The sequence below is a fragment of the Canis lupus genome, chromosome X (assembly GCF_048164855.1).
Source record: "Canis lupus baileyi chromosome X, mCanLup2.hap1, whole genome shotgun sequence".
In the NCBI taxonomy this organism is placed as follows: Eukaryota; Metazoa; Chordata; class Mammalia; order Carnivora; family Canidae; genus Canis; species Canis lupus.
Window position 1 is genome coordinate 112065741 of NC_132876.1, and position 110743 is coordinate 112176483.

Sequence of the window (110743 nt, forward strand, 5' to 3'; positions counted from 1 at the left end):
CTCCTACTTTCAGCTCTCCTTCCCGACTGCTGGTCTCGATGATCTATAGCGATTTCGGTTGGACCACAGACACAGCGCAGCAGCCCACACAGCCTTGTCCACTGGCTTCCACAGCTGCCAAAGATCTGAGCCTATAATGAGTCCGTTACTATATATCACCCATGGCAGTTCTGCTTCCTCCACGAACCCTGACTGATGCACTTCCCATCATGCTTGGTGGCACTGGAGTGGCCACAGGCTTTGGAGGCCCAGCTAAGGGGAAGTTGAGTTGGAGACACATTTTGGTAGGATTCAGAGAGATGTACTTACATGGTTTACAATTGCTTCCATGAATGGTTAGATCATTGATAACCACCCCACATGGGAATGGCTCCCAAGAATACTCCCATGGCCTACGGCGGAGGGTCCAGAGGGCATATGGCAATATGACCATGTGTACAGTACCCAGTGGGCAGGGAGGGTAGTGGATAAGAAACAAGATTTATTTTTTTTAAAGATTGTATTTATTTGTTCATGAGAGACATAAAGAGACAGAGAGAGAGAGAGAGAGAGAGAGAGAGAGAGGCAGAGACACAAGGCAGAGGGAGAAGCAGGCTCCATGAAGGGAGCCCGACGTGGGACTTGATCTGGGTCTCCAGGATCAGGCCCTGGGCCGAAGACAGGCACCAAACCGCTGAGCCACCCAGGGATCCCCAAGAAACAAGAGTCCAAGAAATAAGAAAAAAGATCCAGAGCTGGGTGCCTCTGGCTGGGTCAGTCTGTAGAGCATGTGACTCTTGATGTCAGGATTGTGAGTTCAAGCCACACACTGGATGTGGAGCCTACTTAAAAAAAAAAAAAAAAAAAAAAAGATAAAATGTCCAGAGCCAGAAGCATGTCAGTGGAAAGTTCTTCCAATCATATCATGTGATTCTTTTTTCATATTTTGTGGTGTTTCTGGTCTTTGTCAGCTTTTTAACATTTGTAATTTGCTATATGATTTCTTTTCTCATTCCAAATAATTAATTGCTTTTGTGCCTAATATTATACTATTAAATTTGTTATTGTTCTTGAATTGTTCTTGGGCCTCCAAACTGCATAATCTTCAGGACCCGCAAGACCTGAATCCTCTCTTGTTCTTAAATATCAAGCTGGAGTAGTCAGTTAGCTTTTATCCTGGAGGCAATCAGGAACCATCACAGGATTGTGGCAGATGAAGGGAATAATCAGATCTATACCAAGCACTGGTATGCTGGGGCAGGGTCATATTGACTCATGAGAGGGAACTGTTAAGTTTTCAGAATTTTTACAAAATGGTTGATGTCATATCAGTATCTTAAAATCAGCAGCAGCAGTCATCGTAGGGGTATTTATCCACAGAAATTGGCAAATGCTACAAATCAGGCCCTCCTCCACTCCCACCCCCAGAGAGCTGGTTGTTAAACATGGTACCAAGCGATTTCCTTGGTCATAAATCCTTATGAGAAAATATACCTATAATTTATTGACTCTCAAGTGTAATTGGTAGAGATGGGGGTTGAGGCAGAAGAAAGGGAAGAAGGCATCACAGAGGATAAGTACTTAAGAGCTTTGAGTACCTGAAGAAGAGAAAGAAAGGAAAAGAATGGGAAACCCTTAAAACAAAACCGCACCCACTCCCAACTTTGCCCAAGATGAATCCTGCTGATCTTCAATTCTATGGGGTGTGAGTCATAACTGCACTGGAGATTTTTGAGTTTGCGTGTTGCATGCCATGTCTTAGTCACTTGGAGGAGCACTGATTATGACATGCAGTTTAATATTCTAAACTGTACTTAGAATCACTGTAGAATGTCATTGTCTTTGCCTCGGGGGGATTTAAAAATGTATATTAAAATAAATGTAAAGATAAATATTTTTACTGATATTCTAAAATCACACAGAACATATTTCATCTAGTCTAATGTGTCACGATTATAAGATATACCATTATTTTGTATAAGAAAAATTGCTGCCAACTGTATTGTGAAGTGCCATCGATCATTAGATAAAATCTGGTGAAAATAATGTGAGTTTCAGAATCAATGAAATGCAAAATAGCCCTTGGAGATCTCCTAGGCTAACAGTGTTGTTTGGGAAATGAGGAAATTCTAACCCTGGAAGGGCAAACTATCTACTTAAGGTCATAGGCCTAGTTAGTGACAGATTTGAAAATGGAAAACCCAGTTAGCCCTTGACCTAGGTCAGAGCTCATAGTGATAGTTTCATACACCAGAGATAGTGCTAACGGTTAGTCTGGAAGTTTCTTCCAACTCTGAGAACATGATATGCAAAAATATACAAGTGATTCTCCGATAAATCAGGAAATATTATATAGCATTTACTGAAAAGGCCCCCATAGCAAACATTGGTTCTTATTGCAGATTTCTAGTGTCTACGATAGTGCCTAGCTGATTTATTTATTGACACACTGTAGGCACTCAGAAAATATTAGATGGATATATCTGGCAAGCCTCTCACTTTGGACCATTTACTCTAACTCTCTGGACTCTGTTTCTTCATTCATCAAATGGACATAATAGCCATCTCTTAGGTGCATAGTAAGTCAAGCAAGGTAGGTGTGCAAGTATACCTGGCACATTAGCTGGCCAATGACTAGAACATCAATGTGAGTTTCCTCTATGCCTCAAGTTAGTGTTGTTAGATCCAAAATTACTTAAATGTCAACACATAAAGCCAGTCAGAAAAACCAACATTCCTATGGAGTCTAGTGCTGTAGACTTGCGTGGTCCAATATGGTAGCCACTAGTCACATGTGACTATTTAAATTTATAATTAAAATAAAAATTCATTTCCTCAGTCACATTAGCCACATTTCGAGGGTTCAGTATCCACATGTGGCTAGTGGCTGATGGACTGGACAGCACAGATACAGAACACTTCCATCACCGCAGAAAGTTCTGTCGGGCTGCGTGGCTCTACACTAACAAGTGTGCCATGCTCTGCATGGGTTTTTTTCTCAACCGGAGGTAGTATTGTCCCAAATTTTTTAGACCGAACTTCACTTGATTAATGTATTTGTGCGCCCTCCTGTGGCTAGAGATGAAAACTAGTCTGTGTTTGAGGTGGAGCTGCACATTTCTAAGAGGGATTGTTCAGAAAGCTTTAGTAATCTGAGTGCTAGAAAGAAAAATAACATAAAACAGCACACGCATTTTGACATCTCTAGAGACTACTAAAGAAAATCTGGTTGAGAAGGTCTGATCGCCTAATGATATTATTCTCAAATCTCAGTATTTTGTGAACCCTTGTGAGAGAGACACTCCCTGCCCAAACAAAGGCCAGTACACTATAACTGTTTAAAAGTGAGGAGAGACAAGCAGGAATATTCGATGAATGATCCCAAGAACTCTCTACAGGGCAGCTGGCAACAAACTGGAACCTAAGGCTCCTCCTGTGTGGATGGGGGGGAGGCGCACTGGACGAGGGGGCTGGGGGTACGAAACCCAGACTCACTTCCCACTGGATGGAGGGGACTTCTGTTTCTGGGAGCCAGCCAGGTGGCCCTTCCCCACACTCCCTTACACAGCTGGCACCTAGGCTCAGCCTGCTTAGTGTCTGATCCCAAAAGTTTAGTCTCCACCTCTTCGGATTCTCCATGCCAGACTGTTCTCACGCTTACACAATGAAAAGTGAGAACTGTGGCAGCGGGGTGGGGCCTCCCCTGGAACAGTGGGTGCCAGAGTTCAGCAGCCCCACCCAAGCACCCTCTCTGCAGGATACGCAGAATGGTGGTGGTGGGGGGGTTGCTGAGCAGCCACTGACTCCTCTGCCCAGGGTTACAGCCTCACTAGCAAATCTCCTGATGTGGAAAAAAAACTAAACTCTTTGTAAAGGTTTATTTCTTCTTTTCTTTTTTTTTTTCAAAGATTTTTTTAAAGATATTTGTTTACTCATGAGAGACACAGAGAGAGAGAGAGGCAGAAACACAGGCAGAGGGAGAAGCAGGCTCCATGCAGGGAGCCCGACGTAGGACTCGATCCCAGGTCTCCAGGATCACGCCCTGGGCCGAAGGCAGCACTAAACCACTGAGCCACCAGGGCTGCCCTTTCAAAAATCTTTTTAAGTGTAATATCTAAACCCAACATGGGACTCGAATTCACAAACCCAAGATCAAGAGTCGCAGGCTCTACTGACTGACCCAGCGGGCGCCCCAAGGCTTGTTTTTTCTGAAGAGCATTAATATATCATTTCCACCGAAAAACAAAAAAATCAGAGAGCTTCTGGGTTGGTGAACAGGAGGAAGTGCTGTGAGGGTTGCCCACTGGAAACCCCACATCCCTTTCCCCCATATTTTGCCTTATGCACATCTTCTATCTGGTTGTTCCTGAGTTATATCCTCTTATAATAAAGCACCAATCTATAACGTATTCTTTTTTAAGATTTAATTTATTTATTCATGAGAGACACAGAGAGAGAGAGAGGCAGAGACACAGGCAGAGGGAGAAGCAGGCGCCACGCAGGGAGCCCCACGCGGGACTCGATCCTGGCACTCCGGGATCATACCCTGGGCCGAAGGCAGGCGCTAAACCGCTGAGCCACCCGGGGATCTCCTAAATAAAGTCTTAAAAAAAAAAAAGAATCTGGGCAGCCCGGGTGGTTCAGCGGTTTAGCGCCTGCCTTCGGCCCAGGGTATGATCCTGAAGTGCCAGGATCGAGTCCCGCGTGGGGCTCCCTGCGTGGCGCCTGCTTCTCCCTCTGCCTGTGTCTCTTCCTCCCCCCCTCCGTGTCTCTCATGAATCAATAAAATCTTTAAAAAATATATTTTATTTCTATAACAGATTCTTTCTATACTCAACCAACAGTTCCAGGTTATAGAGAAGCATGGAAAACTCTCTAATTCATTGTATGAGAACGCTACAAACCCTGAAACCCAATCTTGAAGAATGTAGTGGGGAAAAAGAAAACAGAAGGCGCTGGATGAAAAACTATAAATAAAATAATAGCAAATGAAATTCAATCAGACATTAACAGACTCACCATGACCACGTAGGCTTTAGCCAAGGAATGCAAAGACTTTTGTTTTTCAACTCATTTTATGAAAAAAATAAGTAAAATCTTATAGATTAAAAAAAAATCAGAAAGTGCAGAGAAGTATACAGAAATTCAGGATCATCTGGAATTTGGACACCCAAAGTGAATCACTCACTAGTACAGCTAAATACACGATTGCACTACACTTTGTGGTATTTCTCCCCACACGCTAGTATACAGAGCTTTACCAGACACGCAGCAAGCGATGCACGTGCCAAAGAGCAGCTGCCTCCTGGGCCGGGGCCACGCAGCTCCAGCGGCTTCCCGGTCGCCCCAGACACTGAGCATGCTCAGCGGGGAGCGTTCCGTTGAACCAGCCGCCCAGCGCTTGGGCTCAGGGCAGCCAGCCCTGCGATTGAGCAGCTACGTGCACACTCTGCGTGGTGCACTGTCTCCGAGAGTAAGTGCCAAGTCACATCCCTCCTAGTGCAGCTGCAACTCATCAATCAGGGTGTTCACAAACAAACGTTTTTGAAAACCAGGTACAAGCTGACCCGCTAGCATTCCACATTTATCTTAGCAAGCTACTTGCTAGGGAGCAAATACACGTTGTGTTGCTTTTGCTTTTCTTTTTCAAAAATAGCTTTATGGAGATATAATTAACACACTGTGGGAGTCATTTAAAATGAACAACTGACTGGGCTTTAATATATCTAAAGGTTAAAAAAATATAGAGATATATATATACTTACAGGTTGGTGTCATTATCGCTACAGTCTTGTTTGTTTATTTTAAAAAAGATTTTATTTATTTATTAGAGACACACACAGAGAGAGAGAGGCAGAGGGAGAAGCAGGCTCCATGTAAGGAGCCCGACACCGGACTCGATCCCGGGACTCCAGGATCACACCCTGGGCTGAAGGCGGCCCTAAACCGCCGAGCCACCCGGGCTGCCCTGTTTATTTATTTTTAAAGACTTTTTTTTTTTTTAAGTAATCTGTACACCCAACCTGGGGCTCAAACTTAACAACCCGGAGATCAAGAGTCTCATGCTCTGCCCACTGAGCCAAACAGGTGCCCCTTCAATCTAATTTTAGAACATCTTTATACTCCATAAAAATCTTTCCCATTTCCCCCCAAACCTTCCAAATTTAGGCCATCAATAACCTACTTTGTGTGTCTAATGGATTTGCCTAATCTGGACTTTTCATATAAGCAGAATCCTACAATAGGTGGCTTTTTATGCTTGGTTTCTTATACTTAGCATAATGTTTTCAGGGTTCATCCATGGTGTAAGATACAGAGATACTTCATTTGGTTTTATTGCCAAATAATATACTATTGCATAGATATATCATATTTAATGTATCCATTCATCAACTGATGGACATTTGGGTTGTTTCCATGTTTTTGGCTAGTATGAACAAGGCTGCTATGAATATTTGTGTACAACTTTTTGTGTAAATATGTTTTCTTTCCTCTCCCAGACATATCTAGGAGTGGAACTGCTGGGTCATATAGTAACTATGTTTAATTTTCGGAGAAACTGGGCAGCCCAGGTGGCTCAGCGGTTTATTTAGCTCTGCTTACAGTCCAGGGCGTGATCCTGAGGACCCGAGATCGACTCTCACGTCTGGCTCCCTGCATGGAGCCTGCTTCTCCCTCTGCTTGTGTCTCTGCCTCCCTCTCTCTCTCTGTGTGTGTCTCTCATAACTAAATAAATAAAATCTTAAAAAAAATTTTCTGATAAACTGCCAAACTTTTCCAAAGCAGCTGCACCAACAATGTATATACATTCTAGTTTCTCTATGTCCTTACCAACACTTGTTACTACCCCTCTTTTTTATTACAGCCATTCTTGTGGGTGTGGAGTAGCATCTCATTGTGGTTTTATTTCTATTTTCCTCTTCATGTACTTGTTGGTGAGGGGGCTCAGAACATGCCACCTCCGTTTACTTATTCATATCCTTTTTGCCTTATCACGTTTTCCCAGGATTGTCCATTCTTCATCAAACCGAGCATAAAAGCATTTTGCTTTAACCACTTCATCAGGTCTTCATTTCCTTATGCAAGCATTCGTGTGACATAAAACTTGTATTAGATAAATTTGTATGTTTTTTCTTGTTAATCTGTCTTTTGTTACAGAGGCCCTGATAGAAAATCTAGAAAGGCAGACGGACAATTTTTCTCTTCTCCTACATCAGCTATTTGTACACTTTTTAAAAATTATTTGTTTGTTTGTTTATAGAGAAGGGGAGGGATAGAGGAATAGGGAGACGAAGAAAGAATCTCAAGCACACTCCCCACTGAGCACGGACCTCCACATGGGGCTCCATTCCAGGACCCTGAGATCTTGACCTGAGCTGACGTCAAATTCTTAACCACTGAGCCACCCAGGTACTTCTCTTTTGCCCGTTTTTAAGTTGGATTTTCTTTTATTATTGAGTTGTAAGGGTTAGGGTTAGGATACATGATTTCCAAAATTTTTTTTTCGCATTCTGTGGGTTGTCTTTTGGCTGTCTTTGTGATATCATTAGTAGCACAGAAGTTTATTTAAGATTTTATTTATCTATTCATGAGAGATACAGAGAGAGAGAGAGAGCCAGAGACACAGGCAGAGGGAGAAGCAGGCTCCCCGCAAGGAGCCCGATGCGGGACTTGATCCCGGATCCCAGGATCACTCCCTGGGCCAAAGGCAGACACTCAAATGCTGAGCCACCTAGGCATCCCATCAGCACAGAAGTTTTGATTTTAATGAAGCCCAGTTAATCTTTTGTCACTTTTTTTTTTTTTTTGGTATCATATCCAAGAAATTGCCTAACTCAAGGTCACAAAGATTTAGTCCTAGAATTTATTCTGAGAGTTCTGTAGTGTGAGTCCTCCAACTTTGTTCAGGATTGTTTTGGCTTTTGCATGTCCCTTGACCTTCCTTCTGAATTAGAGGGTTAGCTTACCAATTTCTGCAAAGAAGTTAGCTGAGATTGGGATAGGAATTGCACTGAATCTGGAGATTCAAAACCTGTTTTTTTCCCCAGTTAAATATATTGAGAGCATCTTTCTATTTCAATAATTACAGAATGGCATATTTTTTCTTATGCAATAATTCAACAGATGTTTATTAAACAATTACACGACACAAAGTGGTCTGGTTGCTGGTTATACTGAGATGAATCAGACACTTATCCCATCTGTGAAAAGGAGTTTTCTACCTAGAAAATAAGACATGAACATAAATAACTCTATTCCAAGTATGAGAGTGAGAGAGAGAGAGAGAGAAAGCTTCAAAAAAAAGTTATTTACAGATATGAGGAGGGAGGTAAAGCTTTCACGTAGATATAGTCATTTGGTTAGACTAGGGTCTCTCAACCTTAGCACTATTGATATTTGGGGATTATTCTTTGTTGGGGGGGGCTGTCTTGTACATTGTAGGATGTGCAGCAGCAGCCCTGGCCTGTACCCACCACATGTCAGTAGCACTCCCTTCCCCCAGTTGTGACAATGCAAAAGGTCTCTGGACATTGCCAAATGTCCCTTGGGAGGCAAAATCACCCCCAGTTGAGAACCACTGAGCTAGAACTTACATAATCATTTTTCATGGTGGTGTAGCACATCCATGGACTATCTATAATGTATGCAACTAATACCCTATGATTATACATTCTTGTTGTGTTCAACTTCCTATTACTTTTTATTTTTATTTTTTTAAAGAATTTTTTGTTTATTAATGAGAGATGGAGAGAAAGGAAGAAGCAAAGGGACATGCAGGCTCCCTTCAGGACTCAATCCCAGGACACTGGGATTACAACCTGAGCTCAAGGCAGTTGCTTAACCGACTGAACCATCTGGGTGCCCCCACTATTTTTTTTAAAAAAACATAACTTTTAGGATCTATTACATAAGCCCCTTAGGATAAATAGGTACATCATGCTAGGGTTTGGGGGTTTTTTTACTATGAAAGTTATACATGTTAAAATTATTTTTTCAGGGGCAGCCTGGATGGCTCAGCGGTTTACCGCCAACTTCAGCCCAGGGCATGATCCTGGAGACCGAGATCGAGTCCCACGTCGGGCTCCCTGCATGGAGCCTGCTTCTCCCTCTGCCTGTGTCTCTGCCTCTCTCTCTCTGTATCTCTCATGAATAAATACATAAAATCTTTTTAAAAAATTATTTTTCAAAAAATTTATTTTTTCAAACAATTGGCAGATAAAAGGTGTTTTCTCTCTCTCAGTCCCACTCCCCAGAAATATAGTCTGTGGCATATCAATTTTAAATTTTTATATTTATTCAGAAGTGAAGTGGTAAAAACCTCTTTTTAAAAAAAGATTTTATTTATTTATTTGATAGAGTAAGTGCAGGCGTGCAGGGGGGCGGGGGCAGAGGGAGGAGGAGAAGCAGGCTCTGCTGGGAGGCTGCTGTGGGGCTCCATCTCAGGACTCTGGAATCCTGACCTGAGCGGGAGGTAGATGCTTAGCCGATTGAGCCACCCAGACGCCCCTAAAAGCCTCTTTCAATGCATTTTTATCATTATATATGATATTTGGTCTATTCGTTATACATTTCTCTGGAGCTTTTTAAGCTATGTTTTTGAAACTGTGTGTCTTGGTCCATTAGTGAAATCAAATTAGAGTCATGATGGGTATTTTTTTTAATGAAATAGAACAGAATAGAATAGATCAGAGTATTACCACACAGTAAGGGTAGGTACTACTTTGTGAGAAATTCGTTTCAGTATCATGGAAAGACACATAGATGATAGGTAAATGTAAAATGTATATGTTACTGTGAGTTGCAGCCAAGAAAAAATTTAAAGCCACTGCTTTAAAGCAATCTAAATATATATTCAACATTCCTTTCTATAATGAGAGTGAAGTGGTGAATGTGGGAAGCCTGTTTTTTCTTGACTAAAAGAGAACAATTAATATAACATAAGCAAAAATGCTTACTCCCCAGAACAGTAACAATGCTAATTCCCATACTAAATATTGGTTTTAATGTAAATTTAAAGTCAACTCAAGTTTCCTTAGGAATTAAATTATTCAGTAAGAGTCATCTACAATGCTTTTACCATTTTTTTTAAGATTCTATTTTTAAGTAATCTCCACACCCAACATGGGGCTCAAACTCACAACCACAAGATCAAGAGCTGTGCTCTACCAACTGAGCCAGGCTGGTGCCCTTATAATACTATTATATGTTTGCAATTTAAACTGCATTGTTGTATATATTAAGAGTGTTGCTGATGGGGCGCCTGGGTGGCTCAGTAGGTTAAGAGTCTGCCTTGGCTCAGGTCATGATCTCAGGGTCCTGGGGCTCCCTGCTCACCGGGGAGCCCGCTTCTCTCTTCCACTCCCTCTCCTCCTGCTTGTGCTCTCTCTCTCTCAAATAAATAAATAAAATTTTTATTTAAAAAAGAGGGTTGTTGACATTTTTCAGTCTAGGTCTCTGGTACCTCTTTCTTCATTCAGTTGAATCATTAAACATCATTATTGAATATTTATAACTACCTGTAGGGAACATGGGATGCAGTGGCTTATATACATGTTGTAACTCCCTTCTGCTTGAGTGGTGGTTTGTATGGCCTGGATGCTCTTGAATGCCTTTCTTTCTTTCTTTCTTTCTTTCTTTCTTTCTTTCTTTCTTTTCTTTCTTTCTTTCTTTCTTCTTTCTTTCTTTCTTTTTCTTTCTTTCTTTCTTTCTTTCTTTCTTTCTTTCTTTCTTTCTTCTTTTTTTTTGAATGCCTTTATTTCATACTAGGATAGCACAGTAAAGTCCATGTGACCAATTGATTCTACATTATCATATAAATTTTTGTGTTAAGACTGAACTACTAAAAAAAAAAAAAAGACTGAACTACTGTAGGGGCATCTGGGTGGCTCAGTACTTGAGCGTCTGCCTTTGGCTTGGGTCATGGTCCTGGGGTCCTGGGGTCTAGTTCTGCATCAGGCTCCCTGCAGGGAGCCTGCTTCTCCCTCTGCCTGTGTCTTTGCCTCTCTGTGTGTGTGTGTCTCTCATCAATAAATAAATAAAATCTTAAAAAAAAAAAGGCTGAACTACTGTGGTATTTAGCTACAAGGCATGGTTAACAAAGGATTTCACTGAATTTTTAATATAACTAAGATTTCCCCCCAAAGCTAGAATATTTACCCTAACTTGAAATGATCATATTTTCAAGGTCGCTGAAGCCAAAATTGTAGCTGAAAACACAAAATGGCTTTCAAAGAAACATGGAGAGGAAACATTTAATAAACATAGAAATAAATTTTCCCTAAAGTTCTGTTTAAAATATCACCAAAAAAACCTGATAAAGAAAACTTTCCTGTGTGAGTCTATTCTTTGCCAGAACACGCACAGCCAAGTGATGCCAGCTCTGTTGATCTATCAATGAAATCACTGAAAGCTACATGGTGGGGATAGATAACAATCATAAACACTTGGAAATGCAAGGAGGGATAATTCATCTCTACTTCTAAGGACAAAATTTCACTCTAAAATCTAAAATCTAGTCCAACTCCTCACTTCTGAGATAAGGAAACCCAGGCTTGCAGAGGATAAGACTTTAATTAATAGATTTTTTTATTTATTTATTTTTTTTTTATTTATTTATGATAGTCACACACAGGGAGAGAGAGAGAGAGGCAGAGACACAGGCGGAGGGAGAAGCAGGCTCCATGCACCAGGAGCCCGACGTGGGATTCAATCCCGGGTCTCCAGGATCACGCCCTGGGCCAAAGGCAGGCACCAAACCGCTGCGCCACCCAGGGATCCCCTAATTAATAGATTTTTTAAAAAGATTTTTATTTTTATTTATGAGAGAGAGAGAGAGAGAGAGGCAGAGAGAGAAGCAGGCTGCATGCAGGGAGCCCGATGTGGGACTCGATCCCAGGTCTCCAGGATCACGCCCTGGGCTGAAGGCAGCGCTAAACAGCTGAGCCACCCGGGCTGCCCAATAGATTATTTTTTTAAAACAGTTTTAGGCTTACAGAACAATTGAGTGGCAAGTAGAGTTCCCATACAGATCCTCCTCCCACCAGTCCACAGTTTCCCGAGTTAGTCACACATGATAATCCTTATTGATTCAATTTCACACATTAATCTTACATTAGTGTGGTACATTTGTTATAATTGAAAAGCCAACATAGGTACGTTATTGCCATTAACTAAAATCCATCTTTTTTTTTTTTTAATCCATCGTTTACATTAGGGTTCACTCTCTGGGTTGTACATTCTTTGACTTTTGTCAAACGCAGGGCAAGATGCATTTACCATTATGGAATCATACAAATTAGTTTTGCTCCCCTCATGCACCCCAATGTTTATAGCAGCAATGTCCACAGTAGCCAAAATATGGAAAAAGCCCAGCTGTCCATCAACAGATGAAGGGATAAAGAAGATACGGCATACATATACAATGGAAAGTTACTCGGCCAATCAGAAAGGGTGAAATCTTGCCATTTGTGTTGACCTGGATGTAACTAGAGGGCATTATGCTAAGTGAAATCAGTCAGTTAGAAAAGAACAAATACCATACGATTTCACTCATATGGAATTTAAGAAATGAAACAGATGAACATAGGGAAAGGGAAGGTAACATAAATAAGATAAAAACAGAGAGGGAGGCAAACCATAAAAGGCTCTTAACTCCGGGAAACAAACTGAGGGTTGCTGGAGGGGAGGGGGTGGGGGAAAGGGGTAACTGGGGAGTGGGCATGAAGGGGTCACGTGATACAATGAGCCCTGGGTGTTATATGCCACTGGTGAATCACTAAATTCTAACCCCAAAACTAATATATACTATATGTTAACTAACTTGAATTTAAATTAAAAAAAAAAACAGTTTTGCTGCCCTAAAAATTCCATCTGTTCATCCCTTCCTCCCTCCCTCCTCCTGAACCCCTGGTATCCTTTTAGCTGTCTCCATAGTTTTTTTTTTTCTCCATAGTTTTTAGCCATTCTAGTAGGTGTGTAGTAACATCCCATTGTTTTAATTTGCAATTCTGTAATGATATATGGTATCGAGCATCTTTTCATGAGCTTACTTGCCATCCGGTGTATCTTTTTGGTGAGATGTCTATTCAGATTCTTTGCTCATTTTAAAATTGGGTTGTTTTCTTACTTTTGAATTTTAAGAGGTCTTTGTATATTGGATACCAGTCTTTAGTTCGATAAGTATTTTGCAAATATTTTCTCCAAGTTTGTGGCTTGTCTTTTCATTCTCTTAACAGAACAGTCATTTTTAATTTTAATGAAGTCCAAATCACCAGTTTTTTTCTTTCATGGATCATGCTTCTGGTATCACATCCAAGAAGTAATCACCAAATCCAAAATCACCTAGATTTTCTCAATGTTATCTTCTAGGAGGATTTTTTTTTCCAGCATTTTCCCCCAAACTTTATTGAGGCATAATTGATAAAATTGTAAGACATTTAAAGGGTCCCAGGGCACCTGGGTGGCTCAGTTGGTTAAGTGTCCAACTCTTGATTTTGGCTCACTTTATGATGTCAGGGTTTTGAGGCTCAGAGATTGAGCCTCCCTCCACCCCTTCCCCGGGCTCTGCACTCAGTGCAGACTCGGCTTGGGATTCTCTTGCTCCTTCTCCTGCTGCCCTCTCCCTGCTCTCACACATGTGCTCTCTCTTTCTAAAATAAATAAATAAATAAATCTTTAAAAAAATTAAAGTGTACAATGTGGTGATTTGATATATACTGCAAAAGGATTCCCCTCACCAAGTTAACACATCCATCAGATACTTACCTTTTTAATTTTTCTGGTAAGAACATTTAAATTCTACTCTTTTAGCAAATTTCAAATAAACAATATAGTATTTTTAACTATAGTGACCATGTTGTACATTAGATCCTCAGACCTTATTCATCTCATATCTGAAAGTTTGTGCCCTTTGACCAACTTCTTCCTGTTACTCCCACTCCCAGTTCACTGCAACTACTTTTCTACTCTGTTTCTATGGGGTCAACTTTTTTTTTTTTATTTCTTTTTTTAGAAAAGAAAAGATAGAAGAGATGCCATGAGATATTTGTCTTTCTCTAGCATAATGACTTCCAGGTTCATCCATGTTGTTCTAAATGAGGGATTTCCTTTTCTAAGGCTGAAAAACATTCCATTGTACATACATTCCACAACTTCTTTATCCATTCACCTGTCAACTGACTCTTACATTGTTCCCATACTTTAGCTATTGTGAATAATGCTGCAATGAACATGGAAGTGCAAATATCTCTTTAAGGTAATGAATGATTCAGTAAAAAAAAGAAAAAAAAAAAGAAAAAGGTAACAATTTGGTTTCCTTTGGATATATACCCAGAAGTGGAATGGTTGGATCATATGATACTTCTATTGATTTTTTTTTTGAGGAAGCTCCATGCTGTTTTCCATAATGGCTATAGCAGTTTGCATTCCCACCAACGGTGCACAAGGGTTCCCTTTTCTCCAGCGTTTATCTCTCATCTTTTTGACAACAGGCATCCTGACAGGTGTGAAGTGATAGCTCATTGTGGTTTTAATTTGCATTTCTCCAATGATGAGTGATGTTGAGCACCTTTTTGTGTATCTGTTGGCCATCTGGATGTCTTCTTTGGGAAAATGTCTGTTTAGGTCCTCTGCCCATTTTTAAATTCTTCTAGGAGTTTTATAGTTTCACAGTTACTTCTATTCTGAGGTAATTGTTGTAAAAGGTGTAAGGTCTGTGTCTAGATTCCATTTTTTGCACAGAGATGTCCTGTTGTTCCAGCACCATTTGTTGAACAGACTATCCTCTATCCATTGAATTGCCTTTGCTCCTTTGACCAAAAAACAGGTAAGACTTTTGAGCAACACATCCAGGTGTTCGTCTCATGTCGGTTCTTCTGGCTGATAAACTGACTACAGCTGTGTTTAAGGGAATTGCTCTAGAGTCAAAGACGTCGTTTTGTAATCTAGGCTCCTTCAGTTACAAGTTGTGAGACCATGGGTAAGTAACCTCTCTGTGCCTCAGTCTCTTCAATGTATGAGTTTGATAATAACAGGATTGATAATAACATAAGGTTATCATGAGACAAATTAGATAATATATGTAAAATATCTGGCATATACTAAGTGCTCAATAAATGTTAGCTGTTATTATTATTGTATTCTAAGTTTAACTTGCTTTCTGCCACAGGGGCTCACCATCAAAATATACAAAAGAAGAATATGCATATATTTTTCTTTATTCTCTACATTCCCTTCTAATGTTTATAAAATCACATACCATTTATGTTGCTGCTGTTTTCAAAACCACATTCTCTGTAAACTAGTTTTAGTGACAAAAAGCAGATCAGTGGTTGCTTTGTGGCCATAGATGGAGGAAGGGGCACAAGGAAACTCTGGGGCATGATTGAAATGTTCTGTTCTTTTTTTTTTTTTATTGTAGTGTTGTTTTCATAGGTGTTTACATCTATCAAAACTTACTGAATTGTATACTTTAAATAGGTGCTGTTTATTGTACATGAATTATACCTCATCAAAGCTAAAGCATACACCTTTATTAAGAGACAAGCTAGTAAATATAAATGTTTCCTGGATTTTGAAGGGATTGTTAGGTTTTTTTTGTACGTGTAAATGTATTATTTTGAACTTTTTAAAAAAGGAACTTGGGGTGCCTGGCTGCCCAGCTGGCTCAGTCAGTAGAGCATATGATTCTTGATCTCGAGTTTGTGAATTTGAGCCCCACATTGGGTGAAGAAGCTGTGGTCTATGTATACAATGGAATATTACTCAGCCATTAGAAAGGACGAATACCCACCATTTGCTTCAACGTGGATGGAACTGGAGGGTATTATGCTGAGTGAAGTAAGTCAGTTGGAGAAGGACAATCATTATATGGTTTCACTCATATGGGGAATATAAAAAATAGTGAAAGGGATTATAGGGGAAAGGAGAGAAAATGAGTGGGAAAAATCAGAGAGGGTGACAAAACAAGAGAGACTCCTAACTCTGGGAAACGAACAAGGGTTAGTGGAAGGGGAGGTGGGCAGGATGGGGTGACGGGCACTGAGGAGGACACTTGACGGGATGAGCACTGGGTGTTGGAAAATCTAACTTCAATTAAAATATATTTAAAAAAATAAAAAATAAAAACTCGGGATCCCTGGGTGGCACAGCGGTTTGGTGCCTGCCTTTGGCCCAGGGCGCGATCCTGGAGACACGGGATCGAATCCCACATCGGGCTCCCGGTGCATGGAGCCTGCTTCTCCCTCTGCCTACATCTCTGCCCCCCCCCCCGTGTGACTATCATAAATAAATAAAAATTAATAAAATAAAATAAAAACTCTAACCCCCCCAATAACATCTTCAATAAAAAAATTAAAAATATTCTTCAGAGAGTTAGAACAAATTATTTTAAGATTTGTGTGGAATCAGAAAAGACCCCGAATAGCCAGGGGAATTTTAAAAAAGAAAACCATATCTGGGGGCATCACAATGCCAGATTTCAGGTTGTACTACAAAGCTGTGGTCATCAAGACAGTGTGGTAGTGGCACAAAAACAGACGCATAGATCAGTGGAACAGAATAGAGAACCCAGAAGTGGACCCTGAACTTTATGGTCAACTAATATTCGATAAAGGAGGAAAGACTATCCATTGGAAGAAAGACAGTCTCTTCAATAAATGGTGCTGGGAAAATTGGACATCCACATGCAGAAGAATGAAACTAGACCACTCTCTTTCACCAGACACAAAGATAAACTCAAAATGGATGAAAGATCTAAATGTGAGACAAGATTCCATCAAAATCCTAGAGAAGAACACAGGCAACACCCTTTTTGAACTCGGCCATAGTAACTTCTTGCAAGATACATCCACGAAGGCAAAAGAAACAAAAGCAAAAATGAACTATTGGGACTTCATCAAGATAAGAAGCTTTTGCACAGCAAAGGATACAGTCAACAAAACTAAAAGACAACCTACAGAATGGGAGAAGATATTTGCAATGACATATCAGATAAAGGGCTAGTTTCCAAGATCTATAAAGAACTTATTAAACTCAACACCAAAGAAACAAACAATCCAATCATGAAATGGGAAAAAGACATGAACAGAAATCTCACAGGGGAAGACATAGACATGGCCAACACGCACATGAGAAAATGCTCTGCATCACTTGCCATCAGGGAAATACAAATCAAAACCACAATGAGATACCACCTCACACCAGTGAGAATGGGGCAAATTAACAAGGCAGGAAACAACAAATGTTGGAGAGGATGCGGAGAAAAGGGAACCCTCTTACACTGTTGGTGGGAATGTGAACTGGTGCAGCCACTCTGGAAAACTGTGTGGAGGTCCCTCAAAGAGTTAAAAATAGATCTGCCCTACGACCCAGCAATAGCACTGTTGGGGATTTACCCCAAAGATACAAATGCAATGAAACGCCGGGACACTTGCACCCCGATGTTTATAGCAGCAATGGCCACGATAGCCAAACTGTGGAAGGAGCCTCGGTGTCCAATGAAAGATGAATGGATAAAGAAGATGTGGTTTATGGATACAATGGAATATTACTCAGCTATTAGAAATGACAAATACCCACCATTTGCTTCAACGTGGATGGAACTGGAGGGTATTATGCTGAGTGAAGTAAGTCAATCGGAGAAGGACAAACATTATATGTTCTCATTCATTTGGGGAATATAAATAATAGTGAAAGGGAATATAAGGGAAGGGAGAAGAAATGTGTGGGAAATATCAGAAAGGGAGACAGAACGTGAAGACTGCTAACTCTGGGAAACGAACTAGGGGTGGTGGAAGGGGAGAAGGGCGGGGGGTGGGAGTGATTGGGTGACGGGCACTGGGGGTTATTCTGTATGTTAGTAAATTGAACACCAATAAAAAATAAATTAAAAAAATTAAAAATAAAAAAAGAGATATCTCATGTTTTAAAGATGCATCTAGAAATTTTTACAGATAGAGGCACCTAGGTAACTCAGTGGTTGAGCGTCTGCCTTTATCTGGGGTCGTGGTCCCAGGGTCGTGAGATCGAATCCCGCATCGGGCTCCCCATAGGGAGCCTGCTTCCCCCTCTGCCTGTGTCTCTGCCTCTGTCTCTCTATGTCTCTCATGAATAAATAAATAAAATCTTTTTTAAAAAAGAGAAATATTTACAGATAACATAAGATGTGAAATATGCATCAAAATAATAATGAGGGATGGCAGGATGGATAGGGGCATAGATGAAACATACTTGACGATGAGCTGATAATTATCTAACCTGGGTGGTGTGTACATGGGGGTTCATCCCACTACTCTCTTTTCTTTTGTATTTGTTCGAAATTGTCCATAATTAAAAAAAATTAAAAAAAACACCCACATATGTTGTGGGGGGGCGCCTGGGTGGTGCAGGCTGTTAAGCATCCAACTCTTGATTTTGGCTCAGGTTGTTAGTTATCTCAGGGTCCTAAGATCCAGCCCTTCCCTGTTCGGACCTGAGTGGCTCAGTTGGTTAAGCATCTGGCTTCAGCTCAGGTCATGATTCCCAGGTCCTAGGATCCCTACATTGGGCTCCCTGCTCAGTGGGGAGCTTGCTTCTCCCTCTCCCTCTGCCTGCTGCTCCCTGTCCCCCGCGCTTGTGCTCTCAATCTTTCTCTCTCTGTCAAATAAATTTTAAAAATCTTTCAAAAATAAATCTTAAAAAAAAAATCACACATGGGGTTACCTGGGTGGCTTGGTCAGTTAACCATCTGCCTTTGGCTCAGGTCATGATCTCTGGGTCCTGGGATGGAGTCCTGACCCGCACAGTGGGGAACCTGCCTCTTCCTCTGCCCCTCCCCTCCACTCATACTCCCTCTCTCACTCTCTCAAACAAATAAAATCTTTTTAAGAAAACCACACATGTAGGAACTATTTTTACTTCAGTTAACAAATGAAACAAGACTGAAAGCATTGCTAAGGGTTTTTTTTATTGTTACTGCACACCACTTTTAATTTTAATTTTTGACTAAATTTTTTTTTAATTTTTTTTTAATTTTTATTTATTTATGATAGTCACAGAGAGACAGAGAGAGAGAGGCAGAGACATAGGCAGAGGGAGAAGCAGGCTCCATGCACCGGGAGCCTGACGTGGGATTCGATCCCGGGTCTCCAGGATCGCGCCCTGGGCCAAAGGCAGGCGCCAAACCGCTGCGCCACCCAGGGATCCCCTTGACTAAATTTTTTGAGGTAATTGTAGATTCATCCTGCATATACTTTGCCCAATTTCCCCCAAAGGTAACGTCTTGCAAAACTAAAGTATAATATTACAACCAGGATACTGACATTGACACAATGCACTAATCTTACATTTCCCCAGTTTGACTTGTACTCACTTGTGTGTGTTTGTGTATTAAGTGCTACACAATTTTATGGCCTATGTAGGTTTGTATATCCACCACCCCTATCAAGATACCAGAAAGTTCCAGTACCACAAGCATAAGGATTCCTCACTTTGTCCTTTTATAACCACATTTCACATTCCTGAACCCCTACCCCCAATCCCTGACCCCCAGCAACTAGTAATCTCTTCTTAATTTCTAAAATTTTGTCACTTCAAAAATGCTATATGAATGGAATCATAAAGTATGTAATCTTTTGGGATTGGTTTTTTTCACTCAATATAACTCCCTAGAGATTCATCCAAGCCTTGTATACCAATAGTTTCTTTCCTTTTATTGCTGATTAGAATTCTGTGGTATGGATCTACCATAGTTTAACTATTTACCCACTGAGGAACATCTAGGTTGATTTCAGTTTTTGGTTATTACAAATAAAGTTGCCACGCACATTCATGGACTCATTTTCCATCTAACATTTTGTTTTGCTACTAGTATAATAATTTCCCCCTCTATTCATTAATTGTAGTAGACTAGTAATTTTGCACACTTTCAAAATAAAATCTGTTGGTTTAATCAGTCTATACTTTTGAAGCATGTGTAATTTCCCTTAAGTGAGATTATGAAGTATTTTCTCAACGATATAATGAATTTTTCTGGCTTTTCTCCTAGTGTATTTTGAAAAGCAAATCTCAATAGGAATTCGTAAATGACCTTACAAATACAAACCTTTTGATGACTAAGATAGGTCTACATCAAAGCTGGTTTCCTATTTGTAATAATCAAAGGGAACAATCTTGCCGCACCTCCTTGCACCTTATAAATATGTATTAGGAGACAAAATTTCCAACTGATACATCCATATGCCATCACTAAGGGCCAGAGAACATGTTACAGGTTTGAAATTTGAGCCCTTGGGTCTTTCAGCATAAAGAACAATGATGCAATTTATACTTAGCCACAGATAATACTGAAAATTTCCAACTTACTTGGGAATTCTATTTTCAAAAACCACTACTGATCCTTTTAAAAGCAAAACATGCTTTTTGTCGTGGTTATTTACTTGCCACTGTCTCTTAGCTCTAAGCTAACCCTTTTTTACTCTGCTCTGATGCCAGGGCTGGGACTCTGCGAACTCCCATGCCCACTGCCTCCCTTTTAGATTCTGTCAATGGAAGGTTCTGATGGGAGACTGAAAGAAAGAAGGGACCTCTGGATGCCAGCTTCTATCAACAGCCTCCCCCACCATGGTTCCAGTCTCCAGCTTCTTTCAACCTTCCCAGCATACAACACCAGATCCCAATAGATGCACCAACACTCACTGGCCATACCTTCCTTGGTGGTCTGCCCTTGCTGAGTAGTACAGCCTCAGACAACTGAGCAGGGGTGCGTGGGGAGGGCCTCCGCAGAGGTCCAAGAGCCAGCCAGCTCGAGACCTCTCCTTCACGCTCCCAGGTTCTGGGAACCCCACTTCTTTCCTTGTGTTCTCCCAGCCCTAAGCATGGTGACTGCTTGCAATTACTAATATTAGCCCTAGGGGCACAGGAAGCAGTGATAAATATCTGAGTTACCTTGTTGTCATGTGCATCCATGTACTCAATTCTCCGTATTTGAATCCGCTCTATTAGAAATGCATGGCTGTTTTCCTGTAGCAAACAAAATGTTGTCATTCCCCCCCCCCCCGGCTTTTTAGTATATTTTCTATTTCCTTTCCAACTACAAGGGTCATGTTCCTTCTTCAGGAGAATCTGTGGTTGAATTAAGACTTGGAGCTGCAAGGGGACAGGGTTAGATGACTATCAAATTCTGTTGTACTCAACAAATGAACTCAGGAAGGGAATCTATGGAAAGATATGAGCAACTCACAGAATCAAAGGAGCCAATTTGTAAAGGGTGGGAACCAGAGCCATTCCAGAGATGTAGGAAGTGGGAACCAATGGAAGGCATCTTGGGGTGCTTTACCAGCATGAGCCTATGGAATCCACATTCCGAGAAGGGTGTGGCTTACTGGCCCCACTGGGGTTAAGTGCCTATCCTGTGGCTGGTAGAAGGTGGGGTATCTTTTGTTATTTTATTTTACTTTATTTTATTATTTTATTTTATTTGTTTAAAGATTTTTATTTTTTTTATTTTTTTTATTTTTTTAAAATTTTATTTATTTATGATAGTCACAGAGAGAGAGAGAGAGAGAGGCAGAGACACAGGCAGAGGGAGAAGCAGGCTCTATGCACCGGGAGCCTGATGTGGGATTTGATGCCAGGTCTCCAGGATCGCGCCCTGGGCCAAAGGCAGGCGCCAAACCACTGCGCCACCCAGGGATCCCCTGTTTAAAGATTTTTAAAGTACTCTCTATAGCCAAAGTGGGGCTTAAACCTACAACCTCGACATCAAGAGTCACACACTCCACTGACTGAGCCAGCCAGGTGCCCTGAGGGTGGTGTATCTTGATGGACAATCCAACCAACCTATAAGAAGTTCAAAGAAGGAGGGCAGCCCGGGTGGCTCAGCGGTTTAGTGCTGCCTTCAGCCCAGGGCCTGGTTCTGGAGACCTTGGATCGAGTCCCGCCTCGGGCTCCCTGCAGGGAGCCTGCTTCTCCCTCTGCCTGTGTCTCTGCCCCCTCTTTCTCTCTCTCTCTTTGTGTCTCTCATGAATAAATAAAAATAAAACAGTCTTTAAAAAAAAAAGAAGCTTTAAGAAGGAAGAGGAGCTCAACCAAAATAAATTTAGCATGATGTTTCCTGGAGAAGGAAGAATGGATGATAGCCAGCAATTAACAAATTTTCACTATATTGAACTTCAGAAGTGATCTTTTGTTGTAAATTACAATGCATTGTGTACTAAAACTTTGAATAAAAGAACACTGATCCTGCGGTGCTCAGAGCAATTTTTCCAAAATAAGGTTCTACATGTGAAGCCTTGTTATCACTACTTATGGATTGGGACAGACCAGGAGGAGTTTCCTACTTAATATTTTTCGTTTGACAAATATTTATTTACTCTGCCCCAGTGATTCTAAGTCTAAGCCCCAGGGATTCTGGTCTAGGTTATTTCCTTCATTCACTGTCACCAATACAGAGCTCATGTTGCTTAACATTAACAGTAAGCACAACGGGATAAGTTGGTCTTTCAGAAATCCAGAGGGACGCCCACAAAGGTTAAATATTAACACACATATAAGGGTAAAACAATGACTTCACTCTACCTAATATCACAATAGTAAATGAAAACAAAGTACAAGTTCAAACAAGTACAGTATTTTCTACTTTACAATAATTTTCCTACAACTCCGTCTTTCACAAGTGCATTAAACAATATTTTAAGAGAAATGACTTAGAATTCTATCGCACCTGGGCACCTGGGTGGCTCAGTGGTTGAGGTCTGCCTTTGGCTCAGGTTGTGATCCCGGACTCCCAGGATCTGGTCCCACATCAGGCTCCCTGCAGGGAGCCTGCTTCTCCCTCTGCCTGTGTCTCTGCCTCTGTCTCTCATGAATAAATAAATAAAATCTTTAAAAAAAAAAAGAATTCTATCACACCAAGACAATTCATTTGGGTGCATTACTCTTCTACCATACTTTATACTTTTTTCTAAAGTATGTGGGGGTTTTTTCTGCTTAGAAGAGTAATGTCTGTCCACCGGAGTATTTTTTAAAATAGAGCAATGTATGAATAAAAAGATGACCATCATTCTTAATACCAGTAACCAAGAGACAACAGCTATTAATGTTTTCTGTAGCTTCCTCCACTCCTAACAATTTGGATGAAAATAATTTGGTCAGAAACAAAATTGGTATTCTTTATGCTCCTTTCTGTTTCTGTAATTTTCAGATTTTTCTGCGATGAGCTCTGCTTTTAATAAGAAAATAAAAAATAAAAGAACGTATAAAATGGAAGGAATGTATGTACAGACAATAAAGGAATGTACAGAGTTGGGGCCCTATATGTCTTGTTCATTCCAGGTATCTTGAGTTCCCGGAACAATGCATGGCACAGAGTAGGTACTCTAAAATTTTTTTGAACATCTAAGATTTTCACCAAAAACGAGTAAGGGCTGCTTGCAAATACAGAATGTCTGTGTATTATTTCCCTCTCTCATTTCTTTTGGTAAACAGTTCAATCTATCACACAGGTCACTTTTGCTGTCTTAATATAAGACTGATCGAATTCAAATTCCAAGTCTAACACTCACTAGCTATGTGACCTTGGCAAGAAACCACCATTCTTTGCCTGAGCTTCCTCATGTGGTAAGCACTGGTCCAGGAACTGGGGATATAACAGAACAAAAATCCTGTAACTTCCATTTTAGTGTAGGGAGAAAAGCTTATGAACAAGCATTTGTCAGGTGGTGAAAAGCACTATGAGAAAAAAGAAAATGGGAGTAAAGGGGATAGAATGCAATTAGCTGTGGGGGAGGAGAGATGAGGGCATGTTGCTACTTTTTAAAAGATTTTATGTATTCACTTGAGAGAGAGATGGGTGAGGGAGCATGAGCACCAGGAAGGACAGAAGGATAAGCAGTCTCCTCCCTCAGTGGTGAGGCTCCAACCCAGGATCCCAGATCGTGGCTGGAGCTGAAGTCAGGGGCTTGATCCCAGGACTCAAGATTGTGCTGGAGCTGAAACCAGGCACTTACCTGATTGAGCCACACAGGCGCCCCGTTATGTTGCTATTCTGTAAAAGATAGTCAGGGACTGGCCAGCTGCTTCAAAAATAACCTAGCTGTCTGTGTTTTCCAAACTTTAAGCTGTAACTAAGTGTGATTGCAAAAATGCAATGTACAGGGTAATCTGCATATTTTTTAAATGAAATAAAATACCAGACTGTGTCACACATATTAAAGGTCAGCAGAGTTCAGTGTAACTTGTTTCAGTTTTTTTTAATTTTTTTTAATTTTTTAAAGATTTTACTTATTTATTCATGAGACACAGAAAGAGAGAGGCAGAGACACAGGCAGAGAGAGACGCAGGCTCCCCACAGGCAGCCTGATGCGGACTCCATCCCAGGACCCTGGGATCACACCCTGAGCCAAAGGCAGATGCTCACCACTAAGCCACCCAGGTGTCCCTCTTTCGGTTTATAATACAAGTATACTAGCCTGTAAAACACAGTCCCATGGACAAAGTGGTGGGTAATAATATAGTAACTTTGATGTAAACAGTCTTAGAGAAAGGTACCTAAACAGGACTCTTTATGCATGCACCTGCTGGTGTCTTACTCATTTAGCAGACCTACCCGAGTGCAAGAGAGACAAAAACACAGAGAAAGTGGGAGAAAAGATTGGGACCAGAGCTAAATCGTTGGGGTGAACAACAAAAGTAAAATCGAAAAGTTTAGCAATTTGAAGGAAAATGTATTACCTTCTGGAGGCAAAAAAGTACCTGATTAGAAAAAAAAAAAAAAAAAAAAAAGACCAAAAAAATTAGAGAAAAGGATCGGCAGATTCTACCTAAAAGCTAATAAAATATGTTGTAATGATACTTTTGGATGAAGTATATGACAGTGCCTGCATATTTTCAGAAACTCCCAAAACATCTGCTTCACACTTCCACCTCTGACCCTCAGTGAGGTGGACAATATAAAGATTATAAAGCCATAATGTCTGGGAAGATTTCTTTCAACCCTTTACACATGTAATAGGTTTTGGAAATCATGCATACCCATCAAATATAAATAAAATGAATTAAAGGGAGCCTCAAACCTGTCTGCCAAGCCTTCTCTTGCCATGCACATGAGGATGTTCCCGCTGAAGCAAAGCCATTAAGGCAATTATTCTAGAACAAGGTGGTCAAACTAGAGTCCTCTGGGTATATAATCACCACCAGTTTTTGTATGACCCACGAGATAAAAATGTTTTTTCTATTTTAAAGTAGTTGAAAAACAAATCAGATTATTTTGTGGCACGTGAAATTTATATGAAAATTCAGTGAAAATTATTTATATGAAATTTCAGTGTCTATTATAAAGTTTTATTGTAGTACAGCCAGGCTCATCCATATTGTCTGAGGTTGCTTTCTCACTGTAAGGTGGCAAAGCTGAGTAGTTGTTCCCATCACCTAAAATATTTACTCTCTGGCCCCCATCAGAAAAACGTTTGCCACCCAGTGTTCTAGAATATGAGAGCTGTGCTATTTAAACACCCTTCCAACCCTCCTTCCTCTGCAGCCGAGACCCCCACTGCCCTGCCCCGCCACAGCTTTAGTCCCTAACAAGATTCCTGGGCCTAACATGAAGGCAGAGCGTTACAATAATGAACTGTAACCTACTGTAAAGCAGACACATCAGACAGTAAATTTCTATATAAGGTAATATTACTGGTTTTGCCACCAAGTAGAGTAAGGGCTGAGTTTGTTTTCTGATCGGAAAAGTGGGCATCACAGCGGCAACTGAACAATTTCGTTTGAGGATCACCATGGTCACTCTTGTGAAAGCACTTGGAAAATATCAAGGTACCAAATGTTCTCGGGTGCTTTTGCAGAGGGAGCCTCTCTCCTAATCTGGATGTACACTGAGGTTCTCTTTGTGCGTAGGCATCTCGGCCACGTCCTCCCACCCGGTACCCTCTGGCCCTCACAGCCCTCCTGGCCTTGCAGCTCACTTTCTCCTCACCCCCACGCACTCCTCAGGGGCTACCAAGTTTCAAGGCAAGCAGGGCTCAAGCAAGCCATCCCGGGTCCGCATAGGGCAGCTGTCCCCAGCTAAGCCATCGCGGAGTGGGGTCGCCCTGGGACCCCCACGGGTGACGAGAATGACTCAGCAGGGGCCAGCACGGAGACAAGAACGTAGGGACAAAATTCTCTGCAGTTCGAGAGGCCGCAAATCATTTTAAGGACCCAAATGTGCAAACAAACAGTGTAATTCAAGTCAGCTTCGGGCCGTCGGAGGCCTTGTGCCAGTAACAGGCCGCAAGTTTAGCCTAACAGGGAGGCCCCTCGGCTTTAGCAGTCAAAAAACGCCCGCGGCCTCTGTAAAAGGTTTCCTCAGCCTGCAACGAACCCCACCTCAGCTCGACCGGACCCCGGGAAAAGCCAGTCGACTAGAGGGAAGCCTTTCAGGGTACACAGAATTGCATGCCCGTGATTATCCGGGAGACGTTGAGGGCACAGTAATCTCTCGAGACTAGAAACCATTTTCCTCTCTCGCTCTGAGATTTTGCTTGGCTAAGCCGCGTCAACCTCCCTGCCCCCCTCCCACCCCACCGCCACGGCCGCTGCAAGCAGCCACGCCCCGCGGCCCCGGGGCTCACAGCCCCCGCGCAGCCCGCACGCCGCGCCCCCATCCGCCCCACCCCCGCGCGCCCCCATCCGCCCCCGCGCCCGGCCCTGGGAGCGCTGGGCGAGCCCTCGCGCCTGCGCCTCGCCAACTTCCTGCCGCGGAACGCCCCGCCCACCCCCAGAAGCCCGCCCACAAATGCCGCGTGAAACCTGCGTGCCGCACCTCATTGGTTGAAACAACCGAGCCGTTGGCTCCCAGGCCCGCCTCTCCACCGCCTCTCACTTTTCCCAGGGCGGATGCGCCTGCGCTCAGCTGCCTGGGCGGGCTGGGAGGCGCGGGTTGAAAAGTCTCGTTCCAAGTTTGGAGAGAGAGAGAAGAGCGCCTCAGACCTCGGTACCCGCGAGCGGGGAGGAGGCAGGAGAGAAGGACGCAGCGTTTGGGGAGCACCCAGGCCGTAAGACGGAGCTCACGCTTCGAGAGCTAGAAGTGTGTGACGCGCCTGGGCGAGGCAGGAACGCCTGCGGTTGGGCTGCTGTTGGCTAGCGAGGGGAGTCCGAGGCGGCGGCGAGGGGCGAACGACCCGACGCAAGATGGCGAGTAAAGAGAGTAAGAGGCCCTGCGGGGCGGCGCGCGCCGGGACCGCGGGGGGCGGCGGGCGCGCGAGGCCGCGGCACGCGCCGGCGAAAGGCGCGAATTGGCGTGAGGAGCAGGGGGCGGGGCCGGGCGCGAGGCTAGGCGCGCGCCTCGAGGGGCCTACAGCGGGACGGGACCGCGGCGCGGAGGGCTCCGAGCACTTCCGGAGCCGGGCGCGGGGCCGCGGGTTGGGCCCCCTTCCCCCTCTGCCCCCCCCCCCGCTCCCCTCCCCCCCCTCTGGCGGCGGCGCTCCCTCCGGCGCCCTTGGCTCTCGGGCGGAGGCGGCCTCCGCCACCGGAAAGCGGACACGGCTGCTCCTTCCACGCGCGCGCGTCGACCGCTTCGGGGTCGCGGCCCTTGTCCGGGGGATTCTGGCACACGCCGGCCTATGGCTGCTGACGCGGGCTTCGTGGGAGCGGAGGCCGCTCCTGGTGGGGGATGGAGGGAGCGGGCCGAGGGGTTTCTGCTACACGTGGATTCGTCTCCCGGGGTGGGTCGTGGAGCCCCTGCACAGATGGGTCGTCATCTTAGAACAGGTGCGAACAGCTGTAACTGCTGAAACAAAATCGTCGTCTGTGTAATTGCCCAATTCTGTATACGCAAGCAGTATCGATTTCTAAGTGCAAAAAATAAGCTTCCTGGTGTTAATATTCTCCTCACGTTCTGGAAGAGCAGTTAGTTCGTGTCCAAATTAAACGTAAAGCTGAGGAGTAGATTAGGTGTGGCCATCTCGAGGTGACCTCCACTATCTGTGTACAGATTCTAACTCGATTTCTCTCAGCCACTTAATTGTGTGGGATTTCTCCAAATTTCAGTGTTTGAAGATACTGTGGAGGAGCGTGTCATCAATGAAGAATATAAAATCTGGAAGAAGAATACACCGTTTCTGTATGACCTGGTTATGACCCATGCTCTTCAGTGGCCGAGTCTTACCGTTCAGTGGCTTCCTGAAGTGACTAAGTAAGGGTTTTTGGCAACTTTTACTTTGCATAAATTTGACTATTATCCCGAAATTCCTAGTTTTGGCATTTTACACATAGAACATGAGCGTGTAATCAATTTAGCCCTTGCATGAGGTGGCAGGTGATTTTTATTTTCAAAACAAGTGATTTATGGGATGGTTTTTGATATGTAAGCGTGGGGACAAAGTGCGATTAATGATATTTGTGGGGAGCATCTAACGTATTTAACAGTTCTTGGGATTAAATATAGAGCAGCATTTTGGGGACCCAGACTAATGGATTTCTTTAAAACTTTATTGAAAAAGAGCACACGTACAGAAAAATGCACAAATCATAAGCATATGGCTGGATGGATTTTTACGAAGGGAGCACATCCATGTAACCAGCCACCACTATATGAATAGGTTTTAATTGACAAAGGGAAAAAAGAATTTAGCAGTAGTTCACTGAAGAAAAGACGTTACTAGTTGATAGTGTGGAATACACTTGGAGGTTGCTGTTGGTTCTTTTCAGCCGTTTCTAAAATTTCTCTGGTAATAATTGCTGGTATTATTGAACACTTAAAATAGGGCCTGGCACATTTCAACAGTTTTGTGTCCAGTTTAATATTCAGAATTATACTATGAAAAAGTATACTATGATTATTCTTTATCATCTTTGTCTTACTGTTGTGGAAACTGGGGTGGGGGTGTTAAAATACCCAGGATCATCCAGCAAGTGGTGGAGTGGGATTTTGAACCCAAACCGGGTACCCCAGAGTTGAGGCAACTCCTGTATTATTAGACTTTCTTAAGCGCTTGCACTTTTTCTAGTAGGAACTTGGCTGTGTACTTTAAAAGTATTTAATTTGGGTATTGTGAATATATATTTTTAATGAGGATTAACAAAACTAACGTAGGAAGGGGATTTTGAGACAATTTCTGAAAATAAGAGCAAGTTAATTTTCTATGAGGTTACTCCTTTAATGGCCGAATTCTCCATATGCAGACATTGTCTTCCATATAGGTAGAGGCTTTTATTAGGATTCCCCAAAATCAGTGTAAATACACAGATGTGATAAGAATAGCCAAGAAATAAAAAACAGACTTCAAAACACTGACATAACAATTTTGAACATCAAATACTTAAGGGTATTCAGGTTCTCCTTTGAGCACCATGTACTTTTGATTCTTTGTGCACTCCTGTTAAGTAAATTAAAACCTTTAACAGCTTAATTTACATTATTTTGGATCTTTTTGATCTACCTTACCAGCAGAACACAGCGGAGGTGTTTAGGACTCTAAGGTTAGAAACCTGAGTTTGAATCCTGCCGCCTGCTTCTTAATAGCTAAATTAGGGCACATTGGTCAGTCTCTATTCCCAAGCTGTCTGATCTGTAAGTGGAGGTGCTGGTGCTTCTGACTGCCTACTTTTGAGGAAATGAAATAAGATCATGCACTTTTAAAGTGCTGGCACAGAAGAAGTCCGCAATAAGTGGTGACTGATGCTGATTTTCTCCCCCTTTGTATTCAGAAATAATTAGACTGTAGTAACTGTGTTTCTCCATTTGGATTCCAGTGAAAACTGCTTATTCAAGTCTTCTGAAAATGTTATCTGTGTTTTGTGTAACAATTTTAAGGATGTTAAATGTGTATGTTCTTAGCCCGGATACTGCTTTTGAAAAGATTTTTATTTTTAAGTAATCTCTACACCCAACGTGGAGCTCAGATTTACAGCCCTGAGATCAAGAGTCACATGTTCCACCTACTGAGCCCGCCAGCCCCCCGCCAATACTGCTTTTATGTTAACACTTAAGAACTTAACAAAAAATACTTTAAATGATGTATTCCGTGGTGTTCTTTGCATACAAAGAAGTGGGATCTGGTTGTGGGATGTGCAGTTGCTCTGGGAATGCAAGAAAATGCCAGCCAGCCTGCATTCTTGGATGTTGAGGATGGCTGTGTGGTACTTTTGCAGGATTCTACTTGGAGTATGAAGGGACTGTGATTGTGTTTTGTTACTATACGGAACACTGGAGATGTTGGCTACTCTTATTCCCAGGGTCTTTGAGGAATGTGATGCTAGTCAACCTCATGAGGCTTTTACCTACATACTACATAGAGCATACCTCCCAATAATTACTTGCACTTTCTGAACTGTTGTCCTTAAACTAAATTAGGTAATTGTCCACATGGTGGATTTGCCTTGTAAAAATTTTTATTTAGGGGGGATCCCTGGGTGGCTTGGCGGTTTAATGCCTGCCTCTGGCCCAGGGTGCCATCCTGGAGTCCCGGGATCGAGTCCCGCGTCGGGCTCCTGGCATGGAGCCTGTTTCTCCCTCTGCTTGTGTCTCTGCCTCTCTCTCTCTCTCTCTCTCTCTTTCTCTATCATGAATAAATAAAATCTTAAAAATTTTTTATTTAGGTATTTCTAATCTGTAATTCCATTATTCCATATTTTTTATTAAATAATTTCTTAAACATCTTGAGACTAACTTATTCTGTACTTAGAAACCTTTGTAATCCTTCAAATTCAGATGGTACAAAGTACATAGAGAAAATAATAAGTCTCCCTTCCATGTTCCCTGTTCTCCTGGTTTATTACCCAGAGTTGAGTCATTTTTGGCTGGCTTTTTTAACTGATCCTGCCAGAAATAAGTGTATATACACATTACACACACCTACCCTCCATCTCTCTCTCTCTCTCTTCCCCCCTCCCCCCCTTTGGGTGAACTGGTTGTGCATGAGCAGGGGGAGGGGCAGAGGGCAAGGGAGAGAGAGAAACTTAAGCAGATTCCCTGCTGAGTGCAGAGCTTGACACAGGGCTTGATCTCAGGACCATGAGATCATGACCTGAGCGGAAACCAAGAATTAAACACTTAACTGACTGAGCCACCTAGGCACCCCTCCCCTAAATCTTTTTTTAATGATAGCAAGTTACTCACTTGACTTTACAGTTTGTAGTTTATGTTGGAGACTTCCTATCAGCATGCTTAGATATGCTCTTTTGCTTTAAGGGCTCCATAGAATTCCCTTTATGAATATACTATTATGTATATCACCAGTTCTTTTTAAAATTTTTTAGAGATTTTTTAAAAAGATTTTATTTATTCGTGAGAGAGGCAGAGACCTAGGCAGAGGGACAAGCATACTCCATGCAGGGAACCCGATGTGGGACTCGATCCCGGGACTCCAGGATCACACCCTGAGCCAAAGGTGGACACTCAACCGCTGAGCCACCCAGGTGTCCCACCAGTTCTTTATTAATAGATATTTAAAGGTTGTCATCAGTCTTTTTCCACTAAGACAATGCTACTGAGAATAATCTTGTGATAATCTGTGATTGTTAGGTGACTTTCTTAGCCGTGGAGTCTTAAGTGATTGATCAAAGGATGCTGGCACTGAAAAATGGACAAGGTCTTTTAACATTAGTGCTCCTGCAGCTTTAGGTGCATTCAGCATTGGAGGAAAATACTGTAATATTGTTGGTTCAGGAAAATAAGTTTGTATTTTAATGATGGACTTGAAAGGATTGCCAGTAAAAAAGAAAAAAAAATCCTTACATGATTATTGTGACGGGGGATACCTGAATTGAATTTTAGAGTCAAGGAATTTTTCAGATCCTCCATCCATGTTGGGACCGGGCTTCTTAGAAAGGTCCTATTTTTTTCTGTTTAACCCCCTAATAAAATACTTCTTCCTTTTATGTTAGCCTTAACCTTGCTTTGTGGTGCTTCCTTTCTCTCAAGCATTCCTTTTTCTTTTTTTTTTTTTTTTTAAGATTCTATTTATTTATGAGACAGAGAGGCAGAGACACAGGCAGAGGGAGAAGCAGGCTCCATGCAGGGAGCCTGACGTGGGACTCGACCCCTAGTCTCCAGGATCAGGCCCTGGACTGAAGGTGGCGCTAAACCCCTGAGCCACCCGGGCTGCCCCCTTTTCAAGTGGTTTTTTTTTTTTTTTTTTAATTTTCAAATGGTTCTAATGAGATGTGTTTAAGTTCCCTTTCATTTTGAGCTACAAAGATTTCATTTTGTCTAAGTCCTCCTCAGTTACATTGCTTAGAGCCTAATTTTCTGTTATTTTTCCATTTAAAAATAAGTTGGGATCCCTGGGTTTAGTGTCTGCTATTGGCTCGGTGTGATCCTGGAGTCCCGGGATCAAGTCCCGTGTCAGGCTCCCTGCAGGGAGCCTGCTTCTCCCTCTGCCTGTGTCTCTGCGCCTCTCTCTCTCTCTCTCTCTCTCTCTCTCTCTCATTAATAAATAAATAAAATAAATAAAAATAAGTGGGTGAGTACTCACATGCATTGCCTCCCTCTCTCTCATCTAAGATGGAATTAACTGTTTAGGTAGCCATATCCTGTTCTTGACCACTGAACATACATTGACTAAGACTCCTGTATTTTTTTTTTAAATAAGCTATTGCTTAGACACGGGTGCCTTATTCTGTTCTTGGAGTTGTATACATATTTATTCTTTTTTACATTAAGCCTAATTTTGGCAAAATTTCATCTTGTATTTTTTTTTCAGTTACTACTAAATTATATTCGTAGAAGCAACCCTCAAGCCTTTTTTAAAAACCACTGAATCCTTTGTACAACCAAACTTTAGAAACTGGGCAGTCCCGGTGGCCCAGCGGTTTAGCGCTGCCTTCAGCCCAGGATGTGATCCTGGAGTCAGGGGATCGAGTCCCACGTCAGGCTTCCTGCATGGAGCCTGCTTCTCCCTCTGCCTGTGTTTCTGCCAATCTCTCTCTCTGTCTGTCATAAATAAAATCTTAAAAAAAAAAAAAGAAAAGAGAAATTTGTAAAACAAACTTTAGAAACAGATAAATAGCCTAACTTGTCTGATGTTGGGGCTCAGAGCCCTACATCTTGGCCCTCACTGAGGTGGGACCATACAGCACAGGTGGAAATTGCTATTCTAAATAATACAAATGGGAAAATGTCGTTAAAAGATAAGAGGCAAGGGATACCTGGGTGGCTCATCGGTTGAGCGTCTGCCTTCAGCTCAGGGAGTGATCCCAGGTCCGGGATTGAGTTCCGCATCCGGCTCCTGCAGGGAGCCTGCTTCTCCCTCTGCCTTTCTCTCTGTGTCTCTCATGAATAAATAAATTTTACAGATCTTTTTAAAAAAAATAGATGAGGCAAAACCAGGGTGTCAAGAAGCATCAGTGGGTTCTTTAGCCTCAAAATTAGGTCCATAGAAAAAGGTAACAACAAAGACCCCTCTCCCCCGATAAAAATGAGAATCTCCATTTCATAAACTTTAAGCACTATGAACATCAATAGAAAGTTTTCACAGGCTATTTGCACACATAACCTGTTTTTTAGGTGAAGAAACTAGGCCCCACAGGAAATTGTGTTTTAAGGAATTGCATATTTTGGGACACCCTGGGTGGCTCAAAGGTTTAGCTCCTCCCTTTGGCCCAGGGTGTGATCCTAGAGTCCCTGGGATTGGGCTCCATGCCTGGAGCCTGTTTCTCTCTCTGCCTGTATCTCTGCCTCTCTGTCTCTCATGAATAAGTAAATAAAATCTTAAAAAAAAAAAAGGGAATTGCATATTGTTAATTTTAGTTTGAGCCAGGATTTGAACCCAGTTTTTCTGGCTCAGTGCTTAAACTTGTTGCCTCTTACTGGGAAATTAGAAATGTCTAGTGTAAAAAAAAAAAAAGAAATGTCTAGTGTATTACAATGGAAGATATTTTTTAGGTGAGAAGTCGTGATTTTGAGTATGGAGATTGGTGATGAATTTGTTAGCAACTGATTTCTTGTAGGGTTAGTGTGACTTATTTTCTTTCCTAAACAGACCGGAAGGAAAGGATTATGCCCTTCATTGGCTAGTGCTGGGGACTCACACGTCTGATGAGCAGAATCATCTCGTGGTTGCTCGAGTCCATATTCCGAACGATGATGCACAGTTTGATGCTTCCCACTGTGACAGTGAGAAGGGTGGTAGGTATACCATATGTTCCAGTATTGATGTGTAAGAGAGTGTGGATTTTTTCTAATATGTTATTACAACTTACTAATATCTTTTGGCCCAGCAGTTTAGCTTTTAGGACTTTATCTTCTAGAACTCTAGAACTACTTGCTTACATGTGCATAAGGATTTCACAATAGCATTATTTGCAGGATTGAAAAATTAAGATCAACCTAACAACCCAGATGTTAGTTTAATAGGAAATTGGCGAAACACATTATGTTTGAAATACTGTGCAACAATTCCTAAGAATGCAATAAACCTGAAATTTTACACAAACTCACAATGAGGCAGATCTGTACGCCCTAGTACAGAAAAACGTCTAAGGTAAATTAACTTCTTTGTGTGTTATAGTACCCATTTTTGTAAAAGTAATGTGTGTTGGGTGTGCATGGGAAAAAGTCAGAAGGCGTATTATGCCAAACAGTTAATAGTGGCTTTTAATGGAAGCTGTTAACTCCCTGCCCCCCCCCCTTCTGTCAAAGGTACATTTCCCTGATTTGGTATTCCCACCATCACCCAAGTTTGGACATCGTGCTAGAAGGACTCACAAGACTCAGCAAATTATACTCATGGCTAAAGTTTGTTACAGTAAAGAATACAGAACAAAAGCAGTAAGGAAAAGATACACATCAGGGAGTCTAGGGAGGTCTGGCACAAGTCTTGTCCAAGGCCGCACACGATGTGCTTTCTTTCTGGCAGCAAACGACAGGGACATGTGCAGAATCTCTCTCTCCTGCCCAGGGAAACCCAGTTGAGTGTCAGGATCTGAGGCTTTTGTGGAGGGGTTGTTTTCACAGGCATATCCTGCTGGCAACCAGTTAAGACAATTGAAACTCAGGACCCCAGTAATGAAACCAGGTGCATGTCGTCAATCTTTATTTGTGCAAAGCAACCCTGACAAACTGGTACAGCACGGTCCATTGCTCCAGGTGTACACCACAAAATCATCAGTCTATCAGTGACGTAAAGAACATTCTGAGGTCCATGTTCCCAGGACTTGGCCTAGGGTCATTCATAGTCCCAGTGTCCCTCAGAGCTGCGAGGGCTAAGCAACCGGACCTGTTGGGTTAGTGCATTCTGCACAGCCCTGAAAGGTTTGATCTTAACGTTTCAAGGAATTTGCTTTAGTTTTTTTCTTACCGGAAATAAAATATTACTTTATAGCTAAAGTCTTGCCACCCCAAACCTACTCCTTTCCTACTGCTGCCTTGCTTTGAAGAATTTCTCACTGTCGTGAAATTAGTGTGCCATTTGTTTATATTTTTATTATGCGGTAGTAAATATACATAAAGCTTTTTTTATAGCTTTTTTCTTTCAGTACTGTTTTGTGTATACCATGTAGATGTCATTCTCCTTTTAACTGCCGTATAGTGTTCCATTGTGATTAAACCTGACTTTGTTCTACTGGGGGCAGTTGGATTGCATCCATGTGGTACTTTGCTCTTATAAACAGTGCTTCAGTGAACATCCTTACCATGTCTCCTTGTACACATGTTGGAAAATTTATCTAGTGGAGTGGAATTGCTGAGTTGTATGGTGTATTCATTGTCAGCTTGAAATAGTATGAAACTATTTTCCAAAATGATTTAATCCATTTGCCACTGCCACAATTCACAGTCCATTTCCCTACAACATTAAGCATTATTTCTGTAAATATTGTAATCAGAAATTTTTAGTGGCTTTTAATCCTAAAGTATGTATTTATTGGACTCTTGCCTTTAAGAATTAGTGTCTGTGCATAATTTATGGATGTGTATTAAATTACTGAAGTCACTTGTTCAGTGTATTACATTCCAACAGTGATTGAAATAATTCAGTTAACACCTCTTTGTTTTTTCATTTACAGTATTTTTTAATGGATACTATTATCATTTAAAATAATGGTTTTTTCAAACTTTTGAAGTTGAGAAAACAAAGCCCCATGTTAAAAGTGAATCTTACCTGGAAATCCTTTTTTTTTTTTTTTTTTTTTTTTTTTAAGAGGAGAGCTGTTTAGGTTGTTTTAAGTAAAGGAATTGGGGAACTTGAGTGTCTTTATATCAGAAATGTTAGAACCCTTGGAGTCCACAGTGGGTGGAGGGTTTGTGGTGGGTTGAAAATCAAAGTTGGGACAGGTTTGGAGCAGAGTCTTGAGATGAGTGGCAGTCTTAGAAAGACTGGGATGCATTTCTCCCACTGACATGATGGAAAGGGAACATGCTGAGAAGGAAAGGTGATTGCATATGGCTGTGTGGGAGTAGCTATATGGAATGGTATGTGATTTTTCAGCCACACAGAATAGTAAGCTGTGTTTGCCACAGAGTAGAATGGCTCAATGCTGATATTAAACCATGGGAGCCAGTGTTCATAAAGCATTCCCATATAGCAAGAGCTGGCTGAAACAGAAATGGTTTGCTGCTTTCAGCTGGTTTTCTCCAGGACCCAGCCAGTCTGTTTTAGTTGTTACTTGCCTGGCTCCATTAGGCATTTGAGTTAGTGTTCCTAACCTGAGACACTGGGAACAAAAAAGGAATGTGTGGAGAAGTAGCAATATAGGTCAGGAAGAAATAACAGTTACAAAGTGAAGCCTCCAAACATTTTTTAGCCTCAGCAACTATTTTAGTTCTTAATCTATGAACACAAAAAAGAAAATGTTCTTGTTATCTGCTTAGATGTTCTCTACTTGTATTCTTTCTGCTATCATCTTGCTGCTTCCCAGAAGCTCCTGTACTCTTTATGTGACTTTGTTACTTTTCCAAGGCCTTTTTAGTAACTATTCAACACTATAGTCTTTTTTTATTTTTTTATTGGTGTTCAATTTACCAACATAAAGAATAACCCCCAGTGCCCGTCACCCAATCACTCCCACCCCCCGCCCTCTTCCCCTTCTACCACCCCTAGTTCGTTTCCCAGAGTTATCAGTCTTTATGTTATGTCTCCCTTTCTGATATTTCCCACACATTTCTTCTCCCTTCCCTTATATTCCCTTTCACTATTATTTATATTCCCCACATGAATGAGAACATATAATGTTTGTCCTTCTCCGACTGACTGACTTCACTCCGCATAATACCCTCCAGAACACTATAGTCTTATTCACACACCAGGTAGAGAGGTTAACCCCTCCCCCCCCTCATTTTAGCTTTGGCACCCTACTAGCAGTTGAATTCAATATGCTGGTGGAACCAACATATCTGTCTCAGGGTTGGGTGGGGGTAAGTTAGCATGGATTCCTGATTTTAGGGAATAATCACATCCTTTTCGCAACTGAAAGAGGGTAGTTTTTAATTATTCTAAATCCAGGGTGAAACAATTAATTAACTTGCATAAAATAACATTTTCCAATTCAAATGGGCTTTGAGAATAAATTAATTCCAAGTGGCAAGTGAGCCCATATTTTTGCGTCCCTGGTTAATTTGTGCTGTATTCTATCAGGTTAAAAATCTGTTGGGTGTATTAAACTAAATGACTTGTGAATTTTAATCGTAAGTGTATGTGTTTATTTCTTTCTTCTCACATTAGAATTTGGTGGCTTTGGTTCTGTAACAGGAAAAATTGAATGCGAAATTAAAATTAACCATGAAGGAGAAGTAAACCGTGCTCGTTACATGCCGCAGAATCCTCACATCATTGCTACAAAAACACCATCTTCTGATGTGCTGGTTTTTGACTATACAAAGCATCCTGCTAAACCAGGTATGTGGTAATGTAATTAGTCCATTGCTTGAACGTTTTCTTGATTTGAAAAAATTGCTTTGAGGTCATTCAAACTAGTGTAATCTATAATTTTTAAAGGTTTAAAAATTGTTTCAGGGGTCCTATCACCAACCTCAGAATTCAGGTGATTTGACAGAAAGACCTGCCAGCAGGTCTCTTCTGGCTCGGTAGGGTTTACTACATGAGAGGATACAGAGCAAAAGTAGGAGGAAAAGATACATATCAGGTAGAGTCCAAAGATGTCAAGCACAGGCTTCTGAGTCCTTCCCCACCAGGGCCACACAGAACGTGATGTCTCTCTAGCAGCAGACCACAGGAGCATGGAAGTATCTCTGCTTAGGGAAGCCTGTTTGAATCTCAGGATCTGGTGTTTTTATAGAGGTCTGGTCACCTAGGTATATCATGCTCTATGACCAGCCATGATAAGGACAACTTAGGACCCCAACAGTGAAACCAGATACATCATGAATCTTGCTAAACAATTCTGCAAGTCTTGACGAGCTGCTACAGCATGCCTCACTGCTCTGTGCATACACAACTTCAGTGACGTGAAGAATTTTGTGAGGGTCACATTCCTAGGGGTTGGCTAAGGGTCAGTCATGGTTGCAGGCTACCCTGGAGACATGCAAGAGCTCAGAAACAGGACCTGCTCTGTTAATCCTTTCCTTGCAAACATGTTTGAAAAACTTGATCGAGGGGTGGGGCGGGTTGCCACCACTCAAATTTGAGGGGATAGCTATAGTTTTCAGTATTTTGTGTTGCAGCTAGTACTAGATTTTGCAAAGGAACTAGTCACTTTATAGTCCTGAAACTTCGTGTGCATCGAGTATTAGAAGTGAAGCACAGAGAACAGGTTTTCAGGGTGGCTATGGGTCAGACCATGTCCTAAGTCATGATTGGTGTGTGGTGCTTTTTTTCAAGCATTGTAATGAATGTTAACAGCTCATTCAGTGAGGAGTGAGGATTGCTTTTACTAGTTCTGATAAAAAAAAAAATCACTTAATAGTTAATGTATCTCTTTTCTTCTTTAGACCCAAGTGGAGAATGTAATCCTGATCTTAGGTTAAGAGGCCACCAAAAGGAAGGCTATGGTCTTTCCTGGAATTCTAATTTGAGTGGACATCTCCTAAGTGCATCCGATGATCATGTGAGAGACTTATTCTTTCTAATCTCATGTACTTGGAGTTAAAGACTGTCATGGAGAGCTGTGCACTGAAGGAGTGCTGTATAGTTGAAAGGTTTTCTAAGATAATACTGGTGATTATTGTGATAACATTTTCACAGGATTTAGAGCAATGGTTATCATACTGCCCTGTTGGAGCCTTAGAATTCCACAGAACTCTTTTGAAGCAGCCTTAGAATGGAGGGAAGGTGGGCAAAAGGTGTCCCATGATTTAAAAATATCTTTATAATGGAAACTATGAAGTGTGAGGCCTGAGAAACAGAAATTACATTTTAGTTTATTTAAGTGTACAATTCAGTGGGTTTTAGTATATTCACAAAGCTGTGCAGTCATCACTGCTCTCGAATTCTAAAACATTTTCATCATGTGTCACAAAGAAACTCCATACTCTTTAAGCAGTCACTCCCCTCTTCCCCCAGCTCCTGGCAACCACTAATTTATTTTCTATCTCTATAGATTTGTCTCTTCTTGATTTTTCATATAAATGGAATCATATGTGCTTTTTTTCTTTCTGGCTTTTCATTTAGCATAAGTTTTTCAAGGTTCATCCAGGTTGAAGCAAGGTCAGTATGTCACTCCTTTTTATGGCTGAATAATCCATTATATGGATATATCAGAATTGATTTCATCAGTCGATGGACATTTGGGTTGTTTTTACTTGGGGCTTTTTGCTCTTTTTTTATATTTTAGGGCTATTTTGTATTTTTTTTTTTTTTTTTTGCTATTTTGTATTTTGAGTGATGTTGCTATATGAACATTTTTGTGTAAGTTTTTGTGTGGATGTAGGTTTTCATTTCTCTTGGGTAATTACCTAGGAATGGAAATAATACTAGGTCATATGGTAACTCTATGTTTAACTTCTTGGAAAACTGCCCAGCTTTTCCAAGGGAGCTGTACCACTTCACATTCCCCCCAGAAATGTGTACCCCAGGCTTCCACTTTCTCCATATCCTGGTCAGCACTTACCTTTTTTATTAGAGCCATCCTGGTGGGGGTAAAGTAGTATCTCCTTGTGATGATAACTAATGATGTTGAGTATCTTTTTATGTGCTTATTGGCTATTTATAGATCTTTGGAGAAATATGTATTCAGATTCCTTGTCGGTTTTTAAATTTTGTTTTTTTTTTTATTGAGTTGTAAGAGTTCTTTGTATATTCTGGATACAAGCCCTTAATCAGATAGGATTTCGAAAGATTTTCTCCCACTCTGTAAGGTTGTCTTCATTTTTTTAGCAATGTCCTCCTGAGCACAAAAATTGAATTTTGAGTCCAGTTTATGTATTTTTATTTTGTCACTTGTGCTTTTGATATCATCATATCTAAGAAACCAGTACATAATCCGACATCACAAAGATTTACATCTATGTTTTCTTCTAAGAGTTATCTTGGCATCCTTAATACAAGTATTTTAACAAAAGTACCACACAAACACAAAGTGATCTTGTTAACTTATTGTAGATCAATCTTTGTAGCATTCTTGCCACCTACAGCTCCATACCTTCCTTCATGGATCCCATACTGTAAGCAAAATATGGTGGGTATGACTCCAGCCCAGAGCTGAGAGTAGACTTCTGGAGCTTTTGAAAGCTCTTGTAACTTGGCCACAGGTTCTCTTAACCTTCTTCCGTAGTATATCCTCCTGTCTAGAACAGGCCTATTGCATCACAGACCTTCTTTTATTTCTACTGGTTACAATTTCTGTTAAGCTTTTTTAAATATTGAAAGTAGGTAATTGGTTCAGTCAAGATTCTTTAGCTGCAAGCAACCAAAACCAACTCCGGCTGATGCAAACAGAAAAGGAATTTATCAGAAGGGTGTTGGGTAGGGTAGCTCACAGAATTGCTTTGCTGGCTAGAAAATGGCCCAGAACAGAGAGGAGAAGCGGGTGGGTGTTACTCTCCACTTTGTACCCCCCCACACACTTGGCAAACATGAGAACAGATTTCCCTCTTAATGTTCACAATTTAAAGTCCTGGTCAGGGGCACCTGGGTGGCTCAGTTGGTTAAGCAACTGCCTTCAGCTTAGGTCATGATCCCGGGGTCCTAGGATCAAGCCCTGCATCAGGCTCTCTGCTTCTCTCTCTCTCTGTCTGCCTGCTATTCTCCTTGCTGTATGCAGTATATCTCTCTCAATCTCTCAATCTCTGTCAAATTAATTAATTTAAAAAAATCCTGGTCAGACTGATGTAGCCACTATCATGTCCTAGCCACGAGGGAGGCTGAGAAGTGAGGGTCTCCCTTAGTTCTCCAAAAGGAAGCTTTCCTCCACTTCCCTCAAAGTGGGTGTGGTAGAGTCTCTGAAACGGAATGGATTATGCTCAGTAACTTTATTACTAGTGCCTTTTGAAGACACCACGCTGGGATTTGCTAGTTATAATAGCTGACGTTTTCTAAGGGCTCTGCATGTGCCAGGCTTCTTGCTCATCTTCCCAGGATCCTTCTGAAATGAGCAGGAAAGGATGTCAAGAGCTCTATATATGTTCCTTTTTCTTCAGTGCTTGTAAATTGTCTGAGTGTATATCAACAAAGACTAAGGGTGTATTCTGTAAAACTATTTTTTTTGTTACTGAGTACATAGCTATTACTGGGAAATAGCTTTGTCACAGAAAGTCTTTCAGATAAGAAAGTGATTTTCAAAGAGATGAAACCCATACCAGTCAGTGGAATTGTTGGGGCAAATATGTCTTAGTGGAATTACCTTTTAAACCGTTTGGATGATAATCATTGTCCCATAGCTTGTAATATTTTTTCATAAAAACTTTCCTGTTAACTTTGTAATGGTTTTCATTTGAAGAATCAGATCCCAGAGCCTGCTGATCTGTGATCTTTGAGGCCTGGGAAAGGCCCATGGCCTTTCCTTGGATTTTGCTGAAGTATTGAGGTCTGTGCTGTGGGGATCTGTCAGCAGGCCTTAAGCTTTGGCCTCTCAAAGTAGCCTAGTTGGGGTTTCTGGATTTTTCACATGTTCGACTTCCTAATGTTCCACTACAAATAGTGGTTTCTGCTGTGAGGCGAGAGAATTATCCAAAGATTTTTCTTTTTTTAAGATCTTATGTAATTTATTCATGAGAGACAGAGAGTGACAGAGACATAGGCAGAGGAAGAAGCAGCATCCCTGTGCGGAACCTGATGCCAGATTCCATCCGGGACCACAACCCTAGCCAAAGGCAGATTCTCAACCACTGAGCCGCCCCCGCCTTTAAAGATTTTATTCATCCATTTTACAGAGCCTTCATGAGCACAAGCAGCGGGAGGGGAGGGAGAGGGAGAAGCAGACACCTTAATTTCCAGTCTCCCAACCCTGTGTGAATTTTTAGGACAGGAGTATCTGTTCAGTAAATACTGAATATTGGACTCTTAGTGTTGCATTGTGTAATCGAGATGAATTTTAAAAGATTTTATTTATGTATTCATGAGAGTCAGAGAAAGAGAGGCAGAGACACAGGCAGAAGGAGAAGCAGGCTCCATGCTGGGAGCCTGATATGGGACTCGATCCCAGGACTCCAGGATCACGCCCTGGGCCAAAGGCAGGTGCAAAACCGCTGAGCCACCCAGGGATCCCCTCTAGATGAATTTTAGATACTTGATTGAAAGTATGTCAGTAGAAACTCTACCTCATTGTCTATTGCCTGCCATCGTGCCTGGTTTCTCTGTCCCCGTTATCATATACTTTCCTTTTCCTTGCCCTCTGCATCTCAGGTGATGAAAGCTATAAGCATACTCTTGTGTTTCTGAAGCTTCACTTTGTTTATATTTCTTCTCCCTTGTGTTTATTTCTGCCTTTATATATATAGTTAGATAATTTTTAAGTTTAAGTGATCTCTACACCCAGCATGGGGCTCGAACTCACACCTCGAGATCAAGATTCACTCTTCAGACTGAGCCAGCCAGGCACCCCTAGTTATATAATTTTTTAATGAAGATTGTTTGTTTTTTCCTTCTTTAGACTGTCTGTCTGTGGGATATAAATGCAGGACCAAAGGAAGGCAAGATTGTGGATGCTAAAGCCATCTTTACTGGCCACTCGGCTGTTGTAGAGGATGTGGCCTGGCATCTGCTGCACGAGTCATTGTTTGGATCTGTTGCTGATGATCAGAAGCTTATGATGTAAGGTGGAAGGTTCAGTGGGGTCTTGATATATGGGTGTCCTGAATGATCAACAGTGATTGTGGTGGCCTATGGTTTGATTTTTTTTTAAGTTATATACTGGCCTTAAAAGCTTTAGCTTGACATACAAGAAACAACAAGTGTAACAGCTTTTTTTTTTTTTTTTTTTTTTTTTTTTGCATAGAAGATACTGTGCTATATGAATGAACATATTTTTTTACTTGAAAAAAAATCTACAAATGTAAAGAAACATTCTTAGTGGTATGTGTCAAAATTAGGGTCACAGTGACTTTGAAGATGAGGGCTAAAAATGTTTGCATCAGGGCATGGCTACAGGCTGCATTCAGCCACCTAAAATGTGTTTTATTTCATAAAGAAACTAGTATCTGAGGCAAATGTGGCTAAATAGTAAAATATGGTAAGGTTGGGTTGTAGGTATCAAATTGTTACATTATTCTCCAGTAGTTGTGTCTGCTTGAAATATTTGGTAATAAGACAGGAATCTGAAACTGGAAATGATAGCCCTAATTTATTTTCTGTGGGTTTAGAATATGTCACTTAGTGGCTGGAAGTCCAGATTGGCAGCTTTGTATGTGATTAGGGTGTCCATGAAGGGGTGAGCATGGCAGAGTAAGGGTGGTGTGGAGTGGTGCAGACCTGGAAACGGGCATGAGAAACTGAGGAGGGTTGGGTGGCTTCTGCTTGTGCTGTGTGCCTTGTGTCTTTGTGTTCTAGATGGGACACCAGGTCCAACACCACCTCCAAGCCAAGCCACCTGGTGGATGCACACACTGCCGAGGTCAACTGCCTGTCCTTCAACCCTTACAGCGAGTTCATTCTCGCAACTGGCTCTGCGGATAAGGTTTTTTAAGTTTTTGTATATTTGATGTTTATGAATCCAGTTGTCTTGTGCTATAATCAGATATTCTAAAATTCTTCGTACAGTGCAGAAATGAATTCCTTTTCATTTATTTTTCTTCAGACTGTAGCTTTATGGGATCTGCGTAATTTAAAACTAAAACTGCATACCTTTGAATCTCATAAAGATGAAATTTTCCAGGTATGTGACAGTTTTCTCATGTCTGTCAGGCTTTTAGTAACTCTTTGATGGTGGGAAATTTAAAATCTTACTGGCTTTATAGCAGGCATGATATTTGTTTTAAATTCCTCTTCTGTATATATATGTTAACTAGTGGGAAGTAACTTGGAGCTATTTGAGATTATTACATTAGAAGTAGAAAAATCTTGCAAAACAGGATCATTTTAAAAAGTGAAATTCAAGGATTCTTTAGTTAAGGTGTCCAGTGTGGTGCATTCTCTAGTGAATAAAAATACCTTGTATGTGGTTTCAAATGGAGATTTGCTTAGGTTTAAGATACACCTCATTGAAAAAGTGAAAAGCTTCTGGATTAGTTATGGGCTTATTAATAAGCGTATGGAGGTTCCTAGCTGAGCTCCCCTGTATGGGGGGGTGTGATCTTCCCGGAGGGTGGGCTGGGGAGATGGGCCATTTAAGAGCACTTGAAAGGACAGGACAAGGAGGGTGAGGGCTGTATCCAAGAAGAGGATACAGAAGAGGAGATGGGGAAAATCTCAAGGATTAGAATGATACCCACAAACGTAGGAACAAATGATGCTTCATACTTTCAAATCTGTATTGCTAGGTCCACTGGTCTCCACATAATGAAACCATTCTGGCCTCAAGTGGTACTGACCGCCGCCTGAATGTGTGGGATTTAAGGTAACTCAGAATCTGGTAACAAGAAACAGCTTAAATCTGTTAATATGACAGTGTAGTAATTCATAAACTAGAGCATAGTTTGCTGATCCCAGTTTAATAAGCCAAATATTAAAGCAACTTTCAGGTACCTTCCTGAAGAGTCTTGGTTCTGTAAAATAGAAGTGAATCAGCAAATGGACTGCAAAATAAATTTATACAAGGAGAGTTTAACGATCCAAATAATTGTATTGAAAACACTGTTGGTAGAGAAGCTAGCTGTTCCCATCTCATTGGAGCTCATATCATACCTGCACTCTTAAAAGTGTTTCTACCATTTGCTTTTCTGTGCTTCCATCGGTTCATTTTGGGGATCTGAGCCCCTGCTGTGGGTTTTGTGACCGCTGGGGATATACTTCGGAGCAGGATAAGCACTGCTCATGCTGTAAGAGAGCTTACATTCTTCTGGGGCTCATTATATAGTTCCTTGAAATTTCTTAAAGTTCCTTGATTTCAGAGTTGCCATTCTAAGAATTTCAGACTCCTTTCTTTTTTTGTCTGAGCCTTTAGAGCCGTTAACAAAGATGTCCAGTTCCATGAACTACTTCTAAGATACCATTATCCTAAGTTTATGTTTTTTAAAGGTCTTATTTATTTATTCATGAGAGACACAGAGAGGAGAGAGAGGCAGAGACACAGGCAGAGGGAGAAGCAGGCTCCATGCAGGGAGCCCGATGTGGGACTCGATCCCGGGACTCCAGGATCACACCCTAAGCCGAAGGCAGATGCTTAACCACTGAGCCACCCAGGGGTCCCGTTATCCTAAGTTTAAATACTTAAATTACCAAGAATTAACTTATTTCAAATTCTTATTTTAAATGTATTTCTTTGAAGTAGACTGTTTTTAGTTCATTAAAATCAGGGCCACCTTAATCAGAAGCCATATGCTGGTCCTTCAATGTATAGAACAAAAAACATTGTGGAGTAAAATGCGTGTGTTGTAAAACTTGTGAAACATCTGATGTTCTGTGTTTGTTTGGGACAAACTCTGACCATAATAGAAGCTTGGAAATGTAGAGAATCTTTAAAACTGACATTTGAGTATATACTATTTTATTTGAAAACAATTTTGTTAGTAAAATTAGAAACTTAAAGCTCTAGTGGTTATATGAAGTGAAGCAGCAAGCTCTGGAAGTCTGATACCCTGTCAGCTGAATTGTCCCTAAAGGTGCCAATAATTAATTTGCAGGCATTGTAAAAATTCTTCTTAAAACTCTTCTATTACTTGTGTACTATTAAAAATACACTGGATAGGGACACCTGGGTGGCTCAGTGGTTGAGCATCTGTCTGCCTTTGGCTCAGGGCGTGATCCTGGGGTGAGTCCCACATTGGGCTCCTGGCATGCAGCCTGTTTTTCCTCCCTCTGCCTGTGTCTCTGCCGGTCTCTCATGAATAAATAAATAAAATCTTTTAAAAAAAATACGCTGGATAAAACTACAGATTAAAATGACCAGTGTTAGCAATTATACTCCTGACCAGAGGAGACATAATTGTCTAGCAGTCACATGTGTTTGGTGTGAGTTTAATGGGAAGAGAAAGAATCCCTTGGAAAGTTGTGTTTTGGTTGCTTTTTCAGCAGTTATTATTAGCAAAGTCCACCTTGGGGCTAGATACCGAGGCTGATATTTGGCACATAACTTAAGAGTGATTTCGCTGTTAGGACTGCTGGCAAATGCTACAGATCGAAGTTGTTAAAAAAAAACATAGCCTAAAAAAAAAAAAAATAGCCTTTCCTTGGCTTATATATTAAGTTTTACTTTTAAGTCCAATGCAGTAAACAACCACAGTTAAAAATAAGTAATTTTATTTTGGTTTTTTAAATAATGAATTTTAAATTATTATTTATTATTAACAATTTCTGTGCTATATACTCAGTTATGAATAGCTCTTATCATTTCCAGAACGTGAACATTCCACCCTCCCACCAGTAATTAATATAGAAGCTATATTAATTAGGCAGATGCTTAACTGCTGAGCATAGTAGTATAGAAATAAGTTGTTTCTAGGGTGTATATGTTTTGAGATGCACTTTGTGGGCTAATGCTGGTTTGGCGAACATTCACGCCATCTACGAGAATTTCAGTAATGACGGCATTATGTTCTTTATTGATAGCAAAATTGGAGAAGAACAATCAGCAGAAGACGCAGAAGATGGGCCTCCAGAACTCCTGGTATATATTGGCTTTCTTATGCAAATTGAAATGTCTATGCAGACTGGATTATTTGTCATTGATCCATGTATCTGGAAAAGGAGTCAGAATTTCAAATGCTAGCTCTTGGGGAGGATTTAAAATCGGAGGTCTTGTAGGTTATTGTGACTGGGTTTTGACATTTATCGACAACAGTAAATAGAGCACAGTAGGTTTTTATGAATGTTTCACTAAACTATTTGGGCTCCTTGGAAAATAGTTAATTTTTCACTGATTCCCAATTATAATATTTCTGAGAGGTTTTTGGAGGGGCTGGGCAGCTAGGTATTGATAGTGAATTAGCAATACTTACTTACCATTATCCAACAGTACAGAAATATTTTTGTGACCTGCTATTTAAGTTCCCTGCCCAGAAAATGAAAGCATTCTCAGTCTTGTTGGTGCCAAGTGTCTACCATCTCCCTCCTGCTCCTGACTGAATCACTGGGCATCTCCTTGGCTCGCCATCAGAGGGTTTCTGTGTTGTCTCTCTCTTGTTGGTCCTCATCCCCCCGGTCTCTCAGCTCTTCAGTGTGTGCTTCAAGTCCCTTTCCTGTTAAGCATGGCCAGACTTAGCAGTGGTTCTTCCTCACTCAGATCCATTCATAATCCACCAGTTATGTGGCAAATTGTCATTCATTGCTCTGCAACATATTTTTTTTAATTTTTAAAGATTTTATTTACTCATGAGGGATACAGAGGCAGAGACATAGGCAGAGGGAGAAGCAGGCTTCATGCAGGGAGCCCGATTTGGGACTTGATCCTGGATCCTGGGATCACGACCAGCGGCGAAGGCAGCCGCCCAACCACTGAGCCACCCAGGTGTCCCTCTGTAACATATTTTTAGTTCTTAGGGCAGTACTAAGTCTTGGTACACTTGGGCTTTGCCCACTACTTTTAAAAGGTAAGGGCGGCCCTGGAAGGCAAGCCCTAGGAGATGCTCACTAAACTCCCATGTTGCACAGACATCCCGAGATCCCCTTACTCCTTGTCCAGCATGTTACCATGTCAGACGGCAGTGGACAGAAAGTGACAAGAGGGTATGACGACAAGCCAGCACGTTCTGTGCACCACTGATGAAGGAATAGCATTTCTCAATAAATTAGACAGATGACAGCACCTAAATGGTTTATTCTCCATTGAGTGACTTAATCTGAAAAGTCTGTTTTGTGAGGCACGGCTTCATAGTTTTATTTTCTAGCTGAGGTGCTGCTGTCAGCTGTTTTTGTCCAGCTGTTTGCACTTTTTACTTTGGTAAAAACTTTATTGAGCTAGAACTCTCATACCATATAGTTCACCTATTTAAAGGCTATAATTCAAAGGTTTTTGGTCTATTCACAGAATTGTACAGCCGTCGCCACAAATCCATTTTAGAACATTTCCTTCCCCTTAAAAAGGAACTGTCTACTCTTGACCACCTCCCAGTCTGCTTCTTTCCTCAGTCCCCAGCAACCAGTGATCTGCTTTGTGTCTCTAGGTTTGCGTATTCTAGATAGTTAATAGAAATGTAATATAAAGTGGTCTTTTGTGACTGATTCTTGTACTTTGCGTAATGTTTTCAAGGTCTCTAGCTATTTTTGGATACCCTTTATATTACAGTTAACAATTTTTTTGGTCCTTGACGAGATCCACTAGGATTTTGTTCCTTTCACAGGAGAGCCTGAAATCAAGGGATACTTACTTGTAGTGAACTGGATGCTAAGTATAATTTTAGTATAACAATATCTTGATTTGAGGACTCCTTATATATTCCAAGGCTTATGGTCTTAATATATTTTCCCTTATGTCCCCCTTAACGATTCTGGAAAGCTGTTCTATCATTTTTAAACTGGGGGGAAAATAGCTAAAAATAGTTACCTTGCATGTAACTTATTTGTCATCCTGAGTCAAATCAGACTTTGTCAGGAAGTAGGAGTTCTCTGTCCAAAATCGTGTATTCATACTGTCCCTATGAGAATGGTTTCTTCCCATTGCTAATTCTGAGGTAAGGAAAGCCCAGTGCCTTCCCATGAGTGGTCTGTGTCTTATAGGGAAGGAGTCTCTGCCTCCTTCATCATTTCATAGCAAAGCCCTCTGCCTCGCCTTTCTGGGGCTTTGCTTTGGACCCCTGGGTTGGTTTTGGTTTTTTGAATCCCCACCCTGAGTGATGCACCTTGGAAAGATGCAGGCTGGTGGGGAGGTGTGCCTTTCTCTTAGCAAGAGGGAGGAGGAGGAGCTCTAGAACTGGGAGACTGACTCCTCGGGTGGGCCTGTTTTGGACTCTATAACAGAACATTAATTTATTGTGTGGACCTAACTACACATAACTGATAATGAGGCTGAATTACTGTTAAATGTATTAGGTATGTCAATGGCATCATGGTTGTGTAGGAAAAATGTCTTTACCTTTGGGTGATGTGGGGTGAAGTACATGGGCGATGGCTCAGTAGGCGTGTCTGTGTAAGAAAATGCACTCGTGAACATGTTAGAATTGGGGGAATGTAGGCAAAGGGTATCCCAGGCAGTCCCTGTACTGTTCTATCACCTTTTCTGAGGGTTTGGAAATTTGCAAAATGAGAAGTGGAGAGGTAGATTACTGAGCCTGTAAGCCCCTCCCTTTAAACCTCAATTGTAAGACTGATGCTCTAAAAACGGCTAACATAAGATATGAAACGAAGGCTTTTAAAAATTCTTATTAACAGTTTATTCATGGAGGACACACCGCCAAGATATCAGATTTTAGTTGGAACCCCAATGAGCCGTGGGTCATTTGCTCGGTGTCTGAGGATAACATCATGCAGATCTGGCAAATGGTGAGCTAAAATATTTCTCTTTGCTGGATGAGAAGAAGAGACAAACTATTTACTGGAAATGTTTCTATTATAGATTGTGCATATTACAGCAAATCTAGAAAGGCAACAATCTGAAAAGATCTTTCTCCATTTTAACAAGTCTTTAGTTCACTATGCACCTGTCAGGTCAGGAAAAATCTGTGTCTACGCACAGATGGGGACACAGCATCTGTTCCACTTTGCGGGACGGTTGTGCACGTCCTCGGCGGGGCTCTTGGCATCGCTGCTGAATGTCCAGTGTCTGCTGTGCGTCCACGCATTTGTAGGATACCGAGTTCTCGGATGTGGAGTACAAAGTACCTGATGTTTCTGAGGTGGTGTTTACCCTCATTAACTGCAGGGCCATTGCTTCATTTCAGTGATGCTTGAAATGCTGTTTGGGAAACACTTTTTACAATAGAAATACGTAGGGGGCGGGCAGCTTGTTGGTATAAAGGTGGAATTCCCTGCCAAATAAGAACGCCGGCAAAAAAGAAAAAAAAAAACGCTGGCCCTGGTTTTTCCTCATTCAAATCTTGGGGTGGCGGGGTAGGGGGGTGGTGGCGCGTAAGGAGACTACTAAGTAAATTACTCTAAAAATGTCTAACACACAAACACGTTGACCAGTGAATCCTAAAGTCTAGACAGTTAAATGCTGTTTGTAGAGAACTTTGTAAAAACCATGGGGAGTTTTACCTGTGCGTTTATTTGGTTGTCCTCTCTAGGCTGAAAATATTTACAATGATGAAGAGTCAGATGTGACAACATCGGAACTGGAGGGGCAAGGATCTTAAAACCCAGAGTACAAGAGATGTTTCTATTGAATGTAATGCTACACGAATGCTTGGTTTATCAAGCGCCGAAAGGCATTGTATAGTAGGAGATGTAAGTGAGATGGCATATGGCGTTCTTTACCTTCTGATTCTAGCACTTTCAAGTGAGCTATTGCGTACTGTATCATATTGTAGCTTTTAGGGAAGAAAGGAATGTTGTTTAAGAACGAACATCACTGTTGTTTTAAAATACAAGTAGCAGGGTACTGCCTTTGATTCAACTATTTTAAGTCCTTGTTTTCTCAAACTAAGTGCTTGCTGTTCCCAAATATGCAAGAATAACTTTTACACTTTTTCCCTCCAACACTTGTTGATTGGCTTTGCAGAAATAAAGTTTTAAAATAAATTCTGTTTTATTCTCTTAGAACCTGGGTAAGGAGAGCATGAGTGTGTGTTGTGTGTGTGTGTGTGTGTGTGTCCCTTCTTGGGAGCAAGCTGGTATGTGTGTGGAACAGGGTACACGAGAGTGTCCTAATCGAAAGATGGGGAGAGGTTAGACTTGTACACCTGGAACTACCTTAACACATCTGTTGCCCCTGCCCCATGAAAGCTTGTTTGCTTATACGGCAGGGGTCAGCAAAGGGGACAAACCAGGTTGGCCTCTCCACCTACCACCTATTTAGTAGGACCTGCCAAAAGGAATGGTTTTTAATTTTAAAAGGCTGTTTAGGGACGCCTGGGTGGCTCAGCAGTTCGGTGTCTGCTTTTGGCTCAAGGCGTAATCCTGGAGACCCAGGATCGAGTCCCATGTCGGGCTCCCTGCATGGAGCCTGCTTCTCCCTCTGCCTGTGTCTCTGCCCCCCTCTCTCTCTCTCTCATGAATACATACATAAAATCTTAAAAAAAAAAAAAGGCTGTTTAGAGGATCAAAAATTCCCAACACTAAAGTTAGCCAGCCCCTCACTTTGATTGATTGTATGTGCTTTGTGCATCTTCGAATTAGATCGTGCCCTGTATGCCTCTCTACATACCTCATGCTAATACACATAGGGGCAGCCAAGACTTGTGGAAATGCAAAAGTATAGTCTTCTAAGTTTGACAGCAGGTAAACTATAGAATTTTTCTTTTTTCTAAAGGCAGAAAAAAGGTATGCACAGGAGTCTAGACACACCAAATGAGTCTTCTGCTACCCAGTCCCAGGGTAAGGGGGTGCTCCATCCTTTCTCTAAGGCCCGAGAAACCAGCCACCTGCAGCTGTCCTTGCAGTTGTTATACACAGTTATGGTCACACGGGCAACAAAATACACAGAAGCGGTTAAATTTATCATACATATTTACTTAATCTATACAGAATCGAGTAGATAAAATCAGATTCACATTAGTGAAAAATCTCTACAAAATGTCTTTGAAAAGCAAAACAAGACTGCCTCTGAACAATTCGTATCCTCATGAAAGACGTGGGCTGTAAAAATAAAGCCGTGTGTTTAGCACAAACTAGAAGATCTCTGCATCATTTGTTTTTCACAGTTATTTCCATCTACAGTCTGAAAGAGGTAGATTTTTCTGCAACACCTGAGAATTGAATTGTGATAACCAGGTGTAATAAAGGCAGTTGCATACATAACTAAAAAACGCTGGTCTCAAGACCAAGAAATGTACTCCTAACAAGTCTGAGGATGAAATGGTCCATGATCCAAGACCCAAGTGTTCTCTACTCCTTGGAGTCTACCGCCACTATAAATAATACACAGCAAGATTCCATGATGGTGCAACAAATGCAGTCGAAGTGAATGGGACATTTAAACCTTTTCTGGACCAGCCTAACAGCATTACAGTGTTCTAGAATACGGTGGATACAGGGCGTGCTACAAAGCCACAACACTGGGCTGGTGAGGTGATTGCTTCAGGGGGGTGTCCGCAGAAGGGCCCATTTGTTTTTATTCACAGGGTAATGGGAGGAAAGATTCTGAAGGGACACCTCATGCATCCCAAAGAGAATCGAGCTCCTTTAAATACCATGATCGCATCTAGCTACAAAATACATAGTAAGCCAAAAGCAGCAGGCCAAGGACTGTTAATCACATTGCTTAGAAAGCCCTTGAAAATATGCAACAGGTCCAAGATTTACATCTTCCACACAGGACAAGCACCACAAAGAAACGTGGTGGGCTACACGAATGGCTTTAACAGTAAGAGCTGTACATCCAGCAGAGTTCTTGTGAAACATGATTAGTACTAATTTAAAAGTTGATTATATTTCTGATATATACCTTCGTTTCCTCTAGGGGAAATGAGTCCAACATATCATCTAGTAGCAGAAAGGAATATTTATACGAGGCCGTTGGAGGAGGGGATTGTTTTTGCTTCCGACTCATTTTGACAGTAATGAGAGAACCTGCTCTGTGGTTTTCTTTTCCTCTACCGTCTGGCCCCTTGATTCCTATGACCAATGGCGGAAGCTTATCAGACAACTTTCAATTCTTTCAACCCACTTTAGACCATGAATACAACAGGACTTTACAAGACCGCTTTAAAGAGAAAACCCTTGTTAACTGGACAGAACGGACTCAATTCGGCCCAGTGAGCAATTGCAGTCTCAGTTTGATAGTTTTGCTCCATGAAATGTGCTAGTATCAATTGTGGTAAAGTATTTCAATGCAAAAGTCCAAACTTGCATGGTGTAACCTGACTTATCATTTGCGTAACTCAGCCATATTCAACATCATAACACAGGAAAGTTAAGGAACTAATTCAGAAGTGACATGCTTCATATGGAAAGTTCCCCCAGTCCAAGTAGAGAGACCTTGATAATACTGGCTTTTTTCTTAAAAGGACCGTAACTAAGAAAAGGGGTGAGAACCAGACCAAAAGCATAAGTAATAGATCCAGACTACTTAAGACTCTGCCAAGTCTTCCCACAGTTAATAGTGTGGGTTCCAGTCTTTGTTTTGGAAATAAAACCCGTTGTGGTTAACATGATCCACAATTAAAATTCCCTTTTAAAAAAACCTGGAGAGGGCAGCCCGGGTGGCTCAGCGGTTTAGCACCGCCTCCGGCCCAGGGCGTGATCCTGGAGACCCGGGATCGAGTCCCGCGTCGGGCTCCCTGCCTGGAGCCTGCTTCTCCCTCTGCCTGTCTCTGCCTGTCTCTCTCTCATGAATAAATAAGTTAAAAAAAAAAAAAAAAAGTTAAAAAACCTGGAGAGCTTTGCTATCGGGATTTGCAAAAATAGTTGATCACCAAATTTCAAGTAGCCAGAAGGCATCAAGGTAGCAGAGGGACTTCTGCTTAATGAGAGCAATACACCAACCTCACCCTCCTTGTCTTCAAATGACCACTCCTGACGCTGCCTTCTGTAGAAGGGGAGGACGCCTACCCAAATCCCAACGTGAAAGCCAACATACCACCATACTCCAGGGTGACCATCTGGGGTCCAAGTTCAAACGGGTTCTGGTTCTAACCTGAATCCAAAGCAGTAGTAGTCACATAACATTACCTTGTTTTGTTTGTCCAATGAATTGCCTGTATATGCGACTTTAAAAGTGACAGCTTTATGTACTTAATCTGCCAAAACTTTGAGTATTTGAGGCTTGCAGCCATGTCAATTTGTCAAGTGATAGAAGTATTACCAAAAAGCTAATTTGGATCAAGGATGCTATACTTATTTCTGACCCAACCCAACTTTATTTTTACTTAGCATTTAAATGGGCTAGGAGACAAAACTAATCAGATTTTTTTTTTTAGTATTATTAATTGGGGGGGGCCATGTTTGAATCAATATTGTTTCACATCAAGGAACCATTATCAGAACAAAGTTCCCTTGTGATGATCGGCCCTGTCTCCAGTGAAATCTGAATAGTTCTGTGCAGGGAACAGGGAAACTAGGACAAGGCGATGGTCACATGCATTCCAATGAAGGGAAATGAGGCAGATGTGCAACACGGCTGAGGAAAATGTATAGAGGAAAACTATTCAAAACTGCTAAGCAGCCTCCTGTACCACATAAGTCCAGTAGTTCTAAGAAAATACAGATATGGTAGAAAAAGTAAGAAAATTTTCACCACAAAACCAATAGTTACTACTAACAGAAAGTTATACACAAAATAGAGCTCTCGATACAGTGATCATACTTCCTTTCAGTCAACGGACTCGATACCTGGCCCCGCGCCCGCAGACATGGCCGTTTTCTCCTTCGCGGCCTTGGGTGCAGCCTCCAGGGGGCCTCCAAGGGCGCTTCTGGAAGCAGTGTTCAGCTCCCTGGGGGCCGCCAGGCCAGTGCAGGGCTGTGTCCCAGGCAGCGCCGGGTCTTCGCCCGCAGCTCTCCCGGAGACCTGCTCCTTCAAGACCTCCACCTTCTCGTTGAGCTCGTTCCTCTCGGTCTGAAGAGCCCTGCACAGCTTCTCTAACCGGTCCAGTTTTATTTGAAAGGCCTTGTACTCTTTATCACGGACAGTTTTCTGTAAGGAAAAAAGCGGATTTATGTAACCTCACTGAATACCAATCAGGTTACAGGATACAAAAAAAAAAATGAACCAAACTGAGCCATGTTTAAAAGTGTTTTAGTCCCCCAAGCGCACCGCCTTTCCGCACATACCACCTAACCATGTGGCTAGCTTCGCTGCATACCGATCTGATCTACCTGTACCAGGTGATATTTAACGGCTAATACTGTCCTAGGGTAACAAAATGACCAAAACCCACTTTTAGAAACATTCGGTATTGGTCAACTATAAAAGAAATTCAAGATAGTCCTCACAAAGCTAAAGATGAAAAAAGTAAGGGCCTGATTAAAGAGGAAAGGATTCTTTTCTACATAGATTTCTCTTGTTCTACCAATTTTTAGATAACAAGATTCAAGATGAGATTTTGTGTTTGTAAACGATACATTTCAGCGGGTTAAAAAAAAAACATTTTGCTGCTTCTTTTGAAGACTCAGTCAAGGCAAAAGGAAAGGCACCGAGGAGTTGTCCGCATCCGGCACTGGGCAGTGCGCTCAGGCTTCTGGAGGTGGGCCCTGCAGCCGCCGCCGCCGCACGCTTGTGAGAAAGGCAGATTCTGCAGCCCCACCCCAGAACCAGTCACAGTGGGTGAAACCGAGCCATCTGGGTCTTTCCAAGCTCAAGCGTGATGCAAGCCCCAGCCTGAGAAGCCACTGCTGTAGAGGAAAGCAAAATCTCCGTGCTGTGGCTATCTGCGACAGAAGGCCGCACTCCTCAGCTGCGCGGCGGGAACCTAGTACCTCACTCAGGCCCCCCACCTGCAAGCCTCAAAGACAGCTGCAGGTTCTAGAGAGCCATCCTCCCAGCCCCGGCTCTGGCCAGAGCCCTCAACTACGGCGGTGGGGACACCACATGCCCCCTGCCCTGTTAGGTGCTTGAGCTTCACGAGTCCCCATGACAACACACACACCTTAACCATGGGAAACCTCCTCACCTCTTCAGCCATTTGCAGAAGTGCTTTGTTATTGTTTTCCCATTTGGTACGCCAGATTATTGTTTCTTTTTCCAGTTTTTTAATTTTCTTTGTCATCTGTCAATCAACACAATTGCAAATGTAAATTCGAAGTTCCATTTCTTAGCTCTACCCCCGTCCCACCACAAAAGCTTGCTCTACCCCACCCCCATTGTGGCACCCGCCTCGTCCAGCTGACAGCTGTGCCTGTCCATCGGTGCTAGAGCTGATCTCAGAAGCTCCTACGGTGGCAGCAGCAGGAACCAAGGTAGGGGTTTCAAATTATGAGAAAAACGAGTCTGATCTCAATTTCAGAGGCAGGAGCACATGGAGGAAGGGGTCAGACAGCACACTGAACTCTAGCTTAGGCTGGAGTGCGTCTTTCCTCCCAGCTGTGGTTAACAAGGGACCTCCTTCCCCAGGCTGTACCAAAAACCTGTCCGTGTCAGTTTCCTAGTCATTAAATGAATTCATCTGGTTCTTGGAATGATCGGGGTTTCCAGCTCCCCCAAAGACTCAGAATTGGTGATCTCCCACAAACCTCCAAGACCACATCAGTTTCAGAACTATAGGCAGTGTCACTTCGGTAACACTCCAGTGAGCAAGAAAGAGACCGTAGTGTATCATCAGCTTTGGGCATTCTCAGCACTCACGAGGCTGACTTCAGGTTCGGCTAAGATAAAACATGCCCCCAATAAGGGGAACATTCTTAAACCTAGACTTCAAGAACCCAGTTTTCAGAAATCACAGTGAGACTTCTCTGTGCCTGTCACTGAGCCCCATTTTCAAGATTCCTTCATGCACTGTTGACTGTGCCCCAGCTCTGATTCCAGGTGGGGCACTGAGCCAGGTGCTGTTATAAGGGACACCAGGATACAACCCTGTGCTGAGTGGGTCATTACCCACAAAACTGTAACACAAGGCAGGGTGGGACAAAGGCCATGGGAAGAACTCATGAAGACCTGGGTTTGGTGCTAAGCCACGAGCAGAGAGGATAGCGAGCGGAGCGCATGACTCCAGCTCCGTCCGGCCCCCATGGTGAGCACTGGCCGGCTATGGCACTTGCTGTGTAGAAGAGTGGCCCTCGAAGGACTCTTCGGGCAGAACGAAGACGCACCTCACCAAATTCTCCAGACTACTGAGTCTAAAAATACCTGAAGGTGGTAATTTGAGCACTTAAACATGGCCAAAGCGCCGTCTGAAATACTCCTCTTTATGGAGGGTAGGTATTTTTGTCATTTTTAATGAGGAAGACCCAGAAAGGTTAAACACTTGCCCACAGTCACGCATTATATGATGTAATTGGGACATTACCCAGAGCACACACTCCCAGCCACTATAGAAGATCTAGTCATCTACTGAATGCTTTCAAAGTGCCAGGCTGTACTTCTCCCCGACCCACCACCATTTTATAAAGCTCCATTTGAAGGGGAACGTGCCACATAAAATAAGGATGAATGGATGAATGGACAGACAGATGGATATGTATGGAAATATTCTGGTTCTCCGCTTGGTATCAAGGATATCGCTTTCCTTAATGTAGGCAGGAAAATTAAGCAGAAGCCAAAGAATGAATGTGTGTGGTTGAAGGAGAAAAAATTCAGTGGGAGTACAGCTAAAAGAAAAAAGCTAAAAATGTATAAACACCAGGACACCTGGCTGGCACAGGTGCAGAGTATGTGACCCTTGATCTTGGGGTTGTGAGTCTGAACCCCACGTTGGGTGTGGAGATTACTTAAAAATAAAATCTTAGGGGACCCCTGGGTGGCTCAGCGGTTTAGCACCTGCCTTTGGCCCAGTGTGTGATCCTGGGGTCCCAGGATCAAGTCTCACACCGGGCTCCCTGCATGGAGCCTGCTTCTCCCTCTGCCTGTGTCTCTGCCCCTACCCCCCTCTGTGTCTATCATGAATAAATAAAATCTTTAAAAAAAATAAATAAAATCTTAAAAAAAAGGAAGCACAGACATATTTTGGTTCATTACAGATATGTAAAATATAAGTACACATATTCAATTACATATATATACAATTACTGTTCTGGGCTTGGATGTCTTTAATCTCCAAAATCACAGAGCTCTGTGAAAGAGGGGTGGGGTGTCACTTGAGTGAATACAACAAAAAACACAACAAAAAAGAAACCACTTTGTGTGTAACAACAAACTATTTAATAGAGGAATTCACTTTATTAAAGATAGTGTTTAAGAGCATAGAGATTACTAGCTACATGGGGCACACCAAAGGGGAAAATGACGAAATGGGATGCCACTGGAGGATCAGAAAAGAGGAAATGAAGACTACTTGTAACAACGTCAACTCATCCAGGTAGTGATCATGCTTAAAACAGCTTCTTCTATAAATTCCCTTTTAGGTAATATTCTACTAAAAATATGCAAAAATACCTTTTCCATTTCCTGCCGGAAGGTTGTAAACAGTTCGTTGCTTTTTGCCATCGTAGTCTGGAATTCTTCAAACTTATCCATATAAAGAGAAAGCTAAAGAAGAAAAAAGTATGAAATATTCTGAGTTCTAGGTAAACAATTTAAACATTCCAAAAGACTTTCTAAAAGGACATAATATGGTTGGTTACACATTAGTTACTTATTACAAGTGACAGAAATAAACACGCACCCAGCCCCTGGCTACTAGACAGAGACAGCTGAAGTTCTATAACCCACTGAAATTCACTGCAACTTAAACATCTTCAGATGTAAATACTAAAAATGTACAAATATTTACTATCTCCAATCCACCAATTATAATAAAAACTAAAGGATGTAGTTGGTATAACTACAAATTTCATATAACTAATCCTTCATGAACTACCCTCTCTCCTTATATTTGAAAAATTGTCCGTGGAAAAAGAACTTTCTTTTAGAATACCACCTGTACAGTTCTTAGCTTGATATCAAGGATAGCTCTTTCCTTAACAAAAGAAACAGAAGACAAAGCACTGGCTTGGTAGCGGGGGAGAAAGAATTCAGTGGGATGAGGTCCTTTTGATTGGTTTGGGTCTTGGGGACCATGGCTCTAAAGTTCAAATATTGGAAATTATCCTGCTTATAATAACCTTAATAATAACCCTGGTGTGTTGTAGAATATTAAAAGCTTTAAATGCATGTTCATAGCTTTTTTTCTTGAAGATGGAATATCCAGGTAGACTGCCCCATCTGAGAGCTCAAGGCTGGCCCACAGTGGGTAGTTAGTAAGTGGGAACTACCATCACACCTGGATTTACATGCCTGCCTTACAGAACACTGGGTCAACCAACACCAATTTGACTCCGTCCTCAACAAATGCTGGAAACGGACATGGTAAGAGCATAGAATGAGACCAACTTTTGACGAGAGCCACATTTAGGGACTAGGAAAAGAAAGATGTGACAGCAAAGGAAATAAACTAATCAGATTAACACAACTCAGGGTAACAGAGATCACAGACAACAGAAGTTGCAACGGTAACAGTCCAACAGAATCAGCTGCCTGGGAGCTTCATAGAAGGATCCTCTGGTGCTTTGCACTGGACTTAGCAATGACTCCCACATTAAAGTCTATCTTCCAAAGCTTATACAAATAGACTTTATATGCCTTTCCCACATTAATACTCTTCTCCATTTATATGGACAACTGAGTTTATAGAGCTAATAAGGGGTTCAAATTCCCTAGAATCAATCTAGCACAATCCTAAGATACAGTGGAAAGTTCTAAAGACTTCTTGAATTTTCACTCTAGGTTAGGTTAGCTACAGGAAAAGAGCATCACCACATCGTAAAACATGCCCAAAGACAAACTAGCATTGAGAAGAGGTACTCCTAAAGATTCGGACCAGTCTCCATGTATCTGCATTTTAGAGACCGTACATTACGTATACATTAATTACATAATAAACTTAAAATGAATAATATTTTTTCAACAGAACGTATCTAGTTACTTGGAAAAGGGTGAACTATCTATAGGTAAACACTTTACTTGTCCATAAAGACACAGGAAGTCTTTCCTGTACTTTTTCTTTGAGTGGGGAGGCAGCCTCTGCTACCCTTACTCCACATAAGACAAACACCGAGAAAGACTGCATTAGACAAACTCAAAAGGAGTTTGGGTTGAAAAGCAAGGAAGCAACAAAGAAAAGCCTCGGTCCAGATGGTCTCACGGGTGAATTCGGCCAAACACATAAAGAACGAAAGCCAATTCTTCTTAAAGTCTTCCGAAAAACTGAAGAGAAAGGACCTCCTCAACTCATTCTATGTAAGGTTAGCCTTCACTCTGGTATCAAAGCCTGATAAGGATGCCAGAAGAAAACTATAGGCCAACATCCCTGATGAATATAGTTGCAAAAAACCAAAATACTAGCAAACCAATTTCAATTGCACATTAACATCATCCCTGTGATGATGCAAGGATCATTCAACATACACAAAGCAATAAATGTGACATTCTACATTAATGAAGGAGAAAAATCATGAGATTATCTCAATAAAGTACAGAAAATGCATTTGACAAAATACAACATCCATTCACGATATAAATACTCAACAAACTGGGTATAGGAGCATACTTCAATGTAATAAAGGCCATACATGATAGACCCACTGCTAACATCGTACTCAACAGTGAAAGGTTTAAAGCTTTCCTTCTATGATCAGAACAAGGCAAGGATTCCCACCCTCACCACTTCAATTTAACACGGAATTCCTAGCCAGAGCAATTAAGCAAGAAAAATAAAAGGCATCCAGATCAGAAAGGAAAAAAATAAAACTGTAATGTCTGCTGGTGACATGATCTTATATATAGAAAATCTTGAAGACTCCACCAAAAAAATTTATTAAAGTTTCAAAATGTGAAACCAGCATACAGAAATCAGTCTCATTTCTATACACTAACAAAATATCTGAAAAAGAAATTTTAAAAACCCTATTTACAATAGCATCAGAATAAAATACTTAGAAATAAATTTAACCAAGGATATAAATCAATCTACTCACTGAAAACTAAGACACTGATGAAAAAATTTGAATACAAAGTGGAAGATATCTTGTGTTCATGGATCAGAAGTTAATATTATTAAAATGTCCACACTACCCAAAGCCATCTATATTTAATCCTTATCAAAACCCCAATGGTACTTTTACAGAAATAGAAAAAAAAATCCTAAAATTTGAATGGAACCACAAAGAGCTGGGATAGCCAAAGCAATCTTGAGAAAGGACAAATCTGGATGGAGGCACCATGTTCCCTGACTTCAAACTATACCACAAAGCTAAAGCAATCAAAACAGTATGCTACCAGCATAAAATCAGACACAGACCAAAGGAACAGAGTTGAGAGCCCAGAAATAAACCCATACAATAGGGTCAACCAATATTTGAAGGGAGCCAAGAATACTCAATAATGAAAGGATAGTCTCTTCAATAAATGGCATTGGAAGACTGGATGCCTGTCTTAATACTATTCGCAAAGATTAAAGACTTAAACATAAGACCTGAAACCATAAAACTCCTGGAAGAAAAAAAACATAAGTAAAAAACTTGAAAATGGTCTCAGAAATTTTGGCTATGATACCAAAAACACCAGCAACACAAGCAGAACTCAACAAGTGGGACTACAGTGAACTAAAAAGCTTCTGCAGAGCAAAAGAATCAAGAAAATGAAAAGGCAACCCATGGAATAGGTAAAAATAACTGCAAACCACACATCTGATAAGGGATTAATATACAAAACAGATGAGGAATTCATGCAATTCAATAGCAAAAAAACAAATATAATCCAATTAAAAAATGGACAGAAGACTTGAATTAACATTTTTCCAAAGACCTACAAATGGCCCACAGGAACATGAAAAGGTGCTCAATACCACTACTCATCAGGGAAATGCAAATCAAAACCATAATGAGATGTCGTCTCACACCTGTTAGGATGGCTATTATAAAACAGACAAGAGATGACAAATACTGACAAGGGTGTGGAGAAAAGGGAACTCTTACGCACTGTTGGTGGGAAGGTAAGTTGGCACAGCTACTATGAAAACCAATATGGAGGTTTCTCAAAATTAAAAATAGAACTACTGGGGCAGCCCGGGTGGCTCAGCGGTTTAGCGCCACCTTCAGCCCAGGGTGTGGTCCTGGAGACCTGGGATCGAGTCCTGCGTCGGGCTCCCTGTGTGGAGCCTGCTTCTCCCTCTGCCTGTGTCTCTCTGTGTCTCTCTCATGAATGAATAAAATCTTTAAAACAAATAAATGAATAAATAAAAATAGAACTACTGTGTAATCTAGGAATCCTACTTCTGGCTATATAGCTGAAGGAGATAGAATCACTATCTGAAAGAGATATATATGAACACTTCTGTGTTCATTGCCAGCAATATCCAAAACAGCCAAGATATGGAAACTACCTAAGTGCTTACTAACAGATGAATGGATAAAGAAACTGTGATATATATATATATATATATACACACACACACACAATGGAGTATTATTTAGCCATTAAAAAAAAAAAAAAGAAATCTTGTCATTTGTAACAGGATGGACCTTTAAGGGATTATGCTAAGTGAAATAAGCCAGAGAACAGACACTGTATGATCTCACTTATATATGGAATCTAAAAATAAGCCAAACCCCTAGAAACAGCAAGTGGAATGGTAGTTGTCAGGGGCTGATGAGAGGGGGAAATCTGAAGATGATGGTCACAGGGTACAAGTTTTCAGTTATAAAAAGAGTAAGTTTGGAGAATCTAATGTACAGCACAGTGACTATACTTAACAATAATGTATCATATACTTAGAAAAGAAAAAGTAGGGAGAGCCGCCATTAAAATCACCATCTCCACAGCTCTGAGACTAGAACTGTATGGCAGTTAATAGGCAGTCTTTAAAGTAGGTTATGTGCTCACAGCACAAAATTCTGAAGATTTTAAGTTCAACTGTATGAAACTGCCATTTTAGTAGGTCAAAGGAGTATCAGCAATTTCATATAATTCAACTTAATACAAAAGAGCTATAATCTTAATATTTGTTTTTCTTTAGTTGGAAATTAACAGACACACGTGGAAAGAGACTGAGAAAGGGAGGAAATACCTGGGATATTGGAAAGGGGACACTGCAGACAGCATCACCAACCGTCCCAGTCTGCCTGAGACCTAAGTGTTTCCTGGGGCACGGGACTCAGTGCTAAAACCAGGAAAGTCCTGGGCAAATCAGAATAAGCTGGTCACCCTAAACTAAGAGGGAAATTCCAAGAGGGACACATGATCCACTCTCAGTTCTGGCTGGGAACAAGCACAAGCATCTTAGAGAAGATTCAAGGTATATATCAAATGAGCCATAGTTGCTGTTGTTTTTTTAATAACAAATGCTACTATCCCCTGCTGTCAAGTTACCTGCTGTTTTAGTTGTACTTCTTGCTGTTTCATTTGTTCATATTTGTGCCTCGATTCTGTTGCTTCTTTTAATAACTAGAAAACAGAAACATTCTGGCAAAATACTAATAGTAATTACAAATATGACTATGTCAAATGACCAGAGAGAGACTTAGGCTTAATCCTTCCACTCATTATTTTAGCAAGAACTACAAGTCTATAGATAAAACTTTCAGTTATATCAATTGTTCATTACCTATTATCTTCAATCTGTTCCACTTGTTAACACTCAGAAATGTTGGAATAATCTTTTACTGCTTAGAAAGAGTACCCTGGAAACCTAAGAATAGGTTTACAAAACTCGAGACTAAATTGTTATGTTTCAGGTGAAAATAATTAGAAGTCTGGTATTAGCAGAAAACGTGACTAGGAATCTTGACATCATCTAGGTGACTAGAAAGCCACTCTACTCCTTGAGAGTCAAGATGAGGCAGAGTGAAAGGATACAGAGCAAGGCAATGAAATCAGAGACCAGTTTCTGATCACTTCTTAAATAGAAAGGGAGAAGTGGATGAAAGCTTTTATACACTGGGTTTTTAAGAAAATTATATAGTGAAATTGCATAGTAATAAGCAACTGCTGAAATTCAGTCTCTGAAGTAAAATGTCACACATAGTCCAAATAAGCCCTAAAAAGTCATTATACCAACTACAAAGTATATACATGTAATCTATGTACATGTGTGTGACTGTATGAAACTTATACTCCCACTTTGGAAAGAACAACTGTTTCTTCAATTACGCACAGGATACTTAGTTCTCGCAGAAGGATTGTGCTGTATGAAAAATAGGTCTCTTTTAAGCCTAGACTCACACTCAACATGGTAAGTTCACAGCATGAGGGCCACTCACAGAGTCTTCATACCAGGCTCTCCTCAAAGCCTACACTACTTGAGTGAAAGCTGGATGAATAGTCCTCATTGCCATAATCACTTCTCACTTTTTTTTGGTTAAGTACATAAAGCTGAATTTGCAGATGTTAAATATACATACCCAATGAGATTCCACTGTATTCACAATTACTGACAGGCAATATAGTCTGAACATACACTCTGGGAACGATGCTGAGTGATTAGGCATAGAGAATTCTGTTAAAATTTTATCAGAAAATTATACCAGAGTAAGTAGACAAATAGTTTCCCTAGTTTCAAGTTATTTGTTTGGAACAAAATATAACAGTATACAGGAGACCAGTGTTTGGTAAGCTTGATATTAAATTGAACTGCCAAATGTGATGTGCTCAATATTGGTATAGTTCTTGAACATGGTGACCATTACACAAAAGAAGTGAAATAACCACAAAAAAGTCAAATGAGTGCAGATCTTTCCACTAACTTGGTCTAATCTCTCCAGTGTATCTTCTGTATAAAAACAAAACAAAACAACAACAAAAAAATACTTTCTAACACACACATGCCCTTCTCAGTCTAGAACAAAAAACCAGTTAGCATGACCCAGGTACTATATTAAGTTTAAATAATAGAAGTTTAAATGTTTTAAAATGGCTTTGATTATAATTTTGACAAAAAAAAATCTTTTTTTAAGAAAGAGAACTTACAAACTCTCTCTCTCTTTGATGTTTTTCATCAGCTTCTTTTATTAGCTGTGTCGTCTGCTGAAGCTTGGCATCCACAAGCTGTTGTTGTAATTCCTTATGTTTGAATACTTTATCAATATGCTATGGGAGAAGTAAAATTTCTTCCATCACTTAATGAAAAAGGAACACAATGATGAGCAAACAGCACAAGTTACAAAACTTTGCTTATTATCACACTGCTTTTCCTGCTTATACCACCACAGCCAAGGACACTGGGTCCCCGTGCTTGCGGAAGCATGTGCTTTCCTTCACCTTGCAAGCCCTCCTACACTACATTTGCAGTAAGGGAGCCTTCTTGCTACTATCCTGTACCCCCTTCTCCCTTTTGGAGGTGGGCTGTCAAGGAGCTTCATCAGCCATATACTTGTACTTCCTATTTCTGCCCTACAATGGAAAATGAGGCTCAAAGTGTATCAAGAAAAAGATGGATGAGGAGATCAAACTGTTCAACTCACAGACTAGACGCAGTAATTCCTGGATCTTTCTCTTCCCTTTAAATTTCCCCAAATTTCTCAGTTGGAGGCAGCATGCTGTCACATGACAGTTGGAGTGGCCCCAGGTCAAATCCTGGCTAGTGTGTGGCCTGGGGAAGCCATTCCCCTTGCTGAGTTTCAGCGCCCCCCTCTGAGTGAGGGGGAATCATGCTCTAATGCAGAGTGGTCTAAGCCAGTGCAGTGGTTATGCTGGGTAAGGTACCCAGTGCTCAGCACGTGTTAGAGATTTGGTAAAACGTCATTATAATTTCCAAATGAAATTGTTCAGTGGTTATTTATGTGCAATAAAGTCATGAGAACATCCCTTCTCAGATGTAGAAAGAGTAACTCTTCCTGACCAAAGAACATTTGATAACATCCAAAATAAGTAAGATTTGTGCTCACTTCGACAGCACATATACTAAAATTGGAACAATACAGAGAAGCAGAGCATGGCCCCTGCACAAGGATGACATGCACATTTGTGAAGTGTTCCATATTTTTGACCATGTGATGTGAGGAGCACTGGGTGTTATACGCAACTGATAAACTATTGAATACTACATCTGAAACTAATGTGTACTATATGTACACATTATATATATATTCTATATATATGTTGAATTTAAATAAAAAACAAGACTCACATGCAATGTGATTTAAACATACATAATTTTCAAGTTTTCTACATCTATGATGTGGCAGATTGTCACTTTAAAAAAAAATTATTTATTCATGAGAAACACAGAGAGGAGAGAGAGAGGCAGAGACACAGGCAGAGGGAGAAGCAGGCTCCATGCAGGGAGCCCGATGTGGGACTCGATCTGGGGTCTCCGGGATCACGCCCTGGGCCGAAGGCGGCGCTAAACCGCTGAGCCACCCAGGCTGCCCCAGACTGTCATATGAAACAAAACCAAAAGAATAATTTTGGGAAAATGGAGGGCTTTATAATCTAATACAAAAATTTATTCTCTAAGATAAAAAAGTTCCTTCAATAAACATTCTGTAAGAAAAAAAAAAGAATGAAGAGGAAATCTTTATGTTACAGACTCAAGATCAATCAACCAGTGAAACAGATGGGCTTTATTTAGACCTTGATTGAAACAGCTTAAAAAAAAAAAAAGGCATGCAAGGGGGACTTCAGAAAATTGAACAATGATTCGATATTTAACATTAAGTAATTACTGTTAACTTTTTTAGGTGTGAAAATCATATTGTGGTTGTGCTTTAAAAAAAATCCTTATCTTTTTGAGGTACACCCTCAAATATATATGAACAGAATAGTAGGACACCATGAGGTTGTGTCAAAATAACCAACGGCAGGGTGATGGGAAGAAAGCTGAAACTATGGTTTCATCTGCTAAAACCAGATGACATATTCTCTACTTTTAAGTCTATATTCTCCATTAAAAAAAAAAAAAAAAAGCACAAGGCAGAGAAGAGTGATTAAAAAGAAAATCTTTTCAGTAACAGTTTTTAGGGGCGCCTGGGCGGCTCAGTCAGTCGAGCTTCCAACTCTTGATTTTTGGCTCAGGTTATGATCTTGGGGTCATGAGATCGAGCCACAGGTTGGGCTCCTTGCTCAGTAGGGAGTCTGCTTGAGATTCTCTCTCTCTCTTAAATAATAAACAATCTTTAGGGCACCTGGGTGGCTCAGTCAGTTAAGTATCTGCCTTCGGCTCAGGTCATGATTCCAGGGTCCTGGGATCAAGCTCGTGCCGGGCTCCCTTGCACAGTTGAGTCTGCTTCTTCCTCTCCTTCTGCCCCCTCCCCACTCTTGTGCTCTCTCTTGTTCTCTCTCACTCGCTCTTTCTCAAAAATAAGTTTTTGAAGGTCTGAATGTAAGACTCTAAGTTAGTATGATCTAAAGTTTGCCTTCAAAACTGGATACAATAACCCATAGAGGTACCAATCTTTTTTTTTTCTTTAATCAGCTATTTTAATCTACTTACATAGGGTTACAACACACATAAAAGCATATTTCCCTAACTTCAAAGGCAGCGAATGCACTATTTAAAGTCTGATGCCTCTAATTCTGTCCATCTGACCTCTAAAAATGAGGAATCTTAAAAAAAAAAAAAAAAGGCTATTGCCTATTTGCTTTTAATAGACACTACCTCTGAACTTTCCAACTAGCTTGAAAAAGTCTTAATTGGAGGCCAATGACCAAGATTGGCAGGCATGGATCGTTCCAATAAACTTTACTTCAATGGGTATGAGAGCTTGGAAATAGGTTCTATTTTTCCTCCCAAATAGTATAAAACCCCCATTCAAAAAAAAAAAAAAATTAAAACAAAGGTGTAATACAACGGTAATGTAGACTGTACAGATTATCATCGATGTCTGAGTTACAGCATTATTTGGAGGCCAAATATTTATTCATTATTAGTGTAGATAAGGAGAAAAATTTGTATGCTAAGAACACCATCTTCTGGGATCCCTGGGTGGCGCAGCGGTTTGGCGCCTGCCTTTGGCCCAGGGCGCGATCCTGGAGACCTGGGATCGAATCCCATATCGGGCTCCTGGTGCATGGAGCCTGCTTCTCTCTCTGCCTATGTCTCCGCCTCTCTCTCTCTCTCTGTGTGACTATCATAAATAAATAAAAATTAAAAAAAAAAAAAAAAAGAACACCATCTTCTAATATCAAGTGGAAGACTAGTAGTACTTAACACGTCTTTAAGAAACTGCCTCACCTACCCAAATGTATGGACTCCTCAGCTATCTAAGTGATGACCCCCAAGACTCCTGTTCCCAGTGGCTGAGTTTTTCCAAAGAAAAGCCCAATGTCCACTATGCAGATATAAAAGTTCTAAAATATTCCATGACGGGAGTTTTCCTCTGATACCAAATGATGAAAAGTTCTTGCTAATAATGAGAAGCTGTCTAAAGCAATAAAACGGCTTTACCTCCTCTCTCAGGGCATACTGTTCAATGAGCTTCTTTAGCTTCTCCCCCAGTTCAATATTCTCCTGACGGAGTTTGGCGTTGTGTAGGTCATGCTGTTCCAGCTGGGCTTGGATTTCATTTAAAGTAATTTGGAAGTGTGCAGTGGCTTCTTTACGTCTTTCTTCCTCCTCTCGTGCCTGCTGCATATTTTCTTCCTTATTATCCAAAATAATTTCTGTTAATGGTATAGACCTATAGAGAAGATGCTTGTAAAAGAAGCTGCTGCTATGGGGGTTGTTATTGCTACCCTGAAGTGTTGCTTCTGAACTACCATTCCTTTCCTTTGACCAGAAGATGCTCATTTAATAAGCAGGCAGCTTTTCTTAAGTAGATAATCAGAGATGCAAACTGCCCTGCTGGAAAATGAGTGCCACCTGTCAATCTAAAATTCATCATCCTGAAAATAAATAAATACATTTAACTCAATGCATTTTACTGAAAGAGCTTGCCACACGGCCAGCTCTCCACCGTAGTTTCCCAAATACTCTCCTCACCAGTTACACAAAAGCATCTTAAATCTGCCTGACGAGAGAGACCCTTCCTGCAGCTTACTTTCTGGGTTACACCTAAATCCCTACAAGGCAAGGGACTAAAGGAATCCGTGTCTTGAAAACCTTACTTCCATCACTTGCCAAAGATACCAGTGTTAAAAGTTTTAACAGTTAAAAGATACAAGTTTTACATGTTTAAATGGCTATCAGTCTAATCAAAATGTTGATTTTCTATAGGAAAAAAATACCACCTACTTTAATGAATATTTAAATCCAAGGGTTCAAAAGCAAAGAGAAAACTAACAGCTCCCAGAGTAGGTAAACATCCATTTCCTGGGTGTTCCTATATTCTAGGACCTTGGACATCTGCTATGCTGGAGCAGTTTAATGGGAGCTACTGCTCAGTCGAAATCATACCAAAGCTGTAAATGAAGACAGGCCTGCCTCCAAGTCTCTGGCTCTTTTTCCTTCTCCCCCTGTTGGCATCAATTAATCTTTGGATACCTGCTCTTTCTTCCTTTATATTCAGCCATCATTTAAGTGTCATTCTAAAAGTACTTCGCCACTGGGTACTGGGGGGCAGGCAAGGGTGGTTTGGCAATGCAGCTTATGAACAGCCCCCAAGAAGCTCAATGGGTGTTTTCCCTCCACAGACTCAGTCTCTGCTTCAAGTCTGTTTCAACTCAGCTTCTCATACATGATAATTACCTCAGTGCTCAGCAGAAAACTGGCAACTCTGAGCTTCCTAAGCCAGGGCTCCAGGCAAGTAAGCTGTGCTTTAAACATCAATCTCAATTAGATTCCCCATGACCAGGTATGAGGTTCATTAAGAAGCATCAGGCCAAGCAAAAGAGTAGTAAGGTGGTTGGTATCTGTCTCCATGTAGTGACAAGATTTATTTCAAATAGGTACACAGTGATTATAGAACAAGGTAAGTCAGTGTCAGTCCCTCCTGAAAAACATAAAAGTGAACCAACTAACCTTTAAAGTCTTATTGTGACGCTGAAGTTCCCTGCAAAGAGACTCTAGTTTGCTTCTTGCCAAGATAGCCTTGCTGTGTTCACTCTGCAAGTGAACTTTCTCTTTCACGATCTGGGCTTGCTTCTTCTGCAGAATCTTCATTTGCTTCTGAACATTCCTGCTTTCCTCCAGCTAAAATTAATAAGTACTTTACAATCAGGAAGTACAATGAAAACCTTTGAGTTATGGCTGGAGGAACTACAGTAAGAACTATGGAACACATTTTCAAAAGCCAAATATATTTTATTTAAATTATTTTGTGCCATATTACTCTGTCAACCTTCTCGCTCTTCCAGTTGTGACAGGTAAGTAAGCAAATAATTTAGGGTAAGAGAAAAGGAAGCCAATCTTAACCCATTTTTTAAAGTAAACTCTGCCCCCAAAGTGAGGCTTGAACTTACAACCCCGAGGTCAAGTCACATGCTCTACCGACTGAGCCAGCCAGGCACCTCTTATTCTATTTTCTTATTAAAAATTTTAAAAAAGGGGATCCCTGGGTGGCTCAGCGGTTTGGTGCCTGCCTTTGCCCCGGGGCGCGGTCCTGGAGTCCTGGGATCGAGTCCCGCGTCGGGCTCCTGACATGGAGCCCGCTTCTCCCTCTCCTGTGTCTCTGCCTCTCTCTCAATCTCTGTGTCTATCATGAATAAATAAATAAATAAATCTTAAAAAAAATAAATAAAAATTTTAAAATGTTTTTTGGAAAAACTTTAGAAATCAACAGTATCGTGTTTTACATTTGTGAAAAACACACACAGGCTGCTCTGTTGAAATGGTCCTCCAAATTAGAATAAGCAGCACTGGGGCGCCTGGGGGCCTCAGCAGGGTAAGTGTCTGACTCCTGATTTTGGCTCATGTTGTGATCTCAAGGTTGTGACATCGAGCCCCGCATCAGGCTCCACACTAGGTGTGCAGTCTGCTTACAAGTCTCTCTCTTCCTCTATCTCTGCCCACATCCCTCCCCCAGCTCGCGCACACATGAGCGCCCTATCTTTTTATAAGCAGCACTCAGGTTTCTTTGTAAGACAGGGGAATTGCTGCAATTTTAGGTTTGGAACAAATGAGTGTATTTCAAGGTTAAATCAACAATGACAGTTTAAGGCGGCCCTACTAACCTTTCACAGAAGGAAAGGAGCGGAGTGAATTTCAAGGGCAAGAGTGACACCTTGTGGCCTATCAAAATACACCAAGCATACATACAGGCCAGATGCTTACAGCTCTTAAAAATGTCCTTACAGAAATTCCTGCAGGAAAAATAATTTTTTTCTCTAATACTTTTGCAAAGTAATCTTAACAATGATTGTGGGCTGTAGCACAGTTCCAAGAAGCTTCCAGTCTGTACACACTATCTGTAATTCCATTGAGAGCTGCAACTCCCTCTGCCCTCCTGGACTCAGGGTAATCACAATCCTGAATCCCAAGCTCACAATTCCTTTGCTCTTCTCTTTTTATCTCCTTAGCGTGTGGTCCTAAAAGAATCGTTTTGGTTTCAGTTGTTTTGACTTTGTTGTGGCTAGTGCAACTGAAGAACTGAATTTTTTCTTGAATTTAAATTGAGCTTAAATAGCCATATGTAAGCGAATGGCTACCATCTTGGACAGCAAAGCTGTAGATTATATTGCTACAACCCATCCAAATTGTTGGCACAGATCAGGGGACAGCAAACCTTTTCTGTAAATGGCCAAAAAGTAAGTGTTTTAGGCTTTGTGGGCCATGTACGTGTCTGGTGCATCGTTGTCTTCTTTTTCTAAATACTTTAAAAATGTAAAACCATTCTTACCTTGTGGGCGGTACAAAAACAGGACTCACTAGATTTGGCCCACCGGTTGTAGGATATTTCACATAAAAAATATACCACACACAATATGCTTTACTGATCCATTCTCAGGTCAATGGGCATTTGAGTTGTTTCCAGACTTTATTACTTAAAATGATACGAACACTGTCCTAGGAGTTTCCTGGTATACACATACAAGAATTTCTCTGGGTACAAACCTAAGAGTGGGACTGCTAGGCAGTGATTAATGTTCTGTTTCACATGACAATGCCAAACTGTTTTCCATAGTGGCTGGCAAACTTATTCTCCCATCAGTGACTTATAAGAGATCATGTAGACAGAAAAAAAAAGAGAGAGAGAGATCATGTAGATAGATGCACATCCTCTCCAAAACTAAGTACAATCAGAATTCTTAATTTATGCCACTACAACAGACATAAAATCGCATCTCACTGCAGTCCAGATTTGCATTTCCCTGATCACTAATAAAGCTGAACATCTCTTTATAAGTTTATGTACCTTTATGTTTAGGTATCTTTGTATCTTCGTGTTTTTCTACTTATATAAAATCTCTCTTACATGTCTCTTGCCCAGTTTTCCACTGAGTTGTTCTTTTCATACTCATTTGTAGGGATTCCTTATTCTTGAAACTAAATATTCTGTTGGTTGTATTTGTTAGAATATGTTCTTCCCAGTTTTTTAATATGTCTTCTTATGGTCTTTTGAAGTGTCTTTTGCTGAATAGAAAGTTAATTTCAGCATAGCCAATTTTTGCAATCCTTTCTTTGATACTGCTTTTTGTGTTATAAGAAATCCTTCCCTTGGGGTGCCTGGGTGGCTCAGTGGGTTAAGTGTCAGACTCTTGATATCCACTCAGGTCATGGTCTCAGGGTCATAAGATCGAGCCTCACATCAAGCTTAGCACTCGGCTGAGAGTCTGCATGTGGTTCTCTCTCCCCCGCCCCTTTGCCCTTCCCCTGCTCTTGCTCTAAAATAAATATATCTTTTAAAAAATCCCTTAACCCAAGTTTACAAAAATATTAATGTATCTAAATAAATATAAATATCTAAAATTTTAAAGCTTAAGTTTTACATTTAAATCCTTAATTCATTTGGAATTAATCATTGTGTATGGTATGTAAGAAACTAATTTCTTTCCCATAAGAATATACATTTAAAAAAAAAGATTTATTTATTTAAGTAATCTCTACATCCAACATGGGGTGCAAACTCACAACCCTGAGACCAAGCATGCTCCACCAACTGAGACAGCCAGGTGCCCCAGGATATACACTATTTACATTCCATTCACTTCATGAGGAAGGGAATTCTACCGCAAATACACCAATAATAGGGATCCCTGGGTGGCTCAGCGGTTTAGCGCCTGCCTTTGGCCCAGGGCGCGATCCTGGAGTCCCGGGATCGAGTCCCACGTCGGGCTCCCGGCATGGAGCCTGCTTCTCCCTCCTCCTGTGTCTCTGCCTCTCTCTATGTCTATCATAAATAAATAAATAAATAAATAAATAAATCTTAAAAAAAAAAATACACCAATAATAGATTCCATGAAATGCTCTTCTAAATTGTCAACTGTTTTTTTCCCCCAATTTTTCCCAGTAAGTTGAACCTAAAATTTTATAAAGAGCCAAGAATAGCTAAGATGCTTCTAAGAAAGAGTATTAAGACTATATACATACCCCAGCAGATATCAAGATTTATTATTACACTATAGTAATCTACACAAATTGACTCAGGAATGGGAAAGAATAGCACTATAACAGGTCCTTAAGAATCGTGTTACAAACCTAATGGTATCCACACTTAGCAAGTGAAATGTGAGGATTTCAAAAACCCATGTTATCTGGTAAATGTAGAGGCCACAAGGTCTCCCCAATGGATTATCCCAATTACAGCACAACATGCCATACCACCTACTCTATAGGACTTTTCTACTTATTCATGCCAAAAGGACCAGTGATGTCAGATGATGCTGTCACAAAAAGGGGAGAGGACAGTGACGGCGAAAGGGAAGTTTTCTAAATAAATAATTCTTAGGAAAAGGCTACTATTGATGGTTTCACTGCTATATACCTATATACTCTACCTTTTAAAAGAAATGAATGCTGTTTTAAGAAATAAAACTTTAGAACATTTTCTGAAAATGGTACACATCTGTCCTTCATACATTCAGCACACATCAAATTCAAAGAGAGGTTACTACTAGGCAAGTCATCTATGTGTCACACATTCTAAAATGAACATAGCAATTGTTACTGGTACTTAAAACTAACCATACCTACCCTCTACATACACAAAATAAAAGCCATAACCAATAACAGCCTAGATGCCTGCTACAAAGTGTGATCTAAGGGCTAACAGCATCAACATTATCAACTGGGAGCTTGTTAAAATACAGACTCTCGGGCCCTAACCCTGACCCAGTGAATCAGAATGTGACCATGATATGGGTAAATATGAAGACTGCCCCAGCGAACTATTTGCTTTCTTCTTCTAATCTATTCATGGCTGTCTGACTTGCCACAATACCCGGTCAAGTAGCCAGCTAACACCCTCTATGCTGCTTTTTGTCTTTTATTCTTCTTTTCTTTTCCTTTTGTTCTTGTCTTCTTTTTCTACCACTTCTCGCAGGATCTCATGTGGATGGAACCAGTAGGGACTGTCTTTCACAGATAGTAGAAGAGTTCCTTGCCTAAAACCAGCAATCTGACGACATTGTGTTTTCTTCCATCTTTGTATTTGTGACTGTTCTAGGCCATTTATACTGACGCACAGGGTTTCCTGCTGCTCTGAATAGAAGGTGCTAGGCTGCCAAATGCCAGCTACGTGGGGGTATACACACATGAAGGGAGAGTAACTACAATTCTTTGAGTAATAAATAAACAACTCATTTTTAGAGCTGCCCAATGACAAAAAGTAGTATTTATGATATGGAATAACTGCTTTATCAACAGATGAAAATGCATAAAAAATGTCAATAATTCATACAAGTTTTTCACAAAAGGCATTATTACTTTTAGCATTTATATTACTACTCATTCTGTTTCCCACAACCCTAACTTCAAAGGGTTCTAGGATTTCCCCATTCTTCAACCTAAAGAGGATGGCAGGGTTTCCATGTTGAGACTTCTTTCATAATTTTAAAAAGAGAATTAATGCTACTTGAAATAACAAAGGCCCAGAACAAATGAGGTCAGTTTCTTTAGAAGATGGAAAAAGAAATGTCTGGCACATAGTAAATGTGAAATAAATATTTCCTGAGACACAGTATTGTTTTAGTAGACTATTTCATCTAACTCACAATTTCAATCACAATGGGTAGAACCTTTATCTCTAGAATTCCCTTGGGAAAAGTTAAATACAGGAACCACTACACCCTGACTAGCATCTAAAGCATCACAACAGGGTATTTCTAAGTCAGCCTTTTCATTCTAAAACTGAGTTTTAGAAAATCGATGCCATATTGTAGCATTATAATGTCCTATATGTATGTATCAGCCTATATAATGAAGTCATACAAGCAACAAAAAGCCCCAAGAAATGACATTCCCCTCTTCGATTCTGGAATACAATATAATTTTACATCTAAAGCTATATGAAAATATTTTTTAAAGCTTATCAAGTATATACACATATACACATATTTTTTATACTTATCAAGTATATACACATTTTGCTGTTATTTCATTTGAACCTTACTGCCTTGATTTAATACTCACAAGATCAGCATATTTCTTACAGAGAGCTGCCAGCTTCTCTTCTGGAGTCGAAAGGGTGTTTAGGGCTTGCATCAATAACAAAACTTCTTTTCCTGATGATCAACAAGATAAGAAGAATGAGATCAAATCTAAACTGTAAATTCTACATAATACTTATGTTCTAACATGTAGAGTAAAATAATTTGTGCCTGTTAACTAGACATAAGAGATTTATCAGCTAAATTAAGAAAGCTATTTTTAAATTCTGGATTAGCAGGAACCTCTCCCTTCCCACCCCCACCCCAAATTTCTTCACTAATACCGCTAGCTATTTGTAAGAACTCTTGCTGAAGGCTTAAAAATTCCCTTGCTTAACCATTGATGTCCAAGTTAAGACAAAGGGCAAGTTACAAAGGGCAGAATATTTTTAAAAGCTTCCTAACCGAGTACAAATATAGAAGCAAGTTCAAAGGGAATTTCAGTTGGTATTCTCGATCTAAGATGCACATAATCACTTGTGACATGTATCTTTTCTATAAGTAATTTAAATAACTTCTGATGATTTAGTAAGCACATTCTGTGTGTTAACCAAGTGTAGTGTAAATAAAAGGATGTCAACATAAATTCTTTTCCCCACAGGAGGAGCCAGCAACAGTACTTTTAAAACGTTTTGGCAGGGAGAAGCAGGTGGCTGAAATAGAGGACAAATGGCCTTTCAAAATAAGTGAAAATATTTTACTTCTTAAGGAATCATTTTTATTTTTTAAAGTGTTTACTCTTATATGTAGGATATTTCATTTAAAAAATACATATGTATATATTTTTAAAGATTTATCCATGAGAGAGAGAGAGAGAGAGAGAGGCAGAGACACAGGCAAAGGGAGAAGCAGGCTCCTTGCAAGGAGCCTGATGCAGGACTCGATCCCAGGACCCCGGGATCATGACCTGAGCCAAAGGCAGATGCTCAACCACTGAGCCACCCAGGTGCCCCTTAAAAAGATATATTAAAGGACTTTGGTACATGGTAGAGAGACTGCTATGAGGAAAAAATGCAAACTTTAAAGTAGAACACCGGGGATCCCTGGGTGGCTCAGCGGTTTTGCGCCTGCCTTTGGCCCAGGGCGCGATCCTGGAGTCCCGGGATCGAGTCCCGCGTCAGGCTTCTGGCATGGAGCCTGTTTCTCCCTCTGCCTGTGTCTCTGCCCCTCTCTCTCTCTCTCTCTCTATCATAAATAATAAATAAACAAACAAACAAATAAATAAATCTTTAAAAAAAATAATAAAGTAGAACACCTTCCTACCCACACAAAATTTCAGTAACAAAACCTCTCATTTACAGCCCAAGGCCAATAAGAATTCTGAAAGAGATGGCTAAACATGATTATTAAACATGATTAGAAGTAACCATAGTGAAACTGCAATTTTTAACCAAGACTTTATTTTATTTTTAAAGATTTCGGGATCCCTGGGTGGCTCAGCGGTTAAGCGTCTGCCTTCGGCTCAGGGCATGATCCTGGAGTCCCGGGATCGAGTCCCACGTCGGGCTCCCTGCATGGAGCCTGCTTCTCCCTCTGCCTATATCTCTGCCTCTCTCTGTGTGTGTCTCTCATGAATAAATAAATTAAATCTTAAAAAAAAAAGATTTCATTTATTTATTTGACACACACACACACACACACACACACACACACACACACACACACACAGAGAGAGAGAGAATGAGCAGAGGGGAGGAGCAAGGGGGAGAGAGAGAAGCAGGCTCCTTGCTGAGCCGGGACCCTGGGATCATGACCTGAGCGGAAGGCAGACACTTAACTGACTGAGCCATCCAGGTGCCCTTAACCAAGATTGTAAAACTCATATTTTCCATCTGAGGTTTTCTTGAAACACAATTCACATACCATAAAATTCACCCTTTTAATCTAAAAGTGTACAATGGAGTACATTTGCAAAGTTGTACAACCATCACCACTGCCTAATTCCAGAACATTTTCATCACCACAAAAAGAAACTTCATATCCTTTAGCAGTCTCTCCCTCTTGCTCCCCAACCAGGATCCTGGCAACCACTATGCCACTTTCTGTGTCCATGGACTTGCTAATTCTGAACATTTCATATAAAAGAGAATCCTATTATGTGGCCTTTTGTGTCTGGTTCCTTTCATTTAGCACGTTTTCAAGATTCACCCATGTAGGATGTTATCACTACTTCATTCCTTTTTGTAGCTGAGTAATATTCCATTATACAGATATACCACATTTTGTTTATTCATTCATCAGTTGATAGATAACTGTGTTATTTCAACTTTTTGGCTATTATGAAAAAGGCTGCCATGAACATTCATGTACACATTTTTGCATGGACATGTGGGTTTTCAACCCTCTTGGGTATATACCTAGAGGTAGAGTTGCTGGGTCACGTGGTAACATTATGCACAACTTAAAAAAAAATTTGGGGGTGCCTGGTGGCTCAGTGGTTGAGCATCTGCCTTCAGCTCAGTGTGATTCCGGGGTCCAGGGATCGAGTTCCACATTGGGCTCCCCTTGAGGAGCTGCTTCTCCCTCCGCCTATGTCTCTGCCTCTCTGTGTCTCTCATGAACAAATAAAATCTTAAAAAAAAAAATTATTTAAAGATTCTTTAGGGACGCCTGGGTGGCTCAGCGGTCGGGCATCTGCCTTTGACTCAGGGCATGATACCGGAGTCCCGGGATCAAGTTCGCATCGGGCTCCCTGCATGGAGCCTGCTTCTCCTTCTGCCTATGTCTCTGCTTCTCTGTGTCTCTCATGAATAAATAAATAAAATCTAAAAAAAAAAACAAAAAAACAAAAAAACAAAAACAAAAACAAAAAACTCTACACCTAAATGGAGTTCAAATTCACAACCCCAAGATCAAGAGTCACGCTCCCCAAGTGAGCCAGCCAGGTGCCCGACTGTGTGTAACTTAAGACTCCATCTGCTTTTACACATGTAATTGGGGCTGCTGATTTTGAAGAAATTTATTTGTAAGGAATTAGAATTATTTCTTGTATTTCTATAATTTTTAGGTTTTCCAAGTTAGCAGGAAATAGATTTAATAAGGACAATTCTATAGAGAAAACCATCTAAATCAAACACTATTAATCTTAGGTATACTAAGTATAAAAAATTTAAGAGCAATGAGTAAGGCTAAAATAAAAGGGGATTTCAGATTTCATAACAAGACTTAACATATTACTTTCTTAGTCCTAAATCTCAAACACAGCAGGAGAAAGAAAACATACCTTTGAAAGCCAGTCTTAACCCACTTTCTGAACTACAGATAACATTATGTTGTCTCTCAAGTGTTATGACTAAATTTTTAATAAAACAATCAAATAAATATATACTGTAAATTTCAGACTACACTAAAGATGCAAACAAGGCAAGTCAAATACTACTTCTGTCAAGTTGGCCCCCAATTTTGTCAAGAAAGCCTATTCTTGATTATTCAGAGAAAACAACTTCCTACTCTACTATCTTTGTCTCCTGCACAAAATGCAGTAGATACGCAGACTGACCCCACTGAAGACAATAAATGTTATTAGCTAAACAACATTTACCTCAACAGTGGCTATGTTCATAATCACCTGTGCTGCAGAAAACAGAAGTAAAAAGAGCAGCACGTAAAAATGTCCAAAAAAAGAAAAAATATCCAACCACTGAGCACAGATTATTACCTAAAGTTTTCTCTTTGTTTCTGTTGCATTCTGAATCCTGCTGACCGTCAGGCGGATCTATTCGAGCTTCTCGCCCAGGAATTTCCTCTCTTGACTTTTGTGTGCAGTATGCTGGGCTCATCAAACTCCTGTTCTTTGTAATAAAATCACTGCCTTCATCCTCTTCCAATGAATGCTTGTTACTTGTGCCACCACAATTTGAGTCTTGATGTTGAAGAATATCATTCGATTGAGAGTTGCGCAACATATCTGATTTCACCCCTAACCCACACATTCCAGCTTCTTCCATTGTGCCAATCACAAACTAGAGGGAAAAGAGGAAAAGAAAAAATATACAAAGAGGAGTTATATCAAATGTGATTAATGTTTACATCCTATGACACACCAAAGGTTGACAGCTTTTTTCTTTCTTAGTATTTGTAAAATTGATGTAAATATTTTTAAGTTTCAGAGAAGGGACATAACTATAAAGTATAAGAAAATTAAAGTTAAAACAAATCACACAACTAAATGGTACCATAGGAAGTGAGAAAAGCCATTTAGTTGTAAATCTAAACTTATTTCCCTACAAAAATTCACCACTTAAAATAATAAGCATCTTAGAAGTAAAATCATCCTCTAAGTTATGAACATTAATTATTCTGTTCTTATCCTTGATGAAATGGTACAGCAGAGATGGCTCACTAGCTATCCAGCAAAAACCCATGCTCCTCCAATATCCTCTAGAGCTGGCACTGCTGGACAAATGCTCAGCCTGGGACTCCACTTCCCAGCCCTCTATACCTAAGTGGAACTCCCATGTGAAGTTCCCACCAATGGAATACAGGATGAAGTAATGACTGACTGTCCCTTCTTCAACAAGACTTTTATTCTTAAAAAAAAAAAAAAAAAAAAAAAAAAAAAGACTTTTATTCTTAGAAGCATACATTCTTTCCCCACTGGTTTTTAATATATTCACAGAGTTGTGCAACCACCACCATCATCAATCTTAGAATACTCCTGTCACCTCAAAAAGAAACCCTCCCATTACCTTCAATCCTAGGCAACTAATTGTTCTGAACAGTTCACATAAATAAACTCAGATAATTTTTTTAATTTTTTTTTTAAATTTATTTATGATAGTCACAGAGAGAGAGAGAGAGAGAGAGAGAGAGAGAGGCAGAGACACAGGCAGAGGGAGAAGCAGGCTCCATGCACCGGGAGCCCGATGTGGGATTCGATCCCGGGTCTCCAGGATCGCGCCCTGGGCCAAAGGCAGGCGCCAAACCGCTGCGCCACCCAGGGATCCCAAACTCAGATAATTGTAGCCTTTTATGTTTGGCTTCTTTCACATAGCATGATTTCAAGGTTCATCTATGTTGTATTATGTATCACTACTTTATTTCTCTTTATTGCCAAATAAGACTCCATAGTTTGGATATACCACATTTTTTTTTAAAGATTTTATTTATTTATGAGAGACACAGGGAGAGAGAGAAGCAGGCTCCATGCAGGGAGCCCGACGTGGGACCCGATCCTGGGTCTCCAGGATCAGGCCCTGGGCTGAAGGGGGTGCTAAACCGCTAAGCCACCCGGGCTGCCCTGGATATACCACATTTAACCATTCATCAGTTAATGGGACATTTTGATTATTTCCAACTATTGGCTATTATGAATAATTCTGTTATGAACACTGATGTACAAGTCCTTCTGTGGACATGTTTATATTTCTGCAGGGTATATACCTAGGAGTGGAACTGCTGGGTCACAGGGTCACTGTTTAACCTTTTGAGGAACTGTGAAACTGTTTTTCTAAGTGACTACACCATTTTATATTCCTATTATCAGTGTGTTAGGGTTCCATTATTTCTACATTCTCACCAACACTTGTTTTTGCCTGTCCTTTTGATTGCAGCCACTACAGTGTGAAGGTATCTCATCTAATGACTAATGATGTTGAGAATCTTTTCATATGCTTATTGGCCATTTGTATACCTCCTTTGGAGAAATGTTTATTTAGATCCTTTGCCCTTTTATTAACTAGGTTATTTGTAATTTTATTATTGAGTTGTAGGAGTTCTTTATATATGCCAGATACAAGTCTCTTATCAGATGTATAATTTGCTAGAGCTTTCTATCACTGTTCTTTCAATTTGAGAAAAGGCAAAATATATTCACCTATTTCAAAATGTCATAGATTTAATTATAAGTTACTCTGGCTTTCAGATTAAAGGCATATAGGTCAATTTCAACCATCATAGAAAAAAGTTGAAGGACTAGAAAGATCAAATGTTTACCTAACTCACAATAGTAGCTGGTGGCATTGAATTAAGGACATTAAGGACACTGAATTAATGTGTAGAGTATATAACCATCACATCTCATGCTGTCCTTCTATTTTATCATTCTCTATCTTCAGTTATTAATACTACTGCTTTTTTTTTTTTTTGGTCTTTCCAGACACTCCATTTTCACTTCTCAGCTCCTGTCACACACATTACATTATCACTTATTTGCTATACATATCCTCCTAGACAGCAAAGCTTATGCATAAAAGACACTCAACTGCCAATTGATGAAGAACAGAAGGGACCAAAATGGCTGAAAACAAGCCATGGAAAGTACCTAAACATTACTACAGAAGTTAGAGAAAAAGAAGCAAGACAGTATTACATTTCCCTTCTCTCCTGTGCAACTAGTTTTGATGTATTTTTTCATACTTGCTAATGAAAGACCAACTTTGGTGCTACTAAATCTTTGTTTATGAATAAGCCCAGGTCTAGCTGGACTGCTGAAATAGCAAGCCCCGGGCAGCCCAGGTGGCTCAGCAGTTTAGCGCCACCTTCAGCCCAGGGTGTGATCCTGGAGACCCGGAATCTAGTCCCACGTCAGGCTCCCTGCGTGGGGCCTGCTTCTCCCTCTGCCTGTGTCTCTGCCTCTCTGTGTCTCTCATGAATAAATAAATAAAATCTTAAAAAAAAAATAGCAGGCCCCAATTTGTCTACTGTAAGGACTATCTGTTCAAGAACCTACTTGAGGCTCTGCACTGGGACATGATATGAAGCAAATTCTCAGGCCAATAACTTTTTTTTTTTTTAAAGATTCATTTATTTGAGACAGAGAGACAGAGATAATGACAGAGATAGTGAGAGAGGGCACAAGCCAGGGAGGAGAGAGAGGAGGCGGCTCCCCAATGAGTAGGGAGCCCAACACGGGGCTTGATCCCAGGGCCCCAGGATCGAGACCTAAGATGAAGGCAGATGCTTAAATGACTGAGCTACCCAGGTGCCCCTCAGGCCAACAACTTTAAATTACAAATTATTTCTCAGCCCTCACCTCCCTAAAGCAGAGACTTCTATATTACATGGCAAATACAACTTCCTACTCTACTCTGATACCCATTCTGAATGCCTTTTCTTGGGTATAATTTCCTGTATAAACAGCAGCAGCTAGTATTTATACAGCAAATACTACATCCTGACACAAGTGTAAGCACTCTCCTATATTCACTAACATAAGCCTCACAATAATATCACAAGTACTATTATCATCTCCATTTTACAGATGAGTAAACTGACACAGTAAAGTTAAGTATGCTGCCAAAGATCACAATGAGTAAACAGCAGAGCAAAGATGTGAACCCTGGCCGTTTGGTTTCTGAGTCCACTTTTAACTACAACGATACAACGCTTCACGACTACACTTTGTCTACTATACAAACACCCTTGTTCTGGCCCAGCCATCTAACAGAAATCTATTTAGTAGTGGGTAGAGATGCCCCCTGCCAAATACTATATAAAAACAAATTGCAAAAATAATTTAAAAATAAATAAAAACAAATTGCAAAACAGTACGCACCCACATGTTTCATATATACACATGTGTATTTAATGCATGTATGTACATACACACAAAGTGTTGGGAGGGGAGCACTTGGGTGGCTCAGTGGTTGAGAGTCTGCCTTTGGCTCAGGTTGTGGACCCCGGTCCAGGAATCGAGTCCCATATCAGGCTCCCTGCGAGGAGCCTGCTTCTCCCTCTATGTCTCTGCCTCTCTCTGTGTCTCTCATGAGTGAATAAATAAAATCTTAAAAAAAAAAAAAAAAAAAGTGTTGGGAGGAGGCGCACCTGACTGGCTCAGTTGCTAGAGCGTGTGACTCTGATCTTGGGATCATAAAAATGAGTGCCATGCTGGGTGTAGAGATTTTGTAAAAATAAAATCTTAAGAAAAAAAATGTTGGGAGAAAATACATTTACATATTAATAAAGGTTATTTTATTTTATTATTTTTTAGAAGGAGGAAGCAGAGAGGGAGAGGAAATTTTTTTTTTAAGACAGCAAGAAAGAACACAAAGTGGGGGAAGGGAGGAGGGAGAGAGAGAATCTTAAGCAGGCTCCATCTGCAGCACAGAGGTGGACAAAGGGATCAATCTCACAACCCTGAGATTGTGACCTGAGCTGAAATCAAGAGTCACTTAACCAACTGAGGCACCCAGGCACCCTAATAATGTTTATTTTTAAACAGTTTAACTATGGGTGGTGTTTCTTTTTCCTTCCCTATATTTCCTAGTTTAACTACCATGAATTTTTATTACTCTTGGAATTGAAAAAAATTCAGTAACTGTTCATACTAAGAACAGTGGAAGCATTACAGAACATATGTAAATTTTTTAAAAGATTTTATTTATTCATGAGAGACATGGGCAGAGGGAGAAGCAGGTTCCCTGTGGGAAGTCAAATGCAGGACTCAATCCCAGGACCCCAGGATCACGACCTGAGCCAAAGGCAGACACTCAACCACTGAGCCACCCAGGCTCCTCAACATATGTAAATTTTATTAAAATTTCTGGGGGATCCCTGGGTGGCTCAGCGGTTTAGCACCTGCCTTGGCCCAGGGCATGATCCTGGAGTCCCGGGATCGAGCCCCGCGTCCGGCTCCCTGTGTGGAGCCTGCTTCTCCCTCCGCCTGTGTCTCTGCCTCTCTCTCCCTCTCTCTGTGTATCTCATGAATAAGTAAAATAAAAATCTTAAAAAAAATTTTTTTAAATAAAATTTTATTAAACTTTCTACAGTCATTTAAGATTAAAAAAATATTTTTTTAAATATATGTGCTGCCGAAGCGAGCACAAAAACAAATTTTTTAAAAGATTTTGTAATTTTTGTTTAAGATTTTATTTATTTATTCACAAGAGACACACAGAGAGAGGAAGAGACACAGGAAGAGGGAGAAGCAGGCTCCATGCAGGGAGCCCGATGTGGGATTCGATCCTGGACCCCAGGATCACGCCCTGAGCGAAAGGCAGATGCTCAACCTCTGAGCCACTCAGGCATCCCTAAAGATTTTATTTACTTATTCACAAGAGACACAAAGAGAGAGGCAGAGACACAGGCAGAAGAAGAAGCAGGCTCCCCTCAGGGAGCCGATGCAGGACTCAATCCCAGGACCCTGAGATAATGACCCAAGCTGAAGGCAGAAGCTCAACTGCTGAGCCACCCAGTTGCCCCAAGATAAAAAAAAATTAATTATTATTTTTTTTTTATTTGAGAGTGAGAGGCATGGGAGGAGGCAGGGGCAGAGGAAGAGAGAGAATTCCAAGTAGGCTACATGCCCAGCACAGAGCCAGACATGGGGCTCCATCCCACAACCCAAGATCATAACCAAAGCCCAAATCAAGAGTAGGCTGGTCAACTGAGCCACCCAGGCGGCCCCAAAATTAATTTAACACAAATGGATACTCAAATGAAATAAACAATGTTAAGATCCACAACCCAACAAAAATGGGCAAACAATATGAAGCAAGAAATCATAGAAGAGGGGATCCCTGGGTGGCTCAGCAGTTTAGCATCTGCCTTTGGCCCAGGGTGTGATCCTGGAGAACCAGGATCGAGTCCCAAGTCAGGCTCCCTGCATGGAGCCTGCTTCTCCCTCTGCCCATGTCTCTGCCTCTCTGTGTGTGTGTGTGTGTGTGTCTCTCATGAATAAATAAATAAAATCTTTAAAAATAAAAAAATAAAATAAAATGAATAAATAAAACAAAAAAATTGAATAAATAATAAAGACTACACACACCCCCACCAAAATAATGGACTAGATAGATCAACTGTGGTACATCAATACAATGAAGTACTACAGCACCTATTAAAAAAAGAAGGTAGTTGTATAATTACTGATCTGTAAGGATACGCCAAAAGAGGAAAAAGAAAAATGCCCTATACTATGTACTGTATGCCAAGATTTGGGTGTATGTGAGGGGGTGGTTGTTTAAGTTTATGAGTGGGAATCCTATACAATCTCTGGAAGGATACAAAGAAACACACTAATGGAGAGAAACTGGAAGTGGCAATGGAGAAGAGGAGACACCAAGCTTTCATAGCATGCCTGTTTTTGTCTTTCAAGTTAGAGACATTCATAACAGTTTGTTGGTCTTTTAAAAAACAAAAAATATCAAGATGAATAGAGTAATATAGTACCTAACATTAGGAAAACTAAGGAGGAAATGTTTATTGAAATTCCAACCTCAAATGAAAATGAAATCAACAATAAGTAGTTTTAAGATAAATTTCTATTCGAACTTTTCCCTGAAAATCATAAAGCAAGAACTATCACATTTTTATTTTGTTTATGGTCTACAGTCATAAGTAGCACACACAGCTCTTAGAGCCTGAAAGACACTAGAGAGAGCAGGTCATCCTGCCACAGCAGTATTTTGTTGTTTAGAGCCCTAAACCCCAACAACCCCCACCCTAGCCACTCCCCTCCTGTCAAAAGATAGATTTCTCAACCTTCCTTCCACTGTCTAAATACCTGGAGCTAAGATGATTCCTTAAGTGAAAAAAAGATGCCTTCAAAATGGATAGCCACCAGTTCACCATTAATTGTGGGAATTTATTTATTTATTTATTTATTTATTTATTCATGAGAGACACAGAGAGAGAGGCACAGAGACATAGGCAGAGGGAGAAGCACGCTCCATGCAGGGAGCCTGATGTGGGACTCAATCCCTGCACCCAGGATCATGCCCTGGGCCAAAGGCAGGCGCTCAACCATTGAGCCACCCAGGTGTCTCAAAGAATAGCTATTATAGAAATTTTTGCAAAGGTAAAAAAGCATTTAAATAAGTTTCTTTCCCTTCTCTGTAAATTTGAATAATTTTAAAGTTTAATACTTTCATTTATGCTCTCTCAGATATTATTGAAGCTAAAGAGCCCTATTTCTTTCACTTATTTTGTTTAAAGGGCTTCAATATTTTTAGTAATGGCTGTTCCTTTACTACCATTCATCTAAAAAAACAAAAAACAAAAACAAAAAGCCAACACCCACATTCACTTCCTAATTATTTCAACTACCATCTGCTTAAATGAGATCGAATGTCTTCAACCAGTGCCAGGCCATGTGTTAAAAGCAGAAATCACTCAGTCCTTGCCACTGAGGGCCAGGGTGGCCCTTTAGAGGGAGCAGTTGGGAAAGATTATGCACATTTATGCCTTTTCCTGAGGAGAGAGTGTAGCTTGCCTTGGGTTCCCAAAGAGTCTTGGAAAAATTTATCAAGTAGGTAAAGGAAACCTTCAGAACATGCAGGTTCCTTTATTACCCCATTTAACCTTCCTCTCTGAGAGGTGAGTCTTACTGTTCCCAGATAAGGAAAATGAAACAGTGAGTTGCAATAACTTGCCCACGATCATATTAAAGTCAATAAAAGGAATTCAAATAATTCAAAACCAGGTCTGTCAAACTCAAGAGCCTAGGTTTTCTTCATTACACAACTCCTCTCACACTTCATACATTGGCCTTGAAAAATGAAAAGTCAAACAGATCTCTCATGCAGTTACAAAATAAACCTAAGAAGTTAAATGATGTCTAAAAATATATAGCATGCTACATATACTAGCATGAAATTAGGAAAACATTGGGAAAGAGCTTTAAGATTTTTAGCAGTGATTAACTCTGGAATTTAGGGAGGTAAGACAGGACTAATTTGGGGGTAGGGATATCTTTAAATAATTTTAAGTGATTATTTAAGGCATTGGGTTGTTGTTGTTTTACTTTTTTGGCCCAACTTGGGGCCTGAACGCACGACCTTGAGATCTAGACTCTGACACTTAACCAACTGAACCAAGCAAGCGCCCCTACTTTTTGCGTCATGGCATAAACTAAATTCTCTCTAAAAATCCCTTCAACTCTATGTTTCTAATAATTAGCCCTAAGAGTTGTCAACCACCAAATGGGAATGTGAGGACAGGAGTGCATGCTTGCCAGACCCAGTGGGAGCCAGTGAAGGAAGAACTGCCTGAGGAAATACTGAAAGGTACCAAAAATACTCTCTCTCAAGACCAGCTATCAGCCTTAGTTGATTTTTAAAATATGAATCTTAATACCTCAAAATATAAACCTATCCAGTATTTTGAGAGGTTTTTACATTTCCAAATACAAATTTTACAAACTTACAACATTTACATTTTCATGTGCCTTTTTGTTTTCTTAAATAGGTGGATGGAGTTGGTGGGGGTTTCATATATTTTTTAAATCAGAAAAGTGACTTTAGCTTTGTATAAATAATTTAAAATAGTTTATATACTAAAGCTATTTTAGTCTTTCAAAGCATTATTCTGGATAGCAAACTTTTCCACACATTAACACTGCATCAATCATTCATCTCAAAATTCTGTTTTAACCATTTTGGACCAAAGCCTTTAAAATATATATTACATAATGATGGCTCCTTAAATAGTAGTCTGTTTCACTGTGTTAGAACAAAGGAATGAAATGAAATTAGGGGTTTTAATTTTTAACAGATAAAATGATATATTACTGTGCACTAGAATATAATTAGATTCTGGAGTACATCTCCACAATATGCCTATATTCTTTTTTCGGGGGTGGGAGGGGCAGAAGGAGAGGGAGAGAGAATGTTAAGCAACCTCTGCACCAATCTCATAACCCTGAGATCATGACCCGAACCAAAACCAATATTTGGATGTTTAATTGTGCCAACAAGGTATCCCCTTCCTATATTCTTTATGACAATAAACTCTTAATATCTCAAAATATAAACTCTCACAGATGAAACCTTATTTTTATTTCAAGCATGAAATACTTGTCTGAGACTTCCTAATTTTATAGCACTGTCTTCCAAAACAGACCATGCAGACCCATATATGGGAATTCACTATATTAAAATCAGTGTCAGGGTGCCTGGTTGGTTCAGTCAGTTGGGCCCCTGCCTTCAGCTCAGGTCATGATCTCAGGACTCCCTGCCCAGTGAGGAGTCTGCTTCTCCCTCTCCTTGCCACTCCCCCTGCTTGTGCTCTCTCGCTCTGTCAAATAAGTGAAAAAAATCTTTTTTTTTTTTTTTTGAAAAAAATCTTCAATTACATACATATATACAGTGTCATTTCAAATTGGTAAAGGAGGGGATGCCTGGGTGGCTCGGCGCTTAAGCATCTGCCTTCAGCCCAGGGTATGATCCTGGAGATCTGGGATCTAGTCCCGCATCGGGCTCCCTGCATGGAGCCTGCTTCTCCCTCTGCCCGTGTCTCTCATGAATAAATAAATAAAATCTTTAAAGAAAAAAATCGGTAAAGGAGATAAATGATTTCATATTATTTCTCAAAGCATACAGGAAAAAAAGAACTGATATCCTGTAGCATCTCTCTGATGTACCAAGACTGAAAAACAGAAAATGAAAACCACAAAGAACTAGAGGTCCTAAGTAAAATTTTCTTCATAACCTTGGCAATGGAAAAGATCTAAGTAAAATAAGTGCAGAAGCTATTTTTTAAAGGAGAGGAAGATCAATTTGGACCGACTTCAAAAGGCCACATTTGTACGAGCTTCAAATGAGTCAGAGACTTATTTGCAAGGGTTTGTGAACAAGCAGATCACAGTTAAAAAAACATGCTTAACCTCATTCATAATAAAAGAAAAGCAAATAAAAACATATACGGGACAACTGGGTGACTCAGCAGTTGAGTGTCTGCTCAGGGCATGATCCCAGAGTCCCGGGATCAAGTCCCATATCGGGCTTCCTACATGGGGCCTGCTTCTCCCTCTGCCTGTGTCTCTGCCTCTCTTTCTGTCTCTCATGAATAAGTAAATAAAATCTTAAAAATATATATATCGGGATCCCCGGGTGGCGCAGCGGTTTGGCGCCTGCCTTTGGCCCAGGGCGCGATCCTGGAGACCCGGGATCGAATCCCACATCGGGCTCCCGGTGCATGGAGCCTGCTTCTCCCTCTGCCTGTGTCTCTGCCTCTCTCTCTCTGTGTGACTATCATAAATAAATAAAATTAAAAAAAATATATATATATATCATCTTTAACCTACTGGATATAAAAAGGATGATTTAAAAAGAACAAAACAAATCATACTGTGGGCAAACAGGTCCCTCAGTACAGTCCTGGGAAGCCTAATTGGTAGAGTATTAGTTTTGTAGGAGTATTTAGCACTATCAATGTCTGAATACACATTCACTTTCACCCAACAATTCCACTGCTAGTTTACTCTGAAGATATTATCACTCAAGAGCAAAAGCTATTCACCAAACTACTGATTGTTACCACGCAAAACTACCTAAGTGTCTACAAATACGGAACTGGTTAAATAAACAATGCTCATCCATACAAGGTAAAACTACAGCTATTCAAAAGAATAAGGTAGATCCACATCAATATGAACAGATCTCCAAGGTATACTTTAGAGGAAAAGACAAACATCTAGTGCAAGATGAATGTCTCAGTATAAATTAAAATTGTATTCATATATAAGCCAGTATACTGGCAAAATTTTTTTCTGAGGATATCCTCAAAATTGTTTACCATGACAGAGGTGAGCCTAGAAGCTGGAAATGAATGAAGACTTACTTTTCATTTTACTATGTGAATGTATTACTTTCATTTAAAAAAAACAAAAACAAAAAAACACTTTAAAGTTGATTAATTTATTCTTAATTTTGGGGTGAGATCACGGTATTATTCTTACTCATTATTCTACTACTACACTGTAGGAGTTCCTATTCCATGTCATCTTTTCCCTTTGCCCTGCTCTATAGACCTCTGGGTCTGTCCCCCTAAATCTTTATACTCACATTTTCTATTGGATTGTAGTAGAAGCAGGAGATACTAAGCATGAGGTTTTGTAGCACTTCTCATTTATTTCCTTCTTAAAACAATTCTGAAAATGAAAATATCTCACTTAAATTTGGTCTCAGTTTATAACTATGGCTAGGACATCTACCAAATCACTTCACCAGTTTGAAAAAACTCAAGCATGGATAACTAACTATTCACAAGTGAAATCAGATGATCAATATCTCCTCAATGAAAACAGATACAAAAATCCTCAACAAAATATTAGCAAGGGGTACCTGGCTGACTCAGTCAGAAAAGTATGCTACTCTAGATCTCAGGGTTGTGAGTTCAAATTCCACACTGGGTGTAGAGATTACTTAACTAAATAAAACTTTAAAAATAATAAAAATAGGGCAGCCCGGGTGGCTTAGCGGTTTAGCATGGCCTTCAGCCAAGGGCCTGATCCTGGGGACCCGGGATCGAGTCCCACATCAGCCTCCCTGCATGGAGCCTGCTTCTCTCTCTACCTGTGTCTCTGCCTCTCTCTCTCTCTCTGGGTTTCCCATGAATAAATAAAATCTTTAAAAATAAATAAATAAGGGGATCCCTGGGTGGCGCAGCGGTTTGGCACCTGCCTTTGGCCCAGGGCGTGATCCTGGAGACCCGGGATCAAATCCCACGTCGGGCTCCCGGTGCACGGAGCCTGCTTCTCCCTCTGCCTGTGTCTCTGCCTCTCTCTCTCTCTTTATCATAAATAAATTTTAAAAATTAAAAAAAAAATGCTGGCAAGTCAAATTCAACAATACATTAAAAGGATCATACACTGGGATTAAGTGGGATTTATTCCAATGAATTCAAGGATGGTACAATAACCACATATCAGGATGATACACCACATAAACAAAATGAATGATAAAAACCATGATCGTCTCAATAGATGTAGAAAAAGCATTTGGTGAAATTCAACATCCATTTTATAATAAAAACTCTCAGGGCACCTGGGTAGCTCAGTCTGTTAAATGTCTGACTCCGGATTTTGGCTCAGGTCATAATCTCCAGGTCCTGAGATCAAGCACCATGTCAGGCTCCCCACTCAGAGTCTGCTTGAGATTCTCTTCCTCTGCTTCCACCCTCCCCCCAACACACACACACACACACACACACACACACACACACACACTCACTCTCTCGCTGTAAAATAAATCTTTAAAGAATAAAATAAAAACTTTCAACAAAGTGTAGGTAGAAGGAACATACCTCAACATAATAAAGGCCATATATGACAAGCCCACAGCAAACATCATACTTAATGGTGAAAAACTGAAAGCTTCTCTTCTAATAAGAACAAGACAAGGATGCCTACCATTGCCACGTTTATTCAACACAGTATTGCAAATCCTAGCCACAGCAACAGGCAAGAGAAAGAAAAAAAGGCACCCAATTAAAAAAGGAATAGGCATCCAAAACTGTCAGTTTTTGCAGATGACATGATTCTACACATAGAAAACCCTAAAGACTCCACCAAAAAACTCTTAGAAAAAGTGAACCCACTAAAGTTGCAGCATACAAAATCAATATAAAGAAATCGTTTGCATTTTTCTACACTAATAAAGAACTATCAGAAAAAGAAATTAAAAAAAAAACACCTAAAATGGCATCAAAAAGAAAGAATACCTAAGGAATAAATTTAAGGTAAGAAACACACACACTGGAAACTGTAAGACACTGTTGAGAAACACTGAAGACAACACACATATATGGAAAGATATTCTGTGCTCATGGACTGGAATAAACTCATGGATTAAAATAATTAACATTGCTAAAATGTCCATAATACTCAAGGCAATCTACAAATTCAATGCAATCCCTATCAAAATTCCAATGGCGGGCAGCCCTGGTGGCGCAGCGGTTTAGCACCACCTGCAGCCCAGGGTGTGATCCTGGGGACTGGGGATTGAGTCCCACATCAGGCTCCTTCATGGAGCCTCCTTCTCCCTCTGCCTGTGTCTGTGCCTCTCTCTCTCTCTCTCTCTCTCTCTGTGTGTGTCTCTCATGAATAAATAAATAAAATCTTAAAAAAAAAATTCCAATGGCATTTTTCACAGAACTAGAATAATCTAAAATTCATATGGAATTACAAAAAACCCAAGATAACCAAAGTAATCTTAAGAAAGAGAGCAAAGCTGGAGGTATCACACTATCACACTCCCTGACTTCAAACTATACTACACGGCAGCCCAGGTGGCTCAGCGGTTCAGCACCGCCTTCGGCCCAGGGTGTGATCCTGGAGACCTGGGATCGAGTCCCACATTGGGCTCCCCGCATGGAGCCTGCTTCTCCCTCTGCCTGTCTGTCCCTCTCTCTGTGTCTCTCATGAATAAATAAAATCTAAAAAAAAAACCAAACTATAGTACAAAGCTATAGTAATCAAAGGTATGGCACTGACCTAAAAACTGATACACAGATCAAAGGAACAGAGTAAGAGAGCCTAGAAATAAACCCATGGATATATGGTTAATTAATATATTACAAAGGAGGTAAAAATATACAACGGGGAGAAGACAAGTCTTTAATAAATGGTGCTAGGAAAACTGAACAGTCACATGCAAAAGAATGAAACTGGACTACTTTCTTATACTATACACACAATTTCACTAAAAATGGATTAGAATTGAATGTAAAACCAAAAACTATACAATTCCTAAAAGAAAACACAAGTTGGGATGCCTGGGTGGCTCAGTCGGTCAAGCATCTGCCTTCATTCAGTTCAGGTCATGATCTTGGGGTCCTGGGATCGAGCCCTGCATTGAGCTCCCTGCTCAGTGAGGAGCCTGCTTATCTCTTACCCTCTGTCTCTCCCTTCTCTTGTGCTTGCTCTTTCTCTCTGAAATAAAGAAGTAAAAATCTTAAAAAAAAAAAAAAAAAATACGAAATAACAAGTGTTGGAGAGGTTACAGAAAAAAGGAAACCCCTGTATACAGTGGAAATGTAAATTGGTGCAGTTACTATGAAGATCAGTATAAAGTTCTTCAAAAAGTTAAAAATAGGGCAGCCCGGGTGGCTCAGCAGTTTAACACCGCCTTCAGCCCTGGGCCTGATCCTGGAGACCTGGGATTGAGTCTCACATCGGGCTCCCTGCATGGAGCCTGCTTCTTCCTCTGCCTGTGTCTCTGCCTCTCTCTCTCTCTGTGTCTCTCACGAATAAATAAAGTCTTAAAAAAAAAAAAAAGAAAGAAACTTAAAAAAAAAGGTAAAAATAGAACTACCACAAGATCTAGCTATTTCACTTCTGGGTATTTATCTGAAGAAAATGAAAATTCAAATTTGAAAAGATATTTGCATCCCTATATTCACTGTAGCATTATTTACAACAGCCAAGATATGGAAACTATCCATCAATGGATAAGGAAGATGTGATATATATATACACAATGCAGTGTTACTCAGCCATAAAAAAGAATGAAATCTTGCCATTTGCAACATGGATGGACCTAGAGGGTATTGTGCTAAGTGAAACAAGTCAGAGACAAATATCATATGATTTCACTTATATGTGGAATCTAAAAAACAAAACTCAGAGGGAATAGATAGGTGGTTATTAGAGAAGAAGGGGGTTGGAGGTGGGCAAAAGTGTAAAGGAAGTCAATTGTATGGCGATGGATGATAAACAGACTCATGGTAGCAATCACTTCGTAGTGTATGCAAATACTGAATTATTATATTGCACATCTAAAACTAATATAATGTGATATTACCAATTTTACCTCAATTAAAATATACTGGAAAAAAAACCCCTAAGCCTACTGTTTGAGATATATGGAATTTACAAAAGAGGGTTAATATAGAATACATAAGGCTAAGTTCTGAGTAAAGGGAGGAAGGAAAAAACCTAACATCTATCTACTAATTGCTTTGTGCTAAACATTTAAAATACCTTATTTAGTTTACCTTACAATTCTAAGATAGTGAGAAATGTCACTCCATTATACAGATAAACTAAGGAACAAAGAAGGAAGAGGGAAAAAGTCCATTATTTGAGACCTACATTTGTTGAGCGTGGCATGGAGGTAATGCTTCTATGGGGGATGTCCTAAAGAATCACATTTGAAGTTAAGAATCATGATGACTACCCAAGTGTTCACTGACAGATCAACAAATGTGATATATAATACATACATTAGAATAATTATTCAACCTTAAAAAGGAAAATCTTGACACATGCTAGAACATGGATGCACCTTGAAAACATCATGTTTAAGTGAGGGCTCCTGGTTGGCTCAGTCGGAAGAGCATAGGACTCTTGATTTGGGGATGATGAGTTCGAGCCCCATACTGGGTGTAGAGATTACTTAAATAAACTTTAAAAAGGGGTGCCTGGGTGGCTCAGTCAGTTGAATGCCCAGCTCTTGATTTCAGCTTAGGTCATGATCTCAGGGCCCTGAGATCAAGCCCCACATGGGCACCCTCTCCCCCCCCCCCCCCCCCCCCGCTGTGCTCAGTGGGGAATCTGTCCCTCTCATTCTGCTCCTCCCTAGCCCCTCCACCCCCAGCTAGTGCTCTAAAATAAATAAAGAAAATCTTTTAAAAAATACATCTACAAAAGTGTTTATATATATCATGTTAAGTGGAAAAAAAAAAGACACAAAAGGACACTGTGTGATTCCATTTATGTGCGATACCGACAATAGTCAAACAGATAAAGAAAATAGAATAGTTGCCAGGCGCATAGGGCAAGGGGAATGGAGAACAGTTTCAGTTTGGAAAGATGAAAAAGTTCTGGAAATGGATGACTGTGTTGTTTGCACAACACTGTTGATGTAATTGATGTAATTAATGCCACTGAACGGTATGCCTAAAAAGGGTTAAAATGGTAAATTTTATGTTATGCATATTTTAACACCCCCCTCCCAACATACACCTGAATCATGATGAATGTATTTTGGTTTAGAATGTTCTTCAAGCCTTTAGCAAATAAAACCTAACTTTATACCAGCCAGTAGGAATTAAACGTAAAAATATTCCGGTTGCTAGGATTACTGAATTGCTCCATTAGCAAGATAAAGCAGTTGAGTCAGTAGTAACTGGGATTCCACATTCCTAGAACAAGGCCTAGGAATAGGGCCAGGAAAAATAAGCCTATTCTCTTCTGACAGAATGGTCTTTGGGAAAGAAGAAGAAAGGAAAAGCAGAGCCCACTTCTGAGAAAACTCAGGGGCAGTGGTTCTCAAAGTATGGTCCCTGTGGACCCTTCCAGGTAATGTGTGCAAGCTCAAACATTATTTTCATAATAATACAGAGATATTATTTGTCTTTTGATGTTAACATTTGCACTAACGGTACAAAAGCAATAAAGGGTAACAGTGCATGCTCCTTAGAACAAAATCAAGGCAGTAGCACCAAACTAGAAGTCATGGTTTTCTTCACCATCATGTACTCTGAGGGTAGGGGAGCATTTTTACTTATAAATGCTCTTGAGGAAGCAATAAAGTTACGAATCTGTATTAAATCTCAACTAATGAGTACATACCCTTTTAACTGTGTGAAGACAAAGTACACATAAAGCACTAATGCTGCACATCAGTGTAATGGGATCTTTTCTTTTTTAATTATTTATTTATGGGGGGGGGGCAGAGACACAGGAGGAGGGAGAAGCAGGCTCCATGCCGGGAGCCCGACGTGGGACTCAATCCCAGGCTCCAGAATCACGCCCTGAGCTGAAAGCAGACGTTCAACCCTGAGCCACCCAGGCATCCCAAAATTTAGGATTTTTAAAAACTACCTGCTACCATGAGTTTGACAGATTCCCAATACTTAAGACTTCTCTATACGACATAGGGACTAAAGTCAATAATATTGTAATAACACTGTGGTGACATAGAGACTACACTTAACAGTAGTGAACACTGAGTAATGTATAGAATTGTTAAATCACTATGCTTTACACCCAAAACTAATATAACGTTGTTAAAAAAAAAAAAAAAAAAAAAACTCCCCTGATGACATCAGTGGTGATACTAACATGATTTTGATATAAGAAAATGCGTCAACATTTAGAAGATCAACACAATTTGGTAAACCAAATGACTAGTAGGCAATGTTACAAAATGACACATGGAGAAAGAATATCCATTCAAAGTGTAAAACAGACAATTACCATTAGATTTTAATAGTACTGGGATCCCTGGGTGGCTAAGTGGTTTAGTGCCTGCCTTCGGCCCAGGGCGTGATTCTGGGGTCCCGGGATCGAGTCCCACGTCAGGTTCCCTTCATGGAGCCTGCTTCTCCCTCTGCCTGTGTCTCTGCCTCTCTTTCTCTCTCTTCTCTCTCTTTCATGGATAAATAAATAAAATATTTTTTAAAAAATCAATTTAGATTTTAATAGTACTAAAAGTTCAGTAGAGTTTCAGATTCCACATTGGCGACTAACTAACTTTCAAGAACTACTACTTGTCAAGTTTTGATGTAGTATCAGAATTTCCACAACTGTCTATTAAAACACTACTCCTTCTCCTGGTTCCACCTACATATATGTGTAAGGCCAGACTGTCTTCGTGTACTTCAACTACAATGGCATACTGCCAAAGACAGAATATGAGAATTCAGCTATTAAGCCATTCATTAAAGAAATCTACAAAAACATAAAACAATGCCACTCTTCTCACTTTAAACTCCCCCCTTCATCTATTTCACCCATGCCCCCACCCATCTCCCCTCTGGCAACCATCAGTTTGTTCTCTGTATTTGGGAGTCTGTTTTTTTGGAAAATCAGTATTTAATTTTCAAAAACCATTATTCTGATATGTGGTAAGCAGCTTCTGACACGGCCCTGGATGATCCCAGTGATCCTCCTGGTATTTACAACCTTATATAATCTCCTCCCCTTGAAGGTGGACTAGACCTAGTGGACTGACTTCTTTTTTTTTTTTTCTAAGTTTTATTTATTTATGATAGTCACAGAGAGAGAGAGAGAGAGAGAGAGGCAGAGACATAGGCAGAGGCAGAAGCAGGCTCCATGCACCGGGAGCCCGACGTGGGATTCGATCCCAGGTCTCCAGGATCGCGCCCTGGGCCAAAGGCAGGCGCTAAACCGCTGCGCCACCCAGGGATCCCCTGACTTCTAATGAAGAGAGAATCTGGCAAAAGTGAAGGGATGTCACCTCTATGGTTATGTGACAAAAGATTGCAACTTCCTTCTCTCTTCTGCTGACAGTCTTGGTCATTCTGATGAAGCCAGCAGCCATGTTGTGAGATGCCTATAGAAAGGCCCATGTGGCAAGGAACCAAGGGAACCCTGGAGCCAACAGCTCATAAGGAACTGAATCCTGCAAACAGCTACATGAGTGAGCTAGGAAACGGATCTGTCCCCATCAGGCCTTCGGATGACTGCAGTCCATGAGACCCTGAAGCAGAGGACCCAACTAAGCCACACCCAGATTCCTGACCTATAGGAAGAGTGAGATCATAAACATTTCAAGCATTAAGTTTTGGGGTTACACAGCAATAGATAATTAGTACAATAGGAGTTCTTTTTTTTTTTTTTTTAAGATTTTATTTGGGCAGCCTGGGTGGCTCAGCGGTGTAGCGCTGCCTTCAGTCCAGGGTGTGATCCTGAAGACCTGGGATCACGTCCCATGTCGGGCTCCCTGCATGGAGCCTGCTTCTGTCTCTGCCTCTCTCTCTCTCTCTCTCTCTCATGGATGAATAAATAAAATCTTTTAAAAAATCAAAATAAAAAGATTTTATTTGAGAGAGAGAGAGAGAGAGAGCGCGCGTAAGAGAGAGCATGAGCTGGGGGAGAGGCAGCTGGAGAGGGAAAGGCAGACTCCGGCTGAGCAGCGAGCCCGATGCAGGGCTCAATCCCAGGACCCCGGGATCATGACCTAAGCTGAAAGCAGATGCTTAACTGGCTAAGCCACCCAGGTACCCCTAGATGAGTTCATTTTAAATGAATAATTATTTAAAATTTGCTTTAATTTCTAATACGTGAAATATCAGATATAACCCACAGAAACTCCTTAGGGTTCTCAATAATTTTTAAGTATGCAGAAAGATCCTGAAGTTTAAGAACTGCTGTCCTGGTTATGGTGGAACAGAAAGAAAGAGACTACAGGACACCTGGGTGGCTCAGTGGTTGAGTATCTGCCTTTGGCTTGGGATGTGATTCTGGAGTTCCAAGATCAAGTCCCACATGGGGCCCCTGCATGGAGCCTGCTTCTCCTCCCTCTGCCTGTCTCTGCCTCTCTGTCTCTGATGAATAAATAAATAAGGTCTTTAAAAAAAAAGGGGGGGGGGATCCCTGGGTGGCTCAGCGGTTTGGCGCCTGCCTTTGGCCCAGGGCGCGATCCTGGAGTCCCGGGATCGAGTCCCACGTCGGGCTCCCGGCATGGAGCCTGCTTCTCCCTCCTCCTGTGTCTCTGCCTCTCTCTCTCTCTCTCTAGGTCTATCATAAATGAATAAATCTTAAAAAAAAAAAAAAAAAAAGGAAGAGAGACTAGAAGGCCAACTCACTCAAACCATGGTCTGAGAGGGGTCCTTATCTCAGCACCCTTAACCAAGCAGATCCACCTCTAGGGAATATGACCCTGAGACCAAGTACAAAGACAGGGAGCCAAGAGTGCCACTTCCTCTGGTTCATTCAGAAGCCTCTCCAACAGTACTTGATATACTTCCTCATTTAATCCTCAGAACTATCTTATAGGCAAGTGTGATGAACAAACAGGCTCACACTGATATAACTTAAAGTAGTTTGTCCTTCTCAGTCATGAGCCTAAGGGCTTAGAAAGCAGAGACTGAATTCTTAGCTTTCTCTCATTCCAGAGGATATGCTCTTCCAAGGTTATGTTAAAAATAAATGTGGTGGGCAGCGGTTTAATGCCGCCTTCAGTCCAGGGCCTGATCCTGGAGTCCCGGGATCGAGTCCTGCATTGGGCTCCCTGCATGGAGTCTGCTTCTCCCTCTGCCTGTGTCTCTGCCTCTCTCTCTCTCTCTCTCTGTGTCTCTCATGAATAAATAAATAAAATCTTTAAAAAATAATAAAATAAATGTGGTGATGGTCACAAAACTCTGAATACACTAAAAACCACTGAACTGTACATTTTAAGTGGGTGAATTGTATGTGAATTATACTTCAACAAAGCTGTTAACCAAAAAATTAGTAAATTAATACATGAGTAAAGCCAGATCAATGACAGGGTTCCAAGGAGGGAAATAAACTGGAGGCATAAGTTCTAGGAGTTGTCCCAACTCCTAACTGTTGGCAGCAAAATGCTGCCAATGATCTGTCACAATTATGTTAGGAGCACGGGGAGCACATGGAGGCGTTAATAAGTAAATGAGAAAAAAAAGAGAAACCAGAGCTGAAGGTAGGATGAGGGAACCTGATTTCCCCCACTGGCGAAGAAGCAAAGAGTGAGCAAAGAGGTCTGGAAAAGGTCTAACTGGGACACAGCTTCTTTAGCCTTATGATCTCTCTTGTAGTAGTGTTACTATCTACAGTAGTAGGTGCTAACATCTGTATTAGACTATACACATCATTTGCATTTTAAAACAAGGATCGCATTAGATTTCGCATTTAATTTCTATCTTATAAAGGGTGCTAGATTTTATTATTTGCAAAATCATTTCTAGCTCTAAAACTGTAATTCGGGGATCCCTGGGTGGCTCAGCGGTTTAGTGCCTGCCATTGGCCCAGGGAGCAATCCTGGAGTCCCGGGATAGAGTCCCACATTGGGCTCCCGGCATGGAGCCTACTTCTCCACTTCTCCCTCTGCCTGTGTCTCTGCCTCTCTTTCTCTCTGTGTGTCTATCATGAATAAATAAATAAAATCTTTTAAAAAAATTAAAAATAAATAAATAAAACTGTAATTCAATGATAATCTGCAAACTGGGAGATATCTGCACTAGCCTAAACACCTATCTATGCAGCAAAAATATCTGGAAACCCCAAATTTTAATGCTCAAAGCTACTGAAATATGCTTGGGCCTGACCTATTTTGCAGAGGGGCAGGGGCTGGGTCACACAATCAGTATCTTCAAGCCACAGACTCCTAAGATGTAAAATGGTCTTCTACTTTTATGGGTTACTAAATGGAACACCCCGTCCCAATTTTATGAAGTCATACTTTGCCAGCTCCACGTGCAACAACCATGATGTACCTCTGAACATCAAGCTTTCTCTTTTTTCTTGTCCTACTTACCCAGACCACTTTAGCTCTTTGTTAACACCATGTTGTGTGGACTTTAAGACAGGTTTTTACAAAAAGGTCTCTCTAAACCCTCTATCTTTCGATTCGTCCAAATTATACTTGGGAGGTGCTTTTGCAGGAAGTTAAAGCAGCATATCTCCTAAATCATTTATCTTAAAGTTGACCTAAGGCCTAAGTGAAACAAAAGGTATGAAACCTGAAAGGATCAAAACTCCCCTCAAAACTTCCCAAATTATAATAGCTTTTCTATACCCCTAGTGATCCAACCCACCCTTCAGAGTTTCATTTTCATTTAACAAAAATGATTATTATTTTGACTCACCACTGAGTTTGGGTTACATTCAACAAGGAGCATGTTTTTACTTACTATTCTCAAGAAATGAGTTAAGAGAGCACAAGACACATGACATATGGGTAATGACTTTGGAGCCCCAGAAGTCTGACCTTCGAACATACCACATACTGCCTCCTATGCAGCCATGAGGGAGATCAACGTCAGTTTCCTTATCTGTGAGGTAGGGATGTATATTATCTACCTTCCAGAGTTGTAAGATTAGACATAATCAATATAAACTGAGCATGCAGATTATAATAACATCTGAATAAGGATGCATTTGCAAATTATGCAAAATGCCTACATTCTCACTTTTAATATGGCCCACATGCCAATTGATAAAATCCTTGGCAAAATGTGTTTCTTAGCTACTGGCACATCTTGCCAAACCATTCCATATTGACCTTTCTGAAAGTAGGAAAAGAAGTGGAGAGGGATGCCTGGGCGTGATCCCAGGATCCTGGGATCAAGTCCCACATCAGGCTCCCCATGGGGGGCCCGCTTCTCCCTGTCTGTGCCTCTGCCCCTCTCTCTCTCTTATAAATAAATAAAATCGTTAAGAAAAAGAAAAAAAAGTGGAGAAGTGCTGGTTTAGCAATATTATTTATGACAGACTACAAAGTAGGAAGTTGAGGATAATGAGGGTTGTTCTGGGGGACATTTTTGAAATGTAACAATGCAAATCAACACCCTGAGCAATAAATGCTAAGGGAATTATTTTGAAAAAAATTATTTTGATAGCATAGGAGGACAACACCAGTTATTTTATATATCTTTTCCATCAAGTAATAAAATTTAAGTAGTTTTAAGTATAAAGAGAGTTTCAACTAGGAAATAAATTGAATCATAAAAATATACTCTCAGGGTTCAAATCCTTAAAGGGTCACCTGACCTATTTTATTTTCTTCTGGAAATGCTCCACTTGGGAAACATTTAAACATACCTAATTTTCAATGTTAATGAATACTACATTAAATTTGTATATTACTTTATACATTTAAATACTGTCACATTTGTTATATCAACTAAAAGTTACTGATAATCAGTGTAGAACCAAACAAAAAGGAGCTGAGGGGGAAGGGGGTGAGTGGGGGGAGGGAAAGGCAAGGAATTTCTTTGGGATATTAGATTAAAACTTGCTAGGTAAGCAGAAACTGTCCACTTAGTAGGGTACAGTGGTTGCACAATTATATATCAACTCTAGGCCAACTTCACCAACTCTGAGCTATGTTATTTAAAGCAAGTTTTCAAAAAAAATAAAAATAAAAATAAAGCAAGTTTTCTGTTATTTGACTGAGCCTCAGATGTCATATCTATACACCTGGGAATATCACCTATTCTGCAAAGGTAAGAAGATATGAGAATGTAAGCACATTTTAAGTGCCTAGCACATTGCAGGAGACAGTGAAGACTCAAATTTCTTTCCTTTGAAACCCAACTCTCTGTAAAGTGTAAAATCTGAACAACACATCTACTGAAAAATCTATTATAGTGAATCCTTATGTAAAGAATCCCATTTAAAAAAAAGAAAAGAAAAAAAGAATCCCATATAAGGGATACCTGGGTGGCTCATCAGTTGAGCATCTGCCTTCAGCCTGATCAGGGCATGATCCTGGGTCCAGGGATCGAGTCCCACATTGGGCTCCCCTCGAGGAGCCTGCTTCTCCCTCTGCCTATGTCTCTGCCTCTCTCTCTGCATCTCTCATGAATGAAATCTTAAGAAAAAAAAAAAGATTCCCATATAAAAGCAAATCATACACACCCTGTTTTATGGTATCTAGATTTGACATATACATTCCTACATAAAACTCTAATCAGGGATCCCTGGGTGGTGCAGCGGTTTGGCGCCTGCCTTTGGCCCAGGGCGCGATCCTGGAGACCCGGGATCGAATCCCATGTCGGGCTCCCGGTGCCTGGAGCCTGCTTCTCCCTCTGCCTGTGTCTCTGCCTCTCTCTCTCTCTCTCTCTCTCTCTCTCTGTGACTATCATAAATAAATAAAACTTAGAAAAAAAAAAAAACTCTAATCAATTGGATGGACCTAGAGGACATTATGGTAAGTGAAGGAAGTCAGAGAAAGACAAATACCATGACTTCATTTGTATATAGAATCTAAAAAAAGGGCAGCCCGGGTGGCTCAGCGGTTTAGCACCGCTTTCAGCCCAGGGCCTGATCCTGGAGACCCGGAGTCGAGTCCCACGTCGGGCTCCCTGCCTGGAGCCTGCTTCTCCCTCTGCCTGTGTCTCTGCCTCTCTCTCTCTGTGTCGCTCATGAATAAATAAATAAAATCTTAAAAAAAAAAAAAAAAAAACACACAAATGAATAAAAAGAACAAACAGACCCATACAAAGAATTGATGGTTGCCAGAGGGGAAGGTAGTGGGGGGAATGGGCAAAATGGGTGAAAGGGAGTGGGAGGTACAGGCTTCCAGTTATGGAATGAATTAAGTCACAGGAATAAAGGGTACAGCATCGGGAATATAGTCAAAGATATCAGAACTGTATGGTGACAGACGGTAGCTACACTTGTGGTGAATGTATAATTCATAATGTATAGACTTGTTGAATCACTAGGTTGTACACCTGAAACTAGCAGAACATTGTATGTCAACTATACTTCAAATAAAAAATAAATAAATAAAAAAGCTTTTTGGAGTGCCTGGGTGGCTCAATTAAGCATCCAACTTTGATAGCAGCTCAGGTCTTGATCTCAGGGTCGTGAGTTCAAGTCCCACATTGGGCTCCATGCTGGATGTGGTGCCTACTTAAAACAAAAACACACAGAGGCAAAACAACAACAACAACAAAAAAAACCTACCACCACCACCAATACTTCTCTAGTCAAGACCAATATAAATGACACACATAACATAAAAACACCTTCCAATAACATAGTACATAAATGTAGCATATTATGATCTAAAAACATGGAATTACCAAAGGAATGTGCTACAGCCGGTCTGCTCTCATTACTGCTTTGCCTCTTTGGCCACCATTAAAATGAAATTGACCAAAGTTTGATGATAGACAACAATGTTGTAAATAGAAGATCACTTTGAATATTATTTAATCTCTGTGTCATAAGAGTGGAAATTCAAATCCACAAATAGGGAGAAAAACAAGATAATGAAACGGTTTCTTCCTATCCCATACTCTTGCCTCACCCTGAGTGGACTTCTCATTTTTTCTATCAGGGAGAGATTCTGGGAAAAGAGAAGACTACAAAGCTTGGTAGGTATATTTACAAAATTAATAGCACCCTAAAAGCAAGAGAAATGTATCTTTCATATATTCCCCTTGCCAGAACAAGTAAAATTATACAGGCCCAGGAGTGTGCTGAATGCTTCTCATCAATTCTTATTCTTCACAACAATTCTATGTGGTAGGTATTAGCATCATCGCCACTTTACAGATGATGCAACTGAGGCTCAGAGAGATTGAGAAACCAAGGTTGCACAGCTAATAAGTGGCAGAGAGCCAAGAGTCTTGACTCCAAAATCCATACTATTCACCTAGTAGTACACTACTTATTACCTAGATGAAAGGGTATTGGTTTCTAGACTTGGCTTCACCCCTTGGGCAAATCACTTGACCTTGCTGAGTAGCTTCTCATCTGTAAATGAGGGCAATGACAGCTTCTCCACAGCATCCAGTATGCTGAAAGAGTTAACGTATGGGCAAATATGCTGTAAAAATTATGGGGTGCTTTGCAGATGTAAGATTTTAATTTGAGCCTTGGTTACATATCTTTATTTTTCCAAATGGTTTATTGACCTAAAAACGTTTAATAGTAGTTTAATCATTTTTAACATTCCCAAGCAAAAATCTAGTATTAAACCAAAACAAACCTACCTTAGACATTCTGGAAAAAGCAAAACTATATAGATAGTAAAAATACCAGTAGCTGCCAATGGTTTGGGGGAATAGGAGGAGGAAAAATAGGGGATTTTCAGGGAAGTTAAACTATTCCATATGATACTGTAATGGTGGATACATGTCACTATACATTTGTCAAAACTCTTAAAATGTACAATACTAAGAATGAACCTCAATGAAAATTATGGACTTTTGTTCATGGTAATGTATGGATATTGTTGCATCAATTCTAACAAATGCACCACACTAATGCCAGATGTAAATAATAGGGGATAACGGTGTGTGTGAGGGAATATATGGGAACTCTGTAATTGATGTTCAATTTTTCTACAATCTAAAAGTGCTCAAAAATTATCAAATTTTTTAAATCAACCTCATAAAACAAATTCTACATAGAAATTTAGAGAGTAATGAATGACCTTGGTGGCCTAAAAAAATGCCTGAATACCTGACAATGTATATCCCATCTTTTTAGACTAATATTGTCCAATAGAATTTTATGCAATGATATAAATATTTTTGATCTGCTCTAACTAACACGGTAGCCACTAGCCACAAAGGCTACTGAACACTTGAAATGTGGCTAGTATGAGTGAAGGATGTAATGTTTAATTTTATTTAATTTCAATTAACATTTAAACAGCCACATGCAGCTAATGGCTATCATATCAGATAGCACAGTTTTAGACAATTCAAGAGGCCTCTAGAAATGTACTATAGTATTAACTTCATAAGAAAAAAGTTACCTCAGAGACCATTCAAATGGATGTAGTTATGAAACAATGCCACAATTAACTGAGCTGGCGAAGAATGACTAAGTAGGTGGTTCAAACTAAGAACCAATAAAGTCCATCTCCAGTTGTTTTTCCACTTTAAGTCCCATAATGTAACCAAAGTGACTGTACACTTTTCCTTTAATTCTCTCAATATTTTCAAAACATTCCAATTAATCAAACATCGTTTCTGCTTCCTGAAAAAATACAGTACAAGTCAAATTAGAATTAGGAATATTTTCTCATGTTGGTAACTCAGAGAAAATAAAATATTAAGGGTCATAAAGAAATAAGTGATTTTTGCAGACACAAGATAGTCACCCAATTTTTTTTAAACGAAAATTCAAAAACTAATATTCAATCATGTATTTCAATTCCATGTCATAGTCAGTTGGAAATCAAAAGGAAAAAAGATGCCCAGAAAAACAAGAGCAAAGAAAAAAGGTACATGAGATAAGAAAACAAAAACAGTACCGACACATATAACTATTCATATCCAGCTGTTCCCCAGAATGCTACCTCAAAGGGTCATTACCTCTTATCTCGGGCATTTAAAATGCTAGTTGATAAACCTCAGTTCCTAATTCAGACTTTTGGTCCTTATCCCAGTGGCATAAACGGGAACTTATGTCTTCAATCGCAGTGGCTTTTTATCAGAGCCCTCCCCTGGGGGACCTATGAAATCAAACACTGAGATTGGCTCCCCACCCTCAGGGAATAAATGAAGTGACCGAAGTGACAGTTTTGAATCCCTAGAGTACATTCAGTCCACAGCTTCTTTTTCAGTCTTTCATGTACTGGATCTTTATTTCAGAGTATAAAGAGAGAGGTAACTGAGAAGTAGTAACACCCTTATGCAGGAAGATCTAAAAATACTCGACCTTAGGAACAGGCCCCCGAAAGCCAATTCTTGACACTTTGCTCAGATGTAAACCAAACCTTTGTTCTCCTTTTTCAAGCTCGTAAGTCTCATTAGAAAAATATTTAGTAATTTCACACAGGAGTGATTTTTAGAGTATCCAAATGCATAATTAACAATATTAAAAAGCCCTGAGTGATCAAGCAGGACGTCCAACAAGTCGAACGTTTCAATATGATCTACCGTAAGGAAAAAGAGATGGGATTTCCACCTTTCCAGCGCCTTTCCCCGCGGATTTCCATTCCTGGGCCCTGAAAGCCCTGTACCCCATTAGTTGTGCAATTTTTTTCGAACTCCACCCACTGACTCCAGAACAAGTGGAATTCTCCCATTCTGAAGGTCTAGATTTTCCTGTATCCAGGGAGACATTGAAAACTCCTTGACGTGAGTCAAGTAAGGCAAGGGGGAACGGTCCAGCCTGTCTCCCAGATTAAGAGAGACCAAAGGCCAGGGTGGGGGAGGCGCTCAAGTTTCTGCTCACCCAAAAAAATAAAAGAAAGAAAAGAAGGGGAAATAAAGAAAGAGCAAGAAAGGGGAGGGAGGGCTGAAATGGGAAGACTGGCTATATCACGCAATGCTGCCCCCAACTCTGCGGGACCCAGGTCCACCAGCATCGTCTCTCATCGCCCGCCCCACGTGCAGCCAGGCCCGTGGTGCCCAGAGACAAGCCCGGGGGCCCAGGAGCGGAGTGGCCCCTCCAGCCCCGCGGCGCTCGCCCGCCCGCGCAGTGGCGGGGAGCGCAGGGGGGCGGGGGAAGGGGGGCGCAGTGCAACCCCGGCTCCCGCGCGGTTATCTTACTGCGCAACAGCCTCGCCCGCGCCGCCCGGGCGCACCCCGCAGCGCGCCCTGCGCACCTGCCGGGGGAGAGCAGGGCCAGCCCGTGACCCAAGCAGCCCTCCGACGGCGGCGCCCGGCGCGGGGAGCGCGGCTGAGCACTGCGAGCACCGAGAGCACGCCGAGGGCGGGGGCTGGGAGAAGGAACACCTGGTGTCCGGGGTTCCCCGGTGCCGGCCGCACGTGGCTGTCACACCTGGCGCGCCCCCGCCTCGCACCCCTTCCCCTTCACACCAGGTTGCGCCCCCTGCCCTCTCCCCACCTCTGCCGCGGCGCCCCCAAACCCCAGGCGTCGCTCCCTCTTACCCCATCCATCCCGGTCCCAAATCCCCCCCCCACCTGCTCCCACTGTCGTCACCCCCGGGGAGAAAAAAGGCCGGATGTTAGTCCCGCGGCTAAAGGTAACCGGAGAGAGTGAAGATGTGGACCCCGAAAAATCTACCCGGGCATTCCCCCGGCCGGGCAACAACGCGGACGCCTCCCACACTGACCTTTTGCCGCGGGCTGCGTCGCCGTCCGCTCCGTCCGGCCTCAATAGCCTCCTCGGCGCCGCCGCCTCTTCCCCGCGCTGCCTCCTCTACCCGCGTCGCCATGAGGTGACGGCAGCAGCCAAACAAGCGGCCGGACAAGGGGCACGGAACCTTTCAGGGCCCCCGCGCCCCGCCCCTGAGCCCCCACGGCCAATCGCCGCATGAAAGGCTTCCCACGTGACCGGAGGAGGTTGGCCCCCGAGGGGTTGGAGCGGGATGGGGGTGGGGAGCATTGAAGTCTGGGCTGGGCTTCTGCAGGGCCGAGGGGCTAACACAGGCCGCGCGAGTCTGCGCAGACAGGGAAAAGTACTCTGAAGCCGACTACATGTCCCAGCAGGCGGCGCGGCCACGGCTCACAGGCTCAGCTCAGGATTGGAGCGTTAGGCGGCGTTCTGAAACGGGGAGAGTGTCCACTGGGTTGCGCGTGCTGCCTACTGGGACTTGTAGTTTTGTGGAAGCGATGTACCGGTACCGGAAGGTACTCTTGATTATCCTTTGGGAAAAGTTTAGAAATATTCCAGCGTTTGGGAGAGAGCGGGAGTGGGGGACACGTTGTTGTGTTTTTCTTTCTCCTCTTCGGAATTGAGCCCATATGATTTAGGGATAAGGGGAAATCGTGACTTTCGAGGCGGGAGAGATGTAATGGCTTTCAGAATTTGAGGCTTCTGGCTGGGACACTTGCCCGGAGTCCTGCTCATCCAGCAGAGCTCGCAGCACCGTTTACCTGTCCTGAGCTCCTGCGGGGGGGGGGGGGGGGGCTGCGTCCGATTCACCTGGGCTGAACCGCCCGGTCTCCTAGCACAGTTTTCCACACTTAGTTGGCGCTTAATACATGTTGAATGTATCCTGTTTTCTCCGCTAGTCGTTTCGTTACCGAAATTTTTAAACAAATTAGGTTGGCTGAATCGCTTTTTTTTTTCTTGACAGGATTGGGGCGGGGGGTGCAGTTTTCCTCAGGAATATTCCGTTTCCATCTGATGGAACCAGATCTTTAATGACTGAGCCTCTGAAAGTCATAGATCTTCAGCTATGATCTATGATATATATATATATGATATATATTTAATATGATCTATTAAAGAACTAATTATGAAAATTTGTGTAAATCCTTTACCATTTTTTATTAGAGTTGAGGACAAGAGTGGTAGCAGATGCTGAAAAATTTAATAATAGGGACGCCTGGGTGGCTCAGCGGTTGAGCGTCTGCTTTCACCCAGGGTGTGATCCTGGAGACCTGGGATCAAGTCCCCTGTCGGGCTCCCTGCATGGAGCCTGCTTCTCCCTCTGCCTGTGTCTCTGCCTCTCTCTCTGTGTGTCTCTATGAATGGATAAATAAAATCTTTTTTAAAAATTTAATAATATACATGAGAATAAATTTCAATATTGTGGAAATTCCACCTATTAATATTAATTATTTTTGTAAATTTGGGGAAAAGTACCAGTATTTTATTTCATGGGCAGAACACCTCAATTCAGCATTGAGATTTCAAAACTAGAGCAGTAGATCATGAACCCGTACTCAGATTCTATATAAAGCTGATGGTCTCAGCCACCATGCCTCACCTTCTTAAAGGTAAAATTCCAAGAGAATTTTGCATCCAAGCAAGATGCATAATAAATGTAAGGGTAATACTGCTTCTAACCTGTTCGGGGAACTGAGTATCAAAACAAACAGTAGTTAAATTACAGCACAATAGAACACCATGCAGCTACTAAGAATGATAAACATTTTTTTTTAATTTTGACCTAGAAAATATACATAGCATAGTGAGCTTTAAAAGAAAAAAATTCCAGGGGCTCCTAGCTGGCTCAGGCAGTGAAGCATGTGACACTTGGTCTCTGGGTTGTGAGTTCAAGCCTTAAGTTGGGTGTAGAGCTTACTTTTAAAAAAATTTGTTTTAATTCATTTGGGAGAGGGTAGGGGATGGGCAAAAGGTGTGAAGGAGAGTGTGAAGTAAAGGCTTCCAGTCATGGAATGAATAAGTCACAGGGATAAAAGCTACAGCATGGGGAACATAGTCAATAGTTTTGTAATAGCATTGTATGGTGACAGACGGTAGCTACACTTGTGGTGAGCGTAGCATAATGTATAATGTTGTCAATGTTTTACACCTGAAACTAATGCAACATTGTGTCGATGATACTTCAATAAAAAAAACTCCATTTATATAGAATTGCCTGTATATGTATAAAGAGATATTTAGAAAGATATTAATCAAAACGTTAATAGTATGTTTCCCTGGATGGTGAGATTTGGGAGTATTTCTACTTCATGGTTTTCTGTATTAAGTATGTATGGGGAAAAAGTCGATAGTTATCTTTATTACAAAAACAAAGGAACTATAAGTGACCTCAACTCTTAAAAGATGAAAACTATTTCATTGTATTTTATTTATACATGGTCGTATTTCAAAAGGGATTTGGAGGGATCCCTGGGTGGCTCAGCGGTTTGGCACCTGCCTTCGGCCCAGGGCCCAATCCTGGAGACCCGGGATCGAGTCCTGCATCGGGCTCCTGGCATGGAGCCTGCTTCTCCCTCTGCCTGTCTCTCTGCCCCCCCCCCTCTGTATGTCTATCATGAATAAATAAAACCTTTTTAAAAAAAGGGATTTGGTTATATGTGTGTATGTAGATATATGGATCTATATCACGCTATTCATTCATTCCTATGTATATATGGAGGGAGGGAATGAGGAGAAAGTGAATGTGGAAGAAGGATGGGAAAAATAAGATGAAGTCATGGGTGAGTTGAATCTGTAAAATACAGGCCTTGAGGTCTTGTCCACAAGCTGGAGGTGAACCAGATTTTTATTTGCGCTTCTTGACAACTGAGAAAAAGAGGAAAACACAATTTACAGAGTGATTCACAGCATTGTAAAATAAAAACAAAATGGTTGCTCGAGAGAAACCTGGCTATTACTGCTCCTGAGAGAAATATGAATTTTAGAGGTTCTAGAATATCTTTAATGTAGGCAATGGTGGTTTTTAAGTCTGTCCACAAGTTTGTCGATGGTCCTCCCTGCAAA

At 40.9% G+C, this 110743-nt stretch overlaps 2 protein-coding genes and 1 non-coding gene across 10 annotated transcripts; 2 read left to right on the top strand and 1 right to left on the bottom strand.

Annotated features, from left to right (window-relative positions):
• The first annotated feature begins 26822 nt into the window (after positions 1-26822).
• Positions 26823-51041, top strand: RBBP7 (RB binding protein 7, chromatin remodeling factor). 4 transcript variants are annotated; one of them, XM_072816260.1, is made up of 12 exons: positions 26823-27148; positions 27991-28135; positions 33924-34069; positions 37602-37775; positions 38828-38943; positions 42925-43085; positions 43821-43947; positions 44068-44145; positions 44750-44826; positions 46977-47034; positions 49734-49844; positions 50588-51041. In XM_072816260.1, exons 1-12 carry the CDS (start codon positions 27133-27135, stop codon positions 50654-50656), a joined length of 1278 nt encoding a protein of 425 aa, XP_072672361.1. In that variant the 5' UTR covers positions 26823-27132; the 3' UTR covers positions 50657-51041. The 4 variants fall into 4 exon arrangements, with proteins under 4 accessions (XP_072672361.1, XP_072672362.1, XP_072672359.1 ...); XM_072816261.1 differs by having other exon boundaries at positions 26847-27148; positions 37629-37775; XM_072816258.1 differs by lacking the exon at positions 26823-27148 and adding an exon at positions 27549-27711.
• Positions 51042-51950: 909 nt separating this feature from the next.
• On the bottom strand, positions 51951-107891 carry TXLNG (taxilin gamma). 5 transcript variants are annotated; one of them, XM_072816252.1, is made up of 10 exons: positions 107679-107891; positions 79205-79508; positions 75530-75621; positions 69983-70153; positions 68471-68665; positions 65053-65172; positions 63457-63531; positions 58486-58578; positions 56069-56164; positions 51951-55092 (listed from the first exon to the last, which is right to left on the bottom strand). In XM_072816252.1, exons 1-10 carry the CDS (start codon positions 107778-107780, stop codon positions 54772-54774), a joined length of 1569 nt encoding a protein of 522 aa, XP_072672353.1. In that variant the 5' UTR covers positions 107781-107891; the 3' UTR covers positions 51951-54771. The 5 variants fall into 5 exon arrangements, with proteins under 5 accessions (XP_072672353.1, XP_072672355.1, XP_072672356.1 ...); XM_072816254.1 differs by lacking the exon at positions 107679-107891 and adding an exon at positions 105408-105434; XM_072816255.1 differs by lacking the exon at positions 107679-107891 and adding an exon at positions 102349-102476.
• On the top strand, positions 65962-66068 carry LOC140628849 (U6 spliceosomal RNA). Its single transcript, XR_012026784.1, has one exon. It is a non-coding gene; the product is annotated as a U6 spliceosomal RNA (small nuclear RNA).
• Positions 107892-110743: the final 2852 nt, after the last annotated feature.

What these genes read in the sequence shown, in the direction of transcription:
- RBBP7 (XM_072816258.1), top strand. Translation starts at nt 27,564, where the DNA reads ATGGCTGCTGACGCGGGCTTCGTGGGAGCGGAGGCCGCTCCTGGTGGG. An exon ending in CTGAATGTGTGGGATTTAAG is followed by an intron (nt 44,827 to 46,976) that starts GTAACTCAGAAT and finishes CTTTATTGATAG; the next exon opens with CAAAATTGGAGAAGAACAAT. An exon ending in TCATGCAGATCTGGCAAATG is followed by an intron (nt 49,845 to 50,587) that starts GTGAGCTAAAAT and finishes TGTCCTCTCTAG; the next exon opens with GCTGAAAATATTTACAATGA.
- TXLNG (XM_072816252.1), bottom strand. Translation starts at nt 107,780, where the DNA reads ATGGCGACGCGGGTAGAGGAGGCAGCGCGGGGAAGAGGCGGCGGCGCC. An exon ending in ATCAAAGAGAGAGAGAGTTT is followed by an intron (nt 63,532 to 65,052) that starts GTAAGTTCTCTT and finishes TCTGTTTTCTAG; the next exon opens with TTATTAAAAGAAGCAACAGA. An exon ending in TCCGGCAGGAAATGGAAAAG is followed by an intron (nt 56,165 to 58,485) that starts GTATTTTTGCAT and finishes GTTGATTGACAG; the next exon opens with ATGACAAAGAAAATTAAAAA.